The 144179-nt window shown below is 41.2% G+C and overlaps 2 protein-coding genes across 3 annotated transcripts; one reads left to right on the top strand and one right to left on the bottom strand.

The window, feature by feature from the left end:
- The first annotated feature begins 12072 nt into the window (after window positions 1-12072).
- TNFAIP8L3 (TNF alpha induced protein 8 like 3) lies at window positions 12073-49899 on the top strand. Its single transcript, XM_081133325.1, has 2 exons — window positions 12073-12313; window positions 48391-49899. Exons 1-2 carry the CDS (start codon window positions 12262-12264, stop codon window positions 48951-48953), a joined length of 615 nt encoding a protein of 204 aa, XP_080989451.1. The 5' UTR covers window positions 12073-12261; the 3' UTR covers window positions 48954-49899.
- A 19126-nt stretch (window positions 49900-69025) lies between these two features.
- Window positions 69026-128493, bottom strand: AP4E1 (adaptor related protein complex 4 subunit epsilon 1). Of its 2 annotated transcripts, XM_081158578.1 has the most exons (21): window positions 128267-128493; window positions 126438-126509; window positions 123895-124018; window positions 121191-121264; window positions 119961-120082; window positions 116963-117122; window positions 115163-115329; window positions 112558-112631; window positions 105792-105914; window positions 105580-105689; window positions 100069-100208; window positions 98613-98725; window positions 98383-98501; window positions 93248-93550; window positions 91263-91377; window positions 85636-85759; window positions 81290-81548; window positions 75675-76232; window positions 74048-74238; window positions 72227-72384; window positions 69026-71243 (listed from the first exon to the last, which is right to left on the bottom strand). In XM_081158578.1, exons 1-21 carry the CDS (start codon window positions 128414-128416, stop codon window positions 71083-71085), a joined length of 3417 nt encoding a protein of 1138 aa, XP_081014704.1. In that variant the 5' UTR covers window positions 128417-128493; the 3' UTR covers window positions 69026-71082. The 2 variants fall into 2 exon arrangements, with proteins under 2 accessions (XP_081014704.1, XP_081014705.1); XM_081158579.1 differs by lacking the exon at window positions 128267-128493 and having other exon boundaries at window positions 123895-124031.
- Window positions 128494-144179: the final 15686 nt, after the last annotated feature.

Genomic DNA, 144179 nt, shown 5'->3' with positions numbered 1-144179 from the left:
TACAAGGGAGCTCCCATATGACTGTCAGCTGATTTCTCAACAGAAACCTTGCAGGCCAGAAGGGAGTGGCAAGAAATATTCAAAGTGATGAAAAACATGGAACTACAACCCAGATTGCTCTACCCAGCAAAGCTATCATTTAGAATTGAAGGTCAAATAAAGAGCTTCTCAGACAAGGAAAAGCTAAAGGAGATCATCACCACCAGACCAGCACTACAGGAAATGTTGAAGAGTCTTCCTTAAGAAGAAGCTAATGAACAAAAGAATCTGATGAACTAAATAGATCCAGAGACATTGACGCAAGCAACAGACGATCATATCTCAGAGGAAAGAGCGAAGGGGGGTGGAGGGTGGGAAGAGATTAACCAAAGAAGTTATATGCATATATGCATAACCCATGGACACAGTCAATAACGGGATGAAGGCCTGGGGAGCAGGTGGGAGCAAAGTGGAGGGGGTCAATTGGGCGGAAAAAATGGGACACCTGTAATACTCTCAACAATAAAGATAAATTAAATAAATAAATAAAAAATAAAAAGCCCAGTATCAAAAAAAAAAAAGAATTCTTATATGGCAGCTCGGGGCTCCAAAGGTGAGTGTCCCAGAGAACAAGCCAGAAGCCGTATGATCTTTCCCAAGCCTCAGAAGTTATACAAAGTCCCTTTCACTGCATTTGGTTAGTTACAAGCAAGTCATAACCCCACCCAGATTATGGGGGAGAGGACACAGACTCCATTTCTCCATAGAAGGCCTGTCAAAGTCACATTGTAGGAAAGCATGTGGATAGGAGATATTGTTACTGCCATCTTTAAAAAATGCAATCTGCTACGGCATCCTTTATGCAATCACACATAAACACCATATCCTGCAACCAAGATTTTTATAAGAATTGAGGGATCTGAAAGGTTAAAGGGTGTCTTTCTGGTGCCAACGATCAGGTGAGGAGGTCTTGGCTTGGTCCAAATGGCTATGCAGCAGGTTTGAGAGTTACAGTAACCATAGGCTAATTGTATGGAAAGCTCATGGTCCCTGTGTGTATTATTCTGCTCATAACATAATACCATAGACTGGGTGGCTTAAACAATAGAAATTAAAACAAATGTCCCACAATTATGGAGGCTAGAAGTCTGAGATCAAGGTGCAAGCATGGTCAGGCTCTGCTGAGCCCTCTCCCCTTGAGCTGCAGATACCAGCTTCTCACTATGAGCTTGCTCTCTGTTGTTTCTTCTTATTAGGGCACTAATCCCATCATAAGGGCTCCACCCTCATGATCTCATCTAGCTCTAATGAATTTGCATAGGCCCAAATCTTCAAATACCATCACCATAGGGATTAAGGCTTCAACTTGAATTTGAAGACAGTACAAACATTCAGTCCATAACACTATAGTTATAGACATGCCAGCATTCAGTGGAAAATGATGTCAATTCCTATTTCCAAATATCTGGAGTCTTTAATCAAGTAGACAAATCACCCACACACGTGAGTTTTTCACTTTCTTTCTAACTTAGTCTTGTAGCTAAAACTCAAGCCAGAGACTGTGACACGGATATAAATAGACCCAGAGCATCATTATATATAATTTGGAGAGGATTTCATTGGTGTACATCTGTAAGCAGTTCAGGAACACTTTCAAGCTGTGTTTACATGATATCAAACATCTGGATGAAAACTGAAAAAATTATCAATTTGGATTGGAAACAAAACAGAAGTACAAATTTCAGTGTACTGGCCTTTGGAATATTGAATGCAGAGCCGATCCCTATACCCCAAGAATGAGATAATGGTGCACAAGAAGGGCCAACGAGGTGGCCAAAGGGAAAGGGGGGCTTCCATGGGAAGGCAGCCTTTTTGAAAAAGAGCTCCATTATGCAAACTGGGGATGGGAAAGAATTAAATCAAAGATGACGAAAAACATGAAGAATACAAATCTGGAAAAACCAAGCTGCTGGAACGGGGAGCTTTGAAGCTTGAAAGCAATGATTTTAGTTCAACTAACAACCCAATAAATCCTGGCTATTAGGGAAAGGGGTGTGCAGGAATCTCAAGCTTCTAGATAGCCAATGAATTATTTCTTTAAGCATCACTACCTATTTTCACCCTTTCAGGCAAAAACCTTACTAAAATATGGTACTTATTCCCCAGGCCTCCTAAAGAGTATACACTATACCCAGATCATGATGATAGCCCTCAGTAATTGTGTCACAGACCATTGAGTTCAATGATCCTTGCTAAAACCTCAAGGCTCCAAACACTTCAGTTCTTGTTTTTGTTTTTTCAGAGTTCTTCTATTTTCTTTTTCCATCATTTCTCAGCTTTTTATTCTTGTGCCATGGTTTAATATTGGATTTAAGGGCAAGTTGCTTGTTTGGGAGGTGATTCCAGGAAGCAGCAGTGCGGGGCTGAATGTGATAGGAAGGGGAAGGCAGCCTGTACAGGTGCATCAGGTGCAGCTCACTTACCCCTGGCGGCAGCTGGGGCTCATTGGCACCGGGACCTCCACAAGACTGCAGAGCTGTCCCACATGAGGAACAGGAACCTAGATTTAATCCCCAAATCCTGTCCATCGTTCTTTGAGAGCTGCTCTCCTTAGCTCCCTGGCACTTCCAGAAGCCTGCAGGTGTTTGCAGCAGGAAGCCCACAGGACGTAGGGGAAAGTGAATGCCAAGGGGATGTTGGCAAAGATGGAAGTTCCTCCACTCTGGCTCTGGTGCTGCCTTGAGTGGCTGCTCCACCCCTCCCTCTTGTTCTCACACTGGACAGAATTTGGAGGTAAAGAAAGGAAACTAGACTGTGAGTGAGAGCCTAAGGACTCTCCTCTGAGTCAAAGTACCTTTTTTGATAGCTCAGGGGCCTTTCCTTTCTGACTTCTCCCAGTTTGGGATAATATTCTTTTAAAAGGTGTTGTAAGAAAACTAGTAGTTAAAAAATTGTTTTTGACCATTCAAAAATACCCAGTGAAATTAATTTTTAAAGCAAAGTAAAAGTCCACAAATGGCAGGTTGTATTAGGCAAATGCTCTGGAGGTGAAAGGTGACTGTTCGTGTTACCTCAAATAATAGGAAACTGCCAGACCTCAGAAAGAGTCAGTGTTCAGGGTGGGGCTACTGTTCCAAGAAGGATGTATGTGTGCAAGTGGGGAAACTGAGACAAAACCCAACCACACTGGTTTACACACCGTGAGGCACACTCAAAGGGAAAACTGTGGATCAGTGAATATGCAGGGGCCCCAGATACGCTGGATGCCAGGTTACAGGACTCATCCCCTCCACTGTCTTATGGGGGGAAGGGGACTTGGTCAGTAGCTTAGCAGGGAAGCGGGGGCATGTTCAAGGCATGCAAGATGGCAAACTGTAGGTTGTCAAAACTGGCATCTGAAGAGGAGGGCTGGGATGGGCAGCACTGACTTATTTAAAGTCATATATCAAGTTTATGGACAGCCAGGAAAAAAATCCAGGTGTCTTCAATCTACCACAGCAGAAATTACCCAACACTCAGTAGTCCAGAGGCAATGCCAAGAACAGGATGTGGATTCCAGGGACACCAGGGCACACTGGCCAAAAGTTCCCATGAGGATAATTCTGGGGAGAAGGGCCTGGGGCCAAGCCAGGGAGCCAAAACCTCGAGCCTTCACAGGCACACCGGCTGGCAGGCAGGAGATAGGGAGACAGTGGGGGGAAGAGTGGCAAGGAACCCACACACCAGGGATGGGGCTGCCGCAAACAGAGAACCAGAGAAATTAAATGTGGGGCAAGGCAGGGAGCAAGGAGAGGCTGAAATGCGGTGGACGTGAGACAAACCCACCCCTGCCTAGACTCTGGCTAGTTCTTTGCTTTGATACATGATCAGAGCTCAGGCTCTCCCATGCATGGGGAGCAGAGCAGATGGTAAAGACGCCAGTTCTGAGGTGGAGAGAGGGACCTTGAGCTCTGGCTGGGGAGTAGGGGGATCTGGGCAAGGGTGGAGAAAGTGTTGTTGACACAAACAAGACATGAGTGAAGAGCCAGGAGGGGGGGAGACTGCAGATTTGGAAAGAAAGGGGTAAAACCAAGAGACTTGTGAAAGAAATAGTGGTAGAATTTGAAAGGACTGTGAATGCCAAAGCAGAAATAAGACAAAAATCAGGGAACTAATTTGAAGACTATCAGCCTGAGGAGCTGGGAGGCTGTTGGCACCCTCAGTGATGATGGAGACTCTGGGAGATGAAATTATCTGGAACTGAGAGTGAGCTTTGCTCTGACCCCACCCTTCACTCTCTATCTAGGAGAGGAGAGCATTATAGTGTCCAAGGCTCTTCTCTTTCCCATGGGTCACTCCCCATTCCTGTTTGCAGCAATGTCATTGTGCGAAGGAAGGAAACAGGTGTTCCCTACATTTTTTCTGAACCATAAATCCAATACTTGATCTTCAGACCTACCAACTAAATCAAGAGAAATTAAAGTATGAGTACGTGAAGGGTGAACTGAGTACATGGATTCTTGACAACTATCTGATTTCACAAAATCCACATTGGAAGAAAGTAACACAGAATTTGGAAAGATAGAAAAATATAATTAAGCCAACTAGAAATATGGTGTCAATGTGTCTGTTTGGGGGGAGGATTTGTTCACTTCAACAAGGTCACTGTGATCCAAATATTGTATTGTAATGATGTTATCCAGAAGAGCTTCAATAAATCTAACCACTCACAAATGTCTAGATAACAAATTTGGAAAGATCTAAAAAGATTGACACTGACAGCGAAAGGACAAAGTTGTTGAAACACTGGAAATTCCCATGGGATGATATGTGTTAATAGTTTGAACTAAAATAAATTCCATATTCTATGGGAGGATTTCCCTTCTATACATACTGTTTGAGGTGTTATATGCTTACATCCACAGTGGAGAGAAACCAGGGAAGTAATAGAGACTGGCACAGGGGTCCTGCCAAGGGATGACATTAATTTACAGCTTTCCTCAGAGAATAATTAAAAGTCTTTGGCAACAAGAAATCAGATCCAGTGCTTGAAAGATTCCTCCCTTAGAAGTGCTGATGGCTTCAACCAGGCAGATTAGCTTTGAACACAGAAGAGGGAGATCAATTAAAGAACAATGCCAATGGAAGACTGGTTGGGAAAGAAAATGTTGGCCAGAGAAGAGAGAGGAATGGAAAGTTTGAGAATCCAGAGGAGAAGGGGAGAGGAGGGAAGAGAAGGGAATATAAGGAAGCCATTGATGAGATGAAAAAATTGAAAAGAGGGGTTGGTCAAGTCCTGTTTTTGATAATTCCATTCCAGGTGAAGATGAGCTACTGGAACACTGGTGTGCAGGAGGTAAGAGAGGGGAAAGATCAATATTGGGGAAAGAAATAAGGGAGCAGAAGGCAGAAGCAGAGTGAAGGGCCTATGAAAGAGCATGGTGGTATGACAGTTGTCCTGCACTAGAGCTGGAGACCTGGGTTCTAGTCTCACTTTTGCCTGTAACTTTTGGCAAGCTGTTCCATCTTTCTAGAATTGTTTCTGTATATCTAAAGTGATGGAGTTAGGCTAGGTCACCTTGAACAGCCCTCTTCTCTTCTACAGCCCTCGATTCAACATAGATGTTATGAAATCAGAGACTTACATAAACTGAACCTTCCAGACTGGAACATGTATTTAGCTTTTCTAAGTAGCAAATGCTTTGAAGAGAGGAAAAATGGTTCCACTCAACACTTGGCGAGCAGTATTTGTTCTGTAAAATAATTAGCAAGTAAGCATTATTGAACTGCTTTGTCACATAATTCCAAGAGAATTAAAAGAAAAAAAAGAATTTAGGAGACTCAATTTTCCCTTCCATAGCTCAAAAGAGTGATTAAGATAAACCACAGGTGGATGGCTAATAAAGTTATATGCAGAAAGAGAGGAAAGAGTACTGATGTAAGTCAGGAGCCTTGCATTCTAGTCCCAACTGTGCCATGTCAAGGATTTGAGCATGTCATTGGCCTCTGTGCCCCAGCTTCCAAAGGGATCCTAAAGATCATGGACTCCAGCCTCTCCAATATGGTCATCCATCCACCTGTAATCATTAAAATTCTCTTTCTTCTTTCTACGTGTCTGTACTAATAGGTCCAACTAGGAAAGCAGAGCTATGTTGTATTTTTTCAAGAGTAATGCAGGGAACTGGCTATAGAGGTAATGGAAGAGCTGAGAAGTCAGAGGACAGTGTGCAACCTAGACATTAGCAACAGCAGGAAGCTGTTGGACTGGAGGGATGAAAGGGAGGAGGTACTGTGACTGGAACTCAGAGGCTGTGGTCACTAGATGGACGCTGGAACCACAATGGGTTCCATCTAGTGGGAGCTGGAGCCATGGAGGAGATGCAGCCATTGTCAGAGTTGCCAAGACATGAGGGATAGAGGGTTGAAGAGAATATTCTGGCTCCTTTTCTGCTCTCCAGTCTTCTGTCAGTGCCTCACACTGGCTGGATCCAGCTAGAAACCAGCTTACAGGAGCCTGGTGAACAAAGCCTGCAGGGGTCAGCCCTCTTCCATACAGAGCAGAGAAAGGACTCGGAATGGATGTGAGGACAAGCAGGCTTGGACTAGCACTAGGTCCAGCTTCTACTTTCTTATAACATCTACCCATTAGTCTTCCATCAGCCTAGAGTCTAGGTCTTCACACAGGAAGACATCCATCCTATCATGGCTCGTCTTCTTTCTTCCCCAGCCTGACACTCAGACTTCCCCATACAGAATGCTTTCCAAACCTCCTTCCCTGTTCTGCTTCCACTCCTCCAGGAGCAACCTGGTATGGCTCCTTGAAATGTGGCACCAGATGCTCATGAGACCCCAGGTGTCCAAATACCAGCCCAAATACAAGAGGACTATTCTCGCTCTTCCTGTAGCCATGCACTGTTATCCCACTGTGGACTCATGTTGAGTTTATGAACAACCAGGACCCATATATCTTTCCCATGTAATTCCAAGTCTTCCCTAACCTGTCCTAGCAAGGTAATCCACACATTTGATAAGTAAAGTCAAATTCATCCTCTAAATCACTGATATTTTCCTGTTTTAAACAAATTTTATTTATTTATTTATTTTCTATATCACTGATTTTTTTAAAAAATAGACCAGAGCTAAGGACCAGAGCTCTGTGTCACTCCATTGGAGATCTCCCTCCACATTAACTGAGAGCTTCCTGGGGAGGGTTGTTCAGCTGGCTCCAGATCAACCTAACAGCCAGGGAATCGTGTAAGAGTTCATCAAGGGCTTTACTTACAACATATGGCATCTGTGGCAATCGGTTCCCTTCACTTTGTACCTGAAACACAGAGCGTGCCGCACTAATACTTGCTGCATTGAAGCTGAATAAAATTATCCTGACTTATACACCTAATGACCCTACTTAAAGAAAGTTACGTGGCCATTTTAAAGGGACATCATAAAGAACCCGTGCTGGCTGCTGGTGATCGCTATTTTCTTCTTTAAATGTTTATAAACCTGTTTGTTCCAGACTTTTTGCTAGAGTGACAAAAATGCTACCAGTGTTATTCCTGGAATCCACTCCTTTCTTTTAAAACCTGGGGCAACATTGCCCCTATCCAGTCTTTGGAGATATTATCTTCCTAAAAACGTTAGGGACACCAGTGGCTGCTTAAGCCTCATGGGTCTTGACGCCCTCTTCTCCCCAGTAGGAATAATATTGACCGTTTCCATGCCACAGAGCTGTGTAAAGATCCGGGAAGGCGGGAGGACACCGGGTACAGCTGAAACGGTCCCTTAGGGTGCCCACATAGGAGCCATGTGGACCGCTGTAAGACCAGCTCCAACACAGCAGCCACATCCTGCGGCCCCTAAAGTGAAGGCCGCAGCGGCCCAGACGCCGCGTGCAGTCAGGGAGGCTCCCAGCAGGGCTGAGCCTGCAACCCTGGCGCTGCTGCTGCTGTTTCAGAGGCTTGTAAACAACCCCATAGGAAGCTGAGCCAGAGCACAGCAGAGATTGGAGCCACAGAGTTTTCCCCTCTCTCCCTCTTCCCCTTCCTCCGTCTCAATTTCCCCCTCCCCCTGAATCAGTGCTTTAGAGTCCCTATACCTGTGTTAGCTGCTCAGGAAGCTGTCCCCTAGGCAGCTAAGGAGGGTAGAAGCTAAGAACCTGGGAGAACAGCCTGATGCCCAATTTGCCAGCCTCCCACAAGGGGTCCATGCTTGGATGGGGCTGTGCAGTGGACACAGCAGCCACAATGAAAATGTGGATAGAAACTTTTTCACTCCTCTCTTCAACCTGTAGGAAGCCCCTCTGGGCTCAATCAATGCTTGATAAATGCAAGAATGAACTCAAATAACCCACCCTCTGCCGAGAGGGGGTCATGTCCATGAGAATTCTTTATAACCTTAAAGTCTCAGGATATTTACAACAATTATTTTGTTAGCTAAAATTTCTGTCGTTTCTCTTTCCCAAGACCAACTGAGGATGTGGAAGCTTCACAGACAGTGATTAAAGATGTGTGCACAGATTTAGGAATGACTATGCTCACTGATGCTGTCCATTGTAACAGAACATTGGAAACAACATATATGTCCAACAAAAGAGGAGTGTTTAAATACATTATGGGACGCCCATATAATAGAATACCGTGAAGCTATTAAAAATCATATTGTTAGAGAGTGGATGGAATGATGTTCACAACATATTGTTAAAAGGAAAAAGCAAGTTACAAAAGCAAAACACTATTATCACAAAGAGGGAATTTTTTCAAAAGATATGTTAACAGTTATTGCAACGGGTGCAATTATGAATGGATTTAAATTTTTTCTTTTTTATTGTTTATTTGTTTTCTAATTTTTCTACAGTGATGTGAATTGCTTTGGAAATCAGGGCGGGGGGACAATAAAACTTATTTTTGCTAGCCAGAAAAAAATAGGAAAAGCCCACTCTTTAAAGGCTGCCTTCTGGCAACTTGTTCTGCCAGATGGATATGAAACCAGCTCAGACCCCGCTGTCCAGCTTGCCATGGAGGCTGCCTTGGCTCTGGGCGGAAGCTTTCTTGGTGCCAGTATCCACCTTGAGAAAAGTTATTAAAAATGCAGCTGTCCTGGTCAAGCTCTCATCCTGAAGTACCAAGGGGCACTTCAGCCCAGAGAAACAGCAGTTCCAGAGCCCTCTGGGTTTGGTGGGGTTTTTTTTGCCCTGTGGGTTTTTGAAACAGAGCAGCAGCTCTAGCTTGTGAGAGGAACCTCCCTCCTCCCAGCTGCCCTCCGAAGGTTTGCAGACAGCTCCCCTTCCATCCCACAAGAGGAGACGGGCAGATGAGTCATAGCCCTGGCTCAGATTAAAGAAGTATTATTGTGTTAGCAAAAATGGATCTATTTTATTATCTGTTTCTTGACACCTTACAAATAGATATGTATTTTTCCCACCAGACAGGCAAGTTCCTTAAAAAGCTAACAGTTTCGTTTGGCTAAAGCTAAGAAATGACCAAAAAGAGTTAGAAAGTCGTGTCTGAAGAGCAGCCAGACTGCAAAGATGTAGTGGAAACACTGAGGAAAGTGGTTTATAACCCTCAGACTCTAGATTCAAGTTTGCAAAGTGATGCCATTCTTCTAAAAATATACAGAGGAACCACGGAAACCCTTTCCTCTTTTTCTAGGAGCTTTTTCTCTCTTTCCTTTTTTAAAGAAATATACCAGAATTGGTTTGTAAAGGAGATTCGCCACCACAGATTTCACTGTCTGCGTGGGGGTGACGGTCGCGGGATACTATTTTAAGGATTTCCTTCTCTTATACAGATTTTTCCACACTGGGAGAGGATAGATAAGGTATGTTCCACTAATGTTCCTCATTAAACACACATGCATGCCAGCACTCATTTCCGTTTGTCTTGCTGTCCCATGACAACAGATTGCATATCATCAGAAATTGGAATGGAGACCTTATTTAGCTTGGATCTCTCTTCTCCATTGTTTAATTCCACGTTCAATTTTTCATTCTATGTCTGCCTCCTTTGCAGAAATACACTATGACTGAATATAGGAACAGAAACATGAATGTGTTATTTATTCAAGACTCATCTCATAGACTTTTCAGGAGCACGTTGACCAGCAGCCCCCACTCCCCATTTTATCTCTGGGCTGAAAAGTACTAGGCACTCAGTAAAGATCTGATGACTGATAGGCGTATATGTGTCGTCTATGTGTCATTAATATGCGCTCCTGGTACTTTGCTTACTGTTGATCAAGTTCCAGTAGTGAGTTTCCCTGTTTCCTTTATTGCTGTAATGCAGAGATGTTTTGGTGGTGTCTAGAGGAAGCTGATGTCTTTCCAATCCAACCAGCTCTGTTCTCTGACACTATCATCATTGTTTTTCCTTAAGACTGCAGAGATATGATGGAAAACTTTCAAAATGATCCCAGCTATTTGTTTTTTGAGCATCAACTTTTATCCAAATGTTGCTATAACTTTTTTCTTTTTATTTAAAAATTCAATTTTAAATATTTTGTTTTTCTAAATGGGACCCATTAGATCTAAGACTAAGCGTTCTTTCCACTTATCAGACATTAACTGTGTGCCAGGCATTGGGTAATAGCTTGCATAGTCATTATTTCATTTACTCTCTTACAACCACCCTGTGAAGGAGATGCCAACACAGGAGGAAACTGAGGGATGGTAAGCCACTTACCCAAGATCACACATTTTGGGTGGCGCTCTTCCCACCCTTCCATCGAAATCCATGCAACTTTTATCAAAGTCCATGAGTTTGGTCATCCAGAGAACATTTTCTGAGAACACAAGGTAGGGCTGTATTTGTACTTCATAAAGCCCACACCTTACAAAAGGAACCAGACCCCAGGTAACAGAGGCCAAACTCCCTTGTGGCACTACACCCTAAAGAGCTGGTCTGGACATCACATAGCCCTGATTTCAAGTCCCTGCTCACCCACTTACTGGACCTGAGACCACAGGAAAGTTATTACCCTGAAGGAGACTCAGTTTCCACATCTATAAAATGGAGATAACAGTATAGATTGAACTCTATAAACTTGCCAACTTGAAACTATTTTTTACTTCCAACAAAGCGTTTTCAAACCGCTCTACCTAAATTTTTCATTGGGTTGTTGTAGGAGTGCACACAGGAAACAGTAAGTGGCGCTTTTTAGTAGACTTGCTCTTCCTGATTTCATTTTGCTCGGGTCAGTAAAGTTAGCCTGTATTCTCTGCCTACACTTTATATGCAGAGAAGCTGGCCAGAGGTTATGCAGGCGTTGGAGTTGATAATCAGGGAGGCTATAACAACAATCTCCTTAGGCCCTACTGCTCCATGTATTTTCCCCCTTTAGTTTAGTCTCTTAATTACTGAATAAATTTACAAATGCTTTAAAAAAAAAAAAAAAAGTGGAAGGGGGTGCCGGGGGTATTGAGGAAGTTTAGCACTCTGTGTTAAAGACGAAAGAAAAAGTTTTAAAATCCATTCCTGCCCCTGGAGTCTGGCAGGGCGGGGCCTGCCTTCGCTGTGAACCAGGGCTCGCGGCGCTTGCAACCAGCGGGGCGGCGGCCCGCCCCGCCCCGCGCCGCCCACGCCGGCAGGAGAGCGGCGGAGTTGGCTTCACCTGCCGGGCGTCGCGTACTTTCCTGGGCACCAGGCCCTGCTCCTGGCCTTCGCTTGCATGATCTTATTTACTCCTCCCCAGACCATTCCGGACAAAAGGAAACTCTCCTTTTCCCCATTTCCCACTGAGGAAACAGGCAAAAATTAAGTCACTCGCCCAAGGTCTGAAAGCGATGGAGCCGCCCTGGAATCCGAGCGCCCCAGGGCTCCCTCCCACTGGGAACCTCACATTTTCCTACTTGGGTAGAGGCATCTTTTCACGTAAGAATCACCCAAACTTGGCCGCCCCCAAGAGGAAGGGCTCGGCCTCGCCGGGCCGCACGACTTCGCCGCGCTCCGCGAGTCCCGGGCGCGGGTAGGAGGAGCGGCGCCGCCCCCCGGGGTATTTAACCCCAGTCTGGAGCCCGCGGGGCGCCGGCCGCGCCTGCTCCTCCCTCTCTCCTCCCCGCGGTCTCCAGGCGCGCCCCACCCTCCGCCCCGCGCTTGCCTCCCGCGCAGGCACCGGCCGGCGGGCGCGGGGAGTGGGGCCCGCGCGGCGCTCGCCTCTGCGGAGCCGCCCCCTGGCCGCGACCGCCGCGCGCTGCCCGGACCGCGCCACCCCGGCTGCGCGCACCGACTGCGCCGGACAGCCCCAGCCGGGACGCCGGCTCCACGCGCCCCGCAGACGGGAGGCGGCGCCCGGTCGGCAGCCCGCAGCATGGATTCGGATTCCGGCGAGCAAAGCGAGGGCGAGCCCGTGACCGCCGCAGGTACTGAGGGGTCGCCGCAGCCCCCCGGGAGGGCTGGGGCCGTGAGAGGAGAGGCCGGGGCAGGAGACCGCGAGTGTGTCTCCGAGCTGCCAGGCGGGAGGGAGGCTGATCCCAGCAGCTTGGTCCCTCCCCGGCCGGGACTGGCAGTTGCTCCGCGCTCCCACTTTGCTCTCGGGCTTTCTCCCCCTTTGCACTTGGGCGCGAAGGAGGCAGAGGAGGTGCGTTTGCTGGTAGCTCTCGGCGCCGCAGGGCTCCCGCAGCGGGCTCGGGTCGCCCAGCCTGGGTGGGGGTGGGGAAGAGTTTGGGAAATCCGAGTCCTGTAGTTTGCTACAGTGACGGCCGCCACACAGCTGCCTCTTCAAATAACTTTCCGAGCTCTAGCCGCGTCCCCGAACCCGGGCCGGCGCGGACGCTGCGGAACAGGTGACCCGATGCGAGGATGTGACTGGGGACTCGGGAAAGAAAAGCGCCGCAAGCGGACGGGCAGGGGTCAGACCACAGCTGGTGGCTGCTAGACGAGCGGCGCAGAAGCGTTGGCCGTCGCCTGCCCCGCACGCGCGGGAGGTCCCCGCGGAGGGCCCCGGAACACAGACGCGGGGGCGCACCCGGCCCGGCTTCGCCTTTAAGAGGCGCCGCCGGCCTTTCACAATCGATAGTGATGGAAGCAATGGGTGGATGCTTGCTTAGGAAAAAATGAATGTCCTCCCCCGCCTCTCCCTGATACCGAGCAACAGGAGGAAGCCACCCACAGCCCTGGGCCGGCTTACTGCTGGGCTCTGCCCACTTCCACCGTCGGGCTCCGCCCGCCGCCCTTGACTCCACGCACCAGGGACCCGGACACCTGTGCCACGTGCCCCTTTCGTGGCTCCCTGTGTGACCCTGAAGGCTAACCTTGCCAGCAGACCTGTGACCTGAGTTCTGGGACCCACCTGGTATAGACCCGAGGTCCTGGACTAGTCCCCACTCATCCCAGTTCAGACCAGTGTCCTAAGGATGGAGACCAAGTGACAAGTGGCACCATCAGCCCAGAAGTGGGTGTAGGAAAGGCAGGCTCTGGATCCAGGCAGGACGGCGCAAAGCACTGTGCCAAGAGCGCCGCATGTACTGTTCCCCTTCGTCTTCGCAGCGCCTGGCCCCTGATTGTTGTGACTTGCCCACACCCCCCGGCCAGGGAGTAGCCAGGGGCGGAGTGAGCCCCTTTCGCTGCGTCATACCCGCAGCCCCTCACCGGGCGGCCGGGGCCAGCACCTTCAGGTGGGTGGGAAGAGGCTGCCGAAAGGAAAGGTGGCATGGCCCAGATGCCTGTGTGTGAGGATTCCTGCATGTGTGCCAGGGCCACCTGCTCTGTGTAGGTATGTGTAGACATAATTAATAAACATGAGCCCTTTGCCTACCTGTGTTTCCATGACTATGAAACACCAAGATTTCATTTCACAGGTGGCTTGTGGTTCGCCTCACATCCTTTAAAAGTTCCAGTGGGTGTTTTGTGTGTATCTAACTATATATTCAGAACTGAAAGAGGGGCACTGTGACACTGACACTTTACTCTCTCAAAATCCCAGAAACGCCCCCACCCTCTGATCTTCTTTGAGGTTGATGGGGAGAGGGGGAGAAGGGATGGGGGGACATCCTAGAAGAGTTTGTACTTGGGTGAAAGGGGCGAGGAAGGTGTTCTGAAGGGTCTCATCGCTTCTTCCTCCAGCCTGCCCAACACTGAGTATCTGTGTGCGCATGTCTGTGCCGGAGGCCTCTGCACAGCTAACAGCAGACACTGCCACTGAAGTCAGGCGGGTCTGATGAAGAATAGGGCAGCCAGCTTTTGTGAGCTGTCACCATGTGTTTGTGCTTTACTGTTTTCTACTGTCATTTCTTCTTTCTCTGTGTGCTTGAATCCCACAAGTTGAACATTTCTTTGAATGTAACCAGCCATTCTGCTAAATGGCATTCAGTCTTATTATTTTCAGTCTTAAAGTATTCTTCGAGACAAAGCTTCAAAGCTTGATGTTAATTCACCACGTTGCTGTGGCTGCATCTTGTCAGATGCAGACTCTGTTGCAGTTTCGGATACAAGTTAAATGACAGGTATGTTATCATGAGGGGCTGACCTTTGTCCCTCTAAGGAGTGTGGCGTTCAACTGGACCTGTATCTGTGCAAGCTGGATGGGTTTGTGACTCAGGGCAGGAGAACAAGTGGGACCTCTTGGAATATTTGTGTGTGTGCGTGTGTGTGCGCGCGCATGCATACCTATTTCATAGGGAGTTGCCATATAAGGGCTCCCTCCTCAACGCCCTGCCCTTCCTGAACTTGTGAAAAAGCCCTGCCCTAAGATGGGCCTTAATAGGTCAAGAGCCTGGATTGTGGAATCAGAAAGACCTAGGTTTCTGTCTCTACCTGATGGGCAGGTTATTTAGCCTCTCCAGACCTCAGTTTCCCCTTCTGTAAAATGAGGATTAACAATAGTACCACAAGGGGGTTGTGAGGATTAAGTAACACATGAAAAGTGTTCCTGATAGTCATTCAATAAATGGCAGCTGCTATTTTGATTACCACCTGACTGGATTATGTGGTATAGGAATACTGCTAAATAATGTACCCCAGTGCTCTAAAATGTAAACCATAGGTATGTGTAAGACAATTAATATTGTCGTTGTTATCACATTAATACAATTGTCTAAGGAGCTTTTTTTTTTTTTTTTAATTTTCTCTCTGGGATAGTGTGTGTGTATTTGCTTGTTTGTTTGGGGGAAATAATTTTTAATTTACCTCTTTTCACCCTCATCATCTTCCAGCTCAAGACATGAAGATGGTGATTTTAACTCACCACCCTTTACCTCCAGCTCTAGGGAAAGTTGTAAAAAGCAGAGAACCCCTTTCCTAATCCACCTGGTAACCCAGAGATTAGCCACTTTCATGCCACTTCAAATAGAAGAAGAAGATGTAGCCCTCCCCCTCCCCCACACACATTTTCTCCTTCAAGGTAGCAGGAGACACAGGAGGTGCTCACCATCTCTCTTTCCATTTTTGCCCATTTCACGGGTCACAGATTGGCAGGGAGAAAGGAAATCTCCACGGACCACCTACTCTACCCCTTTCAAGAGACTTTTCCAAAGACCTCCTCAGTACCAGCAGCTCTCTCATCTAGCAACACCCTGCATAGGAGGGTGAAGGGGGATGAGATTTGTCTCAATCTGCATTTTCTGTTTTTCAGGAAGCACAGGATAATGCTTCTATGTCACTCTGCTGCCTGCAGCTCCACTGCCTCTCTCTTGTTTTATGGTTCTTTCTATGATTAGGAGAGAGGCAGGGTTTATGGAACACTGGATTCATTCCAGAGACCCAACTTGGCAGTCTATCGTTTGGCAAACCCACTCTCCATCTCTCCGAAACTCTAGAGCTTGGTGTATTAACTCTGCAGTGATTGTGAGTCGGTCCAAAGATGCAACAAGCGAGTCAACATTAGCACTGTCAGCTTTTTCCCTTTCTGGCTTGTAAGACCAAGATAGCCTCCCCAGCTGAAGGCAGACAAGCTCCTTCACAGCTAGCTGATCCAGGGCAGCCAAGCTGATGGGGCGTCCTTGCGGCTGGGTAGGTACTGCAGAAAAGCATTTCTATACCATGGAGTGCCCATGGGGTAGGGGAACTTGAAGACAATAAAGGAAGTGGAAAAACAGCAGGCTCCTAACATTTCCCTCCCTGTTCTCCCCATCCCCTAGGTCCTAAGCTTGGTCCATGTGAACAAAGTGGCAAGGAGTGCATAGGATTCGATTGGTGGCCAGGAGGAGGAAAGATGGTTCTGAAGTCAGACACCACTTGAGCAAAGGCACAAATAAACGGAGGCGACTGGAGTAGAGGACATACACTAGGGAGTACTGGGAAATAAAGTTAGGTGAGTGAGTGTAGAAAGGGCCACTTATACGAGGGTCTTAATAACTTGGTTTTGATGATGATGGAAGAGCGCCCCTGGGCCGACTGTTGAGCAGAGATGTGACCAATTGAGAGCTGGGTTTGCAGAAGCCACATTTACTGACATGAAGTTTGGGGATGACCTAGGCTAGAGCCTCAGCTCCCAGGATGTGGGCGCAATATCAGAGGGGGTGGCAGCGCTAAGGCGAGGCAGAAGAGGAAGGATGCAAATGCCATTTCAGAGGAACAAACAGAAGTTGGTGACAGATTGTACAAAAGCAGTGAAAGGGAGAATGGAAGGAGACTGCGGTGTTGAGTAGGGGTGAGGACAGGGAAATGCAGGAGATGCACTCCCAGCCCCTCTTTCCATCAGGCACTTAGTGATGTTTAGTTTAAAAGTACTCTTCCCCTGTAGACAATAAATCATGCCAGGGCATTGGTTTGGGGGGATGGTGAGGCTCTGGAGTTGTTGATTCTCATTGTTAGGTTGCTGGAGGAGTCATCTTTGTCATCTGGCAGATGGACAGTTGAACTGGCCAAATGAGGCAGGGACCTCTTGGGGGTGATGTACCACTTGGCTCTTAGTCCAAGTCCCATGTCTTATTCCTGTTTGTGGGCATTTCAAGGGACCTCTGCCTTGTCCACACAGTAGGCTGTAGCTGTTTTAAGGGCCAGGACCTTGTCTTGTGCTTTAATGTTCCCAAGATTTTTATGAACATAATAAATAAATGAGCATCTTGATGAGCCTCCTGAGAATTCTGCACTAAAAGGCCAGATAGACAGCCAGAAACTTGTCCAATGAAGTGGAACTGCCAAAGATTTCCTTCCATGTTTGGTTTTGTTTCATTGTTTTAAGATTTCTTGCACTGCCTGGGACACTGTGCTGGAAAGCATAGGGGATATGGAGAGGTAAGGACACAGTCCATCCTGTTCTGCAAGGCTTGAGATCAGATGGGAAGAGAGAATACATATACCGATTGCCACAACCTAAGCCCATGCATGAAGACTCCTGACTCCTCGCCTGGGATCACAGCTCGGCCTCATCTCTGTTTATATTCTCTCTTGACACCAGCCACTTTCCATTGTGTGCTTTATGGTTATTCCTGTACATATCTCATCCCTTGTCCTGGACTGTTAGCTCCCTAAGGACAAGGGCCGGGTCCTTTTCACCTATATCACCTCCCACTAACATCACCCATGTGCCCTAAACACCGTGGTAGGTTGCTGGCTGGCTGGCTAGATAGAGTATGCATGATGTTGTAGATTGGTTCCCCAGGAAGCAGGCTCTGAGATGGAGGTTAGGATGCAGCAGGTTTATCTGAGACTGCTCTTGGGATCAATACCCGGGGAAGGAAAGAAAAGGGGAGACACTGGACTGTAATGCAGACCCAACAAAGCCTCGCACTCTGAAGCTGGACTAGCCCTTCAAACTGTTCTGAGTTAGGGTGAGGGGCCAGGCCTTTATATATAATGATATAATGGTCAGTCGTTACATGCAGACAGTCCCCGGGAACGCTGAGCGCCGTCTGAAAGCAGCACTCCTAGCAGCTTGCAGAGTACCTGGGCCTTCATTCCCCACGGAGAACCTGGGCAGTCCACCTCAGCACCCACCACGGGTGGTCTCCCAAATCCTTCAGCAGTGTTTCACTGGGGATGCCAGCATTGTCTACCACAGTGTGCAGGGGGTAGTTGTTGAGCTATAAACTTTATCTAGACCTCATTAGGGCAATTTCGATTACCAGATGAATTAGCCATTCTAGACCTCATAGCTCGGCATCCAAATCTTGACACAATCCAACAGATACTGGCCGATCATCCGCTTTGCATTCAGAACGGTGCGGGGTGCTGTGATAGCATACAGAAGTGGAATTAGGTGTGGCCCTGCCCTCAAGAGGCTTGTAGCCATGTTAGGGAGACAAAACACCCACCTCAAACTGAATCTGCAAGGCCGGCAGCATCAGCAATAACTAGTGTACGATTTGGAGCCTGGGGCATGGTGGTCTGGAGCTCTGGTGGGAAGGCTTTAGGGAGGGATGGGCCTTGAGGGTGGGCCTGGCCCAGTGGGGACCCTCTGAGAGGCCACCTGGGAGAAGAGGACTGTCATACTCAAAACGTAAAACTGGGTGCTGTGGTGGTAGTTGTAACCAACATGTAAGTTTCTAGAGATGGTGAGAGAACGTTTATGAATATGTAAATATAAAGCTCTATTTCCTACATTATGTTTCTCTTAAAAAATATGGAATCTGCCTCTTTATTTGTCAGCAAAACTAAATTATAGTCACACTTTCCATTAGCACTTTCTCTAACTGGTTTATTTTCCTCCAGAGTTACCATTGGCTCTCACTTGAATTCACACGTAAATCTCTATAAAAAACACTATATACATAATTTTGTTATGTTTTTCAGTCACTTGGCTTCCAACCCTTTATGTAAAATGCCTGTGTAGGTGGTTGGCTGGGCTATATTTCGTAAAAATATAGAAATAAAGGAGAGAGACTTTTTTTTTAAAGTTTCCCCTAGCAACCCAGTCTAAGAAAACATATAAGAAGAGTGCATACCCTTTGCCCCCACATATATTAAGGCATGCCAAAAATATACATTATTTTCTTATACCTCAGAAATACTCTTTTTAAGCAACTACATGGCACAAGTTCTGAGACTGCTTTACAAGTCTTCACGTTCATATTGGGTTTCCTAAGCATCATTGCCTGGGAGTACATTTGAGCCTGTTCGTGGAAAATCTAGTGTGCAGACTATAAAAATGGAAGGCTTGGCGGCACAGAAAGTGCTAGACACACCCTAATAGAAACCAGTATTTTGTAACTCAGTTCTCCAGGAAAAAAAGGAGAAGCAATGTCCAAGTATTGGCTTCAGCTGTTGAAAAGCCACAGGCGCAGCCACTAGCTTCTAGGTTCCCTTCTCAGAAGTAAAATATGCTTTCTGTGAAACTGTTCTAGCCCTGAAAAAAAGCATTCTGGTGATACATAGCTTTATAGCGATTCCCTGTTTATTTTTTATAGTAGAGGCATCTGATTTTATGTGCAGGAGGAAATTCTGTGGAGAGCTGTTCTGGTGAGCACACCCCCCCCCCACGTTCCTGATTTGGGGCCTGCGGGTGATGCTGAGAAGGTAACCTGATATTTCAGTGCAGAATACGTGAGGGAGGTGGTGGCGGCTGTCGGCAGGGCAGACCTCTTTCCGACCACGTTTGAGTCAGGTTTCTTGGTTTCCTTGGGATAACAATTTGAAAGTTGTGGAGACAGACTGCGGTTGGGGTTACAGGGTAAGAGAAAGTGGGGTGCAAGAAGTTGTGGCAACTATCAGACAAAATGAAAAACAGTGAGGATGGTCTTTGCCATCCCCAGCCCTAGAGGGCCAGTACTGAATGTAAAATAATATTGATGTTTTGAATTTTTACTTATTGTTTTATATTAATTAAACATGCACAATGTATTGGAGGCTGGGTTAACTGTTTATATTGAATCCTTATACCCGCCTTCTGGGCTAGGTACGATAAATTGCCCCATTGTATAGACCAGAAAACTGAGGCACAGAGAGGTTAAGCAACTTGCTCAGGGATGTGCAGCTTGTCAGTGGATATAAAGCCAGTCTAAATCCAAAATTGGTGCTCGTGTACCAGGTTGACTATGTAGTTAGGTCAGTGGATGCCACCAGGCTTCTACCCCCATCAGCTCCCATGGGACCCAGATCCCTGACCATTAGGGTCCTTCATTAGGCTACCTCTGTTTGGTTAGGACACTGTTTTAAGCTGCAGACATTACCTGCATTAACCCGACAACACATGGGCAAGGACAGCTGGCACGGGCTCCGGAACAGGGCTAGTGAGGGTGGTTCGGCGGGAAGGTGGGGAGGGCAGCGTAAAGCTGCTGCCAGGGAGGGAAGGGCCTGGAAGGACCCCGTAGCCACACGTATCTCCAGGGTGATGGGGACCTGGTGGGTGGTGAATGTGGCAAACACAGAGGAGAGAAGGGTTGAAAAGCAGTGAAGAAAGGTGCCGAAGACAAACCAACATTCTCTTTACCTGAGTGCACTTAAGCTGGACCCCAAGCCACTTTTTTCCACTCCAGCATTTAGAATATTTCAGAATAGCATCAGCAGGACATGGTGACCAGATGGATTCCAGGGGGAGAGAAAACTCAAAGATGAGACTGCAGCACAGTGGTGAGAACTTGAGATTCAGAGCTAGACAACTTGGGTTTGAGTTTCCAGAGCTATCTCTTAATTACTGCTTTTTAGTAACATTATTTTCTAACCAAAGAATGCAAGCTCTTGCCCTAGCTGGTTTGGCTCAGTGGTTAGAGTGTCAGCCCGCAGACTGAAGGGTCCTGGGTTTGATTCTGGCCAAGGGCACGTACCTCAGTTGCAGGCTTGATCCCTGTGTGGGAGGCATCCGATTGATGTGTCTCTCTCACATAGATGTTTTTTTTCCTCTCTCTCTCTCCCTTCCACTCTCTCCAAAAAGCATATCCTCGGGTAAGGATTAAAAAAATAAAAAAGAAAAGAATGCAAGCTCTTAGTAGAATATGTGAAAATAATACAAAGAAAAGTAGATTAAGCCCTAAGAATAGATGTTTTCCCAAAGGAATGAGTGTAGTCCAAAAGCAGTTTGGAAAAAGATGCTAGAGAGCTTTATTTGGGGAGGCAGGGAACTTTATAAGAGAATCAGAGGCCCCTTTCTGAAATGTTTGGGGACACTAAGAACATCTGGCTACTCTGCCAGGCAGTGCCAGAACCAGAACTGGAAGCCAGATCCTCTGGTTCCTCTATCCTTCTCCCAAGACATATATACTTTTTTTTAAAAGGAATAGTTATACTGGGTGTCAGGATATCAAAAGGACCCCTGCTCTGTTTCCTTCCAACACCTTCCACCGTGTTCTTGCTGCCTGTCACCTCTTTTTTCCCTCCTGAGGCTTCTCCCTCCTGGGCACCATCTGTCCGGAGGTCAGACCACTACAAGCCCACACCAGGCCCTTCTCTTGTGCCCGCCCCACTCTTCTTTGTCACTCAGGAATTGCCCTACGTGGAGAACTCAGAAGATTTTTACTTTTTTATTTTTTTTAATACCCTAGAGGTTTTGGTAGATTTTACAGATGCCCAGTGACAATTAATTGCAAAGGTTAATTTACTTTGAGTTTAATAGCTACCAGCTTCAGGAATAGGTTTGTTGGCCTCTGGTTCTCCAATCATGTTTTATCTTTGTTTAGACTGATTTTTTATTTTTGTAAGGAAACAAGGAAATTTGTTCATCTGTTGGCCTCTCTCCCCTTAGGATTTAACTACATAATTCAGTGATTCAGTCTCAGTCAAACAAGGCAGACAGAACTAAGTTAATACAGAGTCAACTTTTAGAGAGCCCAGAGCAGTATCTAATGGGAATTAAACCTGAATTATCTTTCTTTTTAAAAAATTTATCTTTATTGTTGAAAGTATTACAGATGACCCTTTTTTCCCCACTGACCCCCTCCACCCCACCCTACCCACCCCTGTGTACCTAGGTCTTCATCACACTATTGTGTTGTGCCCATGGGTTATGCATATATGCATATAAACCTGAATTTTTTTTCCTGTTGACTTCTCTGTATATAATACTAGTTTCCCTGCTCCCGTCCTTAATTGCTTCTCCTGCATCCCGCACTATTTTTCCTACCCGTTTCTCCTAAGGCCGAGCTCTTGGCCTTGTTCTCTGACAATACACCTTTATTTGGAAGAGATCGCCTATTCTTACAGCACAAAGCTAAAGATTCCCAAAGCTGTGGCCTGGCCTAGTCTTCTCTCCAGAGCAAGAATCCTGCATTTCAGAAGCCTCTGTGCTTCTCCTCCTTACTGTCCAGGAAACACCCCAACTCAGCCAGACAATAACCTTTCCTTCACCTTTTCCCAGATCTTCCAGTGGCTTCAAGAGCCACCAAGTCATTCGAAGTTAAGTAGTTGTGAAGTCATAAGAATAATGAAATATTCCATACACATGATCTCATAGCAAAAACAGGGCACGGATAAAGCAAATATTCTTATTCTCAGCTTACAGATGAAGAAACAGATTCAGAAATATTAAATTACCAAATCTATTAGAAATGTATAAATTTCTAGAAGTATATAACCTTTCAAGACTGAGCCTGGAAGAAATACAAAATCACAGAGTAAGTAGTGGATTTTCACTATTTAAAACTGCACCCCCCTCCCCAAAAGGGGGACAGAAACAAACATAAATTTGCAACCTAAACAATTTAAATATTCAGTGAGAGGAAGTCCAAGATAACCACAGCATAGGGAAACAGGAACTCTCCCCATCCCATGAGCTTCCCCTTCCCATGAGCAAACTGAAAAAGAGAGCAGTTACTCCTGTAAGACAACTGAGAGCTGAATGAACAGTTTCTGACAACAAACAGGAGAGAGAGACAGAATGGGGAAGGCTGGAAGCGGAGGAGCCCATGAGTCCCATTGTTTACTTAGATTCAGGTGTTTTGGCCTACCTGCAAGTCACCACTATTCGTCCCAGCTACATTGCCTGGAGCTTTTTCCTCTGGAGAAAGTGGGAACAATGGGGAGCCTGGCCTCCCTGTTCCAGCTGCTCCAGCCAGCAGGCTAGTGCCCCAGGGGCGGTAAGCCCATGCCCGGCTCTAAGGCTTCCCTAAACCACCTGGCCACATATTGCCTACACTCTGGTTACCTCTACATGGGACCACTTTCTGTATAACAAACCAGAGAGAGACTGTACAGAGAAGGCTGGGGAGCCACAGGAGTTCTTGAAGGACTGTGGGAACTCTTTGGGGTTGGAGGGGCTGGTGAGGAGCATTGTTTGTATCTCCCTCCACCTCCATAGGGTGGGCTCTGGCCAATCAGCAAGGTCACTGCAGTGAGTTTCCAGAATTTATCCCAGAGACCATTTTGGCCCCAAACAAAGGGACCAAGCAGGATCAATGAGGCATTGCTACATGAATCTGGCCTCTCTACCCAGAGCCACTCTGGCTCAGTAGGCCAGTGCCTCTGATGCCCAAGACACCCACTCGGCCCTGCCAGGTGTGGCTCAGCAGTTGAGTGTCGACCTAGCATCCAGGGGATCCAGGTTAGATTCCCGGTCAGGGCACATGCCTGGGTTGCGGGCTCGATCCCCGGTCGGAGGCGTGTAGGAGGCAGCTGATCAATGACTCTCTCATCATTGATGTTTCTATCTCTCTCTCTCCCTCTCCTTTCCTCTCTCTGAAATCAATAAAGATATATTTTAAAAGAAAATGAAAGATACCCACTGGGCTCCTAGCAGCCTGCTGAAACCATCCAGCACACACAGCTAACACAGAGGCCAGTTCTACATAAGGCCACTTTTTTGAAACTGGGAGAGAGAGCTATTTTGTCTAATTCATATAAACAAGCACAGAAAGTCAAACAAAATGAAAAGATAGAAGAGTATCTCTCAGATGAAGGTGCTAGAAAAATCTCCAGGGGGAAAAATAACCAAAAAACCCCAAGGAAAATGGAGTTAACTAATTTGCCTGATAAAGAATTTAAAGAAATGGTCCTAAGGATGCTGACCAAACTTGAGAGTGGAGCAAAGAAACTTAGAGAGAGCTTCAACAAAGAGAAAGTATAATTAAGAACCAAGCAGACCTAAAGAATACAATAACAAATGAAAAACACATTAGAAAGAATCAACAGCAGATTTGGTAACACAGAAGAACAGATCAAAGGTTTGGAAGACAGACTAGTGGAAATCAACCAATCAGAACAGCACAAAGAAAAAATTTAAAAAAGAAAAAACAAGGACAGTTTAAAGGGACCTCTAGAAATAACATCAAGCACTCAAACCTTTGCATTCCAGGGGTCTCAGAAGGAGAAGGAAGAGAAAAAGGAACAGAAACTTTATTTAAAGAAATAATAGCTGAAAACTTCCCTAACCTGGGAAAGAAAACAGACATCCAGTTCTAGGAAGCATAGAGTTCCAAACAAGATGAATCCAAAGAGACCCACACGAAGATTTATTATAATTAAAATGGCGAAATTTAAAGAGAAAGGGACAATCTTGAAGGAAGCAAGAATGAAACATGATAAGTAAAACTGACAAAAAACAAATAAAATTGACAAATCTTTAGCCAAATGTATCAAGAAGAAAGGAGAGAGAACCCAAATAAATAAAATCATAAATGAAAGAGAAGTTACAACCAACACCATAGAAATACAAAGACTCATTGAAGAATACTACAATTATATGCCAACAAATGTGACAATCTAAAAGAAATGGATAAATTTCTATAATTGTATAACCTTGCAAGACAGAGCAGGAAGAAATACAAAATCTAACCAGATCTAGTAATAGCAATGAAATCGAAGTAGTAGTAAAAAAAAAAAGCTTCCAACAAATAAAAGTCCAAGACCAGACAGCTTCACAAGTTAATTCTACCATTCAAAGAATTAATACCTATCCATCTTAAACTATTACAGAAAATTGAAGAGGAAGGAATGCTTTCAAACCCATTCTATGAAGCCAGCATTAGTCTGATACCCAAACCAGACAAAAAACATTACAAAAAAGAAAATTATGGGCCAATATCCTTGATGAGCATAGATGCAGAAATTCTCGACAAAATATTAGCAAACCAGATTCAACAATACATTAAAAGGGTTATACACCATGACCAAGTGGGATCCATCCCAGAGTTGCAAGGATGGCTGAACATTTATAAGTCAATCAACATGATACATCACATTAACAAAATAAAAGAATAAAAACCATATTATCACCTCAATAGATGCAGAAAAATCATTTGACAAAATTCAAAATCCTTTTATGATAAAAACTCTCAACAAAGTGTGTATAGAAGGAACATATCTCAACATAATAAAGGTATGACAAACCCACTACTGACATCATACTCACTGGTAAAAAGCGGAAAGCCTTTCCTGTAAGGTCAGGAACAAGACAAGTATGCCTACTATCACCACTTCTATTCAGCATAGTATTGGAATTCCTAGCCACAGCAGACAAGAAAAAGAAAGAAAAGGCATCCAAATTGGAAAAGAAGAAGTACAACTCTCATTATTTGCAGATATATATAGAAAACCCTAAAGACCACACACACACACACACACACACACACACACACACTATTAGAGCTAATAACAATTCAGTAAAGTTGTGAGATACAGAATTAATATATAGAAATTTGTTGCATTTCTTTGCGCCAATAACAAATGAAAAGGAGAAATTAAGAAAACAGTGCCATTTACAATTGCATCAAAGAGCATAAAATATCTAAAAACAAATTTAACCAAAGAGGTTAAAGACCTATACTTTGAAAATTATAAGACATTGAAGAAAGAAATTGGAGAAGATACAAATAAATGGAAGGATATACCTAGTTCATGGATTGGAAGCATTAATATTATTAAAATATTCTTACTACCTAAAGCAATATACAGATTCAGTGTAATCCCTATTAAAATACGAATGATGTTTTTCTCAGAATTAGAACAACTAGTTTTAGAATTTATGTGAAGCCAAAAAGACCCCAAATAGCCAAAGAAATCTTGAGAAAGAACAAAATAGGAGGTACCATGCTCTGCCATCAAACTATACTACAAAGCCACAATAATCAAAACAATATGGTACCAGCATAAAGATAAATGTATTGATCTATGGAATAGAATAGAGATCCCAGAAATAAAATCTCATGTATATGGTCAATTCAACTGCAACAAAGGAGGCAAGGATATACAATGGGGCAAAGACAGTTTATTCAATAAGTGGTGTTGAGAAAACTGGACAGATACATGCAAAAGAATGAAATTGGATCACTTATTTTACACTATATACAAAAATTAACTCAAAATGGATTAAAGACTTAAATGTAAGACCTGAAACCATAAACCTCTTAGAAGAAAACATAGGCAGTAAACTTTTTGACACTGCTTTTAATAGTATCTTTTTGGATATTTCTGCTTGGGCAAGGGCCACAAAAGAAAAAAGCACATGGGCTACATCAAACTAAAAAGTTTTGCACAGTGAAGGAAACCATCAACAAAACAAAGATACAGCCTATTGAATGAGGGAAAGGATTCACAAATGAGACATCCGATAAGGGGTTAATATCCAAAATATGTAAGAAACTCATACAACTTAACACCAAAAAACAATAACACTAAATCCAATTTAAAAATGGGCAGATGACTTCAATAGACATTTCTCCAGAGAGGACATACAGATGGCCAACACACATATTAAAATATGCTTATCATCACTAATCATCAGGGAAATGCAAATTAAAACCACAATGAGATATCACCTCACACCTGTCAAAATGGCTTTCATCAATAAATCAGCAAATAACATGTGTTGGCAAGAATGTGGAGAAAAGGGAACCCTCAAACACTGTTGGTGGGATTGTAAATTAGTGCAGCCACTATGGAAAACACTATGGCAGTTCCTCAAAAAACTAAAAACAGAGCTGCAGTATGATCCAGCAATTCCTCTACTGGGTATTTATCCAAAGAAAAGAAAACCACTAATTCGAAAAGTTTCTATGAACCCCTGTGTTCGTTGCAGCATACTTGTAATAGCCAAGATATGGAAGCAACTTAGATGTCCTTCAGTAGATGAACTGATAAAGGAGTCCATAATAATGGATTATTATTCAGCATTAAGAAGAACGAAATCTTGCCATTTGAGAAAACATGGATGGATCGAGAGAGTATGCTAAGTGAATAAGTCAGAGAAAGATACATACTGTGTGATTTCACTTCTCTGGAATCTAAAAAAAAACCAAATGAATAAACAAGCAAAACAGAAACCACCCATGTAGAGAGGGAACAGGCCAGGCCGATGGTTGTCAGAGCGGGAGGATGTGAATAAATTTCTTTTTAGTAACTCTCAGTGGCTGAGTGTTGACCCATGAATCACATAACGATGCAGGGAAATGTTTGCATTGTTATGCACGTATAAAGAATGCTTGATAATATGTACATGTGTATATACACGTATTATATATGTATTTACTCATACACACCTATACACACATCCATTTTTATATAGAGGAGAGGAAACTGTTGTGCATTCACATATATAAGCTTTTTTCTTTTTAAATTTTTAAAAAAATATATCTTTATTGATTTCAGAGAGAGGAAAGGAGGAGAGCGAGAGATAGAAACATCAATGATGAGAGAGTCATTGATCAGCTGCCTCCTGCACGCCCCCGACTGGGGATCAATCCCAAAACCGGGGCATGTGCCCTGACCCGGAATCGACCCCTGATTGCCTGGATCCTAGGTCGACGCTCAACCACTGAGCCACGCCCGGCCGGGCATCGTTTTAATTTTTAATGCTGGAATAGAATTAACCACTCTGTATGATAAATTTATAGGTAATTTTAATTTCCTTCTTTGTACTTTCCTTCCAGATTTTTCCTCAATCTGTATGTGGAACTTTCAATGGGAAATGTTATTTTAAAAGCAGCACCCAAGTGACATTGAGTGGCCTAGTCCACTGCTCATCCTTCTGACTCTTTTGCACTTTTGTCCAGGTCCCTCCATCTTCTTCTTGAAACTCATTCTTCCCTCAGTTCCCCATGAACCCCTCCCCTGCAGACAGTCCTCCATGGGTGCCTGCCCTGGGCTCCTCCCAGCGGCCTGTTGGGGGCGCAATCCAGGCTTCTCAGCCGCCTTCCTGCTCATTCATTGCCCCAGCTTCCGCTCACCCCCTCTCTAGTGCCTCTGCCCCATCACACCCTCCCTTCTGAGCCCACCCAGCCACAAAGAGGAAGTATAGACAGGGTAGGTAATGAGCTTATAGATCTGAGGCCTATGGGCACCAGAGCCTCGTAGGCCAAAGGAACCTGCTAGGGAGCTTGCTGACAAAGCCATTTTGTCACTTGAACGTGGCCTTGCTGCTGCTTGCTGACCAGCACTGTGTGCAGCCGGCATCCCTAACCCGCACTCCCTCCAGGGCCCTTTCTCTGCCCCTGATCCCCATCTTAAATATGAGTGACTTTCACTTTCCACCTTTTCATTTACACATTGATTTTGTGTTTTTATTAGAGAAAAGACAGGGGCACTTAAAATGCTGTTATGACAGGATTTTATTAGCTTTTAGGAGGTATTGGTCTGCCGTCACCCACATTGGTCTGTCATTCCAAAGAAATCCATAACTGAGGAGTTGTGTGAAATTAAGTATAATGTGTATCTATTCCTGAAGGAATTAGAAATTTAATTGAGGGTTTCTTATGCATCTTAGAGCTGAAAGTAAGAGATGTCATGACCTCAATGTTCTTTACTGCCTCCCTATCTCCGCCCTGCTCTACTCCAGTCCATCAAATAGGGGTCGCCCAGGCAGGAAGGTTGTAGGAAATAGAAGTACTTGCCCTTTAGATTCACATGTATCAGAGTTTAAGCCTAGTTTTAAATTAGCTCCAGCCACCCTTAATGATTGGCATTCCCATCACCCAAGATGTTGTCTATTTTTACTTTCTTCATATATATTATGAAAAATGATTGTTACCCCTTTCCAGATATAAAAATATATATTGACTATGTATTTTCACCCTTCTAGAAAAGTTCCTCCTCCCATTAAAAAAATCACTTTCTTAATTTTCAAGTGGAAAGCAGTATCAATTCCCTTATTAAGCAGCCATATCTCCCTAATAAGTGTGTGAATATGACCACTGTGATTTTTAAAGGAGAAATCAGAGACGATGAAAGGCAGAACTATGGAAACAGGAATGAATTCTTAGAGAAAGCAGGGTTTATGCTGAGAATGATGGATGGTACATCCTGAGACCAGCAAGTGTGTGGTAAAGCACCCAGGAGTTGTGTCCAGAGAGCTGTCCCCAAACACCCCCACCCTAGGCTTTCTTTTCACCCCAGGAGGGAGGTCAGTGATAGGCTGAGGCTCATGGGTGGGGTGAAGAAGTTGGCTTCCAGCCATCCTTGGGTTTTTGTTTGTTTCAATGTGTTAAAAAACAAACCTCTCCACATAAAAATAGCTCTGTCAGATTGTCATAACTCAATGAAGTCTAAGCAAATCCTGAAGACGGTGAAGGTTGATGGTAATTAGGAACCGAGACTGTCATACAGGCAGGAGGGAGACCAGGCAAGGACAAAGGGCAGCCAGTCAGGTCATCAGGAAGTTGGGTCCTGTGGCGGGGAAGCCAGACGGGCAGAGGGCCGAAGGACAGGCCCATTCTCTTGAGAGTCACTGGGCTGCAGCAGGTCTGCCATCACGGCTATGCTCACCTTCTTGGGCCTTTCCACCTGGAAGGTAGTTCTTCTTAACCTTAAAGAGACTGAAACTTAGAAATGCTGGCTCTCCAGCAGGGGCTGACTGACCTCTCACCCAGGAGCAAGTCCTTCTCCTGATGTCTCCCCTTCCACCCTCTCTCCCTGGTACCAGATCTCAGCCTCACCCTTGAGGCTCCCCTTCCTTGCAGCCCCTCGGACCCAGGTGCTCCTCTCCGTTTCCTCTGCCTTTGGCCCCCTACTCACCCCACAAGCCCTCCTGGGCAATAGCAAGACTAACGCAGTGGAAACTCCAAGATTGAGGACTGGTCATGAATCAGAGATCGGAAAAGTTTCCAGAGAGAAAAACCAGGCCCTTAGGAATATATTAGTTTTCTAAATAGCAACAGCAAGAGCTAAACAACAGTGGCACGATGATTTGGAATTCTCTAAGGTGAATGATTTCTGAATCCAGTCAAAGCAAAAGTCAAGTGTGCGGGGGAAATAAAGTCATTGTAGGACATGTTAGATCTCAAAAAAATTACATTGCCATGTTCCCGTCCTTAGGGAGCTGCTGGATCAGGAGTCGGCCAACTGAGGCCCCAGGCCAAGTCCAGCCTGCTACCTATTTTTTATAACCCACAAGCTAAGAGCATTTTTACTTTTTTTAATGGTTACATTTTAAATAGTTATATAAGCACCTCGATTTGTTTTGCCTTTTGCCCCTTTATTCTCTAGCCCCTTCAGGTGGTTTGCTAGCACCTGTTCTAGACAAAGGGTTCCACTGAAACGAATAAGTAAGAAGGAGGGAGCCATGAGAGCCGAGACAGGAGGTGGGCACAGGAGAAGGGGTGCAGGATGCAGGGGGAGCTGGGAGGACAGCCCCGAGCAGGCCTAGAGGGAAGCGCACACAGACTTGAGCCAGGGCAGAGCACTCCCAGGGGCGTCCCCAAGGTGAAGTGGCCCATTAGCTGATGAGTTTGAAACTATTGAGAACTTTATATTCTGCTGGGAACTTTGGGAGCGAATTAGTGCCAGAGAGATAGGAAACTAACCAAAACAAAAACAAGGTGGTGTTTAACTCCGGGAAAACAAAATGAATGCTAAAGGAAGTGCAGTCGGGGAAGTGATGGAACATCCATGACTCAGCTCTGAATGGATCCAAATTATAGGAAGTTTGATGTAACCAAATATGAAAATAGAACCAAATAGGAAGGTGGGAGGAGAAATAAATGGAGAGTTAAATTCTCACCTTTCATAATAGGAAGTTAAAAGCAAATAAAATCAGGAACTAACAGTGTCAGTATGTAATTTAAATACAGAAAGGCAAATATAGAAAAGCCAATGTGTACTAGAGGAGTAGCATCATCAAAGCCAGCTCTCAGCCAGTGGAAAACAGAATGGAAGCTGGAGTAGAGAGAGGAGTGATGAGATGGACTATCGTTCGGGTGAGAAATGAAGAGGGTCTGTTTTAAGGTGGTGTCAGTGAGGCAGAGAAAGGCAGATGCATTTGAAGACACTAAGGAAGCTCAGTCGACAGTCTGATGCCCCATTAAATGTGGGGGGTAAGGGAGAGAAAGAAGGCAAGGATGGCCCCCAGGTTCTTGTCTGGACACTTGGCAGGCAGCGGGGCCACTTATAATACAAGGAGGAGGGCTGTGGGGGTTTGGAGAAAGGAGATGAGTGAGGTTTTGAACATGTGGAGGGGGATGGGTCTGTGGGAATTCAGGTAGAGGGGTCTGATAAGCAGGAATATATATGGGACTGAGCCTCAGGAAAGACTCCTGAGCTGGGGACATAACAGGAAGGGATCAGCACCTGAACAAGGGGTGACATCTCACTCAGGGAGAGTGTGTGGCAGGAGAGAAGAGGTCTCTGAGTAAACCCAGAGAACACTGGACTTCAGGCATAGAGAGGAGAAGGAGCCCTGGAGAGGCTGAGAAGGACCACAGGGTGGGTTGGTCGGGGAAGCAGAGACCGACAGGCCCCACGCTACAGGGGCCAGGTAAGCCGAGCACTGAGGTGTGTTTCAGGGGCCACTGGCGTTACAGAGTAGTTAGCATGTTGCAGAATAGTTAGCATAGCGGGCCCCACCCACTAATAACCTGTAGAACCCTCCATTCACATCCTGAAAATGTCCTTTCATGTTTCTAAACACTCCTCAGGGACAACTAGAAGACCACTGGGCGACCTTGGTGAGAGCATTTGCCACTGAGTTTGGAGTGAAGTCAGGGAAGGAGACTTCAGCTCCTCTGCCCTACCCCGGTCATCCTTCCTCAGGTCTCTTCCTACCAACTCTCCTCTAGGAAACCCTGTCCTATCCCCCATGACATCACTTCCTGGGCTGTTGTGTTTTTTGAGGTTTAAATTTATTATTGATCTCCTACTATGTGCCAGGGATAACACGGTTGTTGATAGGGCAATCCAGGTCCCCCTCTCCTGGAACTTGCAGTGAACAAACAAGTATAGCCAGGTGGGAGGTGCCAGAACAGGCCATGTGGAGAGTTTGTTCTGGATAGAAGGAGGGGTCAAAGAAGGAGGGAGGGAGGGCAAGAGGGGCACTTGGATCTGCGAAGCTGCAGAGCAAAATGGGCAAGACTGGGGAAAGGTGAGGTGCTTTCTCTTTGGGGCAGAGGTGGGACAACAGGGATGTGAAGCCCTGAGATTTCAGGCATGACTTCTGTACCTGGTGTGTCAGCACAGGGCCGCCTGTTGGGCTGGCGGCCTGCACTTGGTCTGCAGGCAGGAGACCAGCCCAGAGAGGCATGGGGAGAGCTTGCTGGCCGCCTGCTCTGTGGCGAGCACAGGCTGTCCTCTGACAGAGGAGGCGGGGGCCAGCGAGATCAGGGGAGGGAGAGGCTTTTTGGAGGGAAGCCCCAGAAAAAGAGAGCTAGAGGCTCCAGGGTCAGTGCCCCAGGTTTGTCAGAAGGAGAAAGAGGCAGGAGCCACCGCACTGCTGAAGCCCCGCAGTTGCAGAGCCAGGGGAGAGCTACGTGGATGGAGAGGAATCCAAGCGAGGAAGCAACGCTGATAATCTGTTGGCTCACATCTCATATGTGCCCAGGGCTGTTTTCTTTATGGATTTAAATACTTGTTTTCTAACTTCGAAGAGGTTACTATTACACTGAGACTATAAAAGAAATTAGAGTCATCTAGTTCAGTTCCCTCATTTAACAGAGAAACCGGGAAGGTGAGGGCTTAGCCCACGTCTCACGCTGAGGGCACCGCGGCGCAGCAGGGCAGGTGCAGGGCGCCTCTCCCCTCCACGCCCTGCTGCCTCCTCGATGGCTAGAGACCGGGGAACCAGGGATCGGCTCCCCCATTCCCCCGTATTTGGAATTTCCCCTGTATTTGGGGAGGGACTCCGTGGCCACAGTGCTGGCATCCTGACTCCACAGGACAGCCACTGTCAGCATCTTGGAATGACCATACCTGGTGACTTGATTTGAAAACTTTTGGTGGCACTGTCTTATATTACCATGAAGTGTAAATGATTTTATTTGGAGATATTTACTGCCTTTGAGACAAGTATGGGGAAAGTATAATTTAGAAAGGAAGCCTCAGAGAAAGACACATTTCTGGGTAACTTCCAGGAAGGCAGGTCCCCACAGCCTGTTTGGCTCTTCTTTAGTGATGTGAATAGGACCCCCTTCCGTCAGAGCAGGAGTCACCACCGAGCTTAGGAGCCCAGCCTCAGACCTCGAGGTTGCCCGAATCCCATCTGCAGACCGGGCTAGATATTGACTGGGACACCAGTGGATATCCAAAATGTGGCTTGATTCATGTCTCAGATCTCAAATCCATGAACAAAACAACAGTTACGACAGAATATGCGTAAGGGGTATTATAAGTGATATATTACGTGTTCCGTTCCTGCTGTTCCACTTTCAGATTGACTGAAATCCAAAAATGTCATTGTACAAAATTGATATTGCACTGAAAGAAGTTGAGCAGAACACTGAGCAAGGCGTGGCGCTGTCTGCCAAACTGTCTCCCATCCAGCAGTACCTTCTGCTTGCTTCTCCCTCGTGTGTTCCGACCTCTCTAGTGCAGCTGGCCATTTATCTTCTTTTTTTAAGTTGAAAGTTAATGCATTACTCTATTTATCTAATTCCAGCACCTTCTAAGAGCCTTCGTTCTTTAAGCTAAAGTATACACTGTCTCAGGCCATATTTTATTTTTTCCAATATAGACCAGAGTTTGTTCCATTTTGTTGCCTGTTTTTTTTTAACATTTTAGGTTTCATATCTACACTCCAAAAATCAAAGAATTCCAAAGACTGACATTTTTATTGCATCGATCTGTTTATTAATTTCACGTATTACCAAGTTGGCATCCTCCCCCAGCTCGAATTCGGCCTCCCGCTGCTGTCCTTGTTAGCAGTCTGGTGGCCTGAGCCTGGGTTTTTGGGCGCCTCCTGTAGTGAACAGTTTGAAAGCTAACAGCAGAGAGACAGATGTGGCCTGTGCTATTCTGATCCCCAACAGCTCCTGAGTATTAAAATAGCTGGTGAGCGTGAATGGGGAGGCTCTGGGGGTGGCAGGAGGGATGGGGGCTGCTGCCGTGGAGAGAGGGTTCCTGTTGGAATTGAACACTGAGGGTGTGGTGAGTGACGCATCTGATGCCCCAGGGGGGCAGACAGGCAGCCCAACTGGGCCGGGCAGGCGGCTCTGTGTGAAAGACGAGGGGTGGACCTCGTGCACGCTGAACAGATAGAATCTGGGCCTTAATGAATGAGAAAGAACACGCTAAATCATTCATTCAATCATTCATTTAACACACACTTATTGAATAACTTCTATGTGGCGGACACCGCCCTAAGGGTGAGGACACACAAGTCCTCTGAGCATCAGTCCTGTAAGAACTCAACGCCACTCAAAGTGCAGCGTGGGAAAAGGACTGTGCTGGGTGTGAGGGTTGCCAGGGCCTCACCGTGGGAGGAGGCCCCCAGCTGGAACACACAGGCTGTCCCTCTGCCTCTTCTCCCTGGCCAGGGGACTCAGCGGTAGGCACTGAGGGCCAGGGCAGTGGGGCCGGGGCGGCGCCCTCAGGAGAGCCGACTTCTTTCTGGTAGTTCGGTGCTGTCTTCAGCTAGTCGGGCTAGGTCGGAGCCATCCTTGAGATGGGGTGAGCTGACCCTTGGTTTCCGATTTCAGCATGTCCTCTGACATGGGACAAGCAGGCTTCTGTGGAAGGGCTGGGATGGGGTGGGCAGAGCCGGGGGTCTGTTTGTGGGGCTCCTCATGTCTCCTGCCACCTCCTGGTTCAGGAAGGGGCATTAAAAGGGAATCCTGCTATGTGCCAGTAGACGCCTTTGGACAGCCTTTCCCCCCGATGCTGGGTTATTTGTTACTTTCTACGGATTAGAAAAGAGTGTTCATTGATCCCATGTCTGTGAATATTAAAGTGCATATGCCTGGGAGAATGTTCGGAAAAATACAGACATGCTAACATGATGCATGCTGGGATTGCGGACCCATTTTTTTTCTTTTAACTCATCTGTCTTTTCTGAATTTTCTCAGTGCTCATGTGTCATTTTTTGTCATAAAATGATTGAAGAAAAAATATTTTGAGAAATAGCTCCTCAGTCTTCCTTCTCAAAATAAAACAGATAGTATTGAAAATTATGCCAGTGGATGGTGTTTATCATTTTATTCCTGAGAATGACCTACGATTCAGAGAGTGTGCCTACTTTGTGGATGCTCTAGGGAAAGAAAAGAAAAGCTAGAGAGTTTTAAATAATTGTTAAATTTTTTAAAATGTAACTTTTTGTTGTTTTAGGGAATTATTGCTCTTCCACACATGAATAAATATTAAAGAAATTGATTCTCTACTCTCAAAATACACACTAGTCACAAGTGGCTTTATGGACAAGTTTTACTAAACCTTCAGAAAATAGTTAACCTTCATCTTACACAGTCTCAGAGAATAGAAAAAGAGAGCTGCCGGATCCATTTTATGAGGATAGTTTACTCTGACATCAAAATCAGACAAGGACTGTACTAGGAAAAAGTTATAGACCAATCTCACCTTTGAGCATATTTGCAAAATTCTAAATACAATATTTACTAATAGAATTCTTCAGTATATTAAATACGTAAGCATCATGACCAAGTACGGCTTATCTTGGGAAAGCAACAATGACTTTAGTCAAACGGTCTTTTAATAATTGGTTAAATTCGCATATTAAGGATAAACCATATGATCATCTCAATAGGTACAAAGAAAGTGTTTGATAAAATTAGATACACATGTCTACCTTGAAACAAAACAAAGCCTTAGCAAAACAGGATCAGAAGAAAGATTCCTTAACTTGATAAGGGATATCCATCAAAAACCCACAGCAGACGTCACATGTGGTGGGAAGATTTTAGAAACAATTCTGTTAAAGTCAGGAACCAGACGGGGATGCCAAATAACACCCTTACTTTTCAGCATTGTACTGAAGGTTCCCAGCAGTGCAATAAGGCAATAGCTTTATGGAAATAACTACAAAACATTATTGAAGGACACAGAAGAAAATCTGACTAAATGAAGAGATATATCATGTTGGATGGAAAGCTTAACGTAAAGATTCCAGTTTACTTCAGAGTAATACAGGGTATTCATTGCATTTTGTCAAACGATCCTAAACTCCATATGGAAGAGTAAAGGCAAGAATGGTCAAGGCAGTTTCTAAGAAGAATAAAATGGGGAGAACTTCCCTGTAGCCTATCGAGATTTATTAGGAGTTACAGTCATTTTTCTAGTAATTAAGACAGTGTGGTGCTGGTACTGAAGCAGATGTTGCTCAGTGGAACAGAGTAAAAATCTCAGACCCTCGCGATATTTAAACTTGATAAGAGAGAGGTGGCCTCACAGATCAGCAGCAGAAGGATGAACTGTTCAATAAAATGAATAAATTGTGAGGAGAAAAAGGTACCTCATACAATACACACAAATAAATTCCAGATGGACTAAAGACCCAAATGTGAAAAGCAAAACTTTAAAACTTTGGGGAAATATGTAAGACTCAGTTATCACCTCCTGGCAGCAAAGGATTTTTTAAAACACGATACGAAAACCACTAACCATAAAGGAAAAGATTGATAAATGTGACTATGTTAAAATATTTCATCTCTCTATGACTAAAGACACCATATAGTAAGTTAAAGGATAATGCTACAGATGGGGAGGAGAGAGTGCGATCAGCAGAGGATTAGAATCCATAATATATTAAAAGCTCCTACAAATTGTCCAGAAAAGGACATATAATAGAACAGGGAGAAAAAAAATGAGTCAACTCCATGAAGGAGCAATTCACAGATGAAAGACCTGAATGTTCACTATATTCAGAAAATATATTGAATCTCAGTAGCAATCAAAGAAACATATTAATTCAAGATACCATTTTGTACTTATCAGATTGGCAAAAAACTGAAAGGTGGACTATTGGAAGTGTTGTTGAGGAAGTGGAACCACAGGAAGTCACACGCTGCTGCTGGGAGTGAAAATCAGTGCAATCTCTCTAGAAAGCAATTGGCAGCCTCGGGGACAGGACCTGGCAGTCACATTCTAGGTACCGTTGTATGTGTGCACAAAGAGACTCGCCTGTGCACTTTTTTGCTTGCAGAAAGTGGAAAGAGCTTAAATGTCCATCAACAGGAAACGTGGATATATAGCACATTCATATAAGTAACTTAATGACTAAATTAGATGGATCTTGAAAGCATGATATTGATTGAAGAGTTGCAGAAGAATCTGTAGTATGACACCTTTATCTGAAGTTTAAAAACAGTCTGAACAATATAATGTCGATACTGCATACGCATGGGTAAAGGTATAAAAACATAGATGAGACAGACACATCAGCTTGGATCTGGGGAGATAGACGGGAAAGAGAGGGAGCTGAAAACAAAGAGGGCTTTACCTCACTCTCTGTCTCCGAGGACAAAATGTTAAGATTTGTCCCACCTGGGTTATGGCCACTCAAGTAGAGTTTGTTATATTCTGTTTTGTCTATATATTTGGAATGCATCATGGTTTTTAAAAAATTAATTCTTCTGAGGAAAAACACCTGCTCAATCTCCATCTTAAAGTGGGCAATAATTTAAAAAGCATTTAATGTATCGCCTCATGAGCCGCTGTTCAGTGTGGTGGGTTGAATGAAGCACAGGACTCTGGGGCAGCCTGCCTGGGTCTGACCCAGCTCTGAACTGGGAGCTTTAACAAACTACATAATGTCTCTTTGCTGTGGTTTCCTTGGATGTAAATGCTGTTGATAATGCTGCTGCTGCTGCTGCTGCTGCTGCTGGTGATGGTGATGGTGATGGTGATGGTGATGGTGATGGTGACGATGGTGATGGTGATGGTGATGGTGATGATGGTGATGCCTACTCATAGAGCTACGGCAAGGATATGATGAGTTACTGTGCACACATAGGTGGACTTTGTTACTGTTATGCCTGAATGTGACTTACCATTGAGAGAGACACTAGTTATTTGTTAGATACCAAAGAGAGTGGGGGAAGAGTGAATAAGGGTTGTTTAAAGAAATAGTGTAAGTAGATGTTTTTAGTGATGGTTGCTCTTCTACTGCAGTGAGACAAAAATAACTCTCAGATCTCTAAATTAACCTGTTGAGTTGGAGATGATTCACCCCCCTGCCCCGGGACTTCACAGTTAGCTCTAATAAGTAAAATGATCACTCATTCACTTTTCAGACCTGGCTGTAAAGTCAATATGAAAACCAAAATCAATATGTACCTCTGTTGAAATATATAAAATTCCCTTTAAAAATGAAAGCTTCGTGTATCTTGATGAATATGTGGTGTTGTTCTATTGTATAACAAGACTGGCTTTTTTTGTATTTTTTTAAAAAAAGATGAAATCTAAATCTCCTTGTTAGATGGGGATTTCATTGAAGCCTATCTAATGTTTCAAATAAGTGAGAAATCAGTCATCAGGGAGCCAAGGACAATTTTCTGAAAGCAGCTGCATGAAGGCAAAGATTGCAGGCTTTGTCTGGAGTTGATTTGAACTACAGCTCTGCTACTTACTAGCCTCATAGCTTTGAGTGGCTTACTTAAATCTGCTATGCCTCAGTTTCCTTGTCTATAAAATGGGACTTAAAGTCCCTCTCTTGCAGAATTCTTGTGAGGATCAAATACATGGTATACACTACCCCAAACACGGAGTCTGTGCTCAGTAGTTAACATTATCTCTGATGTGATCATTATTAGTTGAGTTACAGATTCCTCAGTGCTCATGATGGGTGGATTGGGAGGAAACTAGGACTAGATGAGATACTGAGCTAGAAGGTCTTACAGCTGACCCTGTGGTTAGTTCTTCACTTCACCTGAAACTATAAGTTATTTCAAAGCCTGGGAGTTTATTTTTGAAACGAAAAAAACTTGGTCTTCATCTTGAAGATGGTCAGATGCTGCTTTAACATGTAATTATCTAATGCAAGGTATTGCAATGATCTGAATCTGCTTTCCTATAAGCACCCTGTTTCTCTTATTGCTTTTGTATGTCCTTGCTCAGCACCCTAAAACATCCAATACAGCCAAGAAATTTCATCATGCCTGGTCCCCCAAAACACTCACTCCCGACCACTGGATGAATGAATCTCTAGGACCGACCACCCACCAAGGGCAAAGCTTCCAGGCCTGAGCTAAACGCTAAATTTCAGGAGCACCCAAACCCAAGCTGGGGGAGGGACAACTGGCCATGTGGCAAAGGGAGTGAAGACTGGCTCATACGACACCCCCTCCTCAGCATTTGGTTGTCTCTGGCAATGCAGTCCTTTCTCCTTCCACCCTCCACCCCACTCCTTCTGTACCCAAGCCTGCCATTCACTTCCAACCCTTATTTTAAATATTTCATTCTCTTGGTGGGGGGAAAGGAGTGGTTTGGTGGTGGACCACACAGGGGAGAGAAAATGCCTGGGAAGGATACAGTGTGGCTCTGTCTACAGTGATCTACAGTGATGCCCAGCAAGCTGTAAACAGAAACTACACTTTCACCATCAAAATAGGTATTTGCATTTTAAAGGAAGAACCTCTTTATCCCTCCGGATCCCTACTTGGCTAATTATTTAGGAAAGATGGGTCTTTTCACCATGTCTTGCCTTTATGGAACGGGGCAGGGTTTGGATGGGGCAATGGGAAGCTCAGGGTAGGACAAGTTGAGTTGGAGGTGCCTATTGCACAGCCTCATGTGACCCAGATGCTCCCTAGCACCCCCCAAACTCAGCGTGCTCAGGACTGGATTTCTCCTCCCCCCCTTGCTCCTAGATGCCTGTTGCCTTTGGTGGTGCCTTAATGGTCCCCACCCCACCCATCTCCCAAGCCAGGAGAAGCACCAGCGTCATCCTTGACTCATCCCTCTTTGCAAACAGTCTGCTGTGTCTCATTGCCTGTCTCCATCATCCACAGGACGAGCCAAGATCAGAATCTCCATGCATTTAACTGTCTTGCTAATTGCCATGACTTTCTACTGCCTTGGGGGATATCTCAAGGCAAGTAAAAGTGTTTGAAATCTGTATTTCAAATCATTAGAATTTTTGAAATTTTTATGGCCCATTTCTTGTCAAACCTGATTAGATCATTACTTTTACCTTGTAATTGGGGTGCAGAAAAGCTCTTGCCATGAGGATAAACATCAGCTCTGCCATTTTCTTGCTGTCCACTTGTGCTGGCATGATTAGCATATTGCCTTCAGTTCTCAGTTGTGTTTCTTGCAGGAATCTTTTAAAATCACTGATACATTTTGTGAGGGTTAGTTTAGTTAGAACTAAGTAATGTAATCAGTGAGTCTGTTTAACCAAGCACACATACACATATGCTGAAATAAATCAAAATTGTTGAAAGGGAACAAACAAACTTCCTTTAGAATACCACACACTAGAGAGTCTGTTGATGGCAAAAGGCACCAGATGTTAGACCTCGGTCCTTGAGTTCAGCTACAAAAAGAATTCAGAGCCAAGGAACTCAAATACAAGCAAAAGATTACTTAGAAAGCCACAGGGGTAGAAGTGACTCAGGAAACCAGTTACTGAGGCAAAAGAAGGGCCCTTGGAGCATAGGAGAAGGAAAGCAAAGGTGCACGCCTTGAGGGAAGAAAGGAGGAGGAAAGGCATGGGTGTGCTCTAGAGAGAGAGGCGCCTGAAGAAAGAAGGGGGTGGGGAAAGGCACGGGCATATTCACACAGAGAGTGTGCATGCACTTGCTGGGTCCTTAGCCTTAAGGGGTTTTATCCGTCTCCAGCAGCAAGGATTTTAGGGGAGGTCTCAGGGGAGGATCTCTACAGAATATTCATCAGCTTTTCCAAGTGTGTCCTTTCAGGGTCATTGTCTCTACTGATTGATCAACGCTAAGGTAGGGAGTCATCAGTCATTGCAGCTGGTCCTGATGTCAGCCTGTTTCATCTGGTTTTGCTGCTTTTCTGGGCCTGGAGCTGAAACACAACTGAGGCCTAGATGTTATCCCTAGTTTGATCAAAACTCTGCCTCTGTGGTCAACAGAGCAGAGGCTTTGTTCCTAAGATTATTTTATGTGGGTCAGAACCTTTGTCCTGAGGGCTTACTGCTTAAGGAAGTGGTCATGCAAGGGCCTGTATGGGCATCTCCCATGAGGCTATTCTCCCGCCCCCTTGTTCCTCCTCTAAGGGGACCTGCCGCACGACTAGCGACATGCCAGGGGAGGAAAGGTCACCCTGGGGGTGAAGTCCCACCCTACAATACTTGCCTTCCCAGTTTTGCCCGTTTCTAGGCACCTAGGGCTTTCCATCTTGGTGACCTTGCGTACCTGGCTTATTGTTTCTACTCCGCCCATGTCTGTCTAACTGCCTACTCGAGGTCCTAGGGTCAGCCTATATGTTAAATATTAGAAAAACTTAATTATCCCATTAGAGAACAAGGAAACAGACTAGAGATTCTAATGTTTTCATTACACACACACACCAGTGGTGCCGGGTAGAGGCTGCTGTCCTCCAGTCTGGGTGACCCCATCCACAGGACCCAGAGCTGCTTGCTTCTTATTGCAAGTGGTGGAAATTTGGGGACCTCAGGTCCTCTCAGCAGCAAGGATGAGCCCTGGGGATATGTCCTCCAGGCAGGTGGCTGTCTTGGAAGGTAGGGGAGGGGCCAGACCTAAGAAGGGCTCAAGGATGTGCTGGATTAACCCTCAGTCAAAAAAATCCATTTCCTAACCCTCCCAGGCCATCCATCTACATTTTACTGTGATGCCTTTTAAAGTATCCCAAAATACCTTTCTTAATGCCTTAAAAGTGCCATCTCATTCAAGTATGAAAGGGATTAGACCAACAAAAGGCATTTTTTCATGAGCTTCTTGGCTTTGATCATTTCGGCAGGATGGGGAAGGATGAAGGTTTTGGCATGTCCCTAACTCAGAGGTCCCTTGATCATTTCACTTCCTTGTACCTCCATGGGCGCTGTGTTTTTTCTTTACTATTCCAGCAGTATACAAACCACACTTATACAAGGAAAATGTTTTCCATTTTGACTCCACTGGATATGCAACAACTCAGTTTTTCTGGAAACCATAACTGTGTTAGGTTTGCATTTCAAAACACTACTTAATTGTTCCTTGGTAGTTTTGTTCCCACAGCTGCAAAGGGACAACCAAGAACTAAAGTAGAGGCAATGTCTCCTCTAGAAGGTGTTTTATCATTGTCATGGATATGCCATCCTGCAAACCACCTTACCCCCTCAGTCAACCCCCCTTCCTCACCATTCACTCAGAGAACAGCACAAAAGCAGGAAGGGAGGGGAGAGGGTGCCGGTCTCACCACGGGCTCCTGGCCCGTTATCAGTAGCGAAGGATGGACCCTGAGGGACAGGACTGGTTCCATCAGCTTCTCTGAGAGCATGTGCAGCTAAGCAGAAGGATGGATGCCCATCATGAAAGTTCAAATTCAAAGTCATTTGTGAGGCTGCTCCATCTCCAGGAGGCTTGCTGGAACTTTTCTTCTAACCCCTAAATGTAAGTGATTGAGTGCCAGAAACTTGAACTACCACAGACCACCCGCTGCCCAGGGTCTTCCCTGCCCCGCCCCGTGCCCTGGGAGCTCCCTTCCCACCTTCCTTGTACTCTGGGTCTCATGCTTTGATGGATGGTGCTTATTAAGCACCTCAGATTTTTTTCTCTAGGTACTAACTCCACTCCCAACTTCTATGAAACACCTTTAGCTAACTCTCTTCCTTGCCATCACCTTAAGCTGTTGACAGAAACAGTGATAATATGTGAGTGCATACTAGCTAATACAGATAACTTCCAATTTTATAATTTTGACACAGGTATCCGTACTCATATACAAGTCTCCCATACCTTAACCAGAGGTAGGAAAGTTCCCTCGTCCTGCGAGTGTGGAGAGAAGAGTTGAGCCTGTCCCCCAACCCCTCTCTACCAGGCAGTTCCTGGGGTGATGCTCAGAGCTCTTTTCGGGGCTGCGGCTGTCGGCTCAGAGACCGTCCTCTTTCCTCACCGTCGTTTATTTCTCCCAGACTGCGTTACCTTGTTCTTACCCTGCCGAAGCTCATCTGCCTCTTCCCTGCCCACTCACCCAGCTTCCTGCTGCTTGTCACTACCAGCCTGGCATTTCACCATCTGGGAGAGCTTAGTGTTTTCTAGAAACGTAAAAACATACGTCGCTTGTACTATGGCTGAGCATCATTTATAGAAACATCGACTCAGACCGGCCCCAGCACTTTTCCACGCCGCGAAGGATCCACTTAAATTTTGGTTGCTTTCTCCCGCCAAACTAGTTGCACGGCTATTATTGTGTCATTCTCCCTACGTAGTCCCCGTGCTCATCCTGTCCCTGTAAATGTTCTAAGGGGGCTTATTCTCGGAGCACTGACTTCATGATTCTTTCGCTTGAGCTCCACCATCAGCCTTGGTTTAAGGAAGCCCCTGTTTTTTCCTACAAGAATGAATTTTGCAGCTTCATCAGTCTTGTCTCATTGTGTCACTCAGGTGAGATATACGGTAGCTGCATAATCATGTTTTCAATCTGTATTCTCAGAGATTCTGAGGTACTGTAAACAATCCTTTACTTTTTATGGCTGGGGAATGGGAACTTTTGTTCAAATATGGCTAAGAGAATCATCCCTGGCTAAAAGAGCCTTCTTAAGCCTTGCACACAGGAATAAGAGGACAGTTTTTGCCAAGACCTATCCTAGATCTGGTGATGTTTCCACAAAACAAACCTGCCCACTGGTTAGGCCTGTCTCCCCAGATGTCCCAGCTGCACTCCTGACCTTAGCTCCTGAAACTTACACTCTTCCTCTCAGCCTGCGGCAGGGGGGGACAGGGGGGTGTCACCAACGTGGTCACCCTGCAGAAAGCTGAGACACAAGGGTGGATGGTAGGAAACAAGCCCAAGATTTCCATGTGCAAAGAGTATTTTGAATAGGACTGCCCCTCCCAGCTCTCCCTCAGTGCACACCCGCTCCTTAAATCATGGACTCATGCAAGTGTGTTGGATACAGCAGTGTCTCCCCACCCCTCCCCCACAGATCCCTGGGAGTTGGAAAAGTTGACTAGAGTGATGTCTTGAGGTTAGTTCTATCAATCCTTTCCCCACATTTCCCACAATGTGTACCATCAGATATTGTTGTAGGGATCTGTGTGTGTGTGTGTGTGTGTGTGTGTTCATATTCTAGGGTCCAGTAAGTCTGAGAAGTGGTAGGCTAAGTAAAAGTACACAGCTATCTTTACTGTGGACCTTCTCAAGGCCTTTAATAAGCTACCTGGTATGGCGAATTGTCAAAAGCCACTCACAATATATAGTCATCTACAAACTCACTTGGATGACCACAGAGTCTTCCTTCCAGGAGCATCTAATAGGACTAGAATTCTAAAGGATCCGAGTTGGGGCACGTCGTGAGCAGCTGTCCTACATCCAGCATGTGAGAATCGCTTAGGGAGCTTGTGATTACTGGTCCAACTCCTAAAGATGTTAACACTCGCAGACTAAGGTAGAGGCTGGAAATCTGTTTATTAGCTGTTGTTGGTCTTTGATTTTCCCAAAGCTTCCCACATGATTTTGATGATTATTGATCTTAGGGCTTCAGAGATGCTATACCTGTGACCCTCCTGGGACCTCACCAAAGAACTTATGCCCAAGTCCCTTTGTAGGAAATAACACATTTAAGCAAGAGAGATACTGAAAACTGATGAGGGCCTTTGTGATTTGGGGGAAATTACTGGCCTGTTTCTGTGCCTTTAGAAACCACCTCCTGACATTGTAGCCATCCACATTCGAGTCCACCTTCCGACCCCACAGAGCTTCCCCCAGCTGTCGTCACTTGTGCCAGTTGGGGCTATTTCACATGTTTCTCTATTTTGTTTCGTTTGTCTATATCTCACCTTCCTGCAGGACCATATTCAAGGTAGAACCCAATTACATATTTTGAGGGGATTTCCCCCATAGCACTTTATGCAGAGTTGAACAAATAGTAAATACTCAATAACTGCAGAGAAACCAAGGGACAAAAAGGACTTTGGCACCCACCATCATTTTTAAATGGGCAGTAATGGTTGTTTTATCACTGTGGTATGTATGTTACAATGGACATATTTAAAAGCATAATTTAAAAGGTTAATTCTAAAATAGCAATATGGCCCAGCTGGGCATGGCTCAGCAGTTGAACGTCGACCTAGGATCCAGGAGATCGGGGATCGATTCCCGGTCAGGGCACATGCCCGGGTTGCAGGCTGCAGCCAATCAATGACTCTCTCATCATTGATGTTTCTATCTCTCTCTCCCTCACCCTTCCTCTCTCTGAAATTAATAAAGATATATTTTAAAAAATTAAAAATAATAATAAAATAAAATAGCAATATGTACAATATCTAGAAATTATATCTCTTTAGAAATGTAACTATTCAAACATGAGGTGAAAAATACTTGCTGTCAAGTTAAAATAATATGCAAGGAGGTTCATAGTTCTTCAAATTCTTGTGGGGATATATGAGCAAAAGGTGTGACGGCTGCTGCTCTAGAGAACAGTGTTGGGAAGGCTGGTGGTGAAAAGAGGAGGCTTGGAATCAGGCTGCCAGGGAAGCCCTGGTAAAAATGCCAGCTTCACCCACTCACAGGGTTAAAACCGTGCAGTGCCCGGCACGGAGCCAGCACCCCCTTCATTCAACCACTAGCTGCTGTGCGCGGCCAATGCGCTAGGCTCCGGGGGGACGGACAGGAGGACTGAGGCACAAGTCCCTGCTCCCACAGGGCTTACACTCTAGTGAATACTCAGTTGATTCGTTGTTTCTGTGCAAATGCACTTTTGCCGCATTTCTAGAGAGCCTCTAAAAGTACTTCATTCTTAGGCAATTTTTAGGAACCATTTCTACAAAGAAATGACTCCTTTTTTGATATTCCAGAACGGATCTACCTAGATTTCGTCATTCCCATGAGAATAGTCACCCGAGGAGGCACACCCTTACTTCAATGACAGGGCCGTCATGCAAAGTCTTTAAGCTTCTCCTGCGGAACTGACTTCAGAGCACACAGCACACTCTTTTGCACATCCCAAATGCTTGTAAATATTTGTCTTTAGAGGACAGATTTGATGTTTTGGGAACAAAGGTTACTCACACAAAGGTCTGGTGACCGTGGTGGACTATCAGACTGGGCAGGAATATTATTTGTCTTAAACTCTGGAAGAGCATAAATCAGAAAGTTGGCTTTCTCATGGTAAAGAAGAGGTACCCGAGATGTCATCTATGCCCTTTGCACCGAGGCTGCGGGGACATCCTGGCCATGACAGGGTTGCTTGGCCGTGAAGTTGCTTGAAGGTTCTGTGCTCTCAAACTTCAGGGAGCGAGCTTCCTGGGGCTGTGAGGGGCTGTGGCACCCACTGCTTTAGTTCTGCTCATTGACCCCCCTCCAGGCCGTGCCACCCGGAGCCTAAGCTGGAAGAGCCTGAGAGCTGGAGTCGCTGTCCTAGAAGGACCCACGGGCACTCCATAAGGGACCCGCAGTGGAGGAAGCACCGGGGCCTATGTCTACATTGTGTTTCAGTGTTTATTTGAATCTGTGTCTGCAAGACCTGAGTGTCCAGGGATTAATCACGGTCCACTGAGGGAATGAGTCCGGGGTGGGCAGAGGTGGAATATGAGAGGGGGACAGGCCAGACAGGGACTGCAGAAGCTAGCGAGTGTGGCTGGCTGTCCACTCTGCATGTCGCATCTGCCACTTCCATGTGGCCACAGAGCACCGGCAAAAGCTCTAGGGATCCTAGAGGGCCCTCAATTCTTAAAGGAAAAATGTTGGGTTGTGTTGGGGGATTTTTCAGTATAAGTTTGCACCATATTTTACTACTTTCTTATTCCTCTGCAATGTTTCCCTGGTACTTTACTTAACAGACACTATGCCATCCCTGTGCCCAGAACTGAGCTTGGGAGACACTGTCTCTGTCCTCAGGCAACTCGAATCTCCTTGGGAGGATAGTGACAATAATACGCATACAGACTGTCTAGGAAGGCTGGACGGGGGGTTTCATTTCAAATGTCAGCTCCAGCTAATTGGCAACTTCATGGGGTTTTTTTTATCAGATCTAAGACACCATGGATTGTAAGATGCTGTTTTATGTGTTCTTAAGAAAGAAAAAGGTGCTGCCAATTAAATTGTGATTGCTTTCTTATTACTGAGCATGTTTATTTTATACTTATTGAAGCATCCTTTTTAGACTTACTTAGATGTAGTATTATTTTTAACATGCACTGCTCTTCCTCATTCACAAAGTGGAAAATAACAGGGAAGTAAATTGGTTGTGGTTTTCTAAGCTCCTTCACATTCCGAGTACCACCGATTGAAGCACCTTTGCCCTGGAATTGTTGATGTCTTACTTCCCACACAGTGCTGTTCTCTGTGCGGTCAGGAGCACTAGTGAGGCGCTGTTTTTTACAAGAGTTCTCTTGGCTTTTCTCCCAAATCTCTGGCTCCTTTTGTGTAAATTGATGTGCACACAGGTAACAACAACCACAGCACAGCTGCCACCTTGCAACAGTGACTAAACCTATCTCAATTTCTAAGATATCAAACTGGGAAAATATACATCTTAGACTCAATGAAGTATGGATTTTGAGACTGAGTCCAAAAAAAGACTACATTCTTGCCCTGACCGAGTGGCTCAGTTGGTTAGAGCACTGTCCCATACACCTAAAGGCTGTCAGTTCTATTCTCAGTCAGGACACATACAGGAGGCAACCGATCAATGTTTACCTCTCACATCAATCTCTCCCCCCACCCCTCTTTCTCTCTCTCTCAAATCAGTAAAAACATATACTTAGGTGAGGATTTTTAAAAAAATTAAAGAAAGACTACAGCCCCGGCCGGTGTGGCTCAGTTGGTTGGGTGCCATCCTAGGCACCAAAATGTTGCCAGTTCGATTTCTGGTCAGGGCACATACCTGGGTTCCGGGCTCTATCTCCAGTTGAAGGCATGCAGGATGCAGCAGATCGATGTTTCACTCTCACATGGATGTTTCTCTGTCTCTCCTTCCTCCCTCTAAAAATCAATAAAAAAATCTTTTTTTAAAAAAACACTACATTCTTGCCATTGACCGATAATTTCCTCCTGTGTAATTTGTAAAACGGAATGGTTTCCAGTGCAACAGCCACTATAGGGAGTCCTCTGTGAGTCTGGAAAGCTGTATGCATGAAGTAGGTCTAAAAAGGTGAGATTTGGCCTAGACAAAAGGAGACCACTTCCAGAGAGGGAAGAGCATGACTTAGAAGGTTCAAGAGAGTAAACAAGCATGTTGTGTGGGCAAGACAGTAGGGCAACCAGGTGTGGGTGGGGTTTAGTCAGGGAGTGTGGGCTATAAAAGCATGAGTTTTTGCTCCAGGAACATAAATTCAAATTAAATTAATGTGCTTCACTTATAGAAAAATAATAAATGGTTCTCATATTGCCATAACTCTCATTTCTTTTCTTACCATAGGTCCCGATGTTTTTAGTTCCAAGAGCCTTGCCCTTCAAGCCCAGAAGAAGATTCTGAGCAAAATAGCCAGCAAAACCGTGGCCAACATGTTGATTGATGACACCAGCAGTGAGATCTTCGATGAGCTCTACAAAGTCACCAAAGAGCACACCCACAACAAGAAGGAAGCCCACAAGATCATGAAAGACTTAATCAAGGTGGCAATCAAAATCGGGATCCTCTACCGGAACAACCAGTTCAACCAGGAGGAACTCGTTATGGTGGAGAAGTTCAGGAAGAAGCTGAACCAGACGGCCATGACCATCGTCAGCTTCTATGAGGTGGAGTACACCTTCGATAGGAACGTGCTCTCCAAGCTGCTACACGAGTGCAAGGACCTGGTGCACGAACTGGTGCAGCGACATCTGACGCCCAGGACCCACGGGCGCATCAACCACGTCTTCAACCACTTTGCTGATGTGGAGTTCCTCTCTACCCTGTATAGTCTGGATGGAAACTGTAGACCCAGCCTCAAGAGGATGTGTGAAGGAATCAATAAATTGCTAGATGAAAAAGTCCTTTGAGTATCTTCCCTCCTCCTGGACTTGGCTGCGTTCAAGTTTCAGCACCCAACGTGGTCTGGGTGAGAGTCAAGAAAACAGAAAAAGACCCTTGTCAAAGACGCCCATGTTCTGTCTTTTTCATCCCTCTCTCTGGTGTGAACGCTGAATTGAGCTCGGGTGTGTTTATCCCGAGCTCGCTGATGAAGCCTGTACTTAAAATCACCTTTGTTTGCAAGCCCAAAGGACATTCCATGTACATATTCTAAGCAGAAAGGCTGCCCCGCTCATCAAAGAGAGCTCAGTTCATCATGTGGAGTGGAAGGAGCCCTGGCCCCGGAGGCAGGGGACATAGGCTTGGTTCCCAGCTCCACCAGTTACGACTCCACCCTCTGGATCCTGGAACCATGATGCCCACCTGCCCCCCAGGGTTGCTGTGAGGATCAAATGAAACGATGTATGTCCACACTTTTGAAAACGCTACTGTGAGAGGGATTGACCTGGATCTAGACTATTAAGCAGCAAAGAACAGAACAATAGTCTCTGGTGGGCTGGGTTTGCAACCTGCCTCTAGATGTACTATTTCAAACAAATTAAAAACGAATCTAAAGGTGTGAAAAAGTAGAGCTAAAAACTGGGAAAATGTTTTTCAAGAGCTCTGATGTGCAGGTTTATGATCTTCCAGCGGGCTTGGTAGAGTTTCCCACCTATCAGGCAGAAGCCAAGAAGAACTGCGCTCCCTGCAGGACCGGCCTCCCCTCCTCTAAAGGGCACAGCCCATGAGGCACAGGGAGGTTTATTTGGCATGCACAGGACAGTCAGGCAAAGTGAACCCCTATCTGTCTTTCTTGGCCTTTCAGTCATTTTGTGCTGTTTTCTCTGGCTTGTTAATAAATTGAAACTACCCTTCCAACAAGAGGTTTTGGAATTGTGATTCAAAAATAAAATTCCTGCCCTGGCTGGGTGACTATTGGTTAGAGTGTCGTCCCGTGCACCAAAAGGTCTCTGGTTGGATTCCAGGTCAGGGCACATACCTAGGTTTCAGGCTTCAATCCCCAGCAGGGTGCTTACTGGAGTCAACCGATCGATGTTTCTGTCTCACATTGATGTTTCTCTCTCTCCTTCCCTTCCTCTCTCTTTAAAATCAATAAACATATCCTCGGGTGAGGGTAAAAAATAAAATAAAATTCTCTGGAGTTAGATACAGTGTTAAGAATAATGGGATTCAGCCCAGCAGGGCATGGCTCAGCGACTGAGCATCAGCCTAGGGTCCAGGAGATCTTGGTTCGATGCCCGGGTTGCAGGCTCCATCCCCAGTTGGGAGCATACAGGAAGCAGCCGATCAATGATGACTTTCTCATCACTGATGTTTCTATCTCTCTCCCTTCCTCTCTCTGAAACAAATAAAGATATATTTTAAAAAATAAAATTACTCTTAAAAAAAAAAAGAATAATGGGATTTAAAGGAAGAAGAAAATGAAGAGTAAGGCCTCTGCATGTAGGCCCTCAGGGAAAATAGCCCCAGGGAAAACCAGGTGGGGCCTGTGTCCCTGGTCAAGGGGGAAGCCAGCACATGAACACTGCAACTGCCTCCTCTGAATGTCTCACAGCCTTGAGTTCACACTGTGGCTTCTGACATCTTTTTGTCATAGTCTTAACAAATATCAGGACAACATATTATCTTATGTGCTCTTGCCCTAGTCAGTTTGGCTCGGTTGGTTGAGCGTTGTCCTATGCACCAAAAGGTCACTGGTTTGATTCCCCATCACGGCACATGCCCGAGTTGCAGGCTCAATCCCCAGTATGAGAAGTGCAGGAGGAAGCCAAGTGATGTTTCTCACATTGATGTTTCTCTCTCCCTCTAAAAATCAATAAAAACATATTTTAAAAAAGAGAGAGATGTGCTCTTCCTGCATCACCTCCTGTCCCACTTTGCTTCTTTCATAAAATACATTAGCTCAGCCCCATGGTTCATCAGACTTCTGGTCTCTCTCTCTCTAGCAGGAGAATCAAGAGATGGTTTGTGGGAAGGTGTGAAACAAAGCTACAGTTGCCATTTAGCCTCAACTGGCTCCCATGTCAACATCAGTGCAAACCATTCAGTTAAGTTCTTCAGCTACCAGCACTCAAAATTGGTTCATAGGAAGGACGTCCAGTGGGGAATAGGTAATAGTTCAGTCAGCTCCTGTTCTCCATATTTGACGGGCATGGCCTAGTGCTTCCTCAGAGACCTAAGGGCTAACAGTGATGCCCTGGGCACAACTGGGCTGGGGAAGTAGGTCATTGGGGCAGAGCTGGTAGAAACTACAGGCAGATGGCTCCCCTCCTCACCCACCCAGTAGGCAGCAAGCACCCCAGCAGTAGCCAAATGAATTTCCACACACACAGTCCTCAATGCCTGCCTTGATGTACTCATCTGATTAAGGACTGCGTTCTAGTTTGAGGGCTGGTTCTTTTTTCACTAAGTAGGTGGAGAACTGAAAGCCAGAAAAGAATGGGTGGAACTGTCATCTGTCCATCTGAGACACAGCAGGGCAGAAGGTGGGGATCCCAGGCCGAAGAGGATTGCAGGTTCCCTCCGCTCCACAGGCCACAGCGCAGAGCCGTGGCGGCAAAGGAGGGCTGAACAGGTTCTGACAGCCCACGAGTCTCTACAGGAACTGGGTCCTCCTTGTTCTGCTCAGAGGAGGATCAGCCCTTCCACCAGCAGGTCTCAGCAGGTGCAACAACAGAGTGTAGACCAAAACATCTTCTACCTATAGCCTCAGGCTTCCCCACTGAGGCAGCCAAGTGCCTCTCTACTGCAAGGCCAGCTGGGTGGATCTCAAGCTTATCAACAGTAGTCAGAGGGAGCAGGCTACCCAGGCCCAAGTGCCCCACCATTCCTCTAAACCAACCCCATGTGAACATTTCAACATACCATTGCCATACATATTCAAGTGGTTTCAGCAGCCAAATGAAAAGCTTTCAAATTTCAAATACCTTACACAACAATGTAGTAACCAAAGAAAGATCTCATTATTGGTTTATTCTCAGGATCTTAACCATGCTACTTAGTGGCCCTAAAAAACTGTTTGGGCTGTAAGAAAAAAAAAAAAAAAATGTGACAGGCTAGCAGATGCTTTCAAAAACAGGACTCTGTGGATGTGCATTTTGCTCAGAACTCTACAAAATTTTCAATAATGAGAACCCCCCAAAGCAAGGTTCGCATGTCTACATGTAAGTGGCACCCGAAATAAAAATGATTTCAAAACAAGGAACAGTATAAATCACTCAGCTGATCAAGCCTCACACAAACCAGAGAGCGATGCCTGGCTGAGCATAATCCAAGGCAGAGACGGGACTTGTTCTTTAAGGGGAGGCGGAGGTGGGGATGGCAGGAGCAGTTTGTCTGTCATCTGGAAACATCGCGGGGTCTCCAGCCATCCCTGAGCTCTCAGCTCTGTCCCCACGGGCGGACACCAGGGGCGCGTGCTGCCGTTCCCACCCCACCCCGTCAGGTTCCTCCATGCGCCTGAACCCTGCAGAGACGTTCCTGCCGGCTGTGCCTGCTGTGCGTCTGGATCACTCTTCCTCCGTGTTTGCATCTGGGAGTCTTGACACCCTCAGCAACTCCAGGTCTCCGCTCAGTGACAAATCAAAATGAAAATATTTCTCCATCTGTGCATCTCCAGACTCCCATCTGCCCCATCTGTACATTTTTCAGAAGCAAATCAGTACATTCACTGGCTGCTCCAATGCACTCATTTATATAAAAGAAAGCTCAAATCCGGCCTGCATGCCCTCCGCCTCTGGCTTTGGGGCTTTTTTTTTTTTTTTTTTTTTTTTTTACTTTAACATGGCCTCAGATGTCAACAGCAAAACCAATCAGTGAAAATTCTAGATCAGCCAACCGGCTGCCAAGACATTGCATTAGCAGGAGCCGTCTGGTAATGGACCAGGACATTGACAAGAGTCATGAATCAGATGGCCTTGAAGGAGAGGGTTGCCAAGGCCCTCCCAACTCGGAGCCCTGTGGCCAGTGGGTTTCCCTTACTTAGTCTGACTCTGCTACCGGGGCTACAACCCAGACCAGGCCCACCTCCTGCCCTTTCCTTAGAGGGAGGTCTTGCTTGTTAGAGGAAAGACTCTTCTCAAAATGGCATCTAGGAATCCCCAAGAGTTCTGGGGTGGGTGAGCTGTAAGGGAGAAGAGTCCATGAGTTTTAAGATTTTTGTTTCGCCCGGCCGGGCGTGGCTCAGCGGTTGAGCGTCGACCTGGGATCCAGGCAATCGGGGTTCGATTCCCGGTCAGGGCACATGCCCGGGTTGCGGGCTTGATCAATGACTCTCTCATCATTGATGTTTCTATCTCTCTCTCTCCCTCTCCTTTCCTCTCTCTGAAGTCAATAAAGATACATTAAAAAAAAAAAAAAAAAAGAGTTACTCAGATTAGTTTAAAAAAAAAAAAAGATTTTTGTTTCATTATAACTTTTAAAAGATTCAAAATCAACACTAGTGCTTTCTGAATCATGTGGGGATGATCACCTTATAGCCGGCGATGCCATCTGGCTTCAGGGTTTGTGTTCCTCTTCCTGTTGACAAAGCCATTCATGCTAATTGATCAACCCAAAGAAGAGAAAAGAATGTAACTTACTATGTTTCTCTGCCTAGGCCTGGGCATCCCCTAGGGGTCTGCAGGCATAGCTGGGCATCTGTGAGTTCTCAGTTTTGAGGAATGTTGCTGCATCATGAAAGTATAAGCTTGTAGAGGATGAGTGTCACCCTGCTTTCGATGGTGACTCACTTGTAGGGCATCAAAGGTTGAAGGGGAAACCTGTATCTGGGGGACACAGGCATGCTGTGGAAAGAGGCAGGTTCCCACATGTCCCACCTGCCCTTTGAAAATTGACCAGGTACAGCTACCATACATAAATGAAAGGATTGACAAACCTGTCCTGGCAATCCTAATAGTAAGCCTCAAAGGTACAAGAGAGGCCATCGCTGGACACGCCAGGCGCTGCTTGCTGCTCCCAAGGAAGGGGAGAGTGGAGAAAACTTGCAAAGCTTCCTTGCGAAGAGGAGGTCTCCTGGACCTGCCCACACTGTCCCAGGTCCAGCTTCACCTGCTGGCATGCGGATTCCCAGGTGTCAAGAGTGTATGTGATTCAGGACCTCAAAAGCTTAATCTTTGGTTGAATTGAAAAATAAGGCATGTGGCACTCAGATTTCAAGGAGGGGTTGGCCAGAGCAAGCAGTCTCTCACACCCCACCCCCATCAGCACCTCAGCGCCACACTAGCCTGCCCTTTCCCTTTTTTTGTCCTTTATTGGCTGAGCTGGGGCAGGTCTCTACAGAGGAGGTGTCCTGGCCACCCACCCAGGCAGCTGGAGCTTGGGTAACCAGACCCCCCAGGCCGTGGCATAGGGCTCCTCCTTGCTGACTGCTAAGGCCTTTCTGGACCAGTTCCTGGGACAAGGGAGTCTGGGGATTGGCTCCGCCTCAAGGAGGGGCTGGGTGGGAGCCAGAGCTTGGCACAGAGCAAATGCTGAATGCCCAGGCTAGCGGGGAAGCAGCAATTAGGTTTTGTTCGGAGGGAGAGAGTGCTCTTCCAGCCTCTGGCTTGTGAAGGAAGAGCTTGTGGGCTGGGCCCTGAGGGAGTGATTGGGCTCTGTCCACCTCTCAGCAATGTCTTCCCTGCCAAGGGGGTCATATTTCCTTCGTGATGGGAATGGGCTGCCCTGCTCTGTGTTTCAGAAACAGCTACAACTTGATTTTAGAGATAGATTGTTGGGTTTGGGGAGACAAGGAAAATGGGTGGTGGGGGTTTTGTTCTCTTTTCAGCTTTCATAGGCAATGAAAAGTGCAGCGAGCCATGAGTTAGGGGGTTTAGTCTTATCTCGCCCAGTACCTGGTGATGTCCTTACACTTTACCTCTTGGGCCTGTTTCCTCAACTGTAAAAACAGAGAGTTGCCCAAGGTCTCTAAGAACCCTTCCAGTTCTATAGCTCCATGTTCTGAGCAACACAGAAGAGAAGCTCTGGACATTTCTCCATTGCAGGTTTCTTACGAGGGAAGCTATTCATTATTTAAATGAAGCAATAGCTTCCAAATAGACTGAGGAATGACTCCTCGATGATCCCCTTCAGGACTTTTGACCCTAGGTCTAAGTTCATGATTTCAGAAGGGAAATGCTTTAAGCCAGAACATGCTGGGTAAAGTCAATTCATAAAGACCAGTGAGTGCCCTAGGCGGTTTGTACAGTGGTTAGAGCATCGGCCCACGGACTGAAGGGTCTCAGGTTCAGTTCCGGTCAAGGGCACCTACCTCCACTGCAGGCTCGATCCCCGGCCCCAGTGTGTGTAAGGGAGGCAGCCAATCAATGCGTCTCTCACATCAATGTTTCTCTCTCTCTCTCCCACTCTCTCTGCAACGGAAAAAAGATCCTTGGAAAATATCCTCGGGTGAGAATTAAAAAAAAAAAAAAGGCCAGTGAGCTGCACAATGTGGGCCCAGGTAGGTGGCCAGTCACCAGCTTAGCAGGTGCCTGCTGGGATTCCATGTTAGGACTGAGCCTCTGCTGAGACAAATCAAAATGTGTCAGACTCCAGAAGCACATCTCTGTACAGATAACAGGATACTAAGCAAAGTCATGAATGAGTCATTGCTGCTTTGAGTCAAAATCATAGGAAATTATCAGAATTATGTTTAAATATATTACTAAGGCCATTCCCCCAACAAATGGGACATTTTATAGAGTTCTCAGAACTTTTCCCCTCACTGTTTGAAACATTTTTAATACACATCCTTACACAGTGTATTCCATGCACCCCAGTGTGGGGCATTCTCTCACTGACACAACTATCCTTATTCATATATACAACTAGCATTCTTTGAAATATCTTTAGTATAATATGTCTTTAGATAGTGCATACCATGCACCGCAGCGCTGTGAACTCACCCTTTTCAATGAGCAGCTTTATTGAGATAAAAATTCACATAACATACAATCCACCCATGTAAAGTGTATAATTCAGTGGATTTTGGTATATTCAGATACGTGCAACCATAACCACAATTTTAGAAAATTTTCATCACCTTAAAAAGAAACCTGGTACCCTTTAGCTATCACTTCCCTCACACCCACTCATACCATGCTAGCAATATGAAAGAGCAACTTTTATATTGCTATATATTACACATAATAATTTTTCAATATTGGAATTGCACTATGGGTGTAGACTTAGAATAAACAAATCCCCATGACATGCATAACTAAGACTAATTGGTGGATCCAGGTTGAGCTTCAAGCATCCTCTGCATCATTCCCGGGAGAAGGAGCCTCATCCTCCTCCTAATGGGGGGCCTCTGCAAGGAGGTGGATTCTTCTAACAGTAAAGATGAAGGGATACTGAAGTCTCCAACTGTTACTGTAGAATCATCTATTTCTCTCTTCAATTCTATCAGTTTTTGCTTCACAGATTTTGATGGCCTATCATTAAGTACATAAATGTTTTTAATTGTGGCTTCTTGCTGTATCGAACCTTTTATTAATATGTAACATCCTTCTCTCTTGTAAACTTTTTGGGTTTAAAGTCTATTTTGTCCTTTCACTTACAGTCTATTTGTGTCTTTGGATCTAAAGTGAGTCTCTTATCAACAGTATGTAGTTGGAAGATGTTTTGGGTTTTTCCCCCCATACTGCTAATCTCTGTCTTTTGATTAGAGTTTAATCCATTTACATTTAAAGTAATCACTGGTAAGAAGGGACTTCTGCCATTTTGCTATTTGTTCTATACATGCCTTATAGTTTTCTGTCCCTGCATTTCTTTCTTATTTTGTGTGTAGTTGATATTTTGTAGTGGAGGATAAAATCCTTTCTCATTTCCTTTTGTGTATGTTCTATAGCTATCTTCTTTGTGGTTACCACGGGGACTACATTTAATGTCCCAAAATTATAACACTCTAATCTGAATTTATACCAGCTTAACTTCAATAGCATACAAAAACTCTGCTCCTTTACAGCTGTCCCACCCCTTTCAATTGTTGTCACACAATTATATCTTTCTACAATGTGTGTCCAAAAACATAAATTAATAATTCTTGAATGTCTTAATTTCTCCCTCACATTTTTTTTTTTATATGTTGTTATTTCAGACAGAGGAAAGGAGAGGGAGACAGAAACATCAATGATGAGAGAGTCACTGGTCAGCTGCCTCTTGCACGCCCCCTACTGGGGATCGAGCCCACAACCATGTGCGCTGACCGGGAATCGAACCATGACCTCCTGGATCATGGGTCGATGCTCAACCACTGAGCCACACCGACCGGGCTATCCCTCGCTTTTGAAGGACAGTTTTGCCAGGATTGTTGGTTGACAATTTTTTGTTGAAATCCAGACATTTGGATCTAAAAATGTGGTAACTCTGGGTATCAGATTCTCCCCCTTCCCAGGGTTTGCTAGTGTCTTTTTTTTTTGTTCTTGTTTTATTGTTGTAGGCTGTCTCTGTGATAGGATCAGCCTGAGGTATAAATGTAAGGTGTTTTCAGGTCTCTTCTGAGCCTGCTCCTTTCCCTGGGCATGCACAGTCACTTTCTAATGATCCCCATATATGCAGTTGTTTTCTAATGTCCTAGTCTTTAATATCTGGCTCCCAAAAGGGAAAAATGAAAACTATGAAGGAGAAAAAATGCTGGCTCTTTAAGTCCCCACATCAGCTGGAGGGTAAAGCGCTTACGATGGTGGGAGGTACAGCAACAATGACCACCTGCCTCCTTGCATGTCTGTGATTAGAGGTGACAATCAGTGATCAAAACCCATATTTGGAGAGAGGAAACAAGATGGCGGCGTAGGTAACAGCTGCACCTGCTGCCTCCCGCAACCACATCAAAATTACAACTAAAATACAGAACCACCATCACTCAGAGCCTCCTGAGATCTGGCTGAACAGAAGCCCTACAACCAGGGAGCTGAAGAAGCACCGAGATGGTAGGAGGGGCGGAGATGCAGGCGGATCGGGGCTGAATCCCGGAGATGCGGCCAAGGGCCCACACCCGGTGCCGCAGATGAAACCCGGGAGGGAATCTCGGCGGTGGAGGTTTCCCAGAGGAACAAGGGGTCCCAGCCCCACAGCAGGCCCCCAGCCCAGGGCTCCAGGGACGGGAAGAGACGGCTCCACAACTCTGGGCTGTGAAACCAGCGGGGACTGTCCCTGACGGTCTCGGAGGCTACGGGAGCCCCAGCAGCTCCTCTAAAGGGCCCGCGCACAGACTCACTCAGACACGCTCCCTCTGAGCCCAGCGCTGGGCAGCAGCCTGAAAGGACCTGGGACACTCAGGAAGGAACTAACCTGCCTGAAATCTGGGCGAGAGGTGGAGGGGCGGCTTCCTCCCAGGCAGAAGAGCTGGCGGAGGCCATGGCTCCTTTGGCGAGTCCTCCCCACACACAGCCAGCAGGCAGGCCCCATGTTTGAATCACCAGCACCTGACTCTCACCTTTGGCCCCGCCCCGTGATTCCCGGAGGCCCTGCCCCTCCCCACCTGCAGCTCATCCAGGCCATTTCCAGGGGCTTTTCTGTGCAAGTGGCCTCTCGAGCCTCATGCTTAGGACTTTCCTAAAATCTCTCAAACAAGCAGCAGTGGCCCCATACGACTTGATAACTGACCCCAGGCTTGGCACTAGCGGCAGCCTGCATTGGCTCATAGCTTGGCCTCTCCTGGACACCTCCAAGCCCAGCACAAGTAGCAGCCAACTACGGTTTGCTGTGTAGCTCATGCTGGGGGGCCTTGGGCAAGGCACTGACAGAGGCTGACTTTGCACCTCCCGGGAGGCCCCAGAGACAGTGCACCTGGTGGTCAGACTCCACCACGCTGAATTACAACCCTACCACATCCACGAGTGACACTCAAGGGGCGCACTTGGTGAACATCAAAGCCCAATGAAGTAAATCCTGCTCCATAGGGGTGTCTCTAGCACAGCAGCTCTCTGGCTGTAGTTGCAGCTGGTCCTCACAGCTGATTGGTCTGGGGGTCAATTCCTCCCAGGGACACCAACAGCAACCAAGGCTCAACTACAACAGGACAGTGCACACAGCCCACACAGGGGAGCACCTAGAAGGCCCAGCTCAAGTGACTGGAGAGGCTGAGCCACTGGACCCTACAGGACACCTATTACACAAAGCCACTCTACAAATTCCAGAAGACATAGCAGCTCTACCTAATACATAGAAACAAACACCTGGAAGCAGCCAAAATGTGGAGGCAAAGAAACATGTCACAAAGGAAAGAACAGAAGAAATCTCTAGAAGAGGAAATAAATGAAATAGAGCCAAGCAAGCTAACAGATACAGAGTTCAGAATTTTGTGTATAAGGCCCGGCCGGGCGTGGCTCAGTGGTTAAGCATCAACCTAGGATCCAGGCGATCAGGGTTCGATTCCTGGTCAGGGCACATGCCCGGGTTGCGGGCTGCAGCCGATCAATGACTCTCTCATCATTGATGTTTCTCTCTCTCTCTCCCTCTCCCTTCCTCTCTCTGAAATCAATAAAGATATATTTTAAAAATTAAAAAAAAGACTTTTGTTTATAAGGATGCTCAACCATTTTAGTAAGAGTATTACAAAAACAACTGAGACCATCAATGACATAATAAAGTACCAATTTGAAATGAAGGCTACATGAACTGAAATGAAGAATAATTTACAGGGAATCAACCATAGAGTAGAGGACACTGAGAATCAAATCAGCAATTTGGAACATGAGGAAACAAAAAACACCCAACCAGAAGAGCAAAAAGAAAAAATAATCCAGAAATATGAAAACAGTATCAGGAGCCTCTGGGACAACTTCAGGGGCCCAACATTCATATTATTGGGGTGCCAGAAGGGGAAGAAAGAGACCAACGAATTGAAAACCTATTTGAAAAAATAATTACAGAAAACTTCCCCTACCTGGGGAAAGAAATAGACTTACAAGTCCAGGAAGCACAGAGGGTCCCAAACAAGAGGAACCCAAAGAGGCCCACTGCAAGACACATCATCATTAAAATGCCAAAGGTTAAAGACAAAGAGAGAATCTTAAAAGGAGCAAGAGAAAAGCAGTTAGTTACCTACAAGGGAGCACCCATACGACTGTCAGCTGATTTCTCAACAGAAACCTTGCAGGCCAGAAGGGAGTGGCAAGAAATATTCAAAGTGATGAAAAACAAGGAACTACAACCAAGATTGCTCTACCCAGCAAAGCTATCATTTAGAATTGAAGGTCAGATAAAGAGCTTCACAGATAAGAAAAAGCTAAAGGAGTTCATCACCACCAGACCAGCACTACATGAAAAATTGAAGGGTCTTCTTTAAGAAGAAGTTAATGAACAAAAGAATCCAATGAACTAAATAGGTCCAGAGACACTGATGCACGCAACAGACAATCATCTTTCAGAGGAAAGAGGGAAGGGGGGTGGAGGGTGGGAAGAGATTAACCAAAGAAGTTATATGCATATATGCATAACCCATGGACACAGTTAATAACGGGGTGAAGGCCTGGGGAGGGGGTGGGAGCAAAGTGGAGGGGGTCAATTGGGGGGAAAAATGGGACACCTGTAATACTCTCAACAATAAAGATAAGTTAACAAACAAACAAACAAAAAACTCAAATTTGGAAGACAGTGTCCTTTTTGCCCATCCTGATTCCTACAAACTGTATGCAAGCAGCTCCAGGAACACGTGCACAGCTCCCTGCCACATGGCTGGGGGTAGGGAATAAGTAACTGCTACTGTGCTGAGCTGAAATTGACCAAAATTAACCATCAAGCTTCCCCTTGAAGTTGTAAGCCTATTGGATAAACTCCAGAGTTCCAAAGTAGTTACATCAGACAAACTCTGCCAGTGTAATTGTTGTCTAGGTGGGAAGGCAGATTGCTTATTGCCTCTTACTCCACCGTCTTCCCAGAATCCTCCTTGGCACATTCACTCTTGAGTCTCCTGCCTCCCCTCCCCATGCCCTATCCCACGCACATATGCATGACCTCCATTTTTCATGCTCCATCCCCTACTTGGGTGTTCAGAACATTGAAGAGGTCGTGAATTCTGCTCAGCAGTGGTCATTGGCCAAATGTCAGGATTCATCAACCCAGGAGGGTAAAGAACCTACTACCTCTTTAAATCTCTCAACTTCTCACCTTTTTGCAATCATGCATCCTTTCACATTTTCTCTTAATTTTCAACCAATGTGATCAAAATCCCAAGAAAAAGAGAGGGTCTTCATGCTGTGTTGGTGTATGTGTACACATACATGTGGATGTACAAGCACCTTCTTTTCTAATTCCCAAAACCACAAAAGATGCATATATATATATAAAATCCTATTGACAAATTTCCCCAAACACTCCAAGTTAACTACAAACAACAGGATTGCTTGAAAGATTCTTGGCAAAACTTGGCATCTCCAAGAACTTGAACAAGGAAAACCAGCCCACGAGCATACATGCTTGATGCCTCTGAACCTGGAGCAGGTCCTCTGAGCACCACTAGTGAACAGAAGTGGTGACATTTCACCTCCCACCTCTCCCCTCTCTGCCTCTCACCCTCTGAATGATGTTGGTCTTATTGTGGACTAATTAACAGTGGGTTGATGTGAGGGGAGGCTGTACCCCCTTCAGCCAGCAGGGAACTTGACTGGGCTGCTGAGCGGGGCCTTTGTAAGGAACACGTCCCCCCTGGCTCTCCTCCCCCACCGTGTAAATGCCCAGGGAGAAAAGGCTCACAGGGGAGTGGGTGGCCCTCACAGTTGTGGCTGGCCAACTCCTCACTTGCCTCTGAGTTCCCAGAGGAAATGCAAACAAATCAGACTACACTTGGCTGCTCGCCAGTGAATCTTTGAACTTCTTCAATAAGTCTTTAAAACTTTGGTTCTGACCCAAATCTTTCGCTCCAGCATAAAAACTGTCGGGCCCCAAGTCTCTCAGTTTAGGGAAACAGTGTGTCTGTGGCATGAGAATAAGGGTGTTTATCTAAGAAATGGTTCCTTGAGTTCTACCAGGTTAGGCAATAAGCTCACTGTGCCCTCACCTTCAGCCTTCAAACCTTCCTGAATATCTAGTTTACCTACATCCTTTACCTCGGTTGTTGGGTGTATTTACTTGTGAATGTTCCCAACTCCGCCTTCTTTCTTTGTAAGCCCCCAATTGTGCTTTGTAAAAGGGCCCCAAGGTTGCTGAGTTTCCACTGAAACCAGGACAAGGGAGAACAAACTCTCCAGCGGGAGGCTTTGGAGAAGTATTGGTCACTGGTACTTACTATGCAAAATGGCCCTGGAGCTACCACTGTTACAATTTTTTTTTTTTTTGAGAAATTGGTGAGATATAAGGTGCAGGGTTTTTTTCTTTTAGACTAAATGGTACATGGTATGTGTGTGTGTTTTCATGCCTTCTTCGCTACTGCTTACTTCCAAAGCAGATTATATGGCAGATACCTGCTCTCTAAAGCCACGTCTCCTGCCCTTATACACAGAAGTCTCAGAAGGGAAAACCAAGTGTTGCAGACTCAGCATTTATCTTAGTCCCAAAGCAATACCCTCACCACCTTCACTCCCACACCCTCCTGGAAATAATAGTATTGGGTCCACTTTAAGCCTTTGAAAGGAAGTCAGCTGCCAGCAAACCACTGAGCAGTGTTTTTTTAATCTACCCCATCACCAGTTTACCTACACAACATGGACATTCAAACAGCAGCCGGATCCTCCCCAGGGTGTCTCCTTGGGTACTAGACTTGAGCCTCCTCAATCTGAAATCTGCCTGCTCCAAACCTACAGCACATCTGGGAATGAAAGTCATGGAGACAGTTCCCCAGAGAGTCGCAAATAGCTGGAAAAGTAACTGGGAACAAACAAGGATCCGGACTCAAGGAAAGGAGAGAGAATCACAGATCACACCCTAGGCATATTTTTAAAGAAACCTGTAGTGATCAATAATTGTTAACTCATTTCCATAACTGCTCCCTTAATTAACACCTTCACAGAGCCAGGCCTCAACTGTTTTCACCTACACAACTTTTAGTGACAGTAGCTGGAAACAAACTCCATTTCAGAATTAGTTTTCTTTACGGCACATTTCCAGGCATGTTGCAGGGCACGGAGTATTGTGAAGTAACATTGTGTGTTCCTCTTCAAGTGTCAGCTTAAATTTATATGTACATAAATATTCTGGGTCTAGTACTTTGGGACACCGCCAAATCATTTATGGACACCATCAACCAGAAAAAAAGAAGGTTCCAAAGATGCCTGCTTCTTGCATTCCCTATTTTGGCAACCTTTCTCTTTTCAGGCTGGTGGCAATATACATGTCATCTTCCCGCCGCCCCCTAAAAGGGTTTATTTTAACCACCCATAAAACAACTTCAAACTCTATCATAATATTTGTGGATTAAATGTGATACTTGACCTCATTTTGTTCTGTTTTCATTTTTTTCTTACCATTATATTCATATATTTACATGGAAATTTCTAAAATTGGCCAGAACTCTGACGAAGCAGACAAGCTATGCGAGCAGATGAAATAACATATTCACAGATATTTATGATGTTACTTTCTAAAATGCCATGAAGTCGACTCCTCATAGGAAGATAATACTGCTAGTGCTGGTATTTATGGCAAGTCAAAAATGAACGGGTGGGATGTCTATTTTGGGTAATGGCCACTTTTAGGATTTTGGAAGAATCCCTCACTGTAGGTTACTTTGACATCATTCCCTCCTCTAGAGAATTTCTGAATGGCAGTTAAGAGCAGGCTGATCCTGCAGGGAGGCAGCCACAGCTCCACATAAAGGGGTGCGGCCATGGTAACCTGCCCAGGTAAAGAGTGGTTCCTACTGTTCTCAGGTTGTACCCTGTCCTATCTCGGCTGCCTTGAAGAGCTGGGGATTCACAGAGTTGCACATCGGCTTCTGCTTCTTATTCCTACCAGAACCAGAACTTCATCACTTTGGAGCTCAAACACAATTGCAGAAATACAGAAAACCCAGTAAATGTGTCTCTCTTGAGCAGAAAAAGAAGAGGCTTCCCGGTGACAGGCTTGTCAATCTGCTCACAGAAGTTGACACCTTCTAATTGGCAGAACTTCCAAAGAGCCAGCTGCTTCTCACCAAAGCCAAGAGGTGTGGAAGAAAAAAATGAAATAAAATAGGCAGAGGATATTTAAGGACGATCACAATATCCCAGACTAAGCATTAACTCTATGGTTATGTATGTGTGTGACCTTAGGCAAGTCACTTAAGCTCTAAGCCTCACTTTTCTCATCAATAAAATACAAAAATAGCCCTGGTCAGTGTGGATCAGTTGGTTGGGTATCATCCCATGCACCAAAAGGTTGCCAGTTGATTCCTGGTCAGGGCACATGCCTGAGTTGCAGGCTCAATCCCTAGTAGGGAGCTGATAGATGTAGCTCTTACATCGATGTTTCTCTCTCTCTTCCTTTCTCAATCTCTAAAAGTCAATTTAAAATCTTAAAAAAAAATAAAAAATAGGAAAATAACATCTGTGTTCAGGGGTTTGAGGAAATTAAGTACATGACAGTGTTTGGAACAGCTCCTGACCCAGTGGCACTCAATGTTTCCTTGTTTTTATGATGACAAATTACTTTTCCTTGGAGGCCTTTTGGGTTTAATTAGGTATAGGAATCATTGAAGATATTAGAAAAACTACACAGAGAGGTAAGGCTGAGGGGTGCTTGCAGTCTACAAGCTGGGAACTCTCTAATGTGAGGGAGGTTGATATTTTAAACCAACTATGTTCTCCTTAAGGTAGAAAAGAAAAATAGGCTTCATTTCAAGTGGCCAACTTGGTTAACCAGTGATGGATGCCTGATGTGCTGTGGTAGTGGGGATTCTGAAGCTGATGAATCCAGGGCAGGAGGGGTATGGTGGGCTGCAACGTCTGCCCTGAGCTCAGCAGAGGAAGTGATGGCTCGTTCCATTCCTGACCTTCTATGCACAAAGGACACACTTGCCATGACTTTGGTAGCCAACTTCACAAAAGAGACTCAGACAAGTAATACTGTTTCTGAAATCAAGACAAAATTTAGTAGAGAATCACTTCATTTAAAAAAAAAAAAATCTAACAAAAATGCCAAGATCCGTGGCATGACAGGGAGACTCTGCTGGACAGCCCAGGAGCGTGCAACATTTTCAACATTTGTAAGTTTCATGTCCATTAGGAAACTTTAAGAAACAGGAAAACTCTCCCCTGCTCCTTCAAAAAAACCCCTAGTATTATAGACAAATCAGGAGTTTGAAGTCCCCAGTATTCTCCTGCAAAGAACATTCCCAAATACCACTCCAACGCTAAGGAGAGTTCAGCTCCAACTGGTCTACCACAGAATTCTTAGCCTGGGGCTGCTCCAGCAGAGGCCTCTGCTCGTGCCCTCCTGGCCGGCCGGTTGGGCAGTGTCTGTTGATGCAAATCTTCAAAGGCTTCATTCCGATGGGAAGATTTCAGAAATCCTTTTCTACTCCACTCTGCTTTCTTAATCAGCACCTCGCTGCCACAATAAGGGGCTTTTCCTTTTGATCCCAATTGCACTTTCTAAACATAGGTTTGTATCTTTAATAACCTGGCCAAACCTAAAACATACAAAGAAGGGTTCTGTGTCTATACACAGTAATACATCTCTTCCTTCTAAATTCTATACGGAATCTGATCAAGGGCCCCAGGAATTCCAAGAACAGGATAGGGATGTGTCCTTCATGAAATTAGAACCTGAGTAGGGCACTACCCCTTCTGGCCAAGAGAAATACCAACTGGATCTACCCGTCTGCCTAAACAACTAAGAAACTGGAGAAATATGAAATTGTGATTATTTTAGACATTAAAAAATAATCAGCACAGGACTCTGATTTCTGAGAGAAGGGAAGCAAGAACAAGGCAAGGCCTGTGACTGTCCCAGCTTACTGCCTACAAGCAGTTCCTAGGGTACAAGATAGAAGGAAAAAGTCTAAGAGTTCAGGGAGGCCAGGATGGCTAGAAATTGGGATAGAAATAGTTTGTTTCTGCCGGCCACAGTGCTGTCATGATACAGAGGAAGAATCCTCAGAAGGGTGTTGCCTTAGTGGGGATAAATTAACACTAGACTAAAGATTGCTCTGGACCCAGCATATTAAAGCTTAAAGGTAGGTCTTAAAAGGAGCAAACTGATTCCAAGTAACTTAACTGTGCACCAGAACAAACTCCAACACTATGTAAAGGAATACAGCAAAGTCCAGCACCTAACAGTATAAAATTTACAATGTCTGACATCTAATAAAAATTACCAGGCATGCAAAAGGCAGAAAAATATGACCAATAACCAGGAGAAAATGCAATCAACAGAAACAGACACAGCCCCATAGTGAAATGGTTAGCATTCTGGACTCTGAAACAGACAGAGAAATCCCAGAGATGCTGGAATTATCCAACAAAGATATTACAACAACTATTAAAAATATACTCCATATGTTTAAGAAAGTAGAACATAAGCATGATAGAGAGCAAAACTGAAGATACAAAAAAGAGCCAAATGTCCGGCCAGCATGGCTCAGTGGTTGAGCATCAACCTATGATCCAGGAGATCGAGGTTCAATTCCAGGTAAGGGATCGATCCCCAGTGAGGCAGGAGGCAGCCGATCAATGACTCTCTCTCATCATTAATGTTTCTCCCTCTCTCTCTCCCCCCCCTTCCTCCCTCTGAAATCAATAGTCATATTTAAAATTTTAAAAAGACCCAAATGGAACCTCTAGAAATGAAAATTATCATATCTGAACAGAAAAACACATTAATAACAGTTTAGACAAAGAAAAGTTAGATATAGAAAAGAGACAAAGACAAGAACAGATAAAAAATTCTTCCAGAAGCAGAGGGAAATTCTTTCTTCCTTTTTAAGAAGACATAATTCTCTCTGAGTTGCCATTAAAGCTTAATAACGGATTTATAATGATAGGATTAGCAGTAAGGAAGGTATAGAATAATCACTGATTGTTTTTTCTAGATTTGATCTTTGCAGGACTATAAATAAAAGGGGTGGAGAAGTACAATTAAATAGATTTCTTATTACTTTTCTCTCAATGAAATACAAATAATCTCTGGGCTCCAGTCTCTATCCATTTGGCACAGGTCCCGCCAGACCCCATTAGGGAAAGACTTCCTGAGGTCAGCCATTCAGTCACATTGGCAATTTAATGCTTTAGGGAAGTAAAAGTACTCATCCACTTAGGAAAATAGTTTAAAATAACTAAAGGAAATTGATTCTTTCCCTTGGAACAAAGCCCACAATTGAGCTGCAACCACTTACAAGGACCCACCGTTTTTTCAGCATTACAGGTGCCCCCAGCAACTCATGATGTTTGACATCACCTGGATCTTTCCCCACAGCCAGGCCCATCTTTAAGTTCTCAGGGTTCTCTGGGACTCATTTTGGGGGTACCCTCCTATCTTGGATTCATATATCTACCATAAACTTTCTCATGCGATGCAAATGAAACACATTTCCTTTTAAGTAACTCCTCTTCTTGATGCTTTATCCCGGAGGGCCTGTTCTTTCCCTCCTTTCCTGATGCTATTGACCTTATTAATGTCAAAATAGTAGTCTCTCCCATAATCATAGTGCTCACTTTTCTAAAGAAATAGGTGATGTTAATTTAGCTGGTAAATCTGCCTTGTCATATTCATTAGCTCCCTCTCTTTAACTTCACTGATCAAATATCGAGTGCTTCCTGTCCTAGCATGAGTTCTTCTAGACCAGTAAAACTTTATGGACATCTGCTGTAATTCAGAAAAGGCCCCCTCCTCCAAGTCATAATTTCTATCCATAATCACACTGCATTTGTAGAGAGATCTCTTAAATGCCATGCCAAGTTTTCACAGCACTTAGGCGTCAGGCCAGTAAGGGTCTCATCAAGCAACATTTCCTCTCTCCAAATTCACACAAGCTATTTTCACTGGAACCCTTTTCCACTGACTTACATCTTTCAATCAGATCAGACCACTTTGTTTCTGAGAGAGCCACAGTATTATTTAAATCAATCCCTGGACATTATTTGGATTCAGATTGCTTATTTTGAAGGGACAGATCTCTTTAGTCATTCATTCAATAAACCAATTGCCTATTACTGAGTGCCTATTATATACCAGGCAAAAGGGACATAAAAATATACAGATGGTTCCTATCCATAAAAAGCTCAATCTCTCATTATGCATACACATAAACAAGTAACTTTCATTCAATCATTAACCCTGGTCCATTTGGCTGCAGGCCACCCTTCCCTTCAAGAGCCCCTTTCTTTTCAATTACTAAAGTCGGTATGATGCATTTAAACCTCGTTTACCTTTAGTGCCCCAAAGATGGGGCGGGGCTTCAAGTGTCACAACTTTTTCTTGCTATACATTATAGTCAATAGGAGGCACAAATCAGTGAGATTTTAAAAGCCATTTTTGATCTAGCTTTGTGTTTTAAGATATACATACAACACAGAGATGGCCAAAAGATTCAGCTTCTTTGGTCACTCAGTCTCCTTCTGACTTACCCTGTTTCTTCCATCTCGAGGCAGCTGTAAGGGGAGAGCATTAAAGAAACAGAACTCTGAAATGCTCTGGTCAGGCTAGACTGAAAACAGGGGATATGGACAGGCACCTGAGGATCAATCCACACTCTAACCTGTCTGAAGCCCACAAAGTTCTCTCAGAATATAATATAAAAACAGCATTATCTTTATTCTTAATAACCAATTAGACCAGACTCTTATGGGCCTCAATGAGTAAATTACTCTTGTCATCCCATTCCAATTGTTTCTACTCTTTTTAGCTAATGCTTATCAACTACTGAATAGTACTACTTATTAGTCAGCTAGATAATAAAAAACATTCAGACCACCCGGCCGGGCGTGGCTCAGCGGTTGAGTGTCGACCTAGGATCCAGGCGATCGGGGTTCGATTCCCGGTCAGGGCACATGCCCGGGTTGCGGGCTTGGTCAATGACTCTCTCATCATTGATGTTTCTATCTCTCTCTCTCCCTCTCCTTTCCTCTCTCTGAAATCAATAAAGATATATTTTTTTTAAAAATAAAATAAAAAAATAAAAATAAAAAACATACAGACCAAAGAACAGTATAGATCACTTTGTATTTATTTCATGTTTCACTGAATTATTTCAAATAACAGAATTCAACTCCAAAATAAGGTAATTAATGCTTAAGTTGTTATTTCCTTGCATTTTCCCTCCTAAAATTTTAACACAGCACAACACGTTAAAGACATGTGAATAGGTTCAGTGCACTTCAGTGGCTCACAACCATGAGACAAAGATCACAATTATCCATAAAAATTAAGACAAATAGCTCACTATTTTTAAAATATTATTGACATGAAATAAAGGGGGGGAAAAAAAATACTGCATTTTTACCACAACTGTTTTGGTAGATGACATAATATTATTTAAAATAATGCTCCTCTTCAGAACATCTGCTGTGGTTGGCATGCTTGGCACGTAAGCACTTGGTAACTGCTCAGCTTCCACCTGCAGTTTGTCAGAAGGGCCCTTACTCAGGCCCACTTTCCCTGAGCCTGACCTGCCTGTACCCCCAGGGTCTATTCTGATGGGACCTTGATCTTTCTTCTCCTACCTGCTCTTAAGACTTTGCTGTCTTCCCTTATTCTCCCCAGATTCACCATGACACTGCTGGGAGCTTGAGGATGAATCTCACCTTCTATTTAAAAAGAGAAACCTATGCAGGAAATTCCAGTCACTTTTCACTGCTCTTATAGCAAGATTTTGCTGTGTTTTTAAACGCATGAAAGTAACAAGGTATTACATTTTTTAAATGAATAACTTAAAAATTAATTTTAAAAAATACTGTTTTGTTTTAAGGAAGGAATACACTAGACACAAATAACTAATGAAATCTATCAGCTCTGGGGAATCCCCTCAGCCTCTTTCAGATCAGCTATGATTAATGAGATAACCTAAAACCAGAACTCCACCTGGTGATAAACAGTACCAATTAACCAGAGTATTAACTTCAGTAACTTAAAGCTATATTACCTGAATAGTCTCCATGGTGAAGTGTCAGAAAAAGTGAAATAATAAATATCTCCACAGCACCATAAGGTTTTATAAAATATAATTTCAGTTTTTAACGTTAATGTACAATCTCAAGATTCTGTACCATCATTCATATTAGACTGCTACTAGTTCTGACAGACGCCACAAAGGCACAACCATAACATGAAAATGATGTATTTTACTGAAGAACCTTATATTCAGTCACTGTTTCAGTTGTATCCACTGAGTACTTAGTGGGCTTAAAGGCCAGAAAAATGGTTTTACCATTCAGAGTCTAATCACAAATTTTAACTTGCTAAAAGAACCAAAGTGACAACTGAGATATCTGCCAAAACTAAAAAGTCCTCTTATATGTTTGCTTTAGTACTGTGTGCTCTTGTGGGTTTTGTTTCTATAAGATAATATTTTATAAATGGCTCTGAGTTTTTAACATAAGAATAGTGATTCAATAAAAATAAATGCAAGTGGAAAACAGATAAATTTTATAATCAAATTATCTGCAATTATGTATAACAAGTTATCTATAACTTATCACAGATTGGATTCTCCAATACCCAGCATGCTCATAGATCTCCTGAATTAAGTGTGGGCTGTTCCAACTTAGTTCAACATTGATCTAAGCAAAACATAATTGAAAGTAATTATGTTTACCAAAATGTACACGCTGCATTCCAAAGCCAAATATGAATTAGGTTTGGGGTTATCAATTCCATGTCTTCCCTCCATTAATGCAGAGAACTCAGATTTGGCTTTACTACAAATCAGCTAGCACTAGAGTAAATTTGCTATAAAATTATTTATAACAAAATAAATATTTTCAGTCCCTCTACACTAAGTGATATATAAATCATTAGCAGTTTATAACATTAGCTTAGGTCACTCTTTGGGACCCAAACATACTGTACAATCCTGAGTAAAAGGTTAGGGGTACAGTTTCTTGGGGATCTTTCTTGATCAGGAATCATAAAGGAAACACACAAAACCACAACTTACAATTATCCCCATTTTCATTAGAAGTACCATGAGTTCTTTTTACTTTGGTAAATAAGTTTATCTATGTAAACCATTTATTTTGATGGAGTAATATATAAGAGTTTCTGCTAGGATCCCTCCATCACCTTTTGACACTGATACAGTAAATAGTCAGGAAGACTAGAGCAGGAAGATCTGAACCATAGGGCTAATACGTCACCATGAACTCGGTAATGCAGCAAACAGGGGATGGAGGGGAGCAGCTGACAGGCCAACAGCCCTTCACTGCCTACAAAAAACAAAAATTAAAAATTCTTTAATACAAAATGACTTCAGTAGACATTTATACAAAGAAGATATACACATGGCCAATAAGCACATGGAAAGATATTCAACATCATTGATCATTAAGGAAATGCTAATTAAAACCACAATGAAATACCACTTCACACACATGAGGATGGTAATTATCAAAATCAATAAATAATGATTAGTGAGGATGTGGAGAAATTTGAACCCTTTACATTGCTGGTTAGGATGTAAACAGTACAGTTGCTGTGAAAAACGATACAAAAGGTTCTCCAAAAATTAAATATAGAATTACCATATGATCTATCAATTCTACTTCTGGGTATATAATCTAAAGAATTGAAAGTAGGGACTTAAACACTGATATCTGTACACCCAGAGTCACAGCAGCATTATTCACAGTAGCCAAAAAGTAAAAGTAGCCAAAGTGTCCATCGACGGATGAATGGATAAATAAAATGTGGTATATTCATGCAATGGAATATTCATTAGGAAATTTTGACATGTGTTACAACATGGATGAACCTTGAAGACATTATGTTATGTGAAATTAGGCAGTCACAAAGGCAATATTGTATGATTCCACTTCTATGAGTACCTAACGTAGTCAAATTCATAGAGACAGAAAATAAGACGGTGGTGTCAGGGGCTGGAGAGTGAGGGGGGATGGGGAGTTCATGTTTAATGGGTACAGTTTTAGTTAGGGGAGAAGGGAAACTTCAGGAGATGATGGTGGCAATGGCTGCAAAACAACATGAATGTACTTAATGCCACTAAGCTGTACACTTAAAAATGGTTAAAATTATAAATTCTGTTATGTATATTTTATCAAAGAAATTCTTTAATAAAATCTAAAAGATTCTAATAACGGGAAATACAGCTATAAGACATCTGACACTTTTGTGTTCTGATTGTGAGAAAGTCCGTATAAACACAGGACTGCCTTTTCATAACTCTACGAACCTATAATGTCAACAACATGAAGTCTCAGCTGCTGTTGCAGTGTCTTCAGGGCGGAGGGCAGAGTGGCATGAGATTCTGACAATTTTACATTTTGCTTCACGTCATTTCCAAAGGATAACCAGAGTTTGCCAAAGTCTTCAGTTGAGATTTCTAATGGTCTAAAAATAATGTTTAAAATTAAATTGATGTCCAAAAGAATGAACTGATTCTAAACAATCATTGTAAATCTGGGTCCTACAAAAATTGTTTTTAAACCAAATATGATTAGAATGCTAATCATCATCCTCCAACCTGATGAAAGCAAGAAATGTTATTAAAGTGCAAATGTTTTTTCAATAAATCACCTAGTTATTTTGAGTATTAGTGATTTCAGTAAAATTTTACCAAGAAATTTCATGAGTCATTCAAATATAATATAAAACTTTTCTTTCATGTACACTTTGGATTTGGGGATCATGAGACACTCTATTAAAGTCATATACAATAGTATGAATACAAAGACCCAGAACCTTAAGTAAATTAGACTAAGAGAACAGACTTTAGCAAATGTATTTTAGAAATGATTCATGAGCCCAGCTGGTGTGGCTCAGCTGGCTGAGCATCATTCCATGAACAAGGAGGTCACGGTTCAATTACCAGTCAGGGCTCATGCCCGGGATGTGGGCTCAATCCCCAGTAGGGGCATGCAGGAGGCAGCCGATGGATGTTCCTCTCTCATCAATGTTTCTATCTCTCTCTCCCTCTCCCTCCCTCTCTCTAAAATCAATAAAAACATATTAAAAAACAACAAAAAAACAATTCATGAGACTGAAGATCCAATAGTTAACATTGGTATCTAAAGGTGTAATTATAGGAAACTTTGAAATTCTACTTATATTTTCCTACAGCATTTGAATTTTCATAATATGTATATACTGATTTCATAATTAGGAAGATATTTTTAAAGATACAGAGGATTTTATTAATATGCACAGAAGAATTGTTATATATATATTGTGCTTCCTTGGTTTATGAATGCTCACTATGGGAGATATCTCATAGTCATTTAAATTCTTATATAGTGACACAAGTATAAATACTCTTTGACAGATTAATAGACATGTTCTTACTAAAAGACTTTAAAGAGTAGGCAAAAATTGTAGTAGTGCAACACAACTGGATGTGTGGAGAATTAAAAAATTTTACAGATAATCACTGGTATTATGCATTCTTGGTTCAAGCAGCCTTCATTTTTAAAAATGTTTGAATACATTACAATATGTTCATAACACTGAGAAGAGTTAAGAGGTTGTTTTCAATTATTTTGGTAACACTGTACAGTGCCTAATATAATGCTAAATACTTACTGTGTGTCTAATAAAAATGTAATAACTTTGCTGAGTAATTTTCTTGCAGATCTCTAAAGCTTAATAAACAGAATTAATCAAATAAATGAAACACAAATGAGAAATTTTAAAACCTTTTACAAAAGCCAGGCAATCTTTAAAGTTATTTCAGTTTAAACGTTACTTTAATATCAGTTTTTCTCAGAAGTTTTCCAGGATCACTAACCAACCCCAACCTAAATCGGGTGCCATATTATAATCGGTAATTGTACCATTTACTTTCTCTTCAAAGTACAATTCACAATTATATATGCATTTATATGATTGTTCAATGTCTCCTCCCAAGGCTGGACACTCCCTAAAGGTAGGGGCTGTATCTAGTTTTGAACTGTTATACTCCCTGGTAACTAGTATAGTGCTTCTATCCAGAGAAGAGGCCCACTAAATATATGCTGAATGAATGGATAACCTGATTAAAGTTCCAGAAAATACTTACCTAATGAAATCCAACAGTGATAACTTTACTGAAAATTCGAGCTGAACATCATGAGCATCCATCATTTGATAATTTATAAAGCCAGAAAGATTCCCTTCCGTAAAAGGTTTTTCCATCTGCACACTATATTGAAAGTGTGTGGTGTTCTCTGCTTCTATTACAGGCAAGCAGCATCCAGGTAGCTCAGTGATCTGTAAATAAAAGTTAACAAAAAGTATTGAAGAAGGGATCGATATAGACTATCATATGAATACCAAATTTCTATGTAATTGAAGTGGTATAAAAGCATACTATTGTGAGATGTTAATAACAAACCACATTATGAAGATGACTAACAACCTCACCTGAGAAAAATTCACTAGCACAGATAATTAAGAATAGTACACAGATCAAAAATATGTAACAAATGTCATTACAATGAAAACCTCTGTATAATTTAAAAACAAAAAAAAGTGTTTATTAAACTCTAGTATTTGTGGCTCTCAATCCTGGCTAGCATCAGATTTTTAAAGCTAGGAGAGTTAAAAAAAAGATATATACAGGTGCCTTCCCTTCTCATTCTCCACCCTTACTCAAGCTCTGGTGGTAGAGCTCAGGCAACTGAATTGAGTTTTGTTTTAAGTTCCACAGGTTATTCTCATGCACATCTAGAGTTGGAAACTTCTGCCCTGGTCAGGCGCAGGTAATATCCCTTTCAACACATTCTCGCTCATAGAAGAAATTGGGTCAGTTTTGTGGAATATTGATCTACTGGTCAAATCTCATTATAACTCCACCAAGGACAGCCACACAATAATACAATTAGCATTAGCATTATTTTCAGAAATCACAGTGGCAGTCTTTGGAGCTAGGCAAGAAACACAATTGATGCCTGAGCACTCAGTATAATGCAAAATTACTATTAATATCTTCACTTCAAATTCAAGGAAACTATGGCACAAAGCAGGTATATAACTTGATGACATAACACAGCTAATATGCAGCAGAAGCAAGATTCAAAGCTGAGTAGTCTGAGTCAAGAATCTATATTCATGCCTGGCCGGGCGTGGCTCAGCAGTTGAGGGTCGACCTGGGATCCAGGCGATCAGGGTTTGATTCCCGGTCAGGGCACATGCCCGGGTTGCGGGCTGCAACGACTCTCTCGTCGTTGATGTTTCTATCCCTCTCTCTCCCTCTCCTTTCCTCTCTCTGAAATCAATAAAGATATATTAAAAAAAAAAAAAAAGAATCTATATTCATAACTACTGTGCTCTATCAAAATGCGCTTTATTCAGGGTGGGGCAAAAGTAGGTTTACAGTTGTGAGTATACATGAAACACAGAATTTATTCTTGAATTATTATTTATTAATTATTGTATTATTTTCCATACGAACAACTGTAAACCTGCTTTTGCCCCACCCTGTATTTATGGCCTTCTCCAATACAATCTTCATCATGTTTCCTTGTCTCTTTTGAATAATTCATCCCTACTCAAAATAATAAAAAATCTGTCACATCTTTTACTTTTTTTTGCTAAAGAGGAAGGAAGAATGTGAAAGAAATGCATAACCCATCAGAAGAGCCAACAGCAGGAACACTAAGCACTGAACATTTAAGGTGGAAATAATGAACCATTCGTTGTCTTACCTTAAAATTTTCTGCAGGAGCAATTTCTAAGTTAACACTTTTCAGTTCCGAACCACTCTTATCAGAAACCAACCACACCAACAATAAACAATCATCTTTCCAAATTTTGTAAGAAGACACTGACATAGTTTCATTACTGCAGAGCTCCGTAAGATCCGAACGCATGTGCTCAGTAGTTTCTTCCAACAAGGCAGCAGCTAAGGAGACGTCGCTGGCTGCCGAGGCTGCGGCGGGTTGAGGAGAATGAAAACCTTCCGTGTTGTTATCAGCAAACAAAGCAGGTGCAGGCCGCCTGCAATTTGAGAGTTTCCCAGCCAAGTGCAGTTCTGTGAGTGACTCAGAATCTAAAAGTTCTGAACTGAGAGTCAATTTCTTTAATTCTTTGTCTCCTCTATCCCGCAAATTACCCAAGTAATTATCTTCTTCGAAAGTCACATCTGATGAAGAACTAAAGGGAGAACAGGCCATGTTACGAGCACTGGTTGTTTCTCCACTTTTGGTTTCCTTGACTTTTGATTTCCTTCTGAACTTGTGAGAGAAGGTATCTGCTTTTCCTAGCTGTGAAAATGAAACATAATGATATAAAAAGAAACCATTCTTCTGGTCATGAGTTTTAAACATTTTTTTACAATTTCAAAAGAGCAATTTACTATCTTGCTAAAGTTCTATCTATAAAGCATAGATTAAAAAAGAATCAGAGATGAAAAAAATGTTAAGCCCTGAAATTCTGACAGCTACATAACTTTGAACTATTAGCTAAATCTTATTTCCCATTATAAACACATAAAATCGGAAAAAGAAATAATGTTATAAAGTCAATTGTGAGCAATTCTAAAAACTTGCTAGATTTCAGAATACTAGAGTACATATAGAATTGCACAAATTAAAAACAGTAAGAAACCTAGCTATTTTTTGAGTTTCTTGAGTTTTCCTGTAGAAGGTAAGATACCCTCAAATACAGGATATCTCTCAAATACAGGATGGCTCAAACTCTGATTCAGTAATCTATAATAATCATGATCTCATGGCCTCTGAGTCAATAAACAGGAAAGACAAACTGGTTTTACCTCAACAATCAACTGGCAATGACTGACTGGAACACACAGCAGGAAAAGAATTCTATAGGTAATAGTGATGTTTGCTATGAACTCTAGAGATGACAACAGCAAATTTGCCACCCTTGAGCTAACCCTCCTGAGGAATGGTTGGCAAATCTGTGTAAGAAACAGCTCAAGTGTCCCGTTGCCTCTTAAAGTTCTATCTAAAATCAGTAGAGCAGATTGGCACTACTCTGAGTGCAAGTCCATGCCTCCATCCCCCTGGGGGCTGTAACACTATGTGGCCACCCTTCACAGGATTCTAGTTAACCAGAATTCTAGTTCCCTTTCTATACCCTCTCATTCCCTCAAATCCCAACATCTCTTCCAACTCTCAGCAGATAAGTTTGTCTCTTACCTTTCAATTCAGAAATCATCAAACAAGAACTAACATTGTTATAACACAAAAACAAGTGAGGGGGGGTGAAGGACTTCCAGTCCAGTAGCCACGGGACTTGAATTAGACATATAGTAGTCCCCTTTATCTGTGGTTTTGTTTTCCATGGTTTCCCAGTCAAACTCAGTCCAAAAATATTAAATGGAAAATTCCAGAAATAAACAATTCATAAGTTTTAAATTGCACATCATTCAAAGTAGTGTGATCGAATCTCTCACTGTCCCACTCCATACATCCTGGGACGTGAATCATCCCTGTGTCCAGCATATCCACGCTGTATACGATACCCATTCATTAGTCACTTAGCCGCCGTCTGGGTTATCAGATCAGCTGTCTCATCTCGGTATTGCAGTGTCTGTGTTCAAGTACCCATATTTTACTTAGAAATGACCCCAAAACACAAGAGTAGTGATGCTGGCAATTTAGATACACCAAAGAGAAGCAATAAAGTACTTCCTTTAAATGAAAAGGTGAAAGTTCTTGACTTAATAAGGAACCAAAAAAGTAATATGCTGAGGTTGCTAAGAACAAATCTATTCATGAAACTGCGAGGAAGAAAAAAAAATTCATGCTATTCTTTCTGTGGCAACTCAAACTGCAAAAGTCACAGCTACAGTCAGTAATGAGTACTTAGCGAAGATAGAAAAGGCATTAAATTTGCGCTGGAAGACATGAACAGAAAATGTATTTTAAGTGACTGGCAAAGTAAGCACTGAGCTTATACAAAGACTTCAGCAAAAGGAGTGACACCAAGCCATTTACTGCAAGCAAGGGATGGTTACACAGATTCAGGGAGGCTTAGCATTTTTTCATCTCACATCATCACAAGAAGGATGAATATAATAAGATATTCGGACAGAGAGAAACCACATTCAAACAACTTTTATTATAGTATATTGTTATAAATGTTCCATCTTGTTATTAGTTATTGTTGTTAATCTCCTACTGTGCCTAATTTATAAATTAAACTTTATCATAGTTATGTGTAAGAAAAAACAGTATACATAAGGCTCAGTACTATCCAGTTTCAGGCATGTGCTGGGGGTCTTGGAGCATATCCCCTGTGGATAAGGGGAGACTATTGTATATTAAACAGTTCAATATTATTCCTCAGGTCACAGATGCTCTAGGTTTTTTTGTTTGTTTGCTTTATCTTTTCTTTCTGTTGCTGTGCTTCACTTTGGATAGTATCTATTACTTTGTCTTCAAGTTTAATAACCTTTTCTTCTACACTGTCTAATATGCTGTTAATTGAAAACTACACAAGGCAGAAGACACTGGAATAACATACTGGTTAAAATATCTAAATAAAAGAAACAGTCAACCTAGAACTCAGTACTCTGAGAAAATGTCTTTTAAAAATTAAGGTGAAATAAAAGGTGAAGAGGGGGGAGGGATCCTTGACCCTTACAGTAAACTACGTAAAAAAAATTAACTAAAAACAGACCACACACACACACAAAAAATAGGCCACATACATAAAAATAAAAACTAGTTAAAGTGAAATACATTAATATAGCCTTGATCTACGTAACTGAGAATTTTAACATTAGAAAAATTGGAAGGGAATAGGATTGGTAGAGAAAAGTAGCCATTCAGAGAAAAAGCAAATTAAAACCACAATATCAGAATGGCTATCATCAATAAATCCACAAACAACAAGTGTTGGCAAGGGTGTGAAGAAAAGGGAACTCTTGTGCACTGTTGGTGGGAATGCATATTGGTACAGCCACTGTGGAAAACAGTATGGAGTGTCCTCAAAAAATTAAAAATGGAACTACCTTATGACCCAATGGCTCCACTTCTGGGAATATATCCGAAGAAACCTGAAACACTAATTCAAAAGAATATATGCACCCCTATGTTCACTGCCACATTTACAATAGCCAAGATTCGGAAGCAGCTCATGTGCCCATCAGTAGGTGAGTGGATAAAAAAGCTCTGGTGCCTTTACACAGTGGTCTACTACTAGGCCATAAAAAGAAAGGAAATCTTATCTTTATCGACAGCATGGATGGACCTGCAGAGTATTATGCTAAGTGAAATAAGCCAGTCAGAGAAAGACAAGTAGCATATGATTTCACTTATATGTGGAATCTAATGAACAAAATAAACTAACAAACAAAATAGAAATAGACTCATAGATAGAGAAAAGAATGGCAATTGTCAGCAGGAAGAGGGTTTGCAGGGCTGGGTGAAAAAGATGAAGGGATTAAGCAAAAAATAAAAATAAAATAAAAAACACAACTCATAGACACAGATAACAGTATGGTCACTACCAGAGGGAAAGGGGGGGAGTGGAAGAGGGTAAAGCAGGGATAAATGGTGACAGGAGACTTGACCTGGGTGGTGACCACGCAATATAATATACAGATGATGTATTATAAAATTGTATACCTGAAATCTGTACAATTTTATTAATCAATGTCATCCAATAAATTCAATAAGAATTTTTCTAAAAAAGGAGTCCTAGTACAGATGCAATATATCCAGTCAGAGCCAATACTGTCTGCTTTGCCCTAGTGACAGAGGAAAAGTTGGGGTTGAAGAGTGAGAAGATACATGCTAATTTTATGTAATCATTTGCTTCCCCTCCTTTCTGCATGATGCCATCTGAGTTACAACACAGTTCCTCACAGAATTCAGGGTCCCATAAAACAGGGAAATAAACTCCTTTAAAAAAAACAAGAACCAAAAACTACTGTAGTGACCGTTGAGGGTAAAAGTATAAGAGGTAAGCCAAAAAGAATTTAGCATAATTTAAATAGAAAAACATCCAATTATAGTTCTGATTTCAAGCCACCCACAAAAAAAGTTTGATAATGAGTTTGTCACCCTGAATGTTCTCCTGAGAAAGTCTCTAACTCTATGCACTTTGTGGAGCAGGTAGGAGTCCTTCAATACCAGCAATGAGGTTCACAAAGCAGTGCCCTACCTAAGCCTGGGTGCACTCTGACCTTGATGCAATTCGATCTGGGTGCACTCTGAGACCTGCCCCATCAGTGTCTGAGCATTCACTGGTACCCTCACCACAGGCTGCTGGAATAACCCTAGACCCAAGATCAGTTACTACGCTGTTGAACTGCAAATGTTGAGTGAGACAGCATTAAGATACATTGCTTATCAATACTTCTGGGCTGAATTTGTTTTTTCTGAGGAGGGAATGAATATCAAGTCTGACAGAAATGGGATCTGGAAAAGAAAGAGATACAGGCAGAGTGTAGTCTGGAGTCTGGCCTAGTGTTGACAGGGATGGAGAAAATATTCCACCATGGGACAAGGAGAATGATAGAACTGAGATAATGTAAAACTGAAGAAAATATAGCTCTAATTACAATTTTGCACTAGGTAGGTTCATTGGCCCACCAAATTGAAAATGATATGGAACGCTCAGATGCTCAAAAATAGCACCTGTCCTTCATTCCAATTTTTTCATTCTTTTACTATGAGAATAATACATTAGCATAAAAACTTTTGAAAATCATCATAATAGTAATGCCTGAATGTAGTTTTCATTTTTGTATAATTCCTTTCAGTCTCAAAGCACTTACCTTCTTAACAGTTATAGATAAGGTATAAATAAAATTTTACATTCTATTTTTAATATATCATAAGTATTTTTATTTTACAATACAGTATTTATCATTTTTAATAGCTGAGTAATATTCTGAGCTAATATAATTTATGTACCCATTCTCCTGTTAAACAACTAGACTATTTTTCACTATTAAAAACACCATTTTGAGAAGTACTTTTTTCACAGACAAATCAATATTGTTGAACTATTATTATTGACAGTATTTCCATCAAGCCCACCTCCCACTGAGAACTGTCCTCCACCCACCAGGGTGAGAATACCCCCGGTTATATTTGTAACTTTTTTGGGGCCCTGACCCTTGCCCTAGCTGACTAGACAGACTAGAGAGAACATCTGACTCAAGCTGAGCCAATCATGTTTTCTCTTTCAGGAATACAAAGGTATGTGACTGGTGGCTCTGGAGCTGGGAAAGCCATTTCCCACCACGTATACAGAGGACAGCCAAGAGCTTTTATAGAGCAAGGTGTTTTTTTGTATGAAACAGGGGACACAGATTCTCACAGGAACTTAACAGGCTACTCACCAAATTGACTGTACTTTCTGATCCTAGCCCAACAAATAATGATGATGCCAGAAGCTGCTTTTCTTTCTCCTCTTTAGACTGGGTAAGGACTTGAGATGGATCCTTTTTTGTTATAGTTTGATCTACATTCTCCATTATTATACTCTCTTGTGGGACAGGCGGAGCTTCAGTTTCATCTCCAGTTTTGCTTTCCTTCTTGGGAAGATAGCCCTCTTTCCCCCACAATTTCTTAATGCCTTCCAGCTTCAAGCTACTTGTCCTAAGGAGATTGAGAATGAAATCAAGTCAATTTAAATAACTACTGAACAATTACTTTCTTGAGGGGGTTTTAAAAACACATCATTGCCATGGCCTTTTAGAAACAGCTTTTACATTCTATTCTATAAAATAAAATCTCTAGATTTTATTTCCATTGCAGCCAACCTCCCTCTACCCTTCAACCAAAGGATTTAAGGCAATAGAAATCTAGGCGTAGTTTAAAATTGCAGATCATTTAATTTTCATTTAATTGTTTAAATAAGTTGTCCACAAATAGAACTCCTGTAAATCAGTTGCTTAACCCCATTGACTTTTCAAAATATCTTTAATACTGATGAGTTAAAGATGAGAAATGACTCTTAAGTTTCTTAGCTATAATCACTCAATGAAAGAACTAACCCTACATAAATAAAGTCCTGTTGAAAGGGAAAAAAAACCAACATTCAAATTCACTCCGATGTGTAAACCTACCTTTAATCCAAAAGATTCTTACCAAGAACACTAGCTACATTTTCAACTATTATAATGTACCTTTATAAAAATGAAGTGAGGTTTGATTTATAAAAGAAAAATGTGAGATTTTTTGGAAAAAGCATGAAGGTTAGGAGGTTTTTATACTTGAGTTGAAGAATTAAAGTGGTGATTAGAATTTGGACCCACCTAACTGTTGTCCCCAAAGTGACAGCTATGAATCTGGAGTACCTAATATAATCGTAAGCACAGGCTGAAACAGCCAAAGACTGCCTCTATTGTGTTCATATAAGGACTATGTGTCCTTGGCACTTGGCTCAGTTAAGTAGCCCTATCGTGGTCCAAAATAGCATTTTAAAAATTTGCACTGTAAGATAGGCAGATCATGAAATGAATCTAAAGGAAGATTCAGAAATGTTTGTACTGATTATTATTCCCTTCTAATTTGTTGAAATCATGATCACTTTTTCTGTACTATGCCAGAAACAAAAATAGGTAGTTATACTTCATACTGAGTGAAGAACTAATGTTATTAAGTTCTAATTGGTTGAAAGAAAATCTGAACATCAATAAAGAATGACCTATAGAGAATTAGTCCATTCCTCCTCAATGAATTTTGCTGCTAAATGGTTCTTTACAAGTATCTTCATTTCTCCCTTTCAGGTACCAAAGAGTTTTCTAAAATATTAAAAAAATAAAAGCTGTTATCTATCAACCTCTTAAAAGAAAATTGGTTGTCCTAGCAGGAGCAGATCCAAAAGTGGTCATGGGAGCCACTGAAGTGATCCTCAACAACGCTAGGATACTCAACAGCAGCAATTCAAAGGGACTCATGAATGTTCTCAGCAGGATTACAGTGTTTTTATGACCCATTTACAAAAACATATTCTTTAATGATTTTAAAAAAAAAAGCAAGGCCCCAAGTTTTACTAACAAATGATTCAAATATTGGTTTAACAAAAAAAAAGCAGGTGTGTTGGCCATTAGGATGCTCCATCCAGATCCCCCTTCAATGAAGGACTATATTGTCCCAGCGGTTGGTAGTGCAACCCCCTCAGGGACTGCCCTGGGGCAGAGAGTTACCTCACCAAAGATAACACCCCTTTGGAGGGCAGTCCACACTAACACAGAGCCCTGTCCACCTATTTTGGCCCAACTCAGGACAAATCTGAAGGGCCAAACTAGCTTCAGAGCTCCCAGGCGGTCAGTAAAAGCTGTTACTGGCACTGCATGCATCTTAACTTCTTCCTCTGCCCAAACCTGCTTCTTTCCCCTTCCTTCCACAGGTGTTGATCCCAAGGGCACTCCTTAACTTGCTGACCAGCTATTTCAAGCCAGAACTCGCCTGTGCAGCCGGCTACTTTTCCATCGTGACCAGTCAGCAGTGTTTAAAATTACTTAAATTGATGTAAGTGCAGACACAAGTTAATTCGTGACTGGTCAGTAACGTTCAGACATGGAAACACGTGTATACTCGAGACCAGTCAGCAAGGTGTTTATTCTACATACTGAATTCCATCATGCTGTGTGCTTCTCAGGGAACCCAACCGACAACAATGGGCAAAATGGAAAAGGGGAAGAAAAGTAAGCCTAAAAGTAGCATTGAGCTATTTTAAACTTTTTCTGGCTTATGTCATCTGCATAACATGCCTATCATCAACATAAATTTTCTCTGTCATTATATACACAGTCTAAAAAGCAGAAAAATAAATAAGAGCAGCATAAAGACTTCATATACCAAATATGACATGAAACACATTGTAAAAGAATTTTTTTGAACATAAGTCATCTTTGTCTGAATTTTGACAACAATAAAAACATAACCCATGGTTTTATATGGCATACCTTTGTATTATTTTGAATCAGACTATTCAAACACAGAAGTAAATTTTGGCCAAGCAACCTTCAAAAGATTAGAGATATATTTTGACTCAACTCTAGGAATTCCCATTTGAGATAGGGTGCTGCCTGTAAAAGGGCTTAAGGTAAGAACTCTAAATTGGGCTGGCTACTGTTTTATTATCAGCTTCCCAGAGACTACAGAAGAGTGACTATCTCCTCTCTAAAGCTGATTCACCTTGCCAATTACCACAGAGAATCCTAATCTGAAATAATGTGTGAGCTGTGGTCCTCTTTGGAAAAGAATTTTAAATACACCTCTCGTGTTCCATTTTGTGGTAATACAGCATATGTGTAATTCCTTAACTGCTTTGCCAAATGTCCTTTCTCTGAGGGTAGTATATGTATGCGTATAGAATTTACAAGGCCCTGTCATGTCCTCCAGATCCTAGTTCAATACTATAAAGCAGATGCTGCCAACTGTTGTACAGGAAAGAGACTAAGTTTCCTCCCTGGGTTTGGAGGGTTCCTGTCGCCTTCCCTTGCCCTTCACCCTGTTTGAGGTACTTAGTTGTTATCACCTCCACTATCACATGCCTACAAACCGTATCTGCTTCCTATGCTTGGAATACCAAAAATTAAATGTCTGAAAAAGAAATGGGTGTCCACATGGCAGGAAAAAAGGCTAAGAAAGAGAATTTGAATTTATGCCACTTCATTCAGCATTATCATTCTATATTCCTCATGATCTATGTGTCTTTCTTCTGAGAAATACTTCTTATAACTATCTCCCTGGAAGACTGATAAATGCAAAGATGAACATAAAATAAGGTGGCTGACTCCTTAATGAAGATATGAAAACTCAAAATTCAAATGTCATCTTTCAAAGTTGTCACCTTTGAGATCTTATCACATTTATTCCAACAATGCTGCTATTACTCAAAACACTTGGATTCTTTTTAGAAGAAGCTCCTACACAAACAAGAAAGCCATTTTCATTACTTTATATCACAACAGATATTGGCAAAGTCACCCGGATTGATCAGAAATTGTATTCGATAAACTCAGCTTTTGGATAGTCTTGATAATGATGGCAATGACAATTAATAATAGCAGCTACCACTGATTAATCACCATGTACTCAGTTGTATCAGGCACTTTGCATAATTATATCATTTTATGAATTTAATCATGTTTCTGAGAGTAATTTATTTATATTTCCAAAATCAAAACCTACTTAAAAAGGTTAAGATTTGGCTGCACTAAGACATTTAGACATCTGTATCACCAATTTTCAAAGTGGTTGGAAAGCTCTAAAAGCATTTTGAGTAAAGTACACAACTTCCTCAGGTGAAATCAATCACTTTATTTTATGTTCAACTCTATATCTGTCAATCTTCCAATGGGATGGTAATAAAAAGAAGATTATGAGAAATGTAGTGATATTCTCAATACTCACCTGGGTATATAAATTTTGATATACTTCTTTAAATACACACACACACACACACACACGTTTATATATACGCACACATACATACAATATGGAGTAATAACACACACATCATTACTATGTGTAAAGCTTATATATATCCTATGCTGTCTTGAAAATAAGCTATTTCTCTTGAAGTACAAGGACATACTGCACCGTTGTTAACACTTTGAGAGCAAGAAATAAAAACAACAGCCCATGCAGAATTTAGCTTTCAGGAACCCTTCTACATTTAAAGACATTTAAATACTCCCATGTTCTCAATTTTAATAAGGAAGGAACTTACTCTTTCAGCCCAGTCTCTGCACTGTTTCCAGATATATCTGAACCCAGAGAAATGCCAGCAGGAGACTGTCGTCCAGTAAAGCCAGATGAAGAAAAGGAGAGTCCATATGGTTCAAAATTGAGAACTAGAATTTTAAAACAATGAGAGGTTCATATTTAAGACAAATCAAAAATTACTTTTAAAAAAGCAAAAATTATCAGTTACCATTCATTATTAAAATAAAACAATTGAAGACTAGAATCCAGTGACAATTTTTAAACTGGAAGGGAGACTTTGGAGATGACCTACCCAAATATTTATAGTAATAATAATAAAGTAGCTATGATTTATTTCAATCAACTACAGTCTTCATATTATTAGTTGGTCAAAGACAGTTCTTCATTTTTATCATTTTACCTCCCTTAGAAGATAAACAGGAATTCCATTAGGAAAGACAACTGATAAACCATATCTACTGAAAAGTTGCTGCTCTCATGCAAAAATGTTTAAGAAGCTATGAATGAAGAGATGACTTCATTTTTGCTTAACAAAATGGCACATTTCTGTACCAAATGGACTGACATAGCCCTCATTGTGAAATCTCCCTTACTGATCAAGAACAAGGTTTACTCAGGTTTGGATACCTTTGAGCTTGTATACCCAAATGAATTCAATCAGAACCATGAAAATTCATAGTTATTGTGGTAGAGCAGATGCCAATATCCATTCTCTTCTTTCTAAGTAATAGAACCCTTGATTCTTAACTAGGTACATGGCCACCTAGAAAAGAAATGACATTGCCAAACTCCTTTGCCATTTGACTAAGTTCTGGCCAATAAAATTACACACACATTTTATGTGCAACTTCTGGAAGGAATCCTCCTGGAAGAAAAAACATCTTTCTTTTCTCCCTTCCTCTTCTATATTTATGAAGCCAACATCAATCTAAGGCTACCTACTTATGAATTTCTTTAATGGGAAAGAGCAATAACCTTCTGCTTTGCAGGCCCCACTGTGTGTGTTTATTTTCCTGACACATTTATCTTTTTGATCTGTCTGGATTGTAATACAAAGGACCTTCTTAAATCATAAAAAGTACCTTAGAATATATAAATGTGAACTTCTGTAATTATTATCCTCATTCTACAAATGAAGAAGCTGTGGTAGAGAGTTTGCCATGAACTTACCCACGATTACAAAGACAGAAAACAACACAGACAGGTAAGGAATCAGATACTCTGGTTCCAGAGCTTCACTCTCAACTATTATATTATAGTGCCTCCTCCAAAGAAACAGCACCTGATCCAAAGAGTACCAGATAAATGTTTGTTTGTTAGCTTAAAGGATGATATAGAAGAGGAATCAATGTGTAGTAGAAAAAAGTAATAGGCTAATTAATAATCAGGAGAACTGAGTTCTTGATGTAGGTCAGGTGTTAACTAGGTGCATGAATAGACCTTAATTTCTTTATAAAGTGAAGGGTTCACACTAGGTCAGCAGTTTCCAAATGCTAATATGATAACCAAAATCAAGCTAACTTCACAGATCACCCACGGACCTTTGTGTACATACAGCCAAGCTTTCAGAGATTTAGATACAGAAGGTATAAGGATAGGGCTCAAAACTCTATCATTTTTTAAATCCCACTTTGTGTTTTGTTTGCTTGTTTTTCTAATCCTCACCCAAGGATATATTTTCCTATTGATTTAGAGAGAAAGGGGGAGAGAAACATCGATGTGAGAGAGAAACATTAATCAGTTGCCTCCCACACACACCTTGACTGGGGATCGAACACACAACCTGGGTATGTGCCCTAACTGAGAATCAAACCCGAAACCATTCAGTGCATGAGACGATGCTCCAACTGAGCCATACTGGCCAGGGCTAAAAACCCTTTCTATGATTATGATTCACAATCATGTTTGGGCCCTAGCCAGTTTGGCTCAGTGGTTAGAGCGTCGGCCTGCAGACTGAAGGTTCCAGGTTCGATTCTGGCCAAGGGCACATACCTCGGTTGCAGGCTCAATCCCCGGCCCTGGTTGGTGCACATGCAGGAGGCAACCAATCAACGTGCCTCTCTCACATCGATGTTTCTCTCTCTCTCCCTCTCTCTGTCGCTCCTTCCATTCCCTCTGAAAAGCAATGGAAAAAATATCCTCAGATGAGGATTAAAAAAAAATTTTTTTATTAAAAAAATAAAATAAAGAGAGAAAAAAGACACAATCATGTTTGGAAACCACTTGTCTAAATCCTTCTAAGATCCTTTTCAGCTAAAATATCTTCTCATTTTAAGCTTTTCAAATGATCTAGTTTAACCTTCTATCCCATACTGGCCTCTCTTTAAACAGCATCTCTGACAGTGGGTCATCCAGCCTCTGCACTAACACTTCCAGTGAAAGTGAGTAGCTCAAGAAATGTTTCCTGTGCACAAGACAAAGAGTTTATGCCAAAGAGTAAGCAAGCACAGAGAGTCAAAGCAAAGAACAAAAAGAATGCAAAATTAGAGGTGAGAATCTGAAAGGAGAGACTAGACATGGAAGAGGGCCGTATCTGGAGAAGAGACACATAAAATCCTGATCCTCTAACAAAACAATTAAAGGTTGCCATCTATGGAAAGCCTAGAAAGCTCGAGGTGGAGAATGAAGTTCCAACCACATTTTTTTCTTTTTTAATGTATCTTTATTGATTTCAGAGAGAGAGGGGGAGAGAGAGAGAAACATCAATGATGAGAGAGAGAGATATTGAGTGGCTGCCTCCTGCAGCCCCCGAATGAGAATCGAGCTAGCAACCCGGGCATGTGCCCTGACCGGGAATCAAACCGCGATCTTCTGGATCCTAGGTGGACGCTCAACTGCTGAGCCACACCCGGCCAGGCAACCAACCACATTATTTTTATTCTTTAGGGAAAATTTCCCAAGATCCTTACAGAAGTGAATGACGAGAAGAGCCAAAGATTTTTAGGAGTTAACTAGATATATAAGAGTTCACGTGTATGTGGGGAGCAAGAGAATAATGGTATGCAGAAGGGAGAAGGAAGAAGATGGTTGAACTGCAACTTAATGAATATGCAGAAGTTAACCAGAAGGAGAATGAGTGCCAAGGGCAATTCATGCAAAAGAGAAAGCATGAGCTGAAGGCAGAGAGAGTCCTTGGGAGAGCCCAGGTAAGAAATAAAATATAAACTATCCCAGGTGTAAATGAGAAATTCAATATTTAATCTGTTTTTATACTTCATGACCTTAGAGGCCTTGATTATATGCACACTCCTTTTAAAATATTTTTTATTATATAAGTTTCAGGTGTACAACGTTATAATTTGACATCTGTATACACTACAAAGTGATCACCCTCAAAAGTCCACTTACTATCTGAACACTCCTTCTTTGTCTTACCTTATACTGCAGTTCCTTTGCACCTGCTCATTTGACTATACTTCTCCGGTCATCCCGAGCTATTTGTGTTTGTTTTGATTTTGAGAGGCTAACAATTTCAACTTGATATGGTTTTCTAAAAGTCATAGTTCTGCAGAAAGGAAATCATACTGCTATTTCCCCTTACTATTTCTGATTTTATCTAACATTGGGGATACAACACATTCAAATAAAACATATTCGAATAATGATTTAATAGAATAATCCACACTGATTCCTAAATGCTTTTCTTGGGTGGGAACTGGTAATAGTTTGTTCCCTACCTCTAATTCTTAGGATCTTACAATAGTTCCCTAAAGTTTATTATTAACTTGGTCTCTTATAAACTTGGTATTTTTCTACCCAAGAGAGCTAAGTATCATTCATAAAAGTGACACTTAACTACTACTCTCTGCAAATGGCTTATAAAAATCTAAAGTAAAATCAGTATCAGACTGATTGATACTTGAAGGATTCCAGAATTAATACCTTTTAGGCCAAATATACCCATCTTTCCCCCTACTCTTTATTTTCTGTCTTATAGCCAGGCCAATTGTAAAATATATAATTTTATAACTTACTCTTCAACTATTTATTAAGTCTCTGCTATGTCCTGTTTCATAACTGATTTCTTTTTCCATGATGTAACAGTAGTCTAAGTTCAGGAAGTTTTAATTTTACTTTAAAGAATATTTAAAAAATAGATTTGGGAAGAGAAGGGAAGAGCCTAATTTGAAAGCTTAACCCCATTTATAATGATGGTTCTATGCGGGAGAAAAAACTTGGCAAAGGAATACATTAGCTTCGGGAATTCCAGGACTATCTATTATATTTACATCAGCCACTTAACTTATTTTAAGAAAGGAGACAAGCAGTGCCAGGAATTACACTCCTCGTCCTATCTCCCCTTTCCTGCCCCACCCCTGAATTGCAATAATAGCAACTGATGGCCCCAGACATATTGAATATAAAGAGTATGGCAACTGGACCATATCTCCCACTCTGGAACTCCAGATTTTCACTCTATGCCCTGGATGTCATAAGGTCTCTATATGTACTTTAGTCATAGGCTGGGCAATTATAATTCAAAACTTTATTTCCCCCTCCCACATATTCTATCAATACATATATGAGGAGTTAATAGAGAGGAAACTGATTACCCTTTGAAAGAAAATTGATTTCTAGGCCATTTGGTATCACTGTGCTAAATAATATGTCAAAAAGTTTAAATACTTCTGCAAAAAGATAACATCAAGCCTATTATTAATATTTATACTTTTTGGTCTCATTTTAGGATCAACCATTGAGTTGTACTCATATGCCTAGCACAGAGCCTAGAAAATTAATTAAATACTCAACAAAATCATTAAATGATGAATAGAAACAAAAAAGACCTTTTAGCATGAAATGTCAGTATTAACATTCTGAACTCCTATAATATTCAATGGTCCCTTTTATTCATAAACATACTTTTCCATCTACCATCCAAATATCTCAATAATTTCTTTACTAAAATCATGACAGAAATCTTTCCCTGACAGATTACATTTCTTTTTTTTCTTTTTTTAATATGTTTTTATTGATTTCAGAGAAAGGAAGGGAGAGGGAGAGATAGAAACATCGATCGGCAGCCTCCTGCATGCTCCCTAGTGGGCTTGAGCCAGCAACCTGGGCATATGCCCTAACTGGAATCAAACCCGCAACCTCTTGGTGCATGGTTGAACCTCCAGTGGCTCAACCACTGAGCCACTCTGGCTGGAGCCAGGCTATACTTCTTAAATGTAGTTTAAGTTATTCTTTCCTTTCTTAGCTGCTCTTAACTTCACTGGGTCAGACATTTTGTTGGAGGAAGCATCCTAACACACTTAAGATATACAAGGCTGCTCAGAATGAAAATGAAACTCCTTAGTCGATAGTAACCAGTTTTTTTCTGAAACTTTTTCGCAGATATGCTCACACTAATATCTGTCAGCCCTCTACCACAGTGACGAACATAATAATTCCACCTTTAAGGTCTTTCAAAATTCCTGGATGGCTGTCAGGTGTCAGGCATTGCTGTATATGAAGCCTATGACTTTGGGAATACCTCTAGGCTAACTTCCTTTTTCCTGGGTTTCCAAAGACCTAGTCAGGGTAAACAAATCACAAACAGGTTTGAAGACAGAAAATAAAAGTAAATATCCTCAATTACCTACTTACATGCTTAAAATCTAGTTTACAAACTCATAAAAAAATTACCTTTTTCCTGAGAAAGCTTTTCCTCCTGCCGTTGGTGGTGAGGTTTGTAAGGTGCTGCCCCGTGACTGAGTTCTTCAGCCACAAAACCATCCAGAAAAGATAAGGAAGCATCTACCTGTATTAAATTGAAGAAAAAATTAGGAATTTAAAAAATTTATCCTAAAGAGTAGACTATATTCACAGAAGTACTTTCAGCCGATATATCCTAAAAACAATTTTTAAGTGAAAAACAGAAGTCCACTCCAAAAGTACTACCTAACTCTCTAGCTTTCTGAAACACTTATAATCAAATCACTAAGTCATTTGCAGTTATTATTAATTTCATTGCATTAAGGAATACATTTTTGAGCATCCAATATATCAGGGCATCATGTCAGGTCTATGATTAAGACAAAGGGAGATACAGTCCCTGCCCTCATGAGACTTGTAACCTACCAGAGGAGAAGACACATACCCTATGAGCTATAATCTGTATTAGTTTCCTGCTGCCGGGGGATAAAAAAAAGGTGCTGGCAACACTAGTTCCTTCTGGAGACTCCAGGGGAGAATAAGTACCTGTCTCTTCCAGCTTCTTGAGGCTGCCAGCATTCCTTGGCTTATGGTCACATCACTCTGATCTCTGTTTCTATAGCTACTCTGTCTTCTCTTTGCTGAACTCTTGCCTTACTTCCCTAAGGACCCTTGTGATTATCTCAGGCCTACTTGGACAATCCAGGATAATCCCCCGCGCCCCATCGAAAAATCCTTAACTTAATCCCATCTACAAAGACCCTTTTACCACGTAAGGTAATATACACACACATTCCAGGGATTGAGATGTGGGCCTCTTGGGGAGCTATTATTCAGCCTCCCACAGTGCCTTTGATTTAACTATCTGATTCCTTTCTACCTGAAAAAGCTTTTTTACAAATCAATGCAAAATTACTTAATTTACTTAATTTCAGCAGGAATAAAAAGGTACAAGAAAATGATTAAATAAATAAGAGAGAGACAAAGAACAAGTAAAGGGAAAAGGAGAAGAGAAAAAGTGAGGAGAGAAAGAAAAATGAAATATACACAAGAGCATAGTAGTGGTGACCTCAGAAACCAGAGACTTGCTTCTCCAGCTCAGATAATTTAGAACAGCAGGTAATTCTCAAACACTTAAGTGGAATGTCACACTCTGAATTTGGAAAGATTTAGTTTCACTAAGATTCTTGGAGAAAAGAGGAAGTGTGGTTATTTCCTAGTTTAATTTTATATGCAGCATATTTATTCATCATTTCAATGAACGTCTCTGAAATGTCTACCAAATGTAAAAGCAAGGCCTCTGCCTTTGAGGAGCTATGAAAGAACTAATGAACAAAGCTTCAAAATTAATACAAGTCATGAAAACCTGGTTCAGAATTAGTGGGAATAATGCCCATCCTCTCCTCTTTATCAACTATATGACATCTAACACCTAAAAATTAGGGCAAATCTGGTTTCATTTTGGAAGTTTTCTGATTCACACCAATCTGAGGGAGAAACTGGTACAAATTCAGAGGGTTAGTAGTAACTGAGTGCTGGGTTAAAAGGGGTGGTGGCTAAATGGAGGTGGGAGAAAGAAAGGTGGGTGGTCAGGTTCCAAAGTGGTAAAGAATTTAGACAGCAGATGGACAAAATAAAATGGAGAACGGTTTTCTACATTCTCAAAGAAAGTAATAATAAAATGACATATTGGAGAAGTTCAAAGGAGATAAAAATTCTTGAATTACATATTAAAAGAGATTGTCAAAGAGTATAAATCCCTTCACTGCAGTTCTCCAGAAGAGATATGCTTCAATTCCTGACTATTTAGGATCACTACTGAACCGAAGCTCTCAAACGCTCTCTCACACTAATGTGAGAAAAACTCCAACCTACAGAAACTATAATGTAACATACTCCTGATATATCACAAATGCAAGAATTATTCTGTTTAAAGATTACGCAATTTTTAAAAAGAGGGAACACAGATGTCTTACCACCATGTCTTCACAACTCTTATTAACTGGAAGCAAGCTCTTCATAAGTTCCACATTCTCCTGCAAATGCTTTAATTCAAATGCATGCTGTCTCAGACGTGTATCCAAAGATATGGTAAATTCCTGGATCAATCTCTCAACAATGTTAGAAGAGGGTGCTTGGGGTGTCAACTTGGTCACGGCAGCAATTAACCAGGCTTTTGTTTCTGAAGAAATGGAGTCATTCATAAGTAACTTGTAGAGCTTGCTTATAACTTTCTCTGGCGTGTCCTTATCTGAGAGGTAGGAATACTCCCCTAATACCTATGAGTAAAACAAGGAGATGTTTATATACAAATATCAAGTTACACAGCAAACTACACTTGGAAATCTAAACAAAGTGTCTATTGCTGAAGTGAATTTAATCTAGATTAAACATATTGTCATGGTAAAAAATATATATTAGATAAAGATACATTTTAGGTTCAAAATTATACCAAGAATTGGAACTCAATACAAAAAAGTTTTCCATATCTTTATGTAAATTAACAATATATAAAACAGATACCTTTACTAGTTAGCTTTCTTCTGAACTTCCAGGTTTGGTTGTTGGCTTTTACAAGCACTTTCACATTCTGATATTATTTTCCAATAAGCATTTAAATGAGTGGTTCTCACATGCTAGTATGCATAAGAGTCACCTGAGTGTTTCATTAAAATACAGATTTCTATGAAGGCCTGGGGGTGGGGTGGAAGGGGCCAATGGGGGAATAAATGGGGACATCTGTAATACTTTCAATAATAAAATTTTTAAAATAAAATAAAATACAGATTTCTAGGTTCTAACCAGATACTCTGATTTTGTATGTCTGTGGTGATAATCTGCACCGTACATTCTGAACAAGCATTGGCTGATTCTGATGGAGATGATCCACAGAAGTTTAAGGAACACTGATCTATCACTGATCTATGTCACATATCCTTTTTCTTACATATAACTTATCCAGGAAACATATAATCCTACAGGTCTAAAAATCATTAATAAGCTGATAATTCATGGAGTGTGAGACCTTTCCCAAGTGGTATTTATGAAGTATTTCCATGTCTTTGGTGTAATACTGGCACTAGCAAGAAAAAAAAGAGGGAGGTGAGGTGACAGTCAAGGGAAGATGTATAGCTAGTAACAAGAAAAGGAGGAAAAGAAATAGGACTCATTAGGGTCAATCCTTAAATACTAAGATAATTTTTGAGTGGTTTAATAAAAATGGTTACCTCTGTAGAAGAGCAGGTAACCTAAATCCTGGTTCAAAAATCAGTGAATTTATATTTCTGGGAAGATGGAATAGAAACATTTTCCCCTTTTTCTTCCCACTAAATACACCTAAGAACCCTTGATGTTATATATAACACACATATTTAAAAAAACTCTGAAAGGTGAAGAAAAGAAGGCAGGCGGCTAAAGAGCTTGGGACCTAAGGAACAATACAGTGAGTTATCTATTGCCTCATATACCCCAGACTCGGTGCTGCAGTCAACAACCTGGAAACACCAATGGGCTCGAACAAAAATGTCCCAGGAAAAGCCTGCCCTCTGGCCAAATAGCCAGGAAGACAGAAAACTTTTAGACAATAACCCTTGGACTCCAGCCAATCACCACACAGAAAAAAACTGCAGCCCTACCCATACCAGCAAAGGAAGAATTGAGGGCCAAGATTTCAACCCCTACGAGGCTATAAGAGGCACCACAACTCCCTGACAAGGATGGTGACAGAGAAGGCCAAGTGGGGGGTCAGGACTTTCATCCCCACCAAGCTTTAGAGGCCCTCTCTTCGCAGTGTCCATGAAGACCACCTAGGAAGCCTGCACTGTACCTCCACTCAGGCATAAAGAGGTGCCCCTTCCACTCTCTGGGGTGGGGTCAGGGGAAGCCTGTGGAGAGTCAGGATTTTCACCACTGCTCAGCAATAACAATGCCACCCCTTCACAGTGTCAGTGGAGGCCATATGGTCCATCTTAACACCCCTGTCTCAACACCATCTCCAAAAGAATTGTCAACATTTATAGAACATAACACCCAACAACAGCAGAATACCCATTCTTTTCAAGCACCCACAGAACAGATCACAACACAAACCATATCATAGGCCATAAGACAAACGTCAACAAATTTAAAGGAACTCAAATCACACAGTATTTTCTCTGACAACAGAATCAAAGTAGGAATCAGTAACAAAAAGATAACTAGAAATTTTCCAAACACTTAAAAACTAAACAACTCTCTTCTACACAATCTTTCCAGAAAATAGAAGAGGAAAGAACACCCTCGGCTCATTTTATGAAGCTAGTATTACCTGGTTACCAAAACCAAACAGATAGAGTAGAAAAATATGAAAACTACAGACCAATATCCCTCATGAACAGAGATGGAAAAATTCTTAATAAGGTTTCAAATAAATTGTAGATTAATAAATGAGTTCAGCAAAATTGCAGGGTACAAGATCAAAATACAAAAATCTATTATATTTATATATAGTACTAGTGACAAACATATAGAAACCAAAATTAAAAATACATTGACCACCGCTCTAAAGAAAATGAATTACTTAAGTATAACTCTAACAAAACATGTACAGGATTTGCATGCTGTAGGAAGAAATAAAAACATTCCAAATACAATAACCAATTTAACGCAAGGATTATCAATGCTAAAACCACTGGTGAAAGAGAGTTGAGGAAAAGATGTTCTACACAGCCTCACAGAATCACCTCAAAGATTAGTCATAAATTACTAAGGAGAAAGTGCACCTTTTCAATGGGGAGATCTGAAGGTCAACATCTTCATCAAAGAAACGTACAATCACCAATAACTGGAGGAACTAACATTATGTGCATCCTGATATGATGTAGTGGGAAGTACATATGACTGCTGATGTAGAAATCTTGATAAAAATGTTTAACCGAACCAGAAATAATTACACAAATTCAGAAATGTAGGGCATTCTACAAGTCAACAGTATTCATCCAAAAAAAATAAATGTCATGAAAACAAAAAGAAACTGAGGCTCATTATAAAATTTTTAAAAGGCTAAAAAGGTGTCGCCCGGCCGGGCGTGGCTCAGCGGTCAAGCGTCGACCTAGGATCCAAGCGATCAGGGTTTGATTCCCGGTCACGGCACATGCCCGGGTTGTGGGCTGCAGTCGATCAATGACTCTCTCATCACTGATGTTTCTATCTCTCTCTCTCTCTCTCCCTCTCCTTTCCTCTCTCTGAAATCAATAAAGATATATTAAAAAAAAAAAAAAAAAAAAAGGCTAAAAAGGTGTAACTAAATAAAATTTGTAAACCCTGACTGGATGTAGGATTGGGAAGAGTAGGAAAACAGGTAAGAGACATTTTTTTGGACAACTGAATAAATCTGAATATAAACTGTATCTTAGGTGATATTAATAAATTAATGTTATATTTCTTAGGTATATAATGGTTTATCATTATCTAGAACAATGTCCTTCTGATGAGATTCCTGTTGAATTTTTTATGGGTAAAATGCCATGATGTCTGCAATTCAATTTTATAAATTTTTTTTTAAATGTTTTTATTGATTTCAGAGAGGAAGGGAGAGAGATAGAAACATCAATGATGACAGAGAATCACTGATCGGCTGCCTCCTGCACGCCCCCTACTGGAGCCCACAACCCAGGCATGTGCCCTGACCCAGAATCAAACCGTGACCTCCTGGTTCATAGGTCAACACTCAACCACTGAGCCACGCTGGCCAGGCTGCAAACCGTGACCTCCTGGTTCATAGGTCAACACTCAACCACTGAGCCATGCTGGCCAGGCTGCAACTCAATTTTAAATGGTTCAGTAAAACAAACTGTATATAGGTAGGCATAGATATAGGTATAGGCATTTATACAGTAAAGCAAAGGTGGTTAAAAGTAATAACTGGGAATCTAGAAGAAAAGTATAGGGGTATTTGTTAAACTAGTCTTTCAACTTTCCCGTAGATAAGAACATTAAAATTCTTAAATAAAATTCTGGGTAAAACTTAACATGCTAAGTTTTGGCAAAACTATAAAATATAAAAATGTGCGTATCCTATAACCCAGCAGTTGCACTTCTCCAAATCTCCCCCATAAAGAAACACTCACACCCTGATCAGTGTTCCCAGTGGTTAGAGCACTGGCCTGTGCACCACAGGGTCAAAGGTTTAATTCCTGGTCAAGGGCACGTACCTAGGTTACAGGTTCAATCCCCATGAGTGCATAGGAGGCAGCTAATTGATGTGTCTCTCTCACACTGATGTTTCTCTCTCTCACCCCCTCATTCCACTCTCTCTAAAAATCAATGGAAAACATGTCCTCAGGAGAGGATTAACCAAAAAAAACAAGAAAAAGAAAGAAAAAGAAACACTCATCCATATGCACAAGAAAGAATACACAAAGGTGACAAGATGTATGTGATTACATGTGGTTAAATTACATAAAATTGTGACTTTCATCTTACAAAGAGATGATCCCCCTTGCTGACTGTGATGTTGGGAGGCCCACATGGCAAGAAACTAAAGGTTGTTCTAGGAGCCTACAACTGACAGTATGAACCCCAAACCCTCAGTTTTACAGCTGAAGAAACTGATTTCTGAGCTTGGAAGTGGATCCTTCACCAGTCAAGCTTCAGATGAGACAGGAGCCCCAGCCAACACCTTGATTGCAACCCTAAGAGGCCCTGATCAGAGAATCCAGCTAAGCCATGCCTATACTCCTGACCCACAGAAACTATGAGATAACAAACTTACGTTGTTTTAAGCATTAAGTTTCTGGTAACATTATTATGCAGCCATTGTTAACTAAGATATCACAGATACATGAGTATTCACACATTCAAATTTAGATTCACAAAGAAAACACAACAAATGTACTGTGGACAGAGCAATCTAAACAAATACCCATATTTAAAAGGCTAGATGAGTGAGATGGCAGAGAGAATGATTAGACAACTAAATAGTTAAGTGATAGAAGGTAAGACACTGGGGGGAAAATTGATAGCTGAAGGAATTAGCTGAGTAGAACTGATTTCTGAAGGAAATATATTGTTAGTATTTGGTTTTATAAAAAATAATGTTATCAACATTTATGACTAAATGTACTTTGCTCACCCAACTCATAACTTGAAGAAATCTCTGTGGATAGAACACATTTTCCACATCTAATAAAGTGAGGTAAGACTGAACTGCATAAAGTCTTAATTGTTGATCTTCTGTTTCATCATCAAAACCTAAAAGAAATTGATATACCACTTTAATTTTCATTAAATTCTCTAAGGACTCTGTAATAAAAACCTTTAATCTAAAAATCTTTACTTTATAGAATGCAATAGTTTACTAACCTTCCGCCAGCAGTCTCAGGAAGTTATTGGGAATATCAGGATGCATTACATCTCCACCCACTGAAAACACAGCATTCATTGTCTGAATAAACCACGCATTATCAGGAGCATATGTGTCCACAGTGTTAAGAACAAGTACACTTTCAAATGCGACATTAAAATTATTCTTTCTGCAACAACCTTTTGAAAAATAACCCCAGTTCATCTTGGTTGGCATTTCTACCTTTAGCGTTTGCCAATAAATTGTTCTATATTCCGGTTTTATGTAAAATAGGTGCTCAGTAAATCTTATTTAATAAATTTTAAAACCCAGTTCATGTTGCTTTATCTAGCACTCAGCCTTGTGCATAATAGGCGTCCAATAAATAAATGTAAAATAATTGAAAAAACTGTTCCAGGAAACTACGGACAAATAATGGAAAATGATATACACTTCAGAGAGACTGAATGTTCTGATGCGTCTACGCAAACAAGTTGCTTAACCTCCTTTCTAACTTGTTCCTCTTCAGTTCTAATATTTTATCATTCTGCTGACCAGAGCTATAGCACTGGCTAGGACTTAAGCAATTTCCAAGATAACTTTATTAACATTATTCATCTATTCTTCCTTGGCTTTAACAACAGACATCTTAAAGAGAATGGAATATCTTTGTGACCTGACTTTTAAAAAACTAATGTGAAGAAAAGTAACATGTGAATGGAGTTACCAACTACTTTATTGTGACAATTTCTAATATAAACAATACAGGGGTGAGCAAAAGTAGGTTTACAGTTGTGAGTATGCAAAACAGAGTTTATTCTTGTATTATATTTATTGTTATAATTTTCCATACAATGTAAACCTACTTTTGCCAACCCCTGTAGTGTAAAGGATAAATTTTAGCATTCTGATCCCCAACTCCAAAACAACTTTTACTCAAAAAAGAAACTGAGTAGGAAGTAAAGTCAAAGACAAGGAGGGACTGACAGAGACAAAAGGAAGAGGTTCCTGTACCTTCTTGCTCATAATACTGACCAACTGAAAGAAAAGAGCCAGGAAAAAAAAGTCATCCCCTAAAAAGCCTACACACGGCCCTGGCCAGTGTAACTCAGTTGGTTGGGCATCGTTCCATGGACCAAAAGGTTGCCTGTTTGATTCCCAGTCAGGGCACATGCCTGGGTTGTCTGCTTGATCCTCAGTAGGGGGCCTGAAGGAGGCAGCTGATTGATAGTTCTCTCTCATCAATGTTTCTCTCTCTTCCTCTCCCATCCTCTCTCTCTAAAAATCAATAAAAAAATATTTTTTTAAAAAAGTCTACACAAATTCCTGTTTTTAACAGGAGAGGCTTGAATATCAGGAACAGAAGTTATTGCTGGGTCTCTGAACTCAACCTGCAAGTGAACATGTCTATGCCAATCATTTTAAAACCACTGTGTAACTAAAGGTATTTTATGATTATGGTTCACAAAAGGATATTTCTCAGCTAGTTCAGCTATTTTCCCAACCAAATTGACGATAATATATTCTTCTTTGCTCTGATGTAAATATTCAAGCATTTTCTGGACAATCACTGTTATATTCTGTGCATTAGTAATTCTGTAAAGAAGTTCCAGAGTCTATTTAAGAAAGAGAAACAAAAACAGTATTACAGAACTATGTATGATAACACCAATAAATAAAGGTAACTATTAGAAATAAACAGAACTTAAGAAAGATAAAACTATTGCTTAAAAATGAATTACGATCAATACCAAAGTCTAAAAGCCTATTGATATAATTATGATCTGACATTTCTACATGAAATGTAGACTGTAAAGACTAAAAAGTTAAAACTTTTATAATCTATTTTCTAAAAATATAACAGCTTCAGCCTGATTTGCTTCTGGACCCAGGACTTGGGAAAGCACACCTTGGTGCTCTTCTTGGTCCTGTCCAAACACATCCAGCCCCAGCAGAGGAAACCACAAGCTATGGAGTGCAGAAAACTTCGAACAGGGTACTCAAGGCCAGTCACAAACAGCATCTGACATTGGCCTGCACCAGAGACCATCCAAAAGACTGGGAGTCCTAGCAAATCTACCTAATACATAGAAACAAATCCAAACAACCAGCCAAAATGGGGCAACAAAAAAGCAAGCCCCAAATGAAAGACCAAAAGAATTCTCCAGAAGGAGAGCTAAATGAAATGGAGATAAGCAATATCAGATACAGAGTTCAGAACACTGATCATAAGGATGCTCAACAGCATGAGAAAAAAATGGAAACTATGAAGGAAATTAAAAATGACATAGCAGAAATTTTAAAAACTTTGGAAAAAATAAACAGCAAATTAGAGGAAGCTGAGGATGAGATCAGCAAATCAGAAGACAGGGTAGAAAAAATCACTCAATCAGAGAACCAAAAAAAAAAACACACTATTAAAAAATAGGAGGACAGTCTAAGGGAGCTGTGGGACAACATGAAATGTAACAATATTAGCATCATAGGAGTGCCAGAAGAGGTAGGAAGTAAGCAAGGGTTAGAGAACCTGTTTGAAGAAATAATGGCAGAGAACTTCCCTAACCTGGTGAAGGAAAAAGTGACACAAGTTCAGGAGACACAGAGAGTCCCAAGCAAGAAGAACCCAAAGAGGTCCACACCCAGACACATCATAATTAAAATACCAAAAATTCAAGATAAGAGAATCTTAAAGACAGCAACAGAAAAGCAATCTGTTACCTACAAAGGAGCTCCCATAAGGCTGTCAGCTGACTTCTCATCAGAAACTCTACAGGCCAGGAGGGAATGGCATGAAGTATTCAAGGTAATGCAAAACAAGGATCTGAAACCAAGAACACTCTATCCAGCAAGGCTATCATTTAAAATAGATGGTGAAATAAAGAGCTTTCCAGACAACAACAAAAAGGCTAAAGGAGTTTAACTCCACCAAACCAGCATTGCAAGAAATGTTAAAGGGACTGCTATAATAAGAAGTTGAAATAGAGAGAATGAGAAACATAAGCATAAAGAAATAAAATGGCAGTAGTTAAGTACCTATCAATAATAACCTTAAATATAAATGGATTAAATGCTCCAATCAAGAGACATAGGGTAGCTGAATGGATAAGAAAACAGGACCCAAATATATGCTGTCTACAAGAGACCCACCTCAGAACAAAAGACTCACACAGGCTGAAAAAAAACTTCTGGAGGACTTTAAAGGAGAGATTGACAGCAATACAGTCACAGTAGGGCACTTTAACACCCCACTGACTTTACTGGATAGATTTTCCAAACAAAAAACCAAAATGACACACTATGTTAGATGGATTTAATTGACATTTACAGAACATTTCACCCCAAACTTCAGAATATGCATTCTCCTCAAGTGCACATGGGACATTCTCAAAGATAGACCACACGTTAGGATGCAAAACAAGTCTCTCCAAGTTCAAGAAAACTGAAATCATATCAAGCATCTTCTCGGACATTTACACCATGGAATATTATGCAGCTATAAAAATGAAGGGTCCCTTACCCTTTGAGACAGCATAATGGGACCTGGAGAGTATTATGCTAAGTGAAATAAGCCAGTCAGAAGAAGACAAGTATCATATGATCTTAATCATATGTGAAAGCTAATGAACAAAATAAACTGATGAACAAAATAGATACAGAGACACAGAAGCATGGAATAGACTGACGGATCTCAGAGGGAAGGCAGGGGTGGGTGCATAGGGTGCAATTAACCTAATAACTTATATGCATATATGCATAACCCATGGACACAAACAATAGTGTGGTGAAGGCCTGGGGGGAGGGGTGCAATGGGGGGGAATAAAATAAAAATGAAAATATAACAGCTTCTTAAACCTACATTACTTATGCCTGTCTGAATGTGTGTGTGTACACACCTACAGACACATATAAAAATCCAGTCTTGCAAATTGTATTTTCCACATTACCCAAACAACAGAAAACAGCACGTGAGTGGGTTTGTCAGCTAAGGGCAAAGGGTCTTTAAAAAATGGACAAAGGTCGGTGGCTCAAGCGTGTCAAAGCATAGCAAGAATCTCAGGTATCAAAGAAGAACTAGTTTTATAGCTACGTTCTCAGTACTGAGAAACATACCTCTGCTGACATGAAGGAAGACCAGTACCAGAGTAAGCTCCCATTTGGCTGGCTTTCTAAGGCCTTACATTAAGGTTCTAAAAAAAAATCATAGCTGCCAGAAATCAACATGAGACCAAGGGCAATACTGAGAAAATATTATTTACTGGTATTTTAATAACAACAATATTAGCATCAAGAGAATTTCCACACATCCTACTTGTCAAACTTGTTCAAAATATCTTTGACGCCCAGTCGGGCATGGCTCAGCGGTTGAGCATCGACCTAGGATCCAGGAGATCGGGGTTCGATTCCTGGTCAGGGCACAAGCCTGGGTTGAGGGCTGCAGCCAATCAATGACTCTCTCATCATTGATGTTTCTATCTCTCTCTCTCCCTCTCCCTTCCTCTCTCTGAAATCAATAAATATTTAAATATATATCTTTGAGGCTCTAATTTTTCAGTCCTTATAGCCAGGACTTCAAGTACAAAGTTATAATGAATTTTAAAAGATTTTTTTTTTAAATAAAACTGTTTCAGTTAATCCTTAACTCTATTTAAAATCTATAAATATATAGGTGCCCCATCAATAGCTTTCAATTTAAGAAGCTGCTTCAGACATGTTCTCTGTAGACTCTAAACTATATGTTATATATTTTTAGATAATCTATACCAAATTTATTTCCCACTCTAAGACCACAAAATTTAGCATATCCAGGACTGAATGAGGTACGGCATTAGGAACTGCATTAGGTCTTCTGTTAGCTCCTTCTTTCTTCCTGTATGAAAGAAAGGTAATAAAACCAGGTAAAAGGAAACCCCAACCCCAAGCAAAAGGTCATTCCATACCTAAAGACCAAAGTTCTTGCCATACCATTACTAATAGAGGTTAGAAGTGACAATGACATTAAGACAGTACTGCAGTGCCTTCTTGAGGCACCACTGATACTCAGTACCTTCCCCAAAGAATTCAAACTCCTTTTCTCACTGAAGGTAATAGGCCAAACACTGATCATTCTATTTTTTACTTATTTATTTATTTTTATTTTTTTAAATTTTTTAAATATATCTTTATTGATTTCAGAGAGAGGAAAGGAGAGGGAGAGAGAGAGAAAGAAACATCAATGATGAGAGAGTCACTGATCAAGCCCACAACCGGGGCATGCGCCCCAACTGGGAATCGAACCCCTATCGCCTGGATCCTAGGTCAACGCTCAACCGCTCAGCCACGCCCGGCCGGGCAACACTGATCATTTTAATAGTCGCCTAATGAGAGCCTAATAATTCAATACAACAATAAGAAAATGGTACCTAAGTCAACCCTGTTCAATTTAGCAGCCAATCACGCCAAGAAAATGCATGCTCTGTATCTGTTCAAAGTTGAAGAGCTGTATAATTATTTGCTGTTGTCCCTTGGTACCTTCTCATTTTTCTACAATGCCTATAAAATTCCAAGATTCATTCAAGGCAGATAACAATTTCAGAAGATAAAAATATGAATGCAAAAAAAGTATACATATATATGTATATAGGTATATATATGTGTATATATATATACATACACATACACACAGAGATGGCAATTTATCAAAAATAGTTTTGCTTGAAAAATAGTATTTTAAAATTCATAATCTTATCTCTTTTTTAGTACATTTTTATTGATTTCAGAGAGAGGAAGAGAGAGAGAGAAAGAGAGAGAGAGAGAAACATTAATGATGAGAGTTACTGATTGGCTGCCTCCTGCACACCCCCTGCTGGAGATGTGCCCTGACCAGGAATCGACCTCAATCTCCTGGATCATAGTTCGATGCTCAACTGCTAAACCACGCCTGCTGGGCTATAATCTTATCTTTTAAAAATAACAATACAGTGTTCTCTCAATAACTACTTTTAACTCACTGCTTTTAAGCAATTTAAATATTTAGTGAGTCTTTTTATCTTTATTACTTTTAAAATCAGAAATAAAACTATCCACTCTTCTTAACTAGGTGCTATGTAACATTTTAAATGAAGGTACAGAGTGATTTCTGTGCATGAGAATTAACAGAAATATTTATATAGATACTCAATTTTACAAAAGGCAAAAGTTAAAAAAATTAAGCAAATTATACATCTTTCCTTCCAAGAAGTTAAAATCATTTTAGGAGTAGGTGGGTTTTTTTTTAACTTTTTTTTTGTTTTTTTTAATAACCCAAGGATATTTTTTTCCATTGCATTTTTAGAGAGAGTGGAAGGAAGAACAAGAGAGAGAGAGAGAAACATCGATGTGAGGGAGACAGATCGATTAGTTGCCTCCCGCACGTGCCCTGACCAGGGCCAGATATCAAGCCTGTAACAGAGGTGCATGCCCTTGGCCACAATCAAACTCAGGACTCATCAGTCTGCAGGCTGATGCTCTAACCACTGAGCCAAACAGGCTAGGGCAGAATGTTTTTATTAATTATTTCAACATTGAAAAAAAAATTCTTTCAACATTCTTACATATGTAATGGGGAATGCATTAGCCCATTTTACAAATGTTATGGAAAATAATGAAAAATTATTATTCATCATGTAATACACCTTAAAATTGTACTAATAAAAAAAACCTGGGAATAAAATTCAGGTCTCTTATTGATATAATATCTTGGAGCAAAAAAAGTATTAATGAATCCATACCTAACTCCTTCAACTCATAATTCAAAACTATTCCTATAGATACTGACACAAGAACTTTTTAGAAAAGTTGCTTAAGTTTTAGTAGAAAGAATAAAATGCTCTCAAAAGTTAAAATACACATGTGCGCATGCACCCCAATACTCATACACACTGCCCACCACTTTAATCTTTCTCCATAACAGCAACAAAAAGTTTAAAAATTGTAACACTTTCACGTTCACAATTCAAAATACCAGTTTACCTCTCTTTTAATAATGGGATCAGGATGGTCTAGGCATTCGATTATTGTCATCTGGTGTTGAAGAGCCAGAGTAGGATCCTGTTGGATAACATAGGTAAGGGCCTTCAGTCCTAAAAGCAAAGATCACATTATATGAAGTGACTTGAAACAAATACCCAGCAAATTTCAAAAGCTCTCTTTGTAATTTCTGTCAAAAGCATCAATCATCTTACCTAAATACTTGAGATTTATTTTAGGTGACAGGACAAATTTTCCAATGCACTTGGCAGCCTTCTCAAGTAATTCAGATTTGGGATAAATAGAATAAACTGTATGCACACATTCAAACAGAATAGCTAGAGAAACAAAAAATATAAAAATGTCCTGGATGATGTTAAGGTATAATAAAAGAACATATTTGTGTAGAACTCATAACAAAACAAACTAATTGAAAGGCCAGTTGTAATCAAAAATCTTTTTATAGAAAATTTTCAAAGATATAAACTTTTCTATTTTCAGGCTTATACAGTTATTACAATTATGTTACCACGGTATAGTTTAAAGAGAAGTATGTATAGTAATAGATAAAAATGATACATTCATTCATGCAACAACTATTTACTGAACACCTCCTATGTGCCAGGCATTGTTCTAGTAGTATGGATACAGCAATGAACAAAACAGAAAAAACCCTGCCCTCTAGGAGCCCACATTCCAGTGGACACACAGGTAATATATTCATTGTTCCTATACAAATAGATATTTCTATTTGAGTGTTTTAAAATAATTTATTTATTTAAAATAACTTATTTATTTAAAATAACTTTTTTAAATAACTTATTTTTTTTTAAATAATTCATTTTCAGGCAGTTTCTACCACTTGTATAAGAAAACTGTATATGTGGTTTATTTCAATATAATCATTTTGGGAAACTCCAGCATTTATTTCAAAGTAGAGCCACTGCTTGAAAATCTTCAAATCATTTCTTTAAAATTAAGCTCCAAGAATATAAAACAATCTATTGAACACCTTGTTCAATATGATTTTCTCATGTAGTCGAAGATCTGATAACTATGACAGATGGCCAAAATGGACGCTAAATTTTTGCAAACTCTTTTAAAGAGCAGTAGTCAAGGAGCTGGAGCTTTGCTATGGTAAAGAAGAATCACTGAGGCACCATTAACTCCTGCATGTCCTACGCAATCATAGCATTAGAAGTGAGACAGAATCAGCAGATGTAAAAACAATTCTCACACAAGTTGAAGCATATCAAGTGTGCCTGACAGAATCACTCCTTCTCTATTTCCAAAAGCTGAAAATGTAACAATCAGATACTTTTTTGTATACAAGACAGATTCTGAATATTCAACTAGCTATGTTTTACATTAAGTTGCCTATCAATTGAGGCACACAAAAATGTTGTGTTAAAAAACTTTATATAAATCCTTTCCATAGAAGGAGCGAGAAATCAGAAATATAAAGTTCTCATTAAGAAGGGAACTGACTTGCCCTGGCTGGGTGGCTCAGCTGGTTGGAGCATCATCCCATACACCAAAACGATTGCAGGTTCAATTCCCAGCCAGGGCACATACCTAAGCTGAGGGTCCAATCCCAGGTCTGGTTGTGTACGGCAAGCAACCGATTGATGTTTCTCTCTCACATCGATGTCTGTCTCTGTCTCTCTCTCTCTGCCTCTCTCTCTAAAATCAAAAAACATATCCTTAGGTGAGGATAAAAGACAGAAAAAAGAAAAAAAAGAAGGGAACTGACTTTAATTAGAGAAAAACCTACAAAGTAAGTTAACTGAACCTAAAAAAGATATTTTGTATATTCAGATGTGCTATAAAATGTCTTTACTCTGTGCTATGAAAAAAAAGTTGACTTTACAACTTTATGAATTAAACAAAGAGCCTTAACTAATCAACTAAGGCAGGAGTGGGCAAATTACCACTAAATGCAGCCTTCGGCCTATTTCCAAGCCTGTGAACTAAGAATGGTATTTACATTTTTTAATTGAGATATAACATTATATTACTTTCAAGTGTATAATTACATTTTTTAAAGGTTGTTAAAAAAACAAACAAAAACACAAAGGAAAATATGTGACAGAAACTTATGTGACTTACAAAGCCTAAAATATTTACTATCTGGCCCCTTTTCAGAAAAAGTTTGCCAAACCCTGAACTAATGTGATAGTCCTAAGCAAGATTAAAAATGATGCTACTCCATTTTCTATCATAATTCACATATTTTCCTTTATGGATTCCTGCAATTCAGAACTCTCCTGCTATCAAATTGTTTTACTATAAAAACTTCTCATTACTCATCTAAATATCTAAACTTTTATATATAGATGCTCTTAAGATTTCTAAAAAGCTAGTAGAGGTAAAATTAATAGTTCAAAAACTGCATTTACTAATCAACTTAGGAGTAAATTAGTTAAAAATGAACTTAAGAGGTTTTTAAATTATTTTCCCACCTAGAACTAAGTTCCTTTATTTTCCAACTCTACAAAATCTAAATATAAGTCCACAAATGAAAAAGCAGCCACTCTGCTGTCTTTTCTCCACCGTGGTTAAAAGTGCTTCTGATGATTTCTAAACATAAAAACATAACATGGAGCTTTATTTACTCTTCCAGAGCAACCCAGGTCCTAACGGAAATACTATCAAGTAAAAATTACCAAATTAAAAATGAATAGCATTCTAACATCTGACTCTGGATTTACCATAGATATTTTGGGTTGGAATATGCACAAAATTTGAAGAAGTTCTACTGATACCTTATCCTTCAGACAACTTTACTTTCATTTTAGGTAAGTTGTGTCTCTATCTACCGATACCACTCTGGCAGGGAGATGTGCATCCCACCCCATAGAGTCCAGGTTCTCCACTCTGCCTCTTTTGACTCTTTTGAGAGGAGGGAATCCTGGTTCCTTCTGGATGGGAGATATATCTGCTACTATCCCCCTGGGGGGGGTGGGGTACTTCATTACTGCCCCCTGTGGTGCCTCCACGGACACTGAGGGGGTCACCTTAGTATCCTGGCCAGCAATGAAAGCCCTTACTCTAGCTTCCTCTAACACCAGCCCAGCAAAAGAGGAGGGGCACCTTGTTATTCCATGCTCCTGGATAATGTGAAGTCCAGGCTTCCCACATCATCTCCACTGACAATGCAAGTGTGTCCCATCCCCCCCCCTCACCCCACCCCCGTTAACACCTGGCAGGGATGAAATTCCTGCTCCCCTTTTAGGCTTCTCTGCCATCAGCCCACTGGGAGGCTTGGAGCACCTCCTTACACCTGGTGAGGGTGGAACTCTCAGTTCTCCACCAAGCCTTTGGTGCAGTGGGTACATCCACAGTTTTTCTGTGTAGTGCTTGGCTGGAATAGAGGGGCTATTTTCTATCTTGCTAGTTTCCTCTTTTCTTCTTGGGGTGTTCTGTCTGCACCTGTTGGCATTTCCAGGTTGTTGCCTCTCCAGCACCCAGTCTGGGGTATGTGAGGCAAAAAGAAAACCTAGTACTCACCATGGTGTCATTTCTTGTGTCCTAAGGTCCCTAACCTGTCTATATTCATTTCTCCACCTTTCAGAGTCTTAGGGTTTACTTTACATTTAATGTCCAGGGTTTTTAGGTATACTTAGTGTGAAAAACAGGGAAAGATACTTCTATCTACTTCTGAGGGTTCTGTCCCTTGTACTCCATTTTATATAATTCTCCCAATTTGTTTACTAAAAATGTCATTCTCATCTTTTCAGTAACCTGCCCAAAAATCTATACCTCCGGACTACAGTATGAAGTCCAAACTGATTTTGCTGCCATGAAAAGACCTCCATACCATGGCCTTTCCACTGCTCCCACTATGAACTGTCCATTCAGGCTAGTGAGCCGATGTTCTCTGAAAGGTTTTTAAATATCTGCATTTGTGCACCTCTTCTCATGTTCCCTCTTCCTAGAACTCCCTTCAGCCTCCCTTCTGGCTATCTAAATCCTACTTACTTTTCAGGGTCCTATTTCACCAATAAATCACTGTGATCTCTACCACCTCTGAATTCCTGCAATATTGACTCCCTGTACCAATCCCTTTGCATTCTGCCTTATACTGGTATTATGCTTTCATAAATAAGTTATCTCTCCCTTAAAGGCAAAAATTACATTTTATACTTCTTCTTATCCTCTACGTCACTTTATATGATGCCTGGCACATAGCAGATACTCAATAAATGTCTTTCATGTGATTTATTTCTTGATTTGACACTAAGGTGAGTTATAATAATGGAACTTTCATAAAAATATGGTTTAGAAAGTATTAAGACTGAAACTCAATCAGATAATTGATAAAAGTAAAGTAACTTTCTCTTCCTTCCATTCAATTGAAACATATTACTCATTGATTAACCCAGTGCCAGATACTGGGATATGCTGGTAAATAAGACAGACACAGTCCCTTCCCTTATGAAGTTTATAATTTAAAATTCACATTCTTAAGCAAAAAAATATTTATGTTAGGATTACTAGAGAACAGTCTACTACTGACAAAATCAATGTTAGCTACAAACTATATCAATACAAATGTGGGATAAAAAGCATAATGATGGAAAGATGAATAAAGGAAATAAACAACACAACTGAAACTGTAAGGGTCTGTGGAAGGTGAAACATTGACTGACAGTCTACAAAGGAACAAACTGTCAGTGTTGGCTGGTTCTTGCAATCTTAATAACAGAAGGGTGTCCCATAGAAAACGTTAAAAAATATTTCACCAGGTATACAGTATTCTCCAAATCAAAAGGAACAGGTAACAGTGGTTATCTCCAGAAAGGGGAACTGGGTGGTAGGTGATAAGGATCAAAGGGAAACTTACTGTTCACTGTATACCCTTTTGTACCTTTTGAATTTTGAATCATGTGCATATATTACCTATTCAAAAAAATAAAGAAATTAAAGCTGAAATGCAATTACAAAAAAAAAAAAAAGCTTTCTGCAAGAAAAACAGATTCTTAACTAATTTTAAACAGAATTTCTCATGAGCCTTTCAAACTTTTATCCTAGACACTGATTATATCTCAGGCAAAACTTATCTTCCTTTAGCCGCCTGCAAAAACTGACACTTCTCTGTACTTTCTGTCAACTCCTCGTCAAACCACCTGCCTCAATAAGGGTCATCCTTATCTCTGGCCCCTCACCTTACATAACAGGGTCCTAGATAATGTCAACTGTTCGATCTACTACACATCCATAAGGGCAGGGGCTGTGTCCATCTTATCTCCCTTTATCTCCCACTCTCAGCATGGAGAAATAGAAGTCAACTCTTTTCTCAGTCTGTACTAGTTTATAAACCATGGTTTTGTTTTGTAGGTATTCAATGAATACTGGTTGAATAAACCACTCTTTTGACTTTAATTACCATTTATACACACAAAACATAAATCTAGCTTTTAAATGTATTATCCCAAATCACTACCATTTGCACTGTCTTTCCTGTACAGGTCTTACGCACGCGATCCTTCCTCCTCATTCCTACTGCATCTTTGTCAAGCACTTGTATTTCATGTAAATTAGTTCAATATCTGCCCTCTATCCTATACTTCTACAACCACTGTTCTTAAAGATCCAGTTTACCACTGTCTGAGAGAACAAGGGATGCTTTTCATCCCCTACTTCATGGTACTTCACCAGATTAAGAAATGACTTCTCATTTGAGTTCTCTCTCAGTGCCTCTTCTACTGCTCTTCTCCATAGCATGCAAAATTCAAACTGCTTTATTTCTCTCTCTTAAATATCCAATTGCTTCACTTAGCTTCTCAGACTGATCAATAAAGAACTAATAGTTCCTCCCTCTGGCTATTAAGATTGGAAATTGTTTTGGTTACTTTTCTGAGTTCTCCCTCCAAACTTGTCTCCTATCACAAAATTACTTTTTCAAATTACATAAAATTATATATAAAGAACTACTGCCTCTTCACAAAATAGTATGCTATTATTCCACACATATATATCCTTATCTATATCCTATGTACCCTTTAGTTGTGTTCTTAAATTTCACTTTTTCATAAAAGCCTTCCTTGTTCTGCCTCTCACCTAAGACTAGCTGCTACCTTCTCTCACAGCAGCCTGCAATTCTTCTTGTAACACTTACAGCACTGGCTTTTTCCATCTATCTAGTCCATGAGCTCAATGATAACACTGTTTTACTCACAGTTGTATTTCAAGTATCTTGAACAGGGCCTGATGAATAAAAGAAATCTAAGAAATATTTGACAACTACTTGACTAATTGATGTACTTAAGAATGGTCTTATTGCCCGGCCGGGCGTGGCTCAGCGGTTGAGCATTGACCTAGGATCCAGGCGATCGGGATTCGATTCCTGGTCAGGGCACATGCCCGGGTTGTGGGCTCGATCAATGACTCTCTCATCATTGATGTTTCTGTCTCTCTCTCTCCCTCTCCTTTCCTCTCTCTGAAATCAATAAAGATATATTTAATAAAAAAAAAAAAAAAAAAAGAATGGTCTTATTAAGTATGGAACAGGGTTACTAAGTTATGAATATTTTCAATAAAGAGTTCATTTCTCTTAAAAAATAAACTCTTACCATTATCACCCCAATAAATTTAATTAAAATAAATTTTTTTAAATAAAGTCTTAAAAGAGAGACAAATATAAAAATGAATTTAGATCAACATTTAAAATAATGCCATAATTTCAAATTACTTCTATTAGCTATTCAATGCTTTCATGAAACATAATAACTCAAAGAATCACCTTAAAGACGGACATATATATATTCCATGGGCACAGACAACAGTGTGGTGAAGACACGGGGGGGAGGGGTCAATGGGGGGAAAGGGGGGCATCCGTAATACTCTCAACACTAAAGATAAATTTTTTTAAACTTGACATATAAAATTCTGTTGGAATTTGTAGTATTCTAACAGATTCAGCTATAATACTGAGAAATACTGTTAGGCATTAGAGTAGCATTTACATATGTTACCTACCATATGTGACATTGTGATTTAACTCAGCTCTTCGTAAGGATTCATCAAGAACATCATACATTAATTCACTTGTCCTGTTTAAAAGATATTTTATTTGCAGAATTATAGTAGTATAACCCAATAAAACACAGTTTTTCAAACTTCTCTCTATAAAACTGAGGCTCTACAGAAAAGTGAAAAAAATTCATTTTATGGGGAATTTCACTTTTTAAAGATTCCATTTGCTCTTTTTCATGAGTTTAACTTCCTGCTTTATCAAAGTTGACTAGTCAATGAAGATAAACATAAGTCAATCAACTCCTTCCCCAACCTGTACCTAGTTTACAAATCAGGCTTTTGTTTGGTTCAACACACTATCTTTTATAATTTTCTTTATAATAAAATATTTCTACCTGTTTCAAGTTACTACAGTAATACCTCACATATCCAGATTATTCCAGACAGTATATCATCTGTATTCAAACCACATAATTTTTTAAAAGTATTCAAATATTAGTCTTTCTTTAAGCAGCACTAAGTTCAGAAAGAAAACTTTAGCTTTCATGTATGTTAAATACAGAGAAAATTAACAAATTCGTACCATTCCTGACTTTATGATCACTGATTACTGATACAACAACTGGGTTGAGGTAGATACTGTAAGGAAATGCAGCACTCATCCTCCTGCCTAGAAAAGTCCTCTCCAAGATGCCAATGCAAAACCTATGGCCTCTCAGACGGTATTTTGGCATGTTTTACAAATTCAGAAAGCACTAACAAATAAAAACTACCTCAAAGTTCCTTCCTGACAACATATGATGACATTAAATCTTTTTAGACCAGTAAGGTCTAGATGCATTACTATGAAATTTGTGGTTTTAAAAGAGAATTCCAGTGAACTCCAACTAGAGCTCCAAAATAAGATAAGCTGGGTTACATAAAATAAAATATAATTAGGAGAAACATTTCTAATGTGTGTGTCTTCTCCATCCCATCCAGGTTTTCACTCTAGGTTTCAATCAGGGTTGAGATTCATAAACACAGAAAAAAAAATAGCAACACCAAGAGTGATATAACCCAGTTAGCACTTATCAGGAGCACCCGGCAAATGGATGCTGACAGGACGCTAACAAGGCATTACTTAGGAGCAACAGCCCAGAGGACAATGCCTTCATAAAGGTAGGCTAAGAATCAGAATGTAAATTAATCTTACTGCATAAAAAAGAATGGTACCTCATGAAGTCAGAACACTAATTAGCAAATATTTTAAGAAGAAACACTTCAGGGTCTCAAGCCATGGTCCTTGTTCTCAAGGAAAATAAAATCTAGTTGGACTTGCGCTCAAACAGTTCTGAAAACAACTAAAAACAATGTGTGCACACATGCACATACAGAAAGGAAGAAAAAGAATCAGCCCGGCCGGGCATGGCTCAGCAGTTGAGCATCAACCTAGAGTCCAGGCAATCAGGGTTCGATTCCCAGTCAGGGCACATGCCCGGGTTGTGGGCTCAATCAATGATTCTCTAATCATTGATGTTTCTATCTCTCTCTCTCCCTCTCCTTTCCTCTCTCTGGAATCAATAAAGATATATTTTAAAAAAAAAAAAAAGAAAGAAAAAGAATCAGCAAATGCAAATAATGAACCTAGGTAAAGGGCATAAGAGAGGTCCTTGTACTATTCTTGGAACTCTTCTGTAAGTCTGAAAAACTACGGCAAAATAAAAAGACAATATATATAACAATGGGAAGATACCCATAAAATATAAATTACTGGCTAAAAGAGTAATTCAGACAAATGAATTAAGAAGGTGAAATGCTCATGTCCAACTAGAGCAAGGGTCAGCAAGCTATAGTCTGCAGGCCTCATCTGGCTGGTTGTCTATTTTTTTTGTATGGCTGCTGGCTAAGAATGGTTTTCACATTTTTAAATGGTTGGGGGGGAAATCAAAATAACATTTCACGACACATAAAATGCATGATATTCAAGTTTTAATGTCCATAAAAAGGTTTTTATTAATTAGCTGTGCTCATTTATGTACTGTCTGTGATTGCTTTCGAGCTATACAACAGCAGAATCAAATGATTGCAACAAATGACATATAGCTCACAAAGCCTAAATATTTATTACCTGGCCCTTGACAGAAAAAGTTTTCCAATCCCTAAACTAGAATGACTAAGAAAGCTTTGCAGAAGACATAAAGCTTCAGAGGTACCTTTCACTAGAAGTACGATTTTTTTTTTTTAATCCTCACCAGAGGATATTTTTCTCATTGCCTTTTCAGAGAGAGTGGAAAGGGGAGGGGGAGAGGGAGAGAGAAACATCGATGTGAGAGAGACACATCGATTGGTTGCCTCCCACACTCGCCCCAATGGGAGCCGGGGTACATGCCCTTGGCCAGAATCAAGCCCAAGGGCCGACTCTCTAACCACTGAGCCAAACTGGGTAGGACAGGAGTAGGATTTAGATAAGCAGAGAGCCAGGATTACCCTAGTACCTGAATCCATATACTTCTTATAAAGTGTTTTACTTATCACTACTTAGCCAATTAAGCATTGGGGAAAAGCTGGTGTATCTTGAAACCTCCAGGTGACTACAGCCTAAGGCTATCAAATTTACTTAGTTTACCTTTGATCATCTTTTCCTAGGAGTCCTAGTATTCTCAAGAGCTGAATTTGTAACCATGGTGCTGGAACGCTGTGGTAATTGAAATCTACTGGGAGCTTTCCTCCAACTACTTGCTTCAAAATTGTTACAAAACTCCCCGTCAAGTCTTTATATCCAGATGAATTCTCCTATGTCCAAAAAACAAAACAAAATAAAACAAAAAACTTTCTGTTAATAATAATATCTTAAAACATATAAAATAGACTTGGTTGAAATGCCATATAGAATCTAACTTAATACATGTTCACTTAGAGTTTCACGTTCACATTTAATGAAATAGTGCTCTGTTTCATTTCTTCCATGATGAAACTCCTCTGGCTATCCAATCCAAAGCTGAATCATCCCCCCAAAAGTTTCCACCACTCCCTACTTGTTCCCACACATAGTATAATCACATTTCAGAAGTTCTTATAATTACATCTCATATAGAACCTTTAATAGTAAATACCAGCAATTAAATCAGAAAAGTAAAAAGAACTGGCATACTGAAAAAGGGCTGTTATATCTCTATTTTTGATGAAAATTAAGGCCTTTATGCAATCTCTGAAGTTTGCAAAAGACTTCTCATGTAAATGAGCTAAATGTGTTCTGGGTGGAAGAGCCCAGAGTACAGCCAAGACTACTCAAACATTTAAACCATCCAAAATCAGCAAATCTGTCTATTAAAAACCAACTAACCCTACAGTATTTAAATATGTTTGTTTCTGAATGAGTGTACCTTGATTATCTGACTAATCTCTTGGACTGGGGAAATTAAATACACAGTCCTCAAAATGAACTAGATTCATCACTGTAATTTTATTCTATATCAAGGACACATTTTTTGAAAGGAAAAAATAGCTCTTTCAAAGTTTAGTAAATGTCAGAGGAAAAATAAGACTTACTATCAAATATCTATTTATATCATACAGTTTTGGAACATAACGCATGAAAGTGAAGATACCTTCAGTTCTATAATTTTAACTGAATTCAAAGCATATTCCATTTTGTTACAAGGTACTCATGAAATGGCCCACAAATATATACTTTAAGTGTTTCACACAATACAGTGGGGCTGAATTAGTATAAACCCATGTCACCATTTAGAACATTTTTTTACCATACCATTCAACTCTCGGAGCTTTTCTGACCCAGTATCAGTGTATGGCATCAACACTGAAGTCGATACCCTGCACAACCCCTATGGGCTCTCCTCATTTCTGTAAGCTGTTATACATCCCATAAAAGACAATCACTGCTTGAAAACCCACAAATTTGCAAATTTCAATCACCTTCATACCTACCATTTTGCTATGCTTCTACAGGAACACAAAAAAATTTTAGGCATTAAAAAAAAAAGAGTGCCCTGGCTCAATGGTTGGAGCATCATCATGTGCACTGAAGGGTTTTGGGTTTGAGTCCCAGTCAGGGCACATACCTAGGTTGCACGTTCAATTCCCAGTTGGGGTGAGTATGAGAGGGAACCAATCGACATTTCTCTCTATATATATCTCCCTCTCCCTCTCCGTTCCTCTCTCTCTAGAATCAATGTAAAAAGAATATCTTTGGGTGAGGATTAAAAAAATAATAATAAGACTAATTCTAAAATGTGCCTACTACTCATGCTATCAACAACTTGCAAAAATTACTATTTAAAAGTCAATAATAAAAACTTGAAATGTTAATTAAGCATTTGACTGAAAAATCTGAGTTCTTTTTTAATTCCATTATTATATTTTTCTAATGGCAACTACTTAGCACCCACTGAAATTTCCAACTTACCTTAATCATCCTATGGTATATGTGCAAGGAAGCAGCCATGACCCCAACATCTCTGTCACAAAGTGCTTTCCGAAACTTAATATGGATATGCTGTACTTGATTAGGAGCAATGAGATGGAATTTGTATAATGCCAGAACAGCTTTTCTTCGTATAATCTCCCTAAAGGTAAAAAATGAAATCTGAACAAACCATCTAAATTGTCAGGCATTTAATTTGGAAAGATTACGGGCCAAATGATTTCAATATATTAGCTATCACCCTAACCTAAAAAGAGAGAATTACACATTTACTATTAATTGCCTTTTTAAAAATTTACTTTTATTGATTTGAGAGAGAGAAACATCGATTTGATGTTCTACTTATTTCTGTATTCATTGGTTGATTCTTATATGTGTCCTGACCATAGATCAAACCCACAACCTTGGTGTGTAGGGATGACACTCTACCCAGCCAGGGCTATTAACTAATTTCTTTATTCTAATCCGCCAAACTATAAAAAGTGGTTATCTCTAGGAGGTTAGATGTCAAGAGACTTTGACTGTTATATATAAGGTATCCCCAAAAAATGTATACACACACTTTGAATAATTATAAAGGCGGGAATTATTAAAACACATTTCATTTTCAAAATTGAGCTATCAGCTGTTACAGTGTGTACAAATTTTGGGGGACACCCTGTATTTATCTAATTATGGAATTTTTTTGGTAACAAGCATATATTACTTTTGAAAGAACAAACAAGGAAGATAAATAAATTCCTTAATACCCTAATTCCATTTTTGAAAGCCATCTCTCTAGAAATTGGGAAAAGAATCAACAGGAAGTTTAAATCAGTAAGGGGTAACTACGGCTAGTATTATTAAAGAATCTTGATTAATGTTAAAAGTCTCTTTAACATTCTAGCTTTTTATATTTCATTTTTATACCATGAGCAAGCATAATCCAAATATTTTAAGGGAACAGGATTCAAGTAAACAACGTTACTCCTCTCTTTGCCCAGCTCATGTTTCAAAAACCTCATTACAATGAAGAGGAACATATATACAAGTCTTGCACTTCATTTGTCACAGATAATGTTTAGCACACAAGTAAAAACAGAGTTCTTATCCTATGTTCATAATGTAGTTTCCAAGAAAGTATATTCCTTGTTATTCTCTCTCATGCCATGTCTACCTACCTCATATTCACAGACTACACTGGCATTGCTCACAGCAGCAGCAAATGTCACAAAAGTATATTTACTTTTATGTATTGCTGTTACTTAAAATCATAGAATATCAAAACTGAGATTATTCAATGCAATCTTCTGTGTTCCACTTAACAATACCTTTCGTAAGATTCCTAACAAATGGTCATCTAAGCTTCTGCTAAATTCCATTAACAAGCAACTCACTATCTCCCCAGGCAAACTATGCCATGATGGAAAATTCTTTTCACATAGAAACAATTAACAACAAATTTGCCATTAGTATTAAAACTATGGTGACAGTAAACTACATCCCAATGTATTGCTATTGGGTATTAACCAATATTAGTTCTGGGAGAGAATAGGTAAATGAGATTAGAAAAAACAAACTCTGAACAGGCTCAGGAATGCCTAAGTCTGGCCCTAAGTGGTGGCACTAACACACAAGACCTCAAGAGACCTAGATTTGAGCTCTAAGTCTGGCATGCCGAAATACAGCCAGGGATTCAAAGTCGAGTCCAACCCCTGTCTCACATCTTCTCTGTGACATTCACTGGCCTACCTCTAGCTCTGTCCCATATTCTTTAGCTTCACTCCATAACATGGAATTAGATAGTCATACTGCAGAAGCAGAGTTTCAAAGTTTAACTAGCAGAAGATAGGATAGTACAGGATTTGAAATTAGAAAAGATGGGAAGCAATAAGAAAAAAACTGAAAGGGTAAATGGGAAACGCTAAAGGGAAAAAATCAATTCCCAGAAGAATTTCATACAAAGAGTCAGTAAATATGATTACCACAAAAGAGTGGTGGTATGAAAATTTTATATAAAAATATGCTCTGCTATGATCAGATCAATCTATAATTATCTAAGAAAAGCTAATATTTTACTTCCAGTGATTGTCAATATCCATCATTTGTTCTAAACAAATTTGACATAAACAAAACATTATAATAAGTCTGCAAAATCTATGAAATTATTCTATCATTCTCAATAAAACTATCATTTTAGCTATTTCTTTAAAAATACAAACCATAAGTCAACATTTTATAATCTCAGAACACTAAAAACACTCACATAAAGAAGCATATGAAATAAAGAAATATTGTTGAGCCCAGCCAGGTGTGGCTCAGCGGTTGAGCGTCGACCTAGGATCCAGGCGATCAGGGTTCGATTCCCGGTCAGGGCACATGCCCAGGTTGCGGGCTGCAGCTGATCAATGACTCTCTCATCATTGATGTTTCTATCTCTCTCTCTCCCTCTCCTTTCCTCTCTCTGAAATCAATAAAGATATATTTAAAAAAAAAAAAGAAATATTGTTGAGTAACAAAAAGCATCCTTTATCAAAAATGTCTGCATAACTAAAATTTGAATACAGCAGTTTTAATATAAAAGCACCTCCAATACACTGAAACTCCCCATATTCAGAGCACTTGAATTATTTCCAAATGTTTTCCATTATTTCACTTTATCCTCAAAACAACTTTGTGAAAATTAAGGAGCTTCAACCAACCTCACACAGCCAAGGGAAAACCAGGACCACGGCTGGTTAGTGGTAGAAGTGGGAAGAAAGCCAAAGACTCCTGACACTAAGCTCCTGACTGTCTCTCAGTTTAACTTTATAAAGCTGCCTAATATTTTTCCAAACCCACATAAAAATAAACGACGATGTTATTGGGGATTTTTGCATTTCATCTGACAAAGAATATACCCTACCTTGGTAGCATTAAGTTAGTTATAATAAACTTTTTAGTATAAATTTTTGTTTTGAGATATATAGTGTATACACCTATCCAAAAAGAATTTACTTACTTAGAATGTTGAAGTTTATCTTCTATTAATGGAAGAACAGCTGGAATCATTTCTTGAGGGAAAATCTGGCTGACAATAGTAAGTGCCATACATACTTCCACCAGGTTAGTGCTCTGCAAGTCCTGACATAATTGTTAAGCAAAGAAAACATTCAGTACAAATTTCAAAATGAGGGATAGCAAGCTCAACACTGCAATGGTCCCACATACTTAACAGTTTTCTACTAACTTTATAACTAATCTGTACATGCACGCTTACCTCATATTTTATAGGAATATCCCTGTCTCATTTGCCTTAACAGTCAATAGGTAAACACAGCCAAAAAGCAACTGATCCAAAAGGAAACTGTATTTCTGTTGTTCTGACAGTGGCCAAAATAGTCTCATTTATCACAGCTTTTAAAACGTTTCTAAACTAATAACCAATTTTATGAATTTTTCTTGTTAAGCAATATTATGAATGGAAGTTTAAAAGGAAGTAATTCTCAAATATATACAATAAAATGTATGCATTCATACTTATATATGCACAAATTTTATAAATCATTCCAATAGAAACTGAAAATATATTTTTAAAAGTTTGGAAAAATTTAAGCTTCTAGTAATCTTAATAGAGTATACGACTTAAAATTCAGAAAGAACTATACACACACACACACACACACACACACACACACATCAAAAGACTGACACAAACATGAAAATACTCAACAATTCAATTATACTTCATTACCAATTTTGATTAAATATTTAACAGGAAAAAAATATTGTGAGTATGGATTAAATTTTTTTTATTATCTGTACATTCCAGTTGCCCAGTTATATTCTATTCTCCTTTAAAATGACTTTTAGAATTTAAAATATTTATTCGGTTTACATCTATATTCCTTTAGAACAGATCCCAGAGAAAGAGACAACAGCATGGAAATATACTGAACTAAGAGTCTGGAGATCTGAGTTATAAGTCTAACACTGCTTTTTTAAATGAAGCAGTCAGTCACAGTAGCAGTAGCAACTATCACATTACATAGTGTTTCATCTAACCCTCACAACTTGGTTAAATTCTATCATTATCCTTTTACAGATACAGGAACTGATCTAAAAGATCTTCCTAAGCCCATTCTGTAAGACTACCTTCCAAAAATATCTAATTCAAGATGACTGAGGAAAAATGTCAGATGCCTGCAGATATCATTTCAGACTTCATAATAACCAACATGCAATACAGTACCTTTACAACTGTATTCACAAGGAGAAGCAACAGCTCATGACTTTCATGTAGAAATAAAGACACCGCCAAATAACCTATAAAATTTGAAGGGAAAAGTCTCATTACAACGTTTCCCAAGAAGTTAAACAAAGCAATCATCATATATTCCAAAGTTTAAGTGTCAAAGATAACAGTTGCAGGTAAATATAAAAACAAAATGCAAAATACGAAGTTTAAAACCTCTAGTAAGGAAGATTTCAGGTGTTCTCCATCCTGAAACCTTTCAGAATTACGTATTTCACAGGGTATACCTAAGATGGAAAAGAGGCTATGTATACCAACTTACAGCCATGTAAAGGACATCAGGAATATAAGCCTTCTATGTTCTGTGCAAATCTCTACACAACCAATCAAAACATTTTCTATCCTGTAGTCAAACCCAGAATTCCTCAAAAACTAATAGCTACCACAGTTAATAGTGTGTTACTGGCTATTTGTGTTATTGAATGAGCTACCCCCTAATACCACACCATATGATGTAAATCATATATTAAGCCAAAAACAATACCTTATGTTCTCGATTTAAAGATACATCATTGAATGAATAACAGCTGTTCAGGAAAAAACTTGTCTACTCCATTAAATGTACTCATTGACTTAAATAAGTATTTTTATTTCAAAAGCATTAAAACATAAAAAAGTACATCTTAGGATTGAGGAAATACATTAATATTAAGAAAAATGCCATGTATGTGGAACCTACATACTCCATATCATTTCCTGTCACACTTCATATTGATAACATTTGTTGGACAGTTACCATGGGTTAAGTACATTACAAGTCTCACCCTACTTAATCCTCACAACAACCCTATGAGATAGATATTATTTCCCCCAATATAATAATGAAGCCCCAAAAGGGTAACTGCTCAAGGTCTATAGCTATCACATGGTGAAACCAGAGATCAAACCCAGCCAGTAGGAGTTAGTTCATGTTTTTAACCCCTATGCTGTTCCGTCTCTCCACACAGTCTACTGTGAGGCCCTAGTCCCTGAATCCCATCTTCACTGCTCTTCATTTGTCTCAATTCTTTCAGCCCTTTCATTAGGGACTTTAATGTTAACTATGCCCATCATTACCCAGCATCCACATGGGGAACATGGGAAAAATGCAGAAAGTTCCTATTCTCACAACCAAGCAGCGTGACCCACTGCAACATCTTCACCGAGGGTCAGAGGAGAAGAGCTATTACTCCCATAATCATAAGAGGGCAAAAATAACCAACCAGAGCCAAGGAAGAGATGAGAAAACCCCTAGAGAGCTTTAAGCGGAAATTATGTTTTATCAGATTGCTAAGAACTCATCTGCTCAGCTAAGGTATCACCCATACCCAATATCAGAGCACAAGAAGATCAAAAAACTAACTCAAAGATCATCTCAATGAAACCTTAATTCTATCTGTTATAAAAAATTTCCCAACTATTTTGACAATCAGGAAACAGGAAAAAAGATATATTCTATGACAGGAAAATGAAAAAGGTTTCAGGAAAACAAAGAATAACACCTATAATTATAGAGTATATTTGCTCTAAGAGTGAGGTATAGCATAATAATACAGACTTTGACTCACAGAAACTTGGGTTCACATTCTGGCTCCACCATTCATTAGCTCTATGACCTTGGACAAGTGACTTGACCTTTCTGAGCCTCAGTTTTCTCCTCTGTAAAATGAAATACTCTCTCACAAGATAAAGCACCTAACATAATGCCTGACTTAATGGGTACTGAAATTTATTTATTTAACAATATTAATATGAAAAACAAGAAGGCATTCATCAGAGAAAGCACCAAAACTAGCCTTAGTAATCTCAGAAGAGTTAATGAAGCAACTATACCAGAATGAAGACATGTAAAAGGTTTAAATGCTATCATAAAAAAACAACTTCCATTCATTAGCACACATAGAGTATCTGATACCTGCAAATCTATGTCTCTCCAGTTGTCAATATTTTCTTAAGGAAGATCATGAATCTCAATAAAAATGACTGTGAGGTCTCCTTTAACGTAAGTCTCCATAACCTGGCTGGGTAGCTCAGTTGGTTAGAGCATCATCCCAATAAGCCAAGGTTGCAGGTTTGATACTTAGCCAGGGCACATACAAGAATCAACCAAAGAATGCACAAATAAGTAGAACAATACATCAATGTTTCTCTCTCTCAAATCAATAAAGTGTTTTTTAAATAAATAAATAAAAAGATGCCTCTAATCCTCATGGTTAACATTTGTGAAACTGCAAACAGCATATTTAATATTATTCAAGTAAATTTCAGTTTTATTCTATAAAGAAACATTTCTGATCATTAAACTAATGAGTTTAGATAGACTTCTTAAAATTAGCTTTACTGCGGTAAATATAATTTGCATCGAAGAAAATTCACCCATTTTTAAGTGTACAGTTTAATGAGTTTCACCAAATATATATATTGTCATCCAACCACAATCACAAGAACAGGCAATTTTTAATCTTCTCTATATCTCCAAAATGCTATGGATCAGGAATACTGATTTTATTTATAGGCTTTGAGTTTTCAAGTACTATTACTTTTTTAAAGCTTTGGAAACTATAAGGCAATGTTCTAAAAACAGAGTATAGACCCACCATCATTCACTTTATACAGTAGCTGTAACTTTAAGGACAAAATTAAGTCTTAAACACATACATACCTACTCTTTTTTCTAAAAGGTTTCCTTGTTGTGCCAATTTGATTGCATGTATGTAGCCAAAGGAAGCATCATATCCAAGCATTTCACAATATATAAGTCTCACCATACATTCTTTCATCATTTTCTGAAAAGCAAAACTGTGTAATTAAATAGAATGTTTTGATTTTTTTTATTAATCATTTAACGGGAATCCTTTAATTTTGGCACTGAAAAAAGAACATACATATATATATTATAAATTAATCACAAGAAGTCAAACTTTATAAACAAAAGTTGCTCCCTAACTTACTGACAGTATTCACTTTAGTAAAATAATTTAAATATTTTGTTAGTGGCAGCACTATAAAATAGATCAACTGTAGCTGTTAATAGTTCCAGATGCCCCTCGTGTAAAATTTGGTTGTAAAATTTGGTTATAATGTGAGACACATGATCCTTAGACAAAATTTTACCCTTGGTAATCTGACTTGGCTTCTAGGATGCAGCACACTATTTTAATATATTTTGTCAAATGAAAATATACATAAAATTCCCACGAGTTGGTAATAATTTCTGTAATGAAATGTTTTTCACATTTAAAAACTAAATTGCATGTAGACTTTCTTCAGAATTATTATATTGTATATACCATTCAATAGTTTGCTTTATAGGCATTCTTTTTCCACAGCTCTCACAGTTATTATGAACTAAAGGGCATGATTTCATTAATGATAGAGCCATTTCAATATTTAATTTTTTAACTGGCTCTTTAAATACTTACAACACAAGTAAATAAGTTGTGTTAGGAGATTCTATAAATTTGTTTATATAATATTTGCAAATATTTTAATATTTGCACTTTTTTACTATTGGATCATTGAGTATTCTCAATACTTAACAACAAATTTTAATCAGAAATAAAAAAATATAAATAAAATGTGCTTCAAAATAAGAAAAGCTCAGACTGTTTTCATATCTAAAAGTTAATTAGGGTTAGTATACTACAGGATTACTGTCACAAAATCCTTATGAAACAATAAAATAAAATATTTTAAAGTAAGGATAATACTGTTTAATACTTTGTTTATATATATGTATATATGTAAATATGAATCATGTTAAAAGGAACCATAGGAAAATCTTAGGGGAATAAAGCTTAATTCAGGTTACTTGTATTGAAAGTAATATAAGTTAATTCATTAGCATGTTAAACTACTAAATACTGAGAAAACAAGCTTATAAGATACTGGAAGTCCCTCTTCAAAAGACTTCTATATCAATCAGGAGTGAAAGTGTTCATTTAAAGCCACTAAGTATCAACCCTCGTTTTATAACACTTATCTCAGAGTTTTTCCCTTATTTCTAGAGAAGAAAGTGCATTCCCCACTTCAGGAATTCTCTTTATAATTGTCTCACAAACTCACCCAACCTCTTCGTGACCACCTCAGGGACAGACTACTCTATAAAGCATGTCCAGAGTTGGATGGCCATAACTGTAAAATCTTCTTTCCTAACTTCTACCTATTTATCCTAGTCCTGCCCTCACCAGATTTATGCCTCATAGCAAGAAAAATTATATTTATTGATACCAATTATAGAAAATGGAAATCTAACAAAGTAAAAAGAGGGAAACCATTTCTGCTTAACATTTCCATCAAGTACCATGCGACACTATGATTTTATTCATACACACAGACATATGTACACACACAAACACATATACATAATACACAGATATATCAGATTAGTTATGTTTTGAGTTTCATTTGTCCACATATTATATCATAAAAGTACTAACATTCTCTCAGACTTTACAAGTGTTATTCATGTACATGCATGAATTCATGCAAAATGATCATCTGATATTTTTATTAGAGGAAGAGGGAGAACATTCCCACAGTGACTTACACACAGAAGGCACTCACTAAATCTTTGCTGAATAAAATATTCCTTGGAAAAATCTAATTGTGTGAAACCACATTAAAATTAGGAAAGAAAAAAAACACATACCTAGGTCTTAATCTAATGATGTAGAAACAATCCCACAGTGACTATTGTTTAAAAAATCTAATTATATGGAACCAAGTTTAAAAACAACTGGATTCTGATTTAGATGCTAGGCAATAAACTTAGTTTTAAGACAAGAAAACCATTTTTTATCTTGTCAGTCAGTCAAACTATACTCTAAGATGTATAACAGTAAAATGAGATCTACAATATGTCAATTTAGGTCTGAAAATACTGTTTTAAATGACATATACTCACCTTTTCCCAGGGCACAACATTAAAACAGTAAGATCAGCACTGGGGTCCCAGGAGTACTGCCACATTTATGTAATTATCATCACATTGGCACTAAATTGACATCAGTCAAGCAAACCTTGCTCCATGCAGTCAGTCAATAATAAAAGGCTAAAGTTAATATCTGACTTGCTACCATTCATAACTGATTGTGACTATGATAAATCAGATTTTAGCAAGTGATCAATTAGATGTCACTATGGACTCCACAGTGGGCAAGGTTTCTAATTCCAAAGGTGCTGGCACTGACTATGCAAACTTACCAGTGTTGTTGTCGGAGCAGAAACCGCTGCTTTCAGATTACTCAGTTCCTGCTGGATTAATTTCTCTTCCTCCTGAAAAAGAGTGAAAATATTAAAATTCATGAACTGTCTTTTTAAATGGTTAGAATATTTTTTTAAAGGGAAAATATAATTTATAATACTTTCAATAAGAAGAAACATTATTTTAAAGGACAGTCCTAAAAATTATGTGTTTAAGATTTGCTTAAAGGTAAATCTCCAACCCTCAGACTCATTCCTGGAAAGAATAAATATTTCCAGTCTAACCCACCTTCCTCTCTTTTTCACTCAGTTATTGTCCCCTTAAAGACAGTTTAGTAGAAAACTGTGTGTGTGTTTTTAAATTAATGGTGGAGAAAAAGAACAGAAATTCATGTACTGGCCTGCAATAAGGGTCTCACCTCTTCCCCTTAAGTTAAAAGGTCTTCATGGAATAGAGAAATAGGGTAAGAAGGCATAACCAGAAATCAGTCTGTTTCCCTTACACTATATCCCTCTCTGTCCTCTTGTTCTCACTGCTTGTATCCTTCCCCTCACTTCCCATCTCTCTCTGACACAATAAATACACCAATGTGGTTCTTTCTATCCTCTGCATTGTATCTTACCTCCTTAAAAGCACTTGAAAACTGGCCCCATTTTTAGCTAATACCATGCTATCTTTAAATTACGCATTGAATTTGCGGGTGGCTAATCAGGAACTACTGGTAAAGGTCTGCCACATACAGGTACCTTACATATAATTTCAAACTGCAATTTGGGACCAGAAATAACATTTTAAAAATTTCACTCAGCATCTCAAAAAATTAGCCAAGGACAAAACATTAAGACATTCAATATTAAGTCCACAAATAATGAATTTTGAATGTGAAGCAGACCCTCTCCAGTATAGCTTCATCTTATTTCAGTTTTAAAAGAACATTTTAAACACTCAGAGCACTTTGAAGAAAAACCTTCGCCTTTTATTCTCTCCTGGTACTTATTTCATTGTATATTGCTTATCCTCGCCTCAAGCCCAAGATCAACGCCTTGGGGGAAGGAAGTGTGTGTTTTCCTGTCTCCTCGGTGTCTAACACATAACCTCTCCCATAAATATCTTCTGAACAAGTTATGACATAACATACTTTTTATAAAGATATAAGCTCCTTGAAGCTTTGAATCAGTGTCTTACACAATCTGTGAAACTACCAAAAATCTGTGAAAACTTAGTAACTTGGAAAATAACTGCTCATTTTCAAAATCCATCGGAGGCAGTGATTCATTCAGCAACTTTTACATTTCGGATGAATTACACTTCTTTCTTTGCCCTACCCATTGGTCTAACTAAAAACCTCAAGCTCCCCAAAGCTGTTCGACGGCAGGCCGAGCCGGCCGGGTCTGCGCCCGCGCGACAGCGGGCAGACGGAAGGCCGGCGGGGCGGAGAGCCCTGAGCGCCACAGAAACTTCGTGGAAGGTGAGCGCTGACACTTCCACCGCGCTTGAACTTTTTCGCACGCCGGATGCCTCACCCGATCCTATGAAATGTGTATTGGTCCTTTCCCGCTTCAACGTTCAGGAAACACATGCAGGTTCCAAAATTAAAGAGATGTGCCCGCAGATCAAAGCGAGCCAGTGTCAGGGACAACTGTGGGAACCCGGCCTCCGGTGTCAGGCCCGGCAGGAAAGGGGCGCTTCCAGACGGCCGCGGAGACGGCCGACACGCCCGCCGTCCGAGCCCCGCGGGAGGGCCAGCCCGGGGCTGGCGGCGGGACCCGGGCCGCCCAGCGCGGGGGCCTCCGCGGCGGCCCTGACCTCCCGGCGCGGCCGCACTTACGTGCTTGGAGGTGAGCGCCGTGATGCCGCGGATGAGGCCGCCCAGCCGCGAGGAGAAGGAGGCCCTGGCGGCCGCGGGCCCGCCGGCCCCCGGGCTCTGCAGGAACAGCCCCGGCAGCGCCGTCAGCGTCTTCTCCATGATGTCGCTCATCGCCGCCGCCGCCGCCCGCACCCCGGCCGCCGCCCGGCTTCATGCCCGGCCCAAGTCTCGCCGCCCGTCCGGCCTCCGTAGGCACTTCCTGTTTGTTTGAAGAAGAAATCTTTATTTGGGTCTCGCGTGGACAAGCACAGTGTAGTTCTCGGCAGCGGCCGCCGGAGGGCGCGAGAGTCCGCGGGGAAAAGGCGCCCGCACGGTCTGCGCGCGGGGCTGACGTCCCGAGAACCGGTCGCAAGACCGGACCTCGCGGGTTTCAGGGGCAACCCCGGGATCCCGCACACCTCTGAGTCCTTCCCCGGGAGCCGCTCGGACCGTCCGTCCCACACTCCGTCCTCCAAGGTTTCCCTCTCCATTGAGCCGCCTCCGCTTGGGTGCATGTTCCCGGCCCCTGTCGGCCACCGCTCGCTCCCTCCACCGCACCCCCAGGGACCGGAGCGGTGCGGGTCCCCGGCCCCACGCGCGGCCCTGGTCCACGCGGTGCTGGGGCCCTGGTCCACGCGGTGCGGGGGGCCCTGGTCCACGCGGTGCTGGGGCCCTGATCCACGCGGTGCGGGGGTCCCTGGTCCACGCGGTGCTGGGGCCCTGGTCCACGCGGTGCGGGGGGCCCTGGTCCACGCGGTGCGGGGGTCCCTGGTCCACGCGGTGCTGGGGCCCTGGTCCACGCGGTGCTGGGGCCCTGGCGGTGTTGAGCGACGGGCCGCACGGCCGCCCCGCGGGTCCATCCCGCGGGGTCCAGAGCCCGCGGCGTGGGGCCGCTCGGGGCCGCGGTCGCTTCTCCCCCGCCCTCCTCTGGGACTTGGGGGACAGGCAGGACGGGCGGCGGTCGCCTGCCGCTCTGCGGTCGCAGTTTATGGGTCACTCGGGGGGCGGGGGGGACCCCCTGGCCAGCAGACGGGGGAGGATGGGTGTCCCTGCCCCGGCCTCGCGCGCCGGCCTCGTCCTTTGCGGGCCTGAGCCCCGCTGCCGCCCCGGGTCCCCACGTCCCTGCGGGGGGCTGCACCCGGGGCCCCCGGCACAGAACCCAGCGCAGTGCCGCTCAGAGTGGCCTGGTGACTTCTGAGGGTCCCTCAGACCCTGCCCGGAACCCACAAAGTCGAAGCTATATTCCTGTTACTTAACTGTTCCTTGTTTCTGCTCTCATGCTCTCGGGAGCGTCCAGAGGCCTTTCCAGGGGACGTGCAGCCGCTCCCTTGGCAGGTGAAATGTGCGCGTGGGTCCTGCTGTGTTTTCTAGAATCTTCTAAGGTTAAGAGGATATATATATATATAATCCATATATATGTGTGTGTATATATATGGGTAATATATATATTCGTTTTCAGAGACTAGCTCAATTTTTCCTCAGTACTTGTGGTGTGTTCTTATGAGCTCTCTTCACTTGTACCTAATCTCTGTAACTGCATTAATCCTCCAAAACAAATGGTTTTTTGAAATCCCTAAGTTGTCCTTGTACCTATGCAGAAACACAAGGAAAAGGTCCGCTTTGTTGACTTGTTTCGCAGTAATACTTTTAAATTTATCGAAAACTTTTCAAAATGTTTAAATTTTATCTGAAACTGTTCTTCTTTTAGACAATGTTTTATTCTAAAATAAAATTTTGTTTTTTGTGGGGGTTTTTTAGGGTCTTTCATTGGCTTACAAATGGGGAGATGAGAAGACTTGCTTTCTCAACCTTCCCACATCTAAAGACGCTGGAACAGATGGCACTGACATCAGTAGTGGAGGATTCTCTCACTCGGGTAAAGGGAAGAATCTGGGTGAAACTGCAAATAAGTAAGGAAAGCATAACAAAAGCTCCTTTCTTTTTCTTGGCTTGAGGGATGTTAATAATTTACTTTATCTTGTCATATGCAACAGAACAGTTTCAAATACTATGATGGTGCCAGTTAAGTTGAGGCATTATTTTGAGACCAATAATTAAGTTTAAAGGAAAGGGAATCTAAGATTTTAAACAGGACAAGATCTTTAAAAGCCAAAGCTTTTTTTGTTGCTACTTTTCAAACTAGAAATAAAAAACCCACGGAAGCATCTTACAGGTTAAATTATTGTGTTGCGCTGGCTAGAGAAGGGCACACAATCACCAAGGTACTAATAAAGCTTGCACATTGCTCAATGAATGCCTGCTACATGAAAAGTCAGCCAAAGAAATAATAGCAGTGCTACTCTCCAAAGATGCAGTAACTCGCCCACGGGGGTGGCTCAGTGGTTGAGCTCAACCCATGAACCTGGAGGTCACAGTAAGATTCCAGGGCACATGACCCAGTTGTGGGCTCCATCCCCAGTAGGGGGCATGCAGGAGGCAGCCGATAAATGTCTCTCTCTCATCGATGTTTCTATCTCTCTATCCTCCCTGCAATCAATAAAAATGTATTTAAAAAAAAAAGATGCAGTAACTCACCAAATTAGAAAAATAGTTCAAATACAAAGACTGAGTTAACAACTCATCTGCAGAATTATACTGCCTTTCAGATAGACAATTATATAATTATAGATGTAGCTAGACATGTTGCTTTGCTTGTATCTTTGAAATGCAAGCACCAACGAATATGAGGAAGATCTTTTATTTAAATGCTTGGCACTAAACACAGGGGTGCGGAAATAAACCATTGAACAATTTTTTTTAAATCTCATAGTTTATCCTGGAACAACTATGGCATTTGCACTAATGGTATAAAAACCCCTGGCACCTTGACGCAAATCAAGGCAGAGGCTCCAAACTGTACTCTCTACCACCATACACTCACGCTGGCCAGTGTGGCTCAGTGGTTAGAGCGTCAGGTGAGCACGGAAGAGTCTCTGGTTCAATTCCTAGTCAAGGGCACCTACCTGGGTTTCAGGTTCAATACCTGGCCCCAGTCAGGGCGCATATGGGAGGCAACCAGTCAAACCAATCTGTGTATCTCTCTCACGTCAATGTTTTCCTCTCCCTCTTTCTCCTACCCTTCCACTCTCTCTAAAAATCAATGGAAAAAATATCCTCAGGTGAGGATTAACTAAATAAATAAATAATTTTTAAAATCCAGTTTCACCTAAAAATGTCTTTTTTTTTTTTTTTTTTTTACTATATCTTTATTGATCTCAGAGAGAGGAAGGGAGAGGGAGAGAGAGAGAGAAACATCAATAATGAGAGGATCATTGATCGGCTGCCTCCTGCAGGCCCCTCGACTTGGGATCATGCCCACAACCCAGGCATGTGCCCTGACCGGTAATCGAACCTCGAGCTCCTGGATCCTAGGTCGATGCTCAACCGCTGAGCCACGCCTGGCTGGGCTAAAAATGTCTTTAGTGAAGCAGTAAGAATTCTTAATTTTATTAAATCTCGAACCTTGAGTACATTTCCTTTAAAATTGTGTGTGACAAATGGGAAGAACACATAAAGCAGTTCTGATGCACAACAAAGGTGTTTCAGGGAAAAGTACTTATGCAGTTGTTTGACTTGAAAACTGAACCAGCCACTCTTCTTCATGGAACTCAATTTTCAATTGAAATAATGATTAGCTAACTCATTTTCTTGAAAATGGACATCCAGTCTGTCACTTCAAGAAAAATAAATGACAATATTTGTTTCCACTGATAAAATTCAAGCTTTCACAAGAAAATTAGAATTTTGGAAAATGTGTATCTACTACCAGGAGTTTGATAATTTCCCAATATGCAAGAACTGTTCTGATAAGATTGGTGGTGATATTGATGAATATTATTGTTTTATAATGTATAATTAAATGTGTCAACATTTGGAAGATCTATATAACTCAGTGAACCAATATTTTCCAAATGATCAATGTATGATGTTATAAAATTGTACATGGACTAAATATCCATTGAAAGTGTGTTACAGATCAATGATTTTACTATAATCCAGTACCAAAAGTTTACTGATATGGTTTCAAATTCCACATTGCAACAAACCTTTAATAAACAACTTCTTGTTGAGTTGTAGTGCTGTATCAAAGAAGAATATGCATAATTATTTGCAAAGGCTATTAAAATACTTTTTTCCTAAACTACATATCTGTGTGAGATCAGGTTTTCTTCATAAACTTCAAACAAAATAACAACCGTGTGGTAGGCTGATAACAGCTCCCAAGGATACATCCACATCCTAATCCTTAGAATTTGTGAATGTTAATTTATATACTAAAACTTGCACAGATGTGATTAGAGGGATCTTGAGATAAAGAGATAATTCTAGATTATCCTGCTGGGCCCTAAATGTCCTCACAAAGTCCTTACTAGAGAGAAGCAGAGGGAGATTAGGCACCACACACAGAAGAGAAGTTGAGGTGAGGATAGAGGCAGAGATTGGAACCATGCAGCCACAAATTAAGAAATACCAGCAGCCACCAGTAGGTGGAAGAGGCAAGGAATAAATTTTCCTCTAGAGCCTCCAGAGGGAGCACTTCCCTGCCCACACCTTGATTTCTGACAGGGAAACTGATGTTGGATGTCTGGCATGCAGGTCTGTTGTTTTGTACCATTGGGTTTGTGGTGATTTCTTACAGCAGCATCAGGAAACAAATACAAACCCCAAAGCTAAAGATTAAATGCAAAACCAGGCATGAGAATCCAGCTGTCTTATGTTAAGACTGACAATAAAGATATTTGCAAAATTGTAGAACAATGACACTCCTCTCACTAATTTTTTTGTTTTGAATATATGACAGGTTTGTTTTGTTTTGTTTTTTAAATTTATCTTTATTGTTGAGAGTATTACAAGTATCTCATTCCCCCCCCCAATTGATCCCCTCCACTTCGCTCCCACCCCCTTCCCGGGCCTTCACCCCATTATTAACTGTGTCCATGGGTTATGCATATATGCATATAACTTCTTTGGTTAATCTCTTCCCACCCTACACCCCCCTCCCCTCTTTCCTCTGAAATATGATCATCTGTTGCATGTGTCAATGTCTCTGGATCTATTTAGTTCGTCAGATTCTTTTGTTCATTAGCTTCTTCTAAAAGAAGACCCTTCAACTTTTCCTGTAATGCTGGTCTGGTGGTGATGAACTCCTTTAGCTTTTTCTTATCTGTGAAGCTCTTTATCTGACCTTCAATTCTAAATGATAGCTTTGCTGGGTAGAGCAATCTTGGTTGTAGTTCCATGTTTTTCATCACTTTAAATATTTCTTGCCACTCACTTCTGGCCTGCAAAGTTTCTTTTGAGAAATCAGCTGACAGTCGTATGGGTGCTCCCTTGTAGGTAACTAACTGCTTTTCTCTTGCTGCTTTTAAGATTCTCTCTTTGTCTTTAACCTTTGGCATTTTAATTATGATGTGCCTTGCTGTGGGCCTCTTTGGGTTCCTCTTGTTTGGGACCCTCTGTGCTTCCTGGACTTGTAAGTCTATTTCTTTCCCCAGGTAGGGGAACTTTTCTGTCATTATTTTTTCAAATAGGTTTTCAATTTCTTGCTCTCTTTCCTCTCTTTTTGGCACCCCAATAATACGAATGTTGGGCCTCTTGAAGTTGTCCCAGAGGCTCCTTATACTATCTTCATATTTCTGGATTCTTTTTTCTTTTTGCTCTTCTGGATGGGTGTTTTTTGTTTCCTCATGTTCCAAATTGCTGATGTGATTCTCAGCGTCCTCTACTCTACTATTGATTCCCTGTAAATTATTCTTCATTTCAGTTCGCATGGCCTTCATTTCAAATTGGTACTTTATTATGTTATCGATTTTCTCAGTTATTTCCCTAATGGCCTGCTTAAACATCGTTATAACCAAAATTCTGAACTCTGTATCTGTTAGCTTGCTTGCATCTATTTCATTTAGTTCCTCTTCTAGAGATTTCTTCTGTTCTTTCCTTTGTGACATGTTTCTTTGCCTCCACATTTTGGCTGCTTCCAGGTGTTTGTTTCTATGTATTAGGTAGAGCTGCTATGTCTCCTGGGATTTGTAGAGTGGCTTTGTGTAGTAGGTGTCCTGTAGGGTCCAGTGGCTCAGCCTCCCCAGTCACCTGAGCTGGGCCTTCTAGGTGCTCCCTGTGTGGGCTGTGTGCACTGACCTGTTGTAGTTGAGCCTTGGTTGCTGTTGGCGTCCCTGGGAGGAACTGACCCCCAGCCAATCAGCTGTGAGGACCAGCTGCAACTACAGCCAAAGAGCTGCTGTGCTGGAGACACCCTTATGGATCAGGATTTACTTCAGTGGAGCTTTGGTGTTCACCAAGTGTGCCCCTTGAGTGTGTCACTCGTGGATGTGGTAGGGTTATAATCCAGCTTGGTTCAGTCTGACCACCAGGTGCACTGTCTCTGGGGCCTCCCGGGAGGTGCAAAGTCAGCCTGTGCCAGTGCCTTGCCCAGGGCCACCCAGCATGAGCTACACAGCAAACTGTAGTTGGCTGCTACTTGTGCTGGGCTTGGTGTTGTCCAGGAGAGGCCAAGCTATGAGCCAATGCAGGCTGCTGCTAGTGCCAGGCCTGGGGCCACTTATCAAGCTGTATGGGGCCCGCTGCTGCTTGTTTGAGAGATTTTAGGAAAGTCCTAAGCTTGAGGCTCGAGAGGCCACTTGCACAGAAAAGCCCCTGGAAATGGCCTGGATGAGCTGCAGGTGGGGAGGGGCGGGGCCTCCGGGAATCACGGGGCGGGGCCAAAGGTGTGAGTCAGGTGCTGGCGATTCAAATATGGCGCCTGCCTGCTGGCTGTGTGCGGGGAGGACTCGCCAAAGGAGCCATGACCTCCGCCAGCCCTTCTGCCTGGGAGGAAGCCGCCCCTCCACCTCTCGCCCGGATTTCAGGCAGGTTAGTTCCTCCCCGAGTGTCCCAGGTCCTTTCAGGCTGCTGCCCGGCGCTGGGCTCAGAGGGAGCGTCTGAGGGAGTCCGTGCTGGGCCCTTTAGGAGGAGCTGCTGGGGCTCCCGCAGCCTCCGTGACCCTCAGGGACAGTCCCCGCTGGTTTCACAGCCCGGAGTTGTGGGGACATCTCTTCCCAGCCCTGGAGCCTTGGGCTGGGGGTCTGCTGTGGGGCTGGGACCCCTCGTTCCTCTGGGAAACCCCCACGGCCGAGATTCCCTCAGTGGGTGTGGGCCTGGGGCCGCGTCTCTGCGATTCAGCCCCCATCTGCCAGTGTCTCTGCCCCTCCTACCACTCTCGGTGCTTCTTCAGGTCCCTGGTTGCGGGGCTTCTGTTCAGCCAGATCTCAGGAGGCTCTGAGTGATGGTGGTTCTGTGTTTTCATTGTAATTTTGATGTGGTTGCGGGATGCGGTGGGTGCAGCTGTTACCTACGCCGCCAGCTTGTTTCTCCTCCTGACTGGGGTTTTTTAGGTTGTTAACCTGTAATGGGTTTATTGTGGCTATTTTAAAATCAATTAATAACTGCCCTGGCTGGTTTCCCTCAGTGGTTAGAGCATCCATCCTGGGACTGAAGGGTCCTGGGTTCGATTCCAGCCAAGGGCACATACCTCGGTTGCAGGCTGGATTCTTGGCCCTGGTTGGGGCACATTCAGGAGGCAACCAATCGATGTTATCTCTCTCACATTAATGTTTCTTTCTCTCTCTCTCCCTTCCACTCTCTCTGAAAAGCAATGGGAAAAATAACCTCTGATGAGGATTAAGAAATAATAAGTAAAATAAAATTAATTAATAGCTTAATTTTTTCTGTTTTACTTTTTAATTCAGTAAATATTTATAGTTATTACCCATATAAACAAAAGCTTTTGGAGGTCCTCAATAATTTTTAAGCATGTAGAGGGGTCCTGAGGTGACAGTTTGAAAACTGTTTATCTAGTACATAGTAGATGTTCAATTATTTGTTGAAATAATCATTATATTTATCACTCAGTCACATCAATTGATATATGTGTATAGGCCAGTGAACAGCAAAAGAGTTTAGGGGTAAGGTGAATGGTTACCAGAAAAGACAGAGTACTTAGAAAAGAGAAATGTGGAAAAAAGACAAAATTATCTCCAGTTGACCAGATTTTGAAGACATTACTGGAGCAACTTCCAGTGCTTCCTACCCTATGACCCAGACACAAAGATTGTTGAATTCTCACCAGTTCCCACCATTCCTCCTCTAGCTTCTACCTTGCAAAGTTAAAAATAGAGCCAAGAAATAAATGTCAAAAGCCCAGAAGTGAAATTTCCTGGTAGGAAAAGCTATAAAATTATATAGCAGGACTTCCTAAGATTTAGAATTATAGGACATGGGAATTGGAAGAAAATTTGGAGGTCATCCACCTATCCAATCACCTAATTTTATAAAAAAGGATACTGTGCTCAGACTGTGGAAGCCACTTGACCAAGGTCACACAGCCTTAGGGATAGAACTGAAATTGCAGCCCTAAATCTGGAATTGGAGCCTGGAGGGAGCATGTCCCCACCCCACTTACCCCACCCCCTGCCTCCTTTCCCCATACTTTCACCATATTGACAATGAAGTGGTTGCCTGTGGCTTCCTGTTCTGAGACTCTGGCTCCAAGCCCTGCCCTGAAATGAAGGGGGAATGGATGTTCTCTTTTAGGCTTGTAATTTTGGACTGTACATTTCCCTGTAAATATGGACTCTTCTTTCTCCTTTCCCCATCTTTCCTTCTGTCCCAGGTAATTTCACTCAGAATGCCGTACTGTCACAGGGGCCGAGCCTATTAAATTAAACCCTCTAGAACTGGATTTCCCGTGTCTCTTCCAGTCCGGGAGGAGGGCGGCTTCACTGAGCTAAAAATAGGACAGAGAAGTGACTCAGAACGTAAGGTGCATGCACCTTAAGAAGGTGCAGTGGTCCTAGGACAGCATGGGAACAAACTAGTTTATTCCCCATAAGAATACCGGCAGCCCCACCACAAACTTTCCAAGCAGAGCTGTCTCAGTTGGAAATACATACAGATGTGTGAAAAAGCAATAAAAATTTTTTCTTCAGTGTGTTTTCTAGGTTTCCTTCTTAAAATCTTTTATTTTGAATAGATGTTAAATTCACTTTATTAAAAAATGTACAAAAAGTTATACTGAAAAAAGTCTTTTTCCCTCCCCATCCCCCAGCCACCCATTCGCTCACCCTGAAAGCAACTGCTATAATCTATTTCTTCAGAAATATTTTATGCATAAACATTAGCTCTCTCTTTGAAAGCCTTAGGTTCCCACCCTCATGTCCACAGAGAATTCAGCCCACTTTTCTTCCAGGATATATCTCTAGGGAATCATTCCTTCTTGTAACATTTCTCTGAAAATGTCTGCGCTCACTCGATGGGACTGTTGAAGACAGACAGCAGTTGTTCGTGATCACTTACCCCAGGTTGCCATGCTATCCTGGGAAACTGCCTGGGAAAAACCTCTGAAAGGGGAGCTCAGGACACACATATATCCATCCAGTTCTCACCCTCTCTCCTCAGCCAGACTCTCTTCCATAGGCTCCAAGTCATCCATTCTATCCCAAACCCTATACGTCTAAGCTCCACTTAGGTGTCTTTGTCCCCTTGCTTTTGGGTTTAACATTTGGCAATGCTTTCCCTGCAAAGCCTTCTTCAGCTTTGCCCAGTAATTCTGATTTCCCACTCTAGCTAAGTTGCCTCCACTTACTCATAATAACATGCTTAATGCACCCCCATTGTTCCATTTTCCCTGCCGCATCTTACTTTAGGACCTCATCTCTGTCCTGGATTATTATAAAAATATTCTAATTAGTCACCCATTATTACCAATTTCTTCTCTTTTCAGCCAAACCTTCAGAGAGAGCTTTGTGTCTCAAAAATCTGATCTTCTTATTCTCATTTCAAAATAGTCTCATGGATAAAATGCAAACTCTTAGGATTTAGACCTTGATAACTTTTCCATCACCCGCCTCTCTAGTCTTCTCCCCTACTAGGCTTGTTAGCATTTTTTTTTTGTTTTAGCGATATTAAGCTGCTGACAGTTTGCTGAACATGCCATGCTTGTAACTCCTCGTGGTTTTGCACACACTGACTACCTCCACTCTTTATAGTTAACGGGAAAATTCCTGTTTACCCTTTAAAGGAGCACTCAGGCATCAGTTCCTCTACGAAGCCTTCCCTGCCCCAGGTTTGCACCTTAGACAATGGCTACTAAAATTGAATTCAAGTGATCTATTTATACGTCTCTCTCCCCTATTAGAACTCAGCCCTCAGGGAAAGGAGCATGTTTTTTAATTCTCAATTCTGACACGGAATCTTTATATCTATTGTCACAGAAAGACATTCATGATACACTGATATAAGTGAAGAAAAGTTTATAAAACACAGGTATGTTCTGAGTCCATTTTTGCCAAAATACATGTCAATCTCATACTTAGTGCAATTTGTAAATATAAAATTATTTGCCTGATTTATTTCATGTTTTTCTCCCTCACTAGGCCGACTGCTCCTTGAGCACAGGGATCAGGTGTTCACCACCATTTGCCCGATGCCTGGCACAATGCTGGCTACTTAATAAGCACTCATGGTACATTTCTTAAAGGAAGCAAGGCAGGAGGGAGGAGTGTGCACAGAAAAATATCTGTGAACACGAGTACCCAAATGCTAAAGGTGGTTTGCCTAGGATGATGGAATTATTATTATCCTGTATGTTTTTCTTTATACTTCTTGGAATCTACTGAATTTTTGAAAATTATAGTACATTAATTTTGTAAGGAAAAGTAAAATGATTTTAGGATGGAAGCAAGGAACTAGGAACTCAGAGGCCCATCCAAGCCCCAGTTCTACCTTCTCTGTCAGGATAGATGATATGGGTTTGCCTCAGACATGGGACTGTGGTAGCTGAGAGTGTCAGGGATTAAAATGTAACCAGAGGAAGAATTCTGAGGAGAATGAGGCAGTTAATTGTTCCCCAGCACTGGCCGTCATCACTGGGAATATAAAGTACCCAGCGATGACCATTTCTACTATGACCAATCCCCTACATAGGGTGGGGCAAAGGTACGTTTGCAATTGTTCATATGGAAGATAAAACAGTAATTAATAAATAATAACACAAGAATAGACTCTGTTATGTGTACGTACAACTGTAAACCTGTTTTTGCCTCACCCTGTATTTGTCTCAGTCTAAACAGTTCACTGATCCCAGCATTTACCAAACTGTGTTTTTTAAGGTATTAATAGATATTTATTGTAAAAGGTAATCTGTGGCAAAATTAATTGGAAATGCTGCACACTTGTCTTCTACTCACAACCCTGCTCTTAGAGATGTGAAATACATCTTTCGTATTCATGAACCTGCGAAGTCCTAAAATAAAGAACCCTGTTTAATTGTTTAACTAAACATTTCCCTAACATTTGTAAAATATGAAATATTTTTTTACCAAACAACAATCTGGCATCTCAGAAAACTGCTCGGTAAACATAATTTTATCTAACATAAAAATGGATTCAGGACAGGACTTCTCACATGAGAGAGAAAAGAGATCAGCAAATCATCTCTATGGAAAACAACTATAAAGCAAAATGATCAGAAGCACTCATTTTAGTGCCTAGAAATCAATCAAATGCACACAACAAATCGAGAAGTCTCAATTCATGAAAAAGCACCACTCATCAGATAAGAACAGAGGGAGCCTGTGGTGTTCCTCCTGGGGCTGCTCCTCCATGGCCCACTCCCCTCCACGCTTGGTAGGTGCTGTAATCTACCAGGTGAAACAAGTCGTGAAACCAACAATTTCACTGCTGGAGGGGGCTCATTTGATTTAGGGACAAATGTGAAAAATCCAGTGACATCTGCTATCCTGAGATTTTAGTCCTAATTGGGGTAAACAATAGACAAAGGACTAGCCAGTAATTTAAAAGAGAGATCAGGAAATAGACAGTCATAGGCAGTGGTTTTACACCCATCCTTGGCCAACCAGAGGCTGCACGAATACACTAAGGAGATACAACAGGACCCATTGGAAAACAAAAGTTAGGCAGACTAGAAAACTGCCTACAATGAGAACATTCTCCCCTGACCACATATACAGCAGAGGATGGAAGTCTTACTGGCTCTAGGTGGTTGAGCACAACCGCTGACCAATCATTGGCTGACTACTAAACTCTGTAGACACAGGGTGAACCCTAGGAAGCCAGAGACATCAGTGAGCACACAATATGAGGGAGACTGACCCACGGATTTAGTCCAGGAAAGTTACTAAACAAAGAAAAACCAGCATCACAACTATCATTGGGGGTAGAAATCAGAAACCAGATTTGCTACAGAATTTTATCTAAAATGTCCAGATTTAACACGAAAACTATAAGAGCTTCAAAGAAGCAGGAAAGTATGACCTATATTCAGGGGAAAAAGCACCTAATTGAGACTCTCTCTGAGTGGGCCCACATGTTGCATTTAGCAGGCAAAGACTTCAAATTACTTATTATAAATATGTTCAAAGAATTAAAAGAATATATGACAACAATGACTTAAATAGATACTCTCAATAAAGAGATATAATCTTTTTTTTCAAGAACCAAATGATGAAAAGTATGATGGAAACTTCACTAGAGGAGTTCAACAGCAAATTTGAGATGGCAGAAGAAATAATCAGTAAAGTTGAAAGTAGATCAATAAAAAAAAAAAGAAATAAACGAAAGTAGATCAATAGAAATTATTCAATCTTAAAAGCAGAGAAAAAAGAATGGAGAAAAACAGGGCCTCAGAGATCTGTGGGATACTATCGAGAACATCAACATACATGCAACAGGAGTCCCAGAAGAAGAGGAGGGAGGAAAAAGAGTAATAAGAATACTTAAAGAAATGATGGCTAAAACGTCTCACCTTTGATTTTTAAAACAGAAAAATATTCAAAACATCAAGAGAAAAACAATTTATCATGTAGAAGGGAAAACCATCTCAAATAATGGCTGACTTTTCATCAGAAGCAATGGTGGCCAGAAGGCAGTGAGGTAATATCTTCAAAGAATTGAAAATTCAAGGATTATGTGTGCAAAACCCTGGCCAGGTAGCTCAGGTGGTTAGAGCGTGGTCCTGAAACGCCACGGTTGCTGGTGTCAGGGCACATACAAGAATCAACCAACAAATGCATAAATAAGTGGAATAACAAGTCTCTCTCTCTCTCTTCCTTTCTCTCTAAAAAATCAATCAATCAATAAAAAGAATTCTATATCCAGCAAAACTGACCTTTAAAAATGAAAGTGAGGGTCTTTCCTTTTGAAGGCTTCCATGTCACGTGAAACTTATATTAAATAAATTTGTATGCTTTTCTCCTGTTTAAAGAAAAGAAAGTGAAATAAAGACATTTCAACATAATCAAAGAATTTGTTGCTAGCAGACTTGCCTTAGGAGAAATATTAAATAAATTTCTTCAGGATAATTGGAAATGACACCAGATAGTAACTCAAACTATACAAAGAAATGAAGAGCACAGAAAAATGGTAAATATTTGGGTAAATATAAAAGATTATAAATATACATTTTCTCATTTCTTCTAAGAACTTTAAAAAAAAAAAATTGGTAAGGTAAGTCATAACACATTTATAGATGTAATATGTATAACAACATTTACACAGAAGAAGGAGCAGTAAATGGAACTATATTGGAGAAAAATTTCTATATTTTACTGAAATATTATTATTATTCCAGCTATTATTAATCTGAAATAGATTGCAATAAATTAAGATGAATATTGTAATTCCTAAAGCAACCACTTAAAAATAAAAAAATGTAGAGATATTGGCACAGTAATTAAAATGGGATACAAAAAAGTTATTAAACATAACAAAAGACAATAAAAGAGAGAGAAAAAATATATGGCAGATAGAGACTAAATAACAAAATGGCAGACATGAATCCAACCATATTTATAATTATATTAAGTCTGCATGAGCCATTTCCTTCATTCTATCAATGTGGTATATTACACTGATTGATTTTTTTTGTATGTTGAATCGCCCTTATATTCCAGAAGTAAATCCCACTGGTTATTGTGTATCATTCTTTTAATGTTCCATTTGCTGGTATTTTGTTGAAGATTTTTGCATCAATGTTCATAAGGGTTATTGGTTTGTGGTTTTCTTTTCTTGTAGTGTCTTTGACTCTGGTATCAGGGTAGTGCTAGGTTCTTCATTTGCATTTGGAAGAGTGCCTTTCTCTCTCTCTCTTTTTTTTTTTGGAAGAGTTTGAAGGGAATTGGTGTTCATTCTTTAAATGTTGGTAGATTCACCATTGACCCCCATCTGATCCTAGGCTTTTCTTTGTTGGGACATTTTGATTACGGATTCAATCTCCTTACTAATTATGGGTCTGTTCAGATTTCTGTTTCTTCATGATTCAGTGTTGGTAGGTTTGTTACTACGATTTTCTCTGTTTCATCTGGGTTATCTATTTTGTTGGTGTGCAATTTGTGTGTTTTTTGTTTTTTCGTTTTAATATATCTTTATTGATTTCAGAGAGAGAACAGGAGAGGGAGAGAGAGATACAGAAACATCAATGATGAGAGAGTCATTGATCGAGCCCCCAACCCGGGCATGTGCCGTGACTGGGGATCGAACCCCGATCACCTGGATCCTGGGTTGATGCTCAACCGCTGAGCCATGCCCAGCCGGGCTGAAATTGTTTATAGTATACTCTTATAATCCTTTTTATTTCTGTGGCATCAGTTGTAATGTCCCCGTGTTAATTTCTGATTTTAATTTTTTGGGGGTCTTCTCTTTTTATTTTAGTCAATCTATTTTGTCAGTTTTGTTGATGTTTTTGTTGATATTTTGTGCTTCAAAAGATACTCTTAATAAGCTGCAAAGACAGAGACTAAGAGAAAATATTTACAAATTATGTATCTGATAAAGGACTTGTTTCCAAAATTACCAGGAACTCTTACCATTAATAAGTCTAACAATCCAATTAAAAACTGAGTGAAACATTTAAATACATTTCTCCAAAGGGGATATATGAATGGCTAAAGAGCGCTTGGAAAGATTCTCAACATCATTAGTCATTAGGGAAATGAAAATTAAAACCACGATAATAAGATAGCATTACACACCCACTAGGGCTATAATAAAAAGGACAGACAATACCAAGTGATGGAGAGGATGTGGGAAAATCTTCATATATTGCTGGCAAGAATGTAAAATGAACAGCCACATTGTAAAAAAATCTTGGTGTTTTTTAAAATATGTTTTTATTGTTTTCAGAGGGAGAGAGACATAGAAACATCAATGATGAGAGAGTAATTGATGGGCTGCCTCCTGCACCTCCTGCTGAGGATCGAGCCCACAACTTGGGCATGTGCACTGACCTGGAGTCAAACCTCAATCTCCTGGATCATAGGTCGATTCTCAACTGCTGAGTCAAGCCAGCCGGGCTCTTGGTAATTTTTTAAAAAGCTAAACAAATTTGCCATATTACCCAAAAATTCCACTACTAGATATCTACCCAAGAGAAATGAAAATATATGTTCACACAAAGACTTGTACATAAATGTTCATAGCAGCACCATTCATAATAGCCAAAATCTATCAACCCAAATGCCCATCAACTGATGAATGGGCCAACAAAATGTTATAGTATACCCATACAATTGACTATTTTTCATCCATAAAAAGGAATAAAGCACTCATACATGCTACAACATGAATGAACCTCAAAAACATTGTGTTAAGTGACAGAAGCCAGTTGTAAAACACTCCATATTTTGTGATTTTGTTTATTTCCTGTGGCCAGAAAAGGCAAATCAGGTCAGTAATTGCCCGAAATGAGGTGAAATTGAGGATTGATTGCAGATACTCATGAGGGAACTTTATGAGGCTTTAGAAATGTTCTAAATCTAGATTGTTGGCAATGGTTGCACAGCACTATACATTTATTAAAAATAATTGACTATTCACTTTCAGT

Source organism: Miniopterus schreibersii, assembly GCF_964146895.1.
Source record: "Miniopterus schreibersii genome assembly, chromosome: 1".
NCBI lineage: Eukaryota > Metazoa > Chordata > Mammalia > Chiroptera > Miniopteridae > Miniopterus > Miniopterus schreibersii.
The sequence above is the reverse complement of the archived record's forward strand: the minus strand, read 5'-3'. Positions and strand labels throughout refer to the sequence as shown.

Bases quoted from the DNA above. Each gene is read 5' to 3' on its own strand.
- TNFAIP8L3 (XM_081133325.1), top strand. From the start codon at position 12,262: ATGGATTCGGATTCCGGCGAGCAAAGCGAGGGCGAGCCCGTGACCGCC. The intron at 12,314-48,390 runs GTACTGAGGGGT...TTCTTACCATAG, and splicing joins CGAGCCCGTGACCGCCGCAG to GTCCCGATGTTTTTAGTTCC.
- AP4E1 (XM_081158578.1), bottom strand. From the start codon at position 128,416: ATGAGCGACATCATGGAGAAGACGCTGACGGCGCTGCCGGGGCTGTTC. The intron at 126,510-128,266 runs GTAAGTGCGGCC...ACTCTTTTTCAG, and splicing joins CGGCGCTCACCTCCAAGCAC to GAGGAAGAGAAATTAATCCA. The intron at 105,915-112,557 runs GTAGGTAACATA...TTGTTTCTCTAG, and splicing joins AAATCACAATGTCACATATG to CTATTCTGTTTGAATGTGTG.